General features: G+C 42.7%; 4 protein-coding genes across 6 annotated transcripts; 3 read left to right on the top strand and 1 right to left on the bottom strand.

Moving 5' to 3' along the window:
• The first annotated feature begins 23173 nt into the window (after positions 1–23173).
• LOC120048224 (heterogeneous nuclear ribonucleoprotein A0-like) lies at positions 23174–26164 on the top strand. Of its 3 annotated transcripts, none has more exons than XM_038994014.1 (3): positions 23174–24306; positions 25582–25685; positions 25810–26164. In XM_038994014.1, the coding sequence occupies exon 1, from the start codon at positions 23230–23232 to the stop codon at positions 24157–24159; it is 930 nt and encodes a 309-aa protein (XP_038849942.1). In that variant the 5' UTR covers positions 23174–23229; the 3' UTR covers positions 24160–24306; positions 25582–25685; positions 25810–26164. The 3 variants fall into 3 exon arrangements, with proteins under 3 accessions (XP_038849942.1, XP_038849941.1, XP_038849940.1); XM_038994013.1 differs by adding an exon at positions 25141–25274 and having other exon boundaries at positions 25582–26164; XM_038994012.1 differs by having other exon boundaries at positions 25582–26164.
• A 1888-nt stretch (positions 26165–28052) lies between these two features.
• Positions 28053–29670, top strand: LOC120048223 (heterogeneous nuclear ribonucleoprotein A0-like). The gene has a single exon (XM_038994011.1). The coding sequence runs from the start codon at positions 28127–28129 to the stop codon at positions 29024–29026; it is 900 nt and encodes a 299-aa protein (XP_038849939.1). The 5' UTR covers positions 28053–28126; the 3' UTR covers positions 29027–29670.
• A 4015-nt stretch (positions 29671–33685) lies between these two features.
• On the top strand, positions 33686–61296 carry LOC120048222 (kelch-like protein 3). The gene is made up of 15 exons (XM_038994010.1): positions 33686–33987; positions 37889–38011; positions 39337–39443; positions 39660–39781; positions 40922–41084; positions 42857–42966; positions 43633–43749; positions 43986–44135; positions 44284–44401; positions 52324–52521; positions 52861–52962; positions 53203–53331; positions 59210–59350; positions 59468–59611; positions 59723–61296. Exons 1-15 carry the CDS (start codon positions 33968–33970, stop codon positions 59749–59751), a joined length of 1773 nt encoding a protein of 590 aa, XP_038849938.1. The 5' UTR covers positions 33686–33967; the 3' UTR covers positions 59752–61296.
• A 5277-nt stretch (positions 61297–66573) lies between these two features.
• Positions 66574–139656, bottom strand: LOC120048221 (protein FAM13B-like). The gene is made up of 20 exons (XM_038994009.1): positions 139450–139656; positions 121212–121373; positions 120338–120518; positions 117409–117621; positions 116984–117161; positions 116208–116349; positions 93067–93200; positions 77020–77061; positions 75940–76035; positions 75522–75675; positions 74414–74523; positions 73865–73916; positions 73646–73760; positions 71436–71652; positions 71015–71156; positions 70807–70888; positions 69355–69560; positions 68702–69195; positions 68051–68152; positions 66574–67795 (listed from the first exon to the last, which is right to left on the bottom strand). The coding sequence occupies exons 3-20, from the start codon at positions 120486–120488 to the stop codon at positions 67672–67674; spliced, it is 2754 nt and encodes a 917-aa protein (XP_038849937.1). The 5' UTR covers positions 120489–120518; positions 121212–121373; positions 139450–139656; the 3' UTR covers positions 66574–67671.
• Between the last annotated feature and the right edge of the window lie 4523 nt (positions 139657–144179).

Below are 144179 nucleotides of genomic sequence, written 5' to 3'. Positions count from 1 at the left end.
TTTGTTGATTTAGCTAAAATAGGCATATCACCTCAATAAAAAAATTATTAGGCTAGTTAATATCGCAGCCAGCCACCAATACCGTGTAGATATGCCTATTTCTCACATAAATACAGACACAAGGGCTTCTTTGTTGGAGGTAGCCCTATTTAGAAATAAGAGGTAGCCTAGGTCTCTAGTGGCGCATTCAAAACAACTCAGAACTCTGCAATCTCTGACTTCCGACTTCAGTGCGTTCAAGACAACTGGGAACTCTGAAAAGAACGAGCTCAGACTGAGATTTTTGTTTTGTTTTGAATGGTCATCTTTCTCGAAATTCCAATTCAGAAACTCTGGCATCTTTCTCTGACCTGAAAATCATTGATGTCATGATTTGACCTCGTTTTCTCCCCCGAGTTCCCAGTTTAACAGACACAATCACTGTCACCATGCAATCCTTAGGTTATACATTTCTGTGGAGATGTCTTATGGTTAAAAGCAGGGCTCAAATTGAGGGGGTATGTGAGGATATAGGCCTAACCTTTGTTATAGAAACGGGCAAAAAGCATATGCTACCCCATGTTTGCTTAGCCTTAGATTATATAAAGCGATCTGGGCTATAACAATAATTAATTCCACGATTATTTCCGCATAGTCTACTAGCCTATCGAAGGTCTTGCTCAGCCTTAACATCACAGGAAAATGTGCTTGGTTTATTAAATGTTCTGCAATGTAGAATATTAGTGGTAGGCTATGCCTATACATAGACCAAACAGTTTAACAGATACAACTTTTTTATTCATTAGAATCCCATTGAATCAGGCTATTCATTTCAGTGTATTGCGTTCTTACGTATAACCTTAGCTTAAACGGAACCGAAACCCCTCCAGCCTGTTTTGATCACAGATCATGAAGCCTGAGCTTTTCAGCTGTTAGTCATTGATTTAGCCCACAATCGGATACAGATTTGATACACGAAGACCAATATTTAATCTGTATTTGACAAACAATAGCCGGACAAGGATCCTGACTTTTCCCCATGACATATTTGTTACCAATTAGGCTAAATGTATTCCTATTAATAAGCTTTTGTTTTCCTATTAATTTGCATAGGCTAACCATTGTGATGAATGTTATTTACCATCTTCTGCTTTTTATGAAGGAACAGGCATCTGGGTAAAAAAAAAAATATTCATACACTGGCTTGTCTGGCTGGTATGCTTTTATTTTAAACAGGCCTTCCCTTATCTACACTGAAATAATATTTCAGTAGTTCTCTATTATGATAAAAAATCATAGCTCACCTGTCACGACTTCCACTGAAGGTGGCTCCTCTTACTGTTCGGGCGGTACTCGGCGGTCGTCGTCGCCGGACTACTAGCTGCTACCGATCCATTTTTCCTTTTCGTTTGTGTCTGTCTGTATTGTTTACACCTGTGTCCTATTAGTTGATTTCGGTGGGTTTATTTACCTCCGCTGCCTGTTAGTCTTTGAGCGGGATTGTTTGCTGTGGATACTTGGTTAGGGGTGTGTGTCTGTACCACACGGTTTTCTTTCACACGGAAATTATGTGTTTAGGAGTAGAGGTTTCTCCTCCGTGTGTAGCGTTTATTTCCCTGTGTGTGGTGACCTCGTTTGGGCGTATTCCCCCCCATGTTGTTGAGTTGGGACTTCTGAATAAACTATTGTGCCACTGGGACTTCCTTGCTCTCCTGTTCCTGATTCCTGCACCTCCCTCCTTCAAGGAGACACGTAACAACACCTTTGTGGTTGAATATATATGTCTATTGTATGTCCTAGGATACAACAATGAATAATGTTGAACTAACAAATACCATCAAGGGATACGTTACAATTTACAATAATGAACACCTTATGAAACAGCTGTGACAACCAATCTGGCAACATTTTAGATTTAAATATAAACTCAGCAAAAAAAGAAACGTCCCTTTTTCAGGACCCTGTCTTTCAAAGATAATTGGTAAAAATTCAAATAACTTCACAGATCTTCTTTGTAAAGGGTTTAAACACTGTTTCCCATGCTTGTTCAATGAACCATAAACAATTAATGTACATGCACCTGTGGAACGGTTAAGACACTAACAGCTTACAGACGGTAGGCTATTAAGGTCACAGTTATGAAAACTTAGGACACTGAAGAGGCCTTTCTACTGAATCTGAAAAACACCAAATGAAAGATGCACAAGGGTCCCTTCTCCTCGGTGTGAACGTGCCTTAGGCATGCTGCAAGGAGGCATGAGAACTGCAGATGTCGCCAGGGCAATAAATTGCAATGTCCGTACTGTGAATCGCCTAAGACCGTGCTACAGGGAGACAGGACGTACAGCTGATCGCAGTGGCAGACCACGTGTAACAACACCTGCACAGGATCGGTACATCACACCTGCGGGACAGGTAGAGGATGGCAACAACAACTGCCCGAGTTACACCAGGAACGCACAATCCCTCCATCAGTGCTCAGACTGTCCGCAATAAGCTGAAACAGGCTGGACTGAGGGCTTGTAGGCCTGTTGTAAAGCAGGTCCTCACCAGACATCACCGGCAACAACGTCGCCTATGGGCACAAACCCACCGTCGCTGGACCAGACAGGACTGGCAAAAAGTGCTCTTCACTGACGAGTCGCGGTTTTGTCTCACCAGGGGTGATGGTCGGATTCACGTTTATCGTCGAAGGAATGAGCGTTACACCGAGGCCTGTACTCTGGAGCGGGATTGAATTGGAGGTGGAGGGTCCGTCATGGTCTGGGGCGGTGTGTCACAGCATCATCGGACTGAGCTTGTTGTCATTGCAGGAAATCTCAACGCTGTGCGTTACAGGGAAGACATCCTCCTCCCTCATGTGGTACCTTTCCTGCAGGCTCATCCTGACATGACCCTCCAGCATGACAATGCCACCAGCCATACTGCTTGTTCTGTGCGTGATTTCCTTCAAGACAGGAATGTCAGTGTTCATTCCCCCCATAAATGTCCGGGAACTTGCAGGTGCCTTGGTGGAAGAGTGGGGTAACATCTCACAGCAAGAACTGGAAAATCTGGTGCAGTCCATGAGGAGATGCACTGCAGTACTTAATGCAGCTGGTGGCCACACCAGATACTGACTGTTACTTTTGATTTTGACCTGCCCTTTGTTCAGGGACACGTTATTCCATTTCTGTTAGTCACATGTCTGTGGAACTTGTTCAGTTTATGTCTCAGTTGTTGAATCTTGTTATGTTCATAAAAATATTTACACATGTCAAGTGTGCTGAAAATAAACGCAGTTGACAGTGAGAGGACATTTCTTTAATTGCTGAGTTTATTAACATTGATATTTTTTTGGTAGATGTTTGTCAATTTACTTTTTTTGTACACTCAATTGTACACTCACATTGTACACTCAAATTGTTGTACACTCACATGGCAATCAGACTGAAATACTGAATTCTGTTGTGTGGAATAGAGAGGAGGTGGGTGCTGTGTTGATTTTCAACAGGCAGTCAGTCTCGGAAGGGGGACTCGAACAGGGAAATTGCAATGTCCAGACGCTGCTGCTCACTTTATTCTCAGTGTTTGTAGCTAATCTGTGCATCTCACATTATGTGCCCAGTATGATAGTTTTCTTGCTCTTTCTTAGCAGATAATGACAACATGACAATAACAGTAGCTGATGTAATGAAAAGTTAGAGGGTGGTTGGTAATGGAGGACATCAGGTGGATCAATGTCTGGGTGTTAGGCAGAACCCCTAGGTCCTGAAGAACAGGAGCAGAGTAAAGGGAACAGGGTAGGAGACAGACGTAAACAAGCAAACACACAGGTTACAGGTTTATCAGGTATGTAAAAATACGGTTATTGAATGATTTCAATGTTAATGGCAGACAGAAAAGAAAGGATAGCTGTCCAATTTCTTATGTCAGTGGGGTTGATGAGGGAGGTAAGGGATGGTCCCTAGAAAATATAGAGAGAGGAGTTGTGCGAGAAACTCCAGGGTGGTGTCATGACCACTGGAGTCATACACCTTAACATTGTCTACTTAACGTGATTGACTATTTGGAGAAACTCTTGGGCCAGTGTTGGTACTGCTGACAGCATGGCGATGCCGCCCACCACGAGGAGGCAAATGCAAATAGTTATGAGATTTTTATATTCACCTTAACGGATGGTGACCCCAGCTAGGAGCGAAAGAGCAGCAATGTTTCACAGGTCTTGCCTTCCTTTCGTCCTTCTTCAAAGCCAAGTCATTCGCCCGGATGTCGAAGCACTTGGTCCCCTTGATTCTCCTCCGGTGGCTCTCCTTCTGTTTCTCCTGCGCCTTGTCCATGTTCAGTTTCACCTTGATTGATAATATAAATAAGTGCAATTATATTTCATATTATTACAAATACATTTCATATATCTCTTGGAAGGCCAGAAAATAAATGAACAGCAGACAATCATTTTTACCTTGTCAAAAACCTCCACATCCTTCTAAGCCCATGCCTGAAGGTGGTCCTCGAAGGCATTCTGATCTGGTTCGACAACTTTCACCACATCAGGTGGAGTTTCAGTGACCTCAAAGTACGTTATACAAAAATAGCAATAGACAAACACTAAGTCAATCACAATGTTTTTATACTACAGTATATGCAATAATGTTATTTACAATTGCATTTTTTACTTCAGTAAACAGCTGCGACTCCCGTCCGTACAGCAGGCGAGCAGGCGATAGGGTGAGGCCTGGACGATGCTGTTGTGTGTAAAGATAATCACCATCTTCCCACCATTCCTGGTACCCGTCAAGGCACTTGCCCATGGCAGTCCCGTTGGTCCGTTCATCCAAACCTGGAGTCACCATACATCTACACATTCACATTAGATATAACACACTGTACTATCAGTGTCAATTTCGAAAAAACTCTATATTACTAGAGGCCTATGCGAAACAATGCTTCAACCATTATATTATTAACAACTGACACGTAAGGTAACATTGACTGGAACCAACTAGCCGAGAGCTAACTAGAGCTTAGCCAAGCTAAATGTGAGGTGCTGACCTGTTGCACCCTCTACAACCACTGTGATTATTATTATTTGACCATGCTAGTCATCAAATCAAATCAAATTTATTTATATAGCCCTTCGTACATCAGCTAATATCTCGAAGTGCTGTACAGAAACCCAGCCTAAAACCCCAAACAGCAAGCAATGCAGGTGTAGAAGCACGGTGGCTAGGAAAAACTCCCTAGAAAGGCCAAAACCTAGGAAGAAACCTAGAGAGGAACCAGGCTATGAGGGGTGGCCAGTCCTCTTCATGTCAAACATGTCAAAGAAAACATTTTCATTGAGTGCACACCGGGCACCCGCCTACACATTTATATTATATATGTGGTGTAATGAAACAAAAAGGTTTGGTTGTGTGCCTTCACTCTGTCTTCCACCTCCCTGGGCCTGCTGTCTGTCTCCCTGCCTGTCACCCACTTTTCTCGCACTCTTTACCCTTTGTAGTGTGTGAAACTACACAATGTCTTGAGGGAACATGCACAAAGTCATTACAATACATTATTTTGATACAGAAGTTTTTGCAATGTTTCGAAATAATGTATTTTCCCACACTCTACCCCAGCCAGGTGCAAATTGGGGGAGGGACACAACAAATAAATAGATTCACAATCAATCAGTATGGCAAAAATAATCTCTGTTCAGAGGGCCTTAGAAATAATTTTTGCAGAGAGAAAAGCTAGTGTGGAAGGAGTGTCTTCCACTTTGGAAGATGAAGAATTTACTGAATATAAGGATCATGTCTCTGTCAATTCAGAGTCAGTGAGTTGGAAGAAGAGACATGAGTGACAGTGAGTTGGAAGAAGAGGATGAGATGGATCCTCAGCCAGCCCCAGGACCAACCCGTCAGCATCCAGCCACAGGACCAGCCCATCAGCAACCAGCTCATCAGCAGCCTGCAGGAGGAGAAATATGGATGTCCAAAAATTGGGAAATTTAATGGTCTTCTTGCCCAAGGAATGAGCCACCCCGCATGGCTGCTAATGTGATAAGGATGCAACCAGGGCCGACGCGGATGGTGGTTATCCATCTGAAGGACATTAAGTCTTCTTTTGAACTGTTCATCCCAGACACCATCCAGAAAATCATTCTGGACTGCACTAAATTGGAGGGAAGGTGTGTTTTTGGAGAGAGATGGAAGGAAAGGGACCAAATTCATTTACATGCATACTTTGGGGTTCTTATCCTTGCTGGTGTTTTCAGATCCAATGGAGAATCTAAAGAATCCCTGTGGGATGCAAACACTGGCAGATTTCTTTTCTCTGCAACAATGTCTCTGGAAAACTTTGCACAAGCTGGGACAGGGGCTCCTCAAGAGGAAGCTGACGATGGTAGGAACAATATGAAAAACAAGCCAGAGCTCCCACCTCAGCTGTTGATTACACAGAACAGGCCTATCAATCCTTATAAGTTTGTGTTCATGGCTGACATGTCCCTAGTGTCCTACGTGCCAAAGAAAGGCAAAAATGTTGTACTCATGAGTAGGCTGCATAGGGATGGGATAATCTGTGGCCAGGAACATCAAAAACCTGAAATCATAATAGATTACAATGCCACAAAAGGAGGGGTGGACAATTTAGACAAGCTGGTGACTGGCTACACCCGCAAAAGAAGAACAACACGTTTGTCATCTGGATGGCGCTGAACCCAGATTGGAACAGAGAGAAGCTCCAGAGAAGACGGCTCTTTCTCGAGGCATTGGTAAGACCACAAATCCAGAGGAGTAAACATATTCCAAGGACCATAGCTTCTGCAGCCTTCGTGAGGAGGATTCAGGAGGAGGATGCTGGTGCCCCATCCGCCCGACCCACAGAACCAACAACTCCAATACCGGAAGTAAGTGTGAGTGATGTTGCATGTGTGTGTGTCTGACTCTCCTACCTTGGCCTGCTGTAACTATACAGTATACAGTGGGGCAAAAAAGTACACTGCTCAAAAAAATAAAGGGAACACTAAAATAACACATCCTAGATCTGAATGAATGAAATATTCTTATTAAATACTTTTTTCTTTACATAGTTGAATGTGCTGACAACAAAATCACACAAAAATTATCAATGGAAATCAAATTTATCAACCCATGGAGGTCTGGATTTGGAGTCACACTCAAAATTAAAGTGGAAAACCACACTACAGGCTGATCCAACTTTGATGTAATGTCCTTAAAACAAGTCAAAATGAGGCTCGGTAGTGTGTGTATATTCACGTGCCTGTATGACCTCCCTACAACGCCTGGGCATGCTCCTGATGAGGTGGCGGATGGTCTCCTGAGGGATCTCCTCCCAGACCTGGACTAAAGCATCCACCAACTCCTGGACAGTCTGTGGTGCAACATGGCGTTGGTGGATGGAGCGAGACATGATGTCCCAGATGTGCTCAATTGGATTCAGGTCTGGGGAACGGGCGGGCCAGTCCATAGCATCAATGCCTTCCTCTTGCAGGAACTGCTGACACACTCCAGCCACATGAGGTCTAGCATTGTCTTGCATTAGGAGGAACCCAGGGCCAACCGCACCAGCATATGGTCTCACAAGGGGTCTGAGGATCTCATCTCGGTACCTAATGGCAGTCAGGCTACCTCTGGCGAGCACATGGAGGGCTGTGCGGCCCCCCAAAGAAATGCCACCCCACACCATGACTGACCCACCGCCAAACCGGTCATGCTGGAGGATGTTGTAGGCAGCAGAACGTTCTCCACGGCGTCTCCAGACTCTGTCACGTCTGTCACATGTGCTCAGTGTGAACCTGCTTTCATCTGTGAAGAGCACAGGGCGCCAGTGGCGAATTTGCCAATCTTGGTGTTCTCTGGCAAATGCCAAACGTCCTGCACGGTGTTGGGCTGTAAACACAACCCCCACCTGTGGACGTCGGGCCCTCATACCACCCTCATGGAGTCTGTTTCTGACCGTTTGAGCAGACACATGCACATTTGTGGCCTGCTGGAGGTCATTTTGCAGGGCTCTGGCAGTGCTCCTCCTTGCATAAAGGCGGAGGTAGCGGTCCTGCTGCTGGGTTGTTGCCCTCCTACGGCCTCCTCCACGTCTCCTGATGTACTGGCCTGTCTCCTGGTAGCGCCTCCATGCTCTGGACACTACGCTGACAGACACAGCAAACCTTCTTGCCACAGCTCGCATTGATGTGCCGTCCTGGATGAGCTGCACTACCTGAGCCACTTGTGTGGGTTGTAGACTCCGTCTCATGCTACCACTAGAGTGAGAGCACCGCCAGCATTCAAAAGTGACCAAAACATCAGCCAGGAAGCATAGGACTGAGAAGTGGTCTGTGGTCACCACCTGCAGAACCACTCCTTTATTGGGGGTGTCTTGCTAATTGCCTATAATTTCAACCTTTTGTCTATTCCATTTTCACAACAGCATGTGAAATGTATTGTCAATCAGTGTTGCTTCCTAAGTGGACAGTTTGATTTCACAGAAGTGTGATTGACTTGGAGTTACATTGTGTTGTTTAAGTGTTCCCTTTATTTTTTTGAGCAGTGTATTTACAGGTCTGTGAGAGCCAGAAATCTTGCTTGTTTGTTATTGACCAAATACTTATTTCCCACCATAATTTGCAAATAAATAAATTAAAAATCCTACAATGTGATTTTCTGGATTTTTTTTCTTCTCATTTTGTCTGTCATAGTTGAAGTGTACCTATGATGAAAATTACAGGCCTCTCTCATCTTTTTAAGTGGGAGAACTTGCACAATTGGTGGCTGACTAAATACTTTTTTGCCCCACTGTATGTGAGTGAGTGAGATGTTAGTAAAATTCCTGAACTAAGTGTTTTCATCATTCTAGATTGCAGCCGGTAGCAACAAGAAGAAACGCTGTGATGTGTGTGGACCCAAGAAGGACAGGAAGACACAGTACACATGCATCAAGTGCAAGAAATACATTTGCAACACACACAGAGTAAAACTCTGTCCCTCATGTGGTGTGTAGACCGGCCTTAATTTGTGTTCAATGGGGCTCATTGATCATTTCCATAAAATGCTGTATGTAAAATTTGTCTTTCCAATTTGTTCAGTTCAAAGCAATAAACATCAATAGTGATGAAAACCTTGTTTCATTTATATTTGTTCAAGATCAACATGATTTATTCCACTCATGTCTTGATTATAATTGATTTGTGTTTACAAAAATCACATTTTCAACAACAACAAATATTTGCGCTTTTATTGATAAATGTGATCTAGCAGAGGTAAATGGCAAATATCAACCATGTATGCAGTCTATATTGCTTGTAATTGATATAAGTCAACATCTACTGTCTTTGCATAAATTGTTATGGCTGTATTGTTTTAAAAACCCAATAATGTTGTGGGTCCATCAGACCCGCGAACATTGGGTGAATAACAAAAACACCACACAAGGTTTAATTTGAACTAAGAGCTGCTAAATCCTTCAGTTTACATCTTGCCTACATCATATCTAGGCTACTGTAGACTATGTGAAATGAGATGTGGGCCTATCAGGGGCTTTAGATAATAAAAAAATATATATATTATTTAACTAGGCAAGTCAGTTAAGAACAAATTCTTATTTACAATTGACGGCCTAGGAACAGTGGGTTAACTGTCTTGTTTAGGGGCATAACGACAGATTTTTACCTTGTCAGCTCGGGGATTCAATCTAGCAACCTTTCGGTTACTGGCCCAGTGCTCGAACCACTAGGCTACCTGCCTTTAGCTTAGCAAACCATGTCAAAATTGAATTCCAATCATAAACCCAGATTTTATTCTGTAGACTATGCCTATTGAAGTGGCAAGTCAATTTCGCAATTGGGCCATTTATAACGGTTTGTAGTCTTATCATCTGGCACATAATAACAGTACAATTGCCAGAAAATAGGCTATCATTTTTATTTTTTTTCTTCTAAGTGTTTCTTGCTCAGAGATTGAGATCCTCTGTCCAACTTTTTATTTTATTTTTTACTTTAGTTTATTTAGGAAATATATTTTCTTAACTATTTCTTGAACTGCATTGTTGGTTAAGGGCTTGTAATGTAAGGATTTCACAGTAAGGTCTAGCTACACCTGTTGTATTCGGCGCGTGTGACAAATAAAATTTTATTTGATTATCTCTGTGGTCTGATATTTCTGCCTGGCAGTACCGGGGGACTGGTGACCATAGCAGCACTCACCCGTAGCACACACTCCAGCAGGTATATCTCACTGGTCACCCCCAAAGCCAATTTCGCCTTTGGCCGCCTTTCCTTCCAGTTCTCTGCTGCCAATGACTGGAACGAACTGCAAAAATCACTGAAGCTGGAGACACATATCTCCCTCACTAGCTTTAAGCACCAGCTGTTAGAACAGCTCACAGATCACTGCACCTGTACATAGCTCACCTGTAAATAGCCCATCCAACTACCTCATCCCCATACTGTTATTTATTTATCTTGCTCCTTTGCACCCCAGTATCGCTACTTGCACATTCATCTTCTGCACATCTACCATTCCAGTGTTTAATTGCTATATTGTAATTACTTCGCCACCATGGCCTATTTATTGCCTTACCTCCCTTATCTTACCTCATTTGCACACACTGTATATATACTTTTTTCTACTGTATTATTGACTGTATGTTTGTTTATTCCATGTGTAACTCTGTGTTGTTGTATGTGTCTGTAACGACTGTCGTCGGATGAAGGAGAGGAGGACCAAATTGCAGCGTGGTATGTATCCATATTTATTCGAACACTTATTCAACACGAATAAAAACAATAAACAAAACGAAACCAACGACGCTACAGTCCTGAACATGTGAATCTAGAAAACAAAGAACGCAACGAACAGGAACAATCACCCACAAACAAACAGTGAGAACAGCCTACCTAAATATGGTTCCCAATCAGAGACAACGTAAAACACCTGCCTCTGATTGAGAACCATATCAGGCTAGTTAGACAACCCTAAACCAATGAAAACACATAACATGGAATATACCCACCCAGCTCACGTCCTGACCAACTAAACAAAGACTAAACAAAGGAAATAAGGTCAGGAACGTGACAGTGTCGAACTGCTTTGCTTTATGTTGGCCAGGTCGCAGTTGTAAATGAGAACTTGTTCTCAACTAACCTATCTGGTTAAATAAAGGTGAAATAAAAAATACAAAATAAAAAAGTTACACCAGCTCTGTCAGGAGGAATAGGCCAACATTCACCCAACTTATTGTGGGAAGCTTGTAGAAGGCTACCCAAAATGTTTGACCCAAGTTAAACAATTTAAAGGCAATGCTACCAAATACTAATTGAGTGTATGAAAACTTCTGACCCACTGGGAATGTGATTAAAGAAATAAAAGCTGAAATAAATTATTCTCTCTACTACACTGCTCAAAAAAATAAAGGGAACACTTAAACAACACAATGTAACTCCAAGTCAATCACACTTCTGTGAAATCAAACTGTCCACTTAGGAAGCAACACTGATTGACAATAAATTTCACATGCTGTTGTGCAAATGGAATAGACAACAGGTGGAAATTATAGGCAATTAGCAAGACACCCCCAATAAAGGAGTGGTTCTGCAGGTGGTGACCACAGACCACTTCTCAGTTCCTATGCTTCCTGGCTGATGTTTTGGTCACTTTTGAATGCTGGCGGTGCTCTCACTCTAGTGGTAGCATGAGACGGAGTCTACAACCCACACAAGTGGCTCAGGTAGTGCAGCTCATCCAGGACGGCACATCAATGCGAGCTGTGGCAAGAAGGTTTGCTGTGTATAACAAAAACTGTTATTTCTTATTCATTTTTGAAGTTACAATATGACCTTTCTCTTACATTTCCAAGAGGATGGTCTTTCAACAACAACAAAAATATTCTGGTTGGTTTTTCTTTGGATTGTTTTTTGGTATTCAGGAACTTTTCTGCAGAAGCATCATAGGCACCTCATAGGCACCTGAGCTGGTGTAAGGATGTGACTTGAATGTGACTGTTTTTTATTTATTTTTTGTATTTGGTATTATTCCACTTCCCGCAATGGAATATATTATTTTTTGTTTTGTTTCAATACCCCGTACAGTAGGTGGTGGCAATACACCAATAGGTGTAGTCTGCCATAAAACTTTAAAGAATAAGAGATTGAACTTCACTCAACTTTCTAGAACAGTGGTCACCAACCGGTGGAACGTGATCAACTGGTCGATCTCCAAGGCATTCCTAGTCGATCGGCAAACATTTCTGTAAAAAAAACAATGATAAAGCCTTGTGTTCCTTTTAATTAATTTTTTGTCTCGTGCTGTTGGCGGTAGGAGCACCAGATTCAGCTGCCCTGCGCGCTAGGTAGTTGACATTTTGAACCATTACATGTGTCTGTAGGTCAACCTTTTGTATTCAACACTTTTATAAGCCATAAAGGCTTGCTATTTTCATTCAGCGCTGCAAGCACTGCAGCAGTAATGAATGAGAAGTGTATCTTTAGGCTTGCGTTGTTTTGGGTCTTCTTTAATATCGAGGAATATTACACTTTCTCTGTTCATAGGAGTAACAACATGAATTTGGCATGAGGCAGAAATAATGCGGTGTGACTCGAGTTTCGCCATCAGCTGGAAGGCTGTGTCCCTTTTTGGTCAGTGTTAGTGGAGGAAACGGAGAGCGGAGGGCTGTTGAGAGGCAGACCCTCAGTCTGCTCCTCTCTCCTTCCACTGAGACTGACTATCAGATGCAGGCACCAGTAAAATAAAAATAAAAAGCAAATTATTTCAATGTATGCTCACTCAGCTGTGCCTCACAAGTAATACAACAACGGATCTATTACCGGTGTGTTCATACAGCCTACCTCAAATTTGGAAATATATATATATTTTTAAATGGCCTGAACAACAATGCATTGGCAGGGCAATTCAAGCAAAGCCAATATGCGGTGATAATGTGTTGGGCCTATAGCTTACTGCACAAACCTCATCGCTACAGTACTGTTTTTAATTGGTTAAAGTTGCATAGGCTTACTTTTTTTAAGTCATGTTTAAAAAAATCAGAGTGGTAGATCTCGGCTTGCATTTTGACTCAGAAAGTGATCTTGACTCAGAAAAGGTTGGTGACCACTGTTCTAGAGTTTTCCGTTAACACTAACTTTTTAACATTTTTCCACCACTCTCTCAATGTGCTCTGCCCAGCTTAGAATCAAAGTACAACCCAAGGAACCTGAAGGACCCCACCCTCTTCAAATTTCTCCAATTCAATCTCAGGCGTATCTCACCTTCCACCTTGCTCCTGGTAAAGAACACTGTCTACGTTTTCTCTACAACGAACCTGAATCCCCACTTTAATGACCACCACTCCACCTCATCAATTACTTACTGTACCTTCCCAACTCGCCACTTTAATAATGGAACACTAGTCACTTTAATCATGTTTACACATTTTACTCATCTCATATCTAAATACTGTATTCTATTCTACTGTATTTTAGTCTATGCCGCTCTGACATTGCTCGTCCAAATATTTATATATTCTTAATTCCATTCCTTTAATTTAGATTTGTGTGTATTGCTAGATATTACTTTTTAGATATTACTGCACTGTTGGAGCTAGAAACCCTAGCATTTGGCTACACCCGCAATAACATCTGTTACACGTGTATGAGACCAATAAAATTTGATTTGTGTAAGGTACATTTCTTCCCCTCTTCCATAAGGCCCCATCATCTGCAAATAAAGACCTCCTAATATCCAGCCGTACACATCATTGATCGTGATTCAGAACAAAAGAAAATTGATCACGCTCCCTTGCAGTGTACCATTCTCCACCAAGTAGCTGCCTGATAGAGATTTCCCCACCCCTCACCTGGATAGACCTTCCAAACAGGAAGTCCTTAATCCAGTTGAACATTCTACCTCCTACCCCCAAAAGATCAAGCTTGATTAGCAACCCCTCCTTCCACATCACATCGTACGCCTTCTCCACATCAAAAAAAGACAGCCACAACCACCTCCTTGTTCTTTTGGCCTTCCTGACCTTTGCTTCTATACAGAGCAATGAGTCCATAGTTCCCCTCCCCTTCCTGAAACCCACTCTGATGTGATGATACTTGCCCCGTGTTCTCCAGGAAGTAAATGAATCTCTCCATAATCATGTGTTCCATAATCTTACATAAATGGGATGCTAGGGCTTTTGGCCGATAGGTTGTTGGACTTGTTGGGTCTTTGCCTGGATTCCAGATTGACACCACTATTGCCTCCTTCCAGCTGCCCGGGTAGCTTCCCCTCCTCCCACATTCTGTTATACAGACCCAATACCTTATCCATTCTACAAGGTTCAATAGATTCTGTTCTCCCAGGTGTGTCAATGTGTAATTTTCTTGACAACGCATTGCTGGTGATATGGAATTGTTTGACTTGTTCAAATATGAATACTATTACAATATTTACATTGAACACTGTCTTTTAAAACATATTGTATTTTTATTCTAGGAGTTAGGATTGCTGTTGTAACCAACATACAGTCATTGAGCCAATCAGACATGCTAAACAATGTATTGATTTGGTGCTAATGGGTTGTTTACCAGACACTTTCACATAGATCTCTGGGTGTGACCTAACCTTTGTGAAACGTGTCTAGTGATCCACCCCCTGTTGTGGAGGAACATCCCCTTCTGTGGTGGAAATGCACCTGAATATTCAGTCTGTCACCTCAAACTGAAACCATGTCCAACCTTCCAAGTTCATGCAATCCACTAAAGTTCAGACTATAGTGACTACAGGACTAAACACTAAAACATTTAATATAAAATAAACATTTAAAAATAAAAGAAAAGTAGCACACAAACCTCACATATAAGAACAAAACCAATGTTTACCCTGTATCACATGGTCAACTGGATCCAGACTTTGCAAATGTACTGTAATTACTCCAAAATAATGAATCTCACCATGAAGGCTTATTATTACAGGGTTCTCCCCAAAGAATGTAAGATGTGGCTGTGCCACTATGTAAAAAGAAAAAGTGTGGCTTGTCGTTCTCAGTGAGAAAGAAATATTCAAAACAGTCTCTGGGACAGTTGTGGGACAATAGATCCCAAATTCATACAACCACTGTACATAAAAAAACATAACAAGCATTGAGGCTGATGCATCAGATCAGAACGTTTAACTTAAAATGTTGATAAACTATTATTTATTCACATTATAAGCACAGCAATGCGCACATGGCGCACAATTGGCCCAGCGTCGTCCGGGTTAGGGGAGGGTTTGGCTGACTGGGATGTCCTTGTCCCAGTGTGTCAAGAAGCAGTGCGGCTTGGCAGGGTCGTGTTTCGGAGGACGCATGGCTCTCGACCTTCGCCTCTCCCGAGTCCGTACGGAAGTTGCAGCGATGGGACAAAACTGTAACTACCAATTGGATATCACGAAATTAGGGAGAAAAAGGGATAAAAAGTTAAAAATAAATAATACAAAATAAAATAGCTTCAAAATGCTGACTGCCTCCGCTCAGATTTCAAGGTGGGTGATGGAACAGTAGGCCACATATTTAAAGGTAGATTTAGTAGGCCTAACACGGAACCCAAACCGGCTGTGCGCGTGCGCCATCGTGCATACATTTATTTTGTCCCCCTACACCAAACGCGATCACGACACGCAGGTTAAAATACCAAAACAAACTCTGAACCAATGACATTAATTTGGGGACAGGTCGAAAAGCATTAAACATGTATGGCAATTTAGCTAGTTAGCTTGCACTTGCTAGCTAATTTGTCCTATTTAGCTAGCTTGCTGTTGCTAGCTAATTTGTCCTGGGATATAAACATTGAGTTGTTATTTTACCTGAAATGCACAAGGTCCTCTACTCCGACAATTAATCCACACATGAAACGGCCAACCGAATCGTTTCTAGTCATCTCTCCTCCTTCCAGGCTTTTTCATCTTTGAACTTATATGGTGATTGGCATCTACACTTTTACCATGACAACCGGCAAAACATTTCGTCTTTCAATCACCCACGTGGGTATAACCAATGAGGAGATGGCACATGGGCACCTGCTTCTATTAACCAATGAGGAGATGGGAGAGGCAGGACTTTCAGCGCGATCTTTGTCAGAAATAGAAAGGAGTTCAATTTTAGCCCTTTGCATCGCAGACGCGCAATAATTGAATAACATGGATTTCTAAATTTATTTTGCGACGCTCGCGCACACGACGTGTCTGGTCAGCATGTAAGTCCCAGTTTATGCTAGCTACATTTTTTTGTTGATATAGCATTTACAAAAGGCAGAAACATTGTTTCCTTGCTGAAAAATATATAGAATGCCAATTTCAGTGAGAAGCATAGCAACATCAAGGCAACTTTAACAGATGACCTCGTTTTTTCAAAGCCAAACCCGCCCATTAGCCGCTGAGTCTACCTTTTAAGATGCCAAAATAGAAAATGTTTTCTGAGATTGTTTTCAGTATCCTAATGTTGTGTTTTCTGATTGTTTCAGTGCATTTATTCAACAAGCTTTGGATGACTTCAAAAGTTTACTCAAAGGCAATAGTTCTGAACTGGGTTTGATTTTGTTTTTGTTGTTTTAATTATTTAAAATGTTGTTCATTCTCTTTTAAACATTAATTGGTCATTCATTGGTTGAAAGCTCATTGCTCAGTTATCACTTTGTAATTGCCCATTTAAACATCCCTATAGTGTTTACATTTCTGTCACGTTCGTCGTATGAAGGAGACCAAGGCGCAGCGTGGTATGCGTACATTCTCTTTATTAAAAGAATGAACACCAAACAAAATAACAAACGAAACGCTATACAAGATAGTGCTAACAAGCAACTACACATAGTCAAGATCCCACACCGGAAAGTGGGGGAAAAAAGGGCTGCCTAAATATGATCTCCAAACAGAGACAACGATAAACAGCTGTCTCTAATTGGGAACCATATCAGGCCAACATAGACATACAAAAACCCCTAGACCTACAAAAACCCTAAACATACAAACAACTAGAGTACCCACCCTAGTCACACCCTGACCTAACCAAAATGTATAGAAAACAGATATCTAAGGTCAGGGGGTGACAATTTCTCTCATGTACAGTGCATTCAGAAAGTATTCATGACCTTTCTACATTTTATTGTGTTAAAGCCTAAATTCAAAATGGATTAAATAATTGTTTTTCTCACCCATCTACACACAATACCCCATAATGACAAAGTGAAAACATATTTTTTGAAAATGGTGCTAATTTATTTAAAATCATAACATAAATATCTAATTTACATAAGTATTCACACCCCTGGGTCAGACTCACAGCTGTATTCACAGCTGTGAGTCTCTCGGGAAATCTCTAACGGCTTTCCACATCTGGTTTGTACAACATTTGCCCATTTTTCTTTTGAAAATTCTTCAAGCTCCGAAATTGATTGTTGATCATTCCTAGACAACCATTTTCAGGTCTTACCATTAGATTTAAGTCAAAACTGTATCTCGGCCACTCAGGAACATTCACTGTTTTCTTGGTAAGCAACTCCAGTGTAGATTTGGCCTTGTGTTTTAGGTTATTGTCCTGCTGAAAGGTGAACTCATCTCCTAGTGTCTGGTGGAAAACAGACTGAACCAGGTTTTCCTCTAGGATTTTGCCTGTGCTTAGCTCCATTCCTTTTTTTTAAAATCCTGAAAAACACCCCAGTCCTTAACAATTACAAGCATATCCATAACATGATGCAGCCACCACTATGCTTGAAAATGTGGAGAGTGGTACTCAATAATGTGCTGTATTTGTCACGCCTGCTACCACTCCCCCTCTCTGGAGCTCGAGGGCACCAGGCGGCCCATCATTACGCACACCTGTCACCATCGTTACGCGCATCAGCACTTCATGGGACTCACCTGGACTCTATTACTTTATTGATTGGCTCCCCTTTATATGTCACTTCCTCAATTTCTTCCCCGTGTCTGCATTAATGTTGTTTTGTTCCCCCTGTCCAGACGCTGTTCTTGTTTTGTTATATGTCCGTTTATCCATTAAATCTGCACTCCCTGTACTTGCTTCTCATCTCCCAGCGTCTGCCCTCACAGTATTGGATTTGCCCCAAACATAACACTTTGTATTCAGGACCAAAAGTTAATTGCTTTGCCACATTTTTTGCAGTATTACTTTAGTGCCTTTTTGCAAACAGGATGCATGTTTTGGAATATTTGTATTCTGTACATGCTTTCTTCTTTTCACTCTGTCATTTAGGTTAGTATTGTGGAGTAACTGCAATGTTGTTGGTTCATCCTCAGTTTTCTCCTATCACAGCCATTAAACTCTGTAACTGTTTTAAAGTCACCATTGGCCTCATGGTGAAATCCCTGAGCAGTTTCCTTCCTCTCCGGCAACTGAGTCTTCTTTGTAGTGACTGGGTGTATTGATACACCATCCAAAGTGTAATTAATAACTTCACCATGCTCAAAGGGATATTCAATATCTGTTTGGTTTTTTTACCGATCCACCTATACTGTAGGTGCCCTTCTTTGAGAGGCATTAGTAAACCTCCCTTTTCTTTGTGGACGAATCTGTGAATAAAATCCACTGCTCGACTGTGGGTCCTTACAGATAATTGTACGTGTGCGGTACAAGATGGTCATTCAAAAATCATGCTAAACACTATTATTGCACACAGAATGAGTCCATGAAACTTCCTCTTGGGCAATTATGTGTAAAACACATGACACTGTCCTAGAAATGCCTCAGACATGATGAAAACAAGCCCAGATTCCCACAGGGTGAAATTCCCTTATGAGCACGTTTTTACTCCTGAACTTATTTAGGCTTGCCATAAAAAAGGGGTTGAATACTTATTGACCCAAGACATTTCAGCTTTTTCTTTTAAATTAATTTGTAAAAATGTTTAGAAACATAATTCCACTTTGATATTATGGTGTATTGTGTGTAGGCCAGTGACAAAAACAAATCTAAATTTAATACATTTTTAGTTCAGGCTGTAACACAACAAAATGTGGAAAAAGTCAAAGGGTGTGAATACTTTCCGGAGGCACTGTAAATGTTGTAGCTACACTGAACTAAAATATAAACCTAACATACAACATTTTCAAATATTTTACTGAGTTACAGTTAATAAAAGCAAATCAGTCAATTCAAATAAATTAATTAGGCCCTACAGATATGCATCTGTTAGTCACAGATACCTTTAAATAAAGGCAGTCAGTATCTGGTGTGACCACCATTTGCTTCATGCAGCGCGACACATCTCTTTCGCATAGTTGATCAGGCTGTTGATTGTGGCCTGTGGAATGTTGTCCCACTCCTCTTCAATGGCTGTGTGAAGTTGCTGGACATGTCATACATGTTGACCCAGAGCATCCCAAACATGCTCAATAGGTGACATGTCTGGTGAGTATGCAGGCCATGGAAAAACTGTGATATTTTCAGCTTCCAGGAATTGTGTACAGATCCTTGCGACATGGGGCCATGCAATATCATGCTGAAACATGAGGTGATGGTGGCGGATGAATGGCACAACAATGGGCCTCAGGATCTCATCACGGTATCTCTGTGCATTCAAATTGCCATTGATAAAATGCAATTGTGCTCATTGTCCCTAGATTATACCTGCCCATGCCATAGCCCACCGCCACCATGGGGCACCCGGTTCACAACGTTGATATCAGCAAACCGCTCGCCCACACGTCGCCATACACATGGTCTGTGGTTGTGAGGCTGGTTGGACATACTCCCAAATTCTCAAAAATGAAGTTGGAGGCGGCTTCATGGTATAGAAAATCACATTAAATTATCTGGCAACAGCTCTTGTGGACATTCCTGCAACAATTCTGGTTTTACATTCCTCCCTCAAAACTTGAGACATCTGTGGCATTGTGTTGTGTGTCAAAACTGCACATTTTAGAGTGGCCTTTTATTGTCCCCAGCACAAGGTGCACCTGTGTAATGATCATTCTGTTTAATCAGCTTCTTGATATGCCACACCTGTCAGGTGGATGGATTGTCTTGGCAAAGGAGAAATGCTCACTAACAGGGATTAAAACACATTTGTTCACAACATTTGAGAGAAATAAGCTTTTTCCTGCATATGGAACATTTCTGGGATATTTTATTTAATGTCATGAAACATGGGACCAACACTTTACATGTTGTGTTTATATTATTGTTCAGTATACATAAAAATATTAAATAAACAATTTAGCTGAGAAATATTCAGTCTTTGCTCTTTTAATTTCAAATTGTATTGGATTTATTTTGATCTGTTAAGAGATTTAATACATGCTGTTTAGTTTATTTAGTACATTTAGTACATATTTAGTACATTTAGTTTAGTGTACTTTGTGAGAAGCAAGTTAATATACAAAGTAAACAAAAACCTGATGTAATTTGCATATTCATAATGAGTCTGCAGCAAATTTGCAGCAAACAGTACAATGTCTGCCTCAAGTTTCGCAGAATTGTTTGCCAGGAGTTCATAAGTTGCTGCAATTTATTTGCCACAAAACTAATTTGCACTTGAATTGGCCAAATTGGCCAAAGACTTGTTTGCCAGAGGTCTGTTTTTTTCAGGAATATGGGACCAGCAGGGACATTCATTGGATAACAATTCTGGCCAATAAACCTGAAGACAACAATGTACATGATGAAGGCTGTTTACCTGTGATCAGTGAAAATAATGGTTTGAACACTGGTGGCACAACAAGTCTTGATTGCCCGGGTAAAGACATTTTCACATCTCCAGAGAGTGGGGTCCTCCCCCATTCAAACACAAATGAGCAGCAGCATAGGGTGATACCGTGCCATTGTCTGAGGCGCTGATCACAGACGATACCTCTGTTGTTGTGTAAATACATCAGTCTTATCAATTTACAACAGGAACAGCATCATTGCAGTTTAGATTATGTAAATGTTACATGCAATTCAATTATATGACTTTTGCTTTATGAACTAGCTCCATAGTGCACCTTAAAATAAAACAATTTATAGCCTTTGCCTGTTATTATTATTTATCCCAATTGCAGTTTAGATTATGTGAAGGTTAAAGTGGCAATCTGTAGTTGAAACAATAACAAATTGTTTTCCCTGCCACTGCTGAGGGATGGGGCTGGAGAAATGTAACCACTCTCAAATTCATAGACAGAGCTATGGATGCAAGGACTGACCATACATGATATCAAAATTATAGTTTTATGCATGCTTTGAGGGTATACAGTGTTTGTATTAATTTACTTTGTTTACAAACTTTGGAGTAAAACAAGCGTATATTTTGGGTTCTGATGGGGCTGCGACAGTTGAACTAAGCTTATGAAGCATTTATAATTATATTCTAAAAGAATCAATGGTACATATCATTAATGTATAAGTCCAAAAATGGATGTAGCAACTGCAGACTGGCCCTTAAAAGGCTACTGTTTTTCACTAACTTCAGAAAAAAAGCTGAGACCTAAATATCTGTTGTTATTTTTATTTCTACATTTTCAAGTCTGAACTGGAAATTAAGGCATTCTTAACAGATTTTCTTTCACCATAGGTGGGTTGGTTGTTTAGCAACAAAATCCACACGTGCGGAACTATGGGGCAAAACCGATGGGCTTGGCTTAGGTTGTTGACAATATGTAAGCTATATTTAGTCTACAAATGTTTATTGAAAACATAAATACATTTGAACAATTAGCACTTGTTGTCTCTCAAATATATAATTACAGTTGTTGTTAGCTAGCTAGCGAATTTTTGCCATATTAGCATTGACATGACATCAGTCAAAACACCTCAAAACAAGAAATGGTAAGAACAAGATAAAACAGGGCAACAGTAAAGATGTCCTTGTTGCTAGTGATTTGACCGTTCAGAAAGGTTCAGAATCATAACAAGGCACAGCTTCTGGCCACATCAATGCGTGCGCATAATTTTTTGTGACGTTGTCAGTCAACCTGTCCACTGACAACTTCACGAATCGTAGGTGTCTCATGTCAGCTAGTTTTATCTTGTTGTTGATACTATGTCTTGTTTTGAGATGTTTTGACTGATGTCGTCTATGCTAATATGGCAAAAATCACTAGCTAGCTAACCAACAACATTACTGATGTATTTGAGAGACAACAAGTGCTCATTGTGCACATTTATTTCTGTTTTCAATAAACATTGGAGACAAAATATAGTTTACATTGTCAACAATGTAAGCCAACCCTGTCTGTTTTGCCCCATAGTGGCGCACACATCAGTTTTGTTGCTAAACAACCAACCCCTCCATACAGCTTGTTGGAAACTGGCTTGAGGTATCATTTTATGATGCAATTAATACAGGCAATTTTAAGGGACAGAAACATGGAGGGGAATGGCCATAAAAATTGTCAAAGACTCCAGCCACCCTAGTCATAGACTGTTCTCTCTGTTACTGCACGGCAAGTGGTACCGGAGCGCCAAGTCTAGGTCCAAAAGGCTTCTTAACAGCTTCTACCCCAAAGCCATAAGACTCCTGAACAGCTAATCAAAGGGCTACCCAGGCCCCTCTTTTACGCTGCTGCTACTCTTTGTTTATAATCTATGCATAGTCACTTTAACTCTACCTACATGTACATATTACCTCAATTACCTCGACTAACCGGTGACCCCGCACATTGACTCTGTACCGGTATATAGCCTTGCTTGTTATTTTACTGCTGCTGTTTAATTATTTGTTACTTTTATTTTCTATTTTTTACTTATCTATTTTTTACTTAACACTTATTTTTTGCTTAAATCATTGTTGGTTAAGGGCTTGTAAGTAAGCACTTCACTGTAAGGTCTACTACACCTGCTGTATTTGGCGAATGTGACAAATAAAACGTGATTTGATTCCATTGAATGGTGGGTATAAATTCGCAAAATCACAATAAAGTGAATGAAGTTAGTCACACATAAAAAAAGGATACTAACTACAACATAAATATACACTTCATTTTCAAAACGACTTTCCAACCCACACAAGAACAAAAGATCATCTGTTTATTCACGAGGGTCAATTGGGGACTAGGAGCTGCGGGAAATTCGCTAATCTGTCATGCAGATAAATTACTTTGGCGGTTGAGGTGATCTACAGATCACATAATCTCTGCGCCGCGTTTACTACATACTGACCCTCCTGAACAAACCCAATGTAAGGGGGCGTAACGGTGTTGCTGTAGTATGACGTCACTATGTTCGGTATAAATACGGCCTGGATTCTTTTTCTTGACTCCACCTCTAAGCATTGCGTGTACTTTTTTTTGTTTCTGTCGAGCAACGCGGTCGTTCCTGTCGAAGATGGATAACTCCTCTCAACTTTGCAAACTTTTCGTCGGTGGGTTGAACGTAGATACCGACGATGACGGGCTCCGCAAGCATTTTGAGCAGTACGGTCAACTGACCGACTGCGTTGTGGTTGTGAATAAGCAACTACAGAGATCCCGCTGTTTTGGCTTTGTAACCTACTCGAGCGCTGAGGAGGCAGATGCAGCAATGGCGGCAAGGCCACATGTCGTTGATGGCACCAACGTGGAGTTGAAAAGAGCGGTCGCTCGTGAAGATGCCGGTAAACCCGAGGCACTCGCCAAGGTCAAGAAAATATTCATCGGGGGACTGAAAGACGACATCGAAGATGAACATCTGAATGAGTATTTTTCCCAGTTCGGCGAGATCGAGAAGGCCGAAGTTATCGCAGAGAAGGAAACCGGAAAGAAAAGAGGGTTCGGCTTTGTTCACTTCACAGATAACGATTCGGCCGATAAGGCAGTGGTCCTTAAGTTCCACAACATCAATGGGCACAAGGTGGAGGTGAAGAAAGCCCTCACAAAGCAGGAGATGCAAGCTACAGGCCGTGGCGGTAGGGGAGGAAGAGGCATGAGAGGAGGACAAAATGGCTTCGGCGGCGGCAGAGGTGGTTACGACAGCTACGGGGGTGGTTTCGGTGGGGGCTACGGGAGCAGTGCTGGCGGCTATGGCGGTGGCTACGGAAGTGGAGGCTACAGCGGAGCCTATGGAGGAGGCGCAAGCTACGGAGGTGGCTACGGCGACCAGATGGGAGGTTATGGTGGCGGCAATGGCTACAGTGACTTTGGCAGTGGGTACACCCAGCAGTCCTCCGGTTATGGGCCCATGAAAGGCGCCACCACCTACGCTGGTAGGAGCCCTGCTCCGTACGCCCCCCGAGGCGGTGCAGGTGGCTACAGCAGAGGGGCGTATGGCGGCTACTAAACCGGTGGCTACGACAGACTATTTGAAAATAAATCTCCACACATACCCGTCTGATCATCAAACCGTACTCAAAATTCAGTCCTCGGGCATTTGGCAAAATGCGGACACTGAAACCAAATCATTTAAGAAGACCTCAAAACCAAACAGGTAGGAAGATCACTTCCCAGAACCTGATTTGCACGTCCAGCTCTTGCTATAGGACACGTTCGATTGCTAAATTCATTTATCATTTATGTTCCAAGATGAGGGCGTGTAGCTGTCGGTAGTTGACCTGCTTTTTATTTTACGTATGCGTACATTCGTGTTTAGGTTAGTCTTATTTTGTTTTGATACTCTACTTTCTCTTATCTACATTTTAGCAAGTAGTAAGGAAATTCCCATGGATCTAGTCTACAGAGTATTGGGACGCATGTGCTATATAATTGGATTTATTAGCTGACTATGTAAATGTGTATTCTGTCCACTAGCCTATAGGTTGTTGGGTACGCGTATTTGGTGGGCCGGATCCAGTTTAAACGTTTAATTTTCTTGCCAAAATGTTTTGTAAATCAACGAAGTACGTCAGTAATTTCCCAACACACAGCGTTCAGCTATGAGCCTAATGTTCCTTTAATTTACTACATAAATCTCATGTATATTGTATAATCTGTCTGAACATCAAACTACAATTGTTAAGCATTGGTATGCATATGTATGTTCATTTTAAATAAAAAGTTAAACAAATTTAGCTAGTTTTTACTTATTTCACTAGGTTGCCTTAAGTCCACTTCTGATATTGGTTATATTATGTGATATATTTGACCTTTGGTAGTAGCTTCATGGCATTTCTTCCATTACACTTCCTGGGTGATGGATTGCAGTTCGCCCATGGCCAATGCATGAAGGCATTGTAGGTTGGCAATAACATTGTTCCATGAAGTTACCAGGCTTTTGAATATTGTGGACCCGAGGGCTCATTTTATCTTTGATTCCTACATTTAGGTGTTCATACTGTTATCCAAGTACGCCAAAATAGCAGTATCAGTTTGACTTTATACAGGGACCCTGTGCAATACCTGGGGTCGATTGTCATAGGATTCTGAAATATCTCTTTAGGATCACATCCAGCAAACTAGGTATGTAAATCAACCTGTCTTTACTGTGTTGGTCAAGTATTCAGATATGGTTTTGAAATGGTACTGAAATGTACTCGATGTCACTTTATAGTTCTTGCATTTATCCATAGTCGCTCTTATTTTGCCCTATGCATCTTAGTTTAAGTGTTTACTACGTATTTGGTCCTAAATCTAAAATGAGGCTGAAGAGATTATAGATTAATTAATGTAGAATGCGCACTTAAACTGGCACGTTAGGCATACCTTCTGTCATGGCATGATGGTTTAACTGCAGTGTCTCATTCTTTACTCTTTCCCTCTCTGCCAGGTAGCCATGGTGACCTGGCTGCCAGGAAACCAATCTGGCAACAACTTGGCTACATCAAGACTGGTGGTAGGGGGGGCACAGCTAAAGCTGTCCCACTGCTGCAGGTGATTGGAATACCAGGACCTTCTGCTCATATAAAATCGGGTTGCAATGACGGCCAGCAGCTTGTGTCAAGTCGATCTAGGTGGTTGGTGTATTTGACTACTTCTGTTCTCTTACCCTTTGTAGGAAGACTGGGTGTGAATGTTAGATCGTGTACTATGGAACAATGGACACTGCATTGTTGGCCTTGCCATGCTATGTTTTCATCATTTGCTACAATTGAATATGTAAAAAAAATCATTCTAAATTGGACAATGTGTAACATTGTGTTGAATAGGAGTTATAGCCTATGGCTTGCACTCTTTACTCAAATGTTTGTAAATAACAATTAGTTACTCATATTAACCTGTTAATTCAAATTAGCTTCTCCATATTTTAGAGAAGCTAGCCAATTTTGTTTTGAGCATTTCTTTACATGTATTTTCCCTTTGCAGCTGACCATGTTTAGTAATGTTTGCAATAAAATGACTATCAAATCACAGTACATAGTGTGATATTGTGTAGTCCCTGACAATTCTCAGCCCTAATGCAGATATGCCATTAATGGAGCAGGTTCTGATTTTCTAATGTACAGTGCCAGGCAAGTTTGGACACATACTCATTCAAGGTTTCTTTAATTTTACTGTTTTCCATATTGTAGAATAATGGTGTTGACAAACTATGACATAACAGTGTCATATTAAAAGTGTATATTGACTCAAAATATATATTTTGGCTTCAAAGTAGCCATCCTTTGCCTTGACAGATTTGTGTACTCCAGGCATTCAACAAGCTTCATGAACGCTTTCCCAACAGTCTTGGAGGAGTTTGCACATATGCTGAGCACTTGTTGGCTGCGCTTCACTCTGCAGTCCAACTCATCCCAAACCATCTCAATTGGTTTGAGGTTGGGTGATTGTGGAGGCCAGGTCATCTGATGCAGCACTCATTCACTCCTTGGTCAAATGGCCCTTACAGACTGGAGGTGTGTTGGTCATTGTCCTGTTGAAAAACAGTTGATAGTCCCACTAAGCACAAACTAGATGTGATGGTGTATTGCTGCAGAATGCTGTGGTAGCCATGCTGGTTAAGTGTGACTTGAATTCTAATTAAATCCCCAGCAAAGCATCACACCACCATGCTTCATGGTGGAAACCGCATGCGTACCGCAGTTGGAACCAAAAATCTAAAATTTGGACTACACAGACCAAAGGACAGGTTTCCACTGGTCCTTTGCTCTTCCAAGCAAATCTCTTATTGGTGTCTTTTTTTCTTTGCAGCAACAGTAGTTGCTGTTGTGTCTGAACTCTGAAGCATTTATTTGGGCTGCATTTGAGGCTGGTAACTAATGAACATATCATCTGCAGCAAAGGTAACTCGGTCTTTCCCGTGGCGGTCCCCAGAGCCAGTTTCATCATAGTACTTGGTTTTTACGACTGCACTGGAAGAAACTTAAGTTCTTCATATTTTCTGGCTTGACCATGGTAAAGTAATCATGGACTATTTTTTTTTTTTGCAAATGTGAGCTGTTACAGTAACATGGTCTTGGTCTTACTAAATAGGGGTGGTACACAGAAAAAAAGCCCTATCTTGTCACAACACAACTGATTGGCTCAAATGCATTAAGGAAATAAATTCCACCTGTTAATTGAAATGCATTCCAGGTGACACCAAGCTGGTTGAGAGAATGCCAAGTGTGCAAAGCTGTCATGGCAAAGGTTGGTTTCTTAGAATCTAAAATGTATTTAGATTTTTTGTTAACACTTTTTTGGTTCCATGATTCCATGTTATTTCATTTACATTTAAGTCATTTAGCAGACGCTCTTATCCAGAGCGACTTACAAATTGGTGCATTCACCTTATGATATCCAGTGGAACAACCACTTTACAATAGTGCATCTAAATCTTTTAAGGGGGGGGGGTTAGAAGGATTACTTTATCCTATCCTAGGTATTCCTTAAAGAGGAAACATCAGTTTTGATGTCTTCATTCTACAATGTAGAAAATAGTAATAAAAAAAACTGGAATGACGTGTCCACGTCAAGGTTGTATGGCAAGATTGCATATAGAAATCAGTGTGTTCCACAACATTTATTCAGAAGTGCCCACTTTCTGACGATTGAATGTGCAATGCGTGGATACAGGAACGAAGTGTTGGGGGATACTACAAAGCAGGATCAAGAACATAGCCAGCTAACTAGACGAATTAAAAATATAAAGAAAGAAAAATGTGCTTGGAATAGGCTTTGTCATTTTGATTCAACAAACAAGTCAATTGACAAATTAGAAAAACTGCTATTTGAATAAAATAGTGGAATTTGAGTGGAACAACCAATCAGGACTGGTGATTTATTTTACCAATCCTACGTCAGACGTCATTGCGTCAGCGGTCGCTGCTTTCAAAGAGGGATACGATTTTGCCAGGTTCAATTGTATTTGCTCCATAACAACTCGGCTAGTAATCATGACGAACCAACTTTGTAAACTGTTTGTCGGTGGATTGAACGTCGAGACTACAGACGATGGACTTCGACAACATTTCGAGCAGTACGGCCAGTTAACCGACTGCGTAGTGGTCCAGAACCAGCAGCTACAAAGGTCCCGGTGTTTCGGCTTTGTAACCTACTCAAGCGCGGAGGAGGCCGACGCAGCCATGGCCGCCAGGCCACATGTCGTCGATGGTACCAACGTGGAGTTAAAAAGGGCCGTTGCACGGGAAGATGCCGGTAGGCCAGAGGCACTCGCCAAAGTTAAAAAAATATTTATCGGTGGGTTGAAAGACGACATAGAAGACGACCATTTGAATGATTATTTCTCTCAATTCGGGGCAATTGAGAAGGCCGAAGTAATCAGTGACAAACAGACTCTCAAAAAAAGAGGATTCGGCTTTGTCTATTTTGAAGATAATGACTCTGCCGACAAAGCAGTGGTGCTGAAGTTCCACACAATCAATGGGCACAAAGTGGAGGTGAAGAAGGCCCTCACCAAGCAAGAGATGCAGTCAGCCGGTGGTCGGGGAAGAGGCGGGCGAGGAATGAGGGGGTCTCAAAATGGCTACGACGGCGGAAGAGGTGGCGGCTACGGCAACTATGGCGGTAATTATGGAGGAAACGATGGCGGCTACGGTGGCGGATACGGCAATGGAGGTGGTTACGGTAACCTAGGGGGATACGGAGGAGGTTATGGAGATCAAATGGGGAGCAGTTATGGTGGGAACGGTTATAATGACTTTGGCGAAGATTACGGACAGCAGTCCTCCGGCTATGGTGCAATGAAAGGGGGTAATTATTCAGGCAGGAGCGCAGCACCGTACTCCCGTGGAGGCGCCAGTGGTTATGGCAGGGGTGGATATGGTGGTTATTAGACACCGTTGGCCACATTTGACCCAATATTTTGAAATGTGCTGAATTTCTGATTCAATGACCTGCATTTACACACACGGGTCGGAGTTGCCCATTTCTTTGTTGCTACTATTTTAAAGTACTCGTGCCCCTCGCCCACCCTGATGTACCCTCCCCCCTCCATCCGGACTACACTATTGTCCCTAGGCGGCGCTACTAAAGACATGATGGACACTTTATTACCAATTCAACTTTCTGACTTGTCAATGTAGTGATTCCTTTCAATATTTTTTATTTAATTGTAGTTAACGTCGCTGCTTCCAAGACTTTGGTATGATACTGTATGTCATTAGTACCAGCCAGGTTAATAACAAGACATATTGCTTTAGCAACATGAAACTCAGGGGTATTAATGGAGTTGAAAGCAGTCTTAGTGTATGCTTGAGTGTTTTTAAGATCATAGTATTTCGTGTCAAAGTATTAAGTACTTATGGTTATTGTATTATTATACTTTTTTATGGTTACCTCCAAATGCTTTTCTCCATCCAAGATGTGCTGTTCAATACCTTGCAAAGCAATGCAGTTTTGTGGAATGTTACTTAAATATTAGTTGGCTATTGAGCCTAACTCTTTTGGCTGTATTAAAGTTTTTAATGTTTGAAAGCAATCAGTGCTTATTGTCAATTTAACCATTCTGACCTCTTGTTTCAAAAGAAGATCAAGTAAAGCCTTTAGATCATTCAGGTTCACAGTTCTATCATGAGGTAGTTGCACACTCTACTGACATACTATCACTGGTAACTTTCTTGTTCAGGAATGGACTAATCTGGGACTGCGAACTGGCCAACAGGCATGCTTTTTTTTTTTAAGGCCCTCTACCATTTCCTGTGTTACGCTAATACCAAAAAGCATTCTTGCTAATATTGTAAGCCTTTTTTTTTATCACATTTTCAATGAAGGGGATTCTTGGTTTATACCGGTACTTCAAATTCTGAAAACAGATTTTATCTAAGCTTTCCAGTTTTTCTATTTGACAGTAGAACTACAAAGGAATTCAGTAATAAGGCAAGAAATAGTATGTGAACCCTTTGGAATTACCTGGATTTCTGCATAAATTGACCATCAAATTTGATCTGATCTTCATCTAAGTCACAACAATAAACACACATAGTGTCTCCAAATGCTAATTGGAGTCAGGAGTCAGCTAACCTGGAGTCCAATTAATGAGATGAGATTGGAGATGCTGGTAAGAGCTGCCTTGCCCTATAAAAAAACTCACAAAATTTGAGTTTGCTATTCACAAGAAGCATTGCCTGATGTGAACCATGTCTCGAACAAAAGAGATCTCAGAAGACCTAAGATTAAGAATTGTTGACTTGCATAAAGCTGGAAAGGGTTACAAAAGTATCTCTAAAAGCCTTTGATGTTCATCAGTCCACGGTAAGACAAATTGTCTATAAATGGAGAAAGTTCAGCACTGTTGCTACTCTCCCTTGGAGTGGCCATCCTGCAAAGATGACTGCAAGAGCACAGCGCAGAATGCTCAAGGAGGTTAAGAAGAATCTTATAGTGTCAGCTAAAGACTTACAGAAATCTCTGGAACATGCTAACATCTCTTTTGACGAGTCTAAAACACTAAACAAGAATGGTGTTCATGGGAGGACACCACGGAAGAAGCCACTGCTGTCCAAAAAAACCCATTGCTGCACGTCTGAAGTTAGCAAAAGTGCACCTGGATGTTCCACAGCGCTACTGGTGAAATGTTCTGTGGACAGCTGAAACTACAGTTGAGCTGTTTGGAAGGAACACACAACACTATGTATGGAGAAAAAAAGGCACAGCACACCAACATAACCTACTCCCAACTGTAAAGTATGGTGGAGGGAGCACCATGGTTTGCGGCTGCTTTGCTGCCTCAGGGCCTGGACAGGGCCTTGCCATCATCAACGGAAGGATGAATTCCCAAGTTTATAAAGACATTTTTCAGGAGAATGTTAGGCTTTCTCTCCGCCAATTAAAGCTCAACAGAAGTTGGGTGATGCAACAGGACAATGACCCAAAACACAGAAGTAAATCAACAACAGAATGGCTTCAACAGAAGAAAATATGCCTTCTGGAGTGGCCCAGTCAGAGTCCTGACCTCAACCCGATTGAGATGCTGTGGCATGTCCTCGAGAGCAGTTCACGGCAGACATCCCAAGAATATTGCTGAAATTAAACAATTTTGTAAAGAGGAATGGTCCAAAAAAGACCTAATTTGGTACTTTGAATTAAATCAAGTATAACTTAGGGTATGAAACAACAGTAAGTAACCTGCTGTGGTACGGAAAACGTAATCAGGGTTTGTGCTTTTAAGCACCTTGAAATTAATTCCTAGATTTTACTGAATGTATTCTCCATACTTATTTTCTACCCACTCTTGTTTTGATAGCTATTCAAGGAAAACTATTTTCTATTCAATCAATCAGATTTGGTAGAGTAATGAATAGACTATTTTGTATATCTTTCATCATATACGTATTACCTCCAGAATGTCTATTTCTTCATAAAATGAATTCTAGAGCTCTGTTCCAACACCCTTAGTGAACAAATAGGCTGGAGATACCTAAACTGTATCCTCTACGTCATGGGAATCTCCATGGTACTCCGAGCTGTAGAATTCCAGCTGAAAGTCCATAGGATATGCTTCCATAAGACATCAGGTTTGTTACAATACTTTATACACAAGACATTATTATTACATTATTACATAATATCAATATTTAATATTTAATCTTTAACATGGAGTCCCATTGAGGGGTTAACCTCGGTACTACAGTCAGGTTTTCACATGTTGGTCAAACATGCATGCATCTGAACTATAGCTCAACAGTCCGTCACTAATTCCAGATAAATAAGTAAATCCATTATATTTGTACTTTCTGGAAATTGGTGTCTTCAGCTCTTATCTTAACAGTGTAAATACAACAACCTAAAAAGTCAAGCTTGGATGTGATTCTGGACCTTTTTTGTTTGATAATTATAACCCATAGACATTTTAGACAGGAGCTTGGAGTTCCTGTGTTCCTGACACATTAGTCCAGATGTTCTTTTTCCAAAAAAGCAAGGAGAACCGCGTATTATTTGCAAGGTTTGTTCGCTTCAGTTATTTGCCGTACATAAAGTATCCCTTCCCTCATCAACTCAGTGTTTTGCCTGTGGGTTCTGCTTTTGTTATCAACCATTTTACATTGTAAAGTCATTTAGTCCTGTTCTAACAGCTTCTATAGTTTTGCCCTAGGCCTAGTCTTGCATCTAAAAGTCTTTTCCATAGTAGCTTAGGTTCATTTGGTTAAATGATTGGTTCAATTTATTTTGAAGGATTGGCTGTACATAATACATCACACACTTGACAGGTACTTGTCCTGCATTCTACCCCCCTTCCATGACAAGTTGTGATAGTAATTCCAACCACATGGTCCTTGTTCAAACATGCGTCATTGAAATAGTCCTGGGCCTATTTCACTTCACTGAGAAACACATTTTTGCCTGTCTGGATGACAATTTCTAAGATGTTATTTTCTTCCACAGAATGGATAGATGACACATTCTTCCTCATAAATCCTGCTGGTTGATGAGGATCTCAAGGGATTGATTGGACCAAGATGAGGAAAGGTTCCTATAAGGAGGGAAACCCTGTTTATGGCACTGGAGCGACTATGGTGATTTTACTTTTTGTACTCATTTACTTATTAGAGGCATTCTGTTTACATACATGTAATTTGATATGACCTACACAATTTAATTAATTCAGTGTTTATTTTCAGTCAAGGAACTTCTGTATGTTTTTGTCTTCAGCCTAAGGAGGGCAGCATTTCTTTGCTGATAAACGGTGAACGACTATCTGGTTTAAAATGTTAAATTGCCAGTGGATAGTAACTGGATACTGCATGGCTTTTAGAAATTGTTTTAATGGTGATCTATTCGAATGTATTTTGACAGGTGTGACCCCAGACTGTGCTGCTCCAGTGGTCCTGTCATTACAGGATGAAGAATGTCTGTGAAAAATGTGGGGCTTTTGAAGGACTTCTTTGGCCTAATATCCACCTGTTAGGAAGGTTGAAACTTTCAATGAATCCTTAAGATATGTATCCTTGTTTTGTGGAATCACATACTGCTTGTTCTGTACTGTGATATTTGTTTGTGGTTCAGTAAATATTTATTTGTTTTAAACCTATAGCTACATTCTTCATTCTTTTCAAATGTAAAGCTATGTTTGTGTGTGAACTAATTTGGATGTAATGTAGGATGCATGCTGTTTTATCTGAATCGTAAGCAACCTTGAAACAATGATGACTTTCTAAAAAAAGTTAAACACATTAGGCCTACAATCTCACATTTCAAATTCACTGTCATAGTCCTCACACTGCTAGCCCTAAATAAGCTTCCACACATTTTTGCTAGCTAAAACTTTGGGTGATAACATTAGGCTATTCAAAATAGTTAACTCAAATGTAATTAGTTCATACATCAGTATTCTAAATGATCTGATTACCTAATTGATGGCTTGCTAGTTTGTAATCGACAACGACAATTTCTTGATTGGATCCTTCTTCATCGTCCTGACACGCCGTAACCTAGCAACGCGGGAGCAAGCAGAACCAAGATTTTCCTCGGGTGGAACAAAGCTTTGCGGATTGGAAATGGGGCAGGATGAAGCAGCAGTGTCTGGGAAAGACATTCTCTAGCATTTCTTGCTCAGTCAGAAAATAACACATTTTGTAATAGTTTAGGGTAGAAAGGAAATAAGCAGTAACCATGACAAGATGTCTGCTTATTAGCTAGGTTTATTTGTCAGCTAATGAATAAGTGTAGATTCGATAAGCCACCTCATTCAGTGAGTGTTGTGTTGGACTTTGAACGATTCATTTTGTGCATGGGCCCGTAGCCAACCCCGGTACAACTCATGCAGCATATCTGATATCATGGACTGTGCAACGTTGGGGTAAGTTGTCAGAGGGCTCGTGATGAAAGTGTAGTCTTCCGATGAATACTGTACAGCTGTTGTCGGATATAACTTGCCAGTTGATTTATAGAGATTTGGCATTTTCCATGAATAGCTGGCTAACTTGCTAGCTAACTACTGTACTGCACGCATTTTTATGCCGATGTAGCTAGCTAACATTAGCAAGCTAAGCGAACAGCGTGAACAAAAAGCAAGCCCAGGACAGCTGTACTTATCTTCTAGTTTGTCAATAAGGGTAACACATACTTATTATATCGTGGTACTAGTAACCAAGTCATAGCTAAAGATAATAACTGCCAAATTACTACCTTACTAGTTAGGTAACTATTTAACAACCAACACATCAGCTGCTAGTAACGTTACTGTACTCTCTGTGTTAGCACACAGCACAGGCGTTAGCCACCTAGAAACTGTAGCCACTGTACTGAAGCATATGTTACTATACGTTGTCCTTTAAAATATATTTTGTTCAGTTATTGAGCAGTGAGAACCCAGCATTGTCTTTTGAAATTACAGTTGTATTTTGTTAATGCTATCTTTGTACAAGCAGGGGTGACGATAGTTGATTTAACTCCACGGTGAAGGAAGTTTCTGATGACTAGCTCCGACCACATCGATTCGCCCAAAGTCAATACTTCAAAATTTTTTAATTATGAAACGACTACCGTGTACATAGGTTTGTGCTCTGTAGTTGTGAGCCTTTTTGTTTGCTGAAATCTATACTTTTCAATAAACCTTAAACAAATACAACTACCGACTGTTTCCTTGTTGAGATTAAATTGGAATTTGCGCGGAGTTGCCATTTTACAGCAATGAGCAAACAGTCGGTGGGTGTATTTGATTCACGTTTATTGAAAAGTGTGGATTTCAGGAAACAACGAAAGGAACACAACTACAGAGTACAAACAAAGGTAGGCGTTTCACACACACACACACACACACACTACCGGTCAAAAGTTTTAGAACACCTATTCATTCAAGGGTTTGTTTTTATTTGTACTATTTTCTACACTGTAGAATAATAGTGAATACATCAAAACTATGAAATAACACATACGGAATCATGTAGTAACCAAAAAAGTGTTATACAAATAAAGATATATTTTATATTTGAGATTCTTAAAATAGCCACCCTTTGCCTCAACTGGCAGCTTGATTAAATTGTACCCGCAAAACACCAGTCTCAACATCAACAGTGAAGAGGTCGACTCCGGGATGCTAGCCTTCTAGGCAGAGTTGCAAAGAAAAAGCCATATCTCAGACTGGCCAATAAAAATAAAAGATTAAGATGGGTAAAAGAACACAGACAGCGGAACTCTGCCTAGATGGCCAGCATCCCGGAGTCGCCGCTTCACTGTTGATGTTGAAACTGGTGTTATGCGGGTACTATTTAATGAAGCTGCCAGTTGAGGAATTGAGGTGTCTGTTTCTCAAACTAGACACTCTAATATACTTGTCCTCTTGCTCAGTTGTGCACCGGGGCCTCCCTCTCCTCTTTCTATTCTGGTTAGAGCCAGTTTGTGCTGTTCTGTGAAGGGAGTAGTACACAGCATTGTACAAGATCTTCAGTTTCTTGGAAATTTCTCGCATGAAATAGCCTTAATTTCTCAGAACAAGAATAGACTGACGAGTTTCAGAAGAAGGTACTTTGTTTCTGGCCATTTTGAGCCTGTAATCGAACCCACAAATGCTGATGCTCCAGATACTCAACTAGTCTAAAGAAGGCCAGTTTTATTGCTTCTTTAATCAGAACAACAGTTTTCAGCTGTGCTAACATAATTGCAAAAGGGTTTTCTAATGATCAATTACCCTTTCAAAATGATAAACTTGGATTAGCTAACACAACGTGCCATTGGAACACAGGAGTGATAGTTGCTGATAATGGGCCTCTGTACGCCTATGTAGATATTCCATAAAAAATCTGCCGTTTACGGCTACAGTAGTCATTTACAACATTAACAATGTCTACACTGTATTTCTGATCAATTTGTTATTTTAATGGACAAAAAATTTGCTTTTCTTTCAAAAACAAGGACATTTCCAATTGACCCCAAACTTTTGAACAGTGGTGTATGTGTGTGTGTGTATATATATATATATATAAAAAGTATTTAGTCAGCCACCAATTGTGCAAGTTCTCCCACTTAAAAATATGAGAGAGGCCTGTTCATCATAGGTACACTTCAACTATGACAGACAAAATGAGAAAAAAAAATCCAGAAAATCACATTGTAGGATTTTTAATGAATTTGGTGGAAATTATGGTGGAAAATAAGTATTTGGTCACCTACAAACAAGCAAGATTTCTGGCTCTCACAGACATGTAACTTCTTCTTTAAGAGGCTCCTCTGTCCTCCACTCGTTACCTGTATTAATGGCACCTGTTTGAACTTGTTATCAGTATAAAAGACACCTGTCCACAACCTCAAACAGTCACACTCCAAACTCCACTATGGCCAAGACCAAAGAGCTGTCAAAGGACACCAGAAACAAAATTGTAGACCTGCACCCGGCTGGGAAGACTGAATCTGCAATAGGTAAGCAGCTTGGTTTGAAGAAATCAACTGTGGGAGCAATTATTAGGAAATGGAAGACATACAAGACCACTAATAATCTCCCTCGATCTGGGGCTCCACGCAAGATCTCACCCCGTGGGGTCAAAATGATCACAAGAACGGTGAGCAAAAATCCCAGAACCACACGGGGGGACCTAGTGAATGACCTGCAGAGAGCTGGGACCAAAGTAACAAAGCCTACCATCAGTAACACACTACGCCGCCAGGGACTCAAATCCTGCAGTGCCAGACGTGTCCCCCTGCTTAAGCCAGTACATGTCCAGGCCCGTCTGAAGTTTGCTAGAGAGCATTTGGATGATCCAGAAGAAGATTGGGAGAATGTCATATGGTCAGATGAAACCAAAATATAACTTTTTGGTAAAAACTCAACTCGTCGTGTTTGGAGGACAAAGAATGCCGAGTTGCATCCAAAGAACACCATACCTACTGTGAAGCATGGGGGTGGAAACATCATGCTTTGGGGCTGTTTTTCTGCAAAGGGACCAGGACGACTGATCCGTGTAAAGGAAAGAATGAATGGGGCCATGTATCGTGAGATTTTGAGTGAAAACCTCCTTCCATCAGCAAGGGCATTGAAGATGAAACGTGGCTGGGTCTTTCAGCATGACAATGATCCCAAACACACCGCCCGGGCAACGAAGGAGTGGCTTCGTAAGAAGCATTTCAAGATCCTGGAGTGGCCTAGCCAGTCTCCAGATCTCAACCCCATAGAAAATCTTTGGAGGGAGTTTGAAGTCCGTGTTGCCCAGCAACAGCCCCAAAACATCACTGCTCTAGAGGAGATCTGCATGGAGGAATGGGCCAAAATACCAGCAACAGTGTGTGAAAACCTTGTGAAGACTTACAGAAAACGTTTGACCTCTGTCATTGCCAACAAAGGGTATATAACAAAGTATTGAGATAAACTTTTGTTATTGACCAAATACTTATTTTCCACCATAATTTGCAAATAAATTAAAAATCCTACAATGTGATTTTCTGGATTTTTTTTTCTTCTCATTTTGTCTGTCATAGTTGAAGTGTACCTATGATGAAAATTACAGGCCTCTCTCATCTTTTTAAGTGGGAGAACTTGCACAATTGGTGGCTGACTAAATACTTTTTTGCCCCACTGTATGTGTGTGTGTGTGTGTTGAATTTGGGCGAATCGATGTAGTCGGAGCTAGATTCCACAAAGCCAGGACTCTGCTCCACTCCTTCACCATGGTGTGGAATTTAGTCCGCTAGGGTTATGACTGAGGTTAATGATCTTTGAGCTATCCTAGCTAGGTAAGTCTATTTATGTCCAGTTTATCCCTGACCAGTCAAGAATCTAGTGTCCAGCAGCCGACCTGTGACTCCGAGGAGGATGCAGTGGATGCAGGGATGCACACCTTCAACCACACCCATATGAGAAAGGCTTTTCAGCTGATGAATGACTTAAGGAGGTGGGTTGGTTTCACCCTTGCCAGGACACAGACGAGTACATTTCTTAAATACACTAAAGTCTGGAAATGGACCTCTCTAATCCTCTTCAAGCCAGAATGTTGAATACAATTAGATTTGATACCGTGTGAGCGGATAGCGCTGTTGGCTAGAGCACACCTATAGCCTACATGATGAGATTATTATGGACAAAAGAGCGAGAATTTTTATTTGTCAAATGGCAGCCAAGCATCGATGATCATGTCACCAGAAAAAGACCCTCAATACTTTTTGGAAAAGAGCATCAAGCTCATCACCTTGCACTTTCACCACCCTGTGAAGTTCATCATGACTTATTTCATCTTCAAGTTTTAATGTCACATGCAAAAGTACAGTGAAAAGCTTTTCTTGCAAGCTCTGAAACCAACAATGAAGTAATCATAATTTATTTCATCTGTAGCCTAAGAAAGTGCATGCTTTCCTTCCCAACAAGTCATAGTGGGAGGACCACACAACATGTCATTACGTGACTACAAGTTTACTTTGATATGATGGTTATTATATCAATATTTTGCTCATAAAAGCGCTTCCACCTACATTTCCCACCTTCTCTAGCTTATTTTGTTTTGTCAACATTTGGAAAGTTTACCAAAACATTTTCTGTTTCCATCAGGCTTGTCATGACATTTTTGATCTGACACGTACTTTACTCGCATAAAAAGGTTGGATGGAAAGCTGGTTAGTGAGTAAGACACAAGTAATCCAAAGACATTGTTAAAACCCACCCACGGAACCTCCACTTTATTTAACTAGGCAAGTCAGTTATGAACAAATTCTTATTTACAATGACGGCCGAACCTGGACGATGCTGGGCCAATTGTGCGCCGCACTATGGGACTCCCAATCACGGCTGGATGTTGTTGGGGTGGGATTGGCGTGGGGTCCTATCCGTTTCTAAGTACAGAATCGATTTCAGAACAATTTCAGATGGTGGGTGTCATGGCTTCCTGAAATTACATGGAACGACCCCCCCCCCCCCCCGCATTGCAAAGCGTGGTGTTCTTGTGTTTTATCTAGTTCCATAGTATCCCCTTTGTCCATCATTGAAAATAAGTCTTGTAATGTGTCGATAATATAACTCATTATACACATTAATAGCCTACACATTATACATAACAGCCTATTCTTGGCACCGAGTAGCCTACTGTGCAATTACCTAATACAATGACCTTGGCACACAGCGGGAGCATTTATACATCCAGTTGAGTTATTAAGAAATCATCAGTATGATGATTGTTGAAAACACCGTTCATCAACAGCCAACCTTTCGGATCTTTTGTGTTTACAGTAAGAAAATGCTGTGCGACGTTTTGTTGGTGGCGGGAAACATAGAGGTGCCAGCTCACAAGTTGGTGCTAGCCTCCTGCAGCCCCTACTTCTGTGCCATGTTCACAGGTATTATTACACTTCATATAGTTCAAGGTAAATAGTGTCGTGTATACATTTGTGTGTATAGATTACATTTGTCATCATTATGAAAGTAATGGGTCAAGTGAAAAATGTTGTGAAAGTGAGGCCCGCTTTATTGCAACAGTGAGATGATTGTTTTCCTCTTGTCACATAAAACCATCTCAAGTGGTTTCTCTCACTCTGTGTGTGTGTGGTGGACAGGGGACATGAGTGAGAGCAAAGCCCAGCAGGTGGAGATCAGGGATGTGGATGGCCAGACACTTAGGAAGCTGGTGGACTATATCTATACAGCTGAGATTGAAGTAACAGAGAACAACGTTCAGGTGAGCTACAGCGTCCCCATCGGTGTCTCAACCAAGTTAAACTGAGTACAGCATTGGATTCCATGGGTCCTTTCATGTTGCTTTGGTATTCCTTCATTGGACTCTTCAAATTTACTGGCTGTTTAAGTGGCATAGAATTGTCTCCACCTACCCGGGCCTTTCCGCAGGCAGGGTATTTCCTGTTATTATTAGCTCAGGAAATGTGCATGGAGCGAGGGGAAATCCTCTGTGTTTGCAACATGCCTGCTTAGATGTGTGTGTGTTTTAGAATGGCATCCAAGTCTCGTCATAAGACTGGATAATCTTTCATTGTGTGTGTGTGTGTGTGTGTGTGTGGCGCTACAGTACTTTCTGTGTGGGCTCTCTCAGAATGTGTGGACCACAGCTGCAGAAAACACCCACTATAATAGTCAGACCTAAGGGCAACAGGCAAAAACATGAATAATCACAGGGCTTTTCAAAGGAGAGCCTAGCTAAGTGACCTAGTTTCTATGTGTCTGCACTGCGTGGGGATGTGGGCAAATGGGAGCGCTGGGCTGCCTGTTAAAGCACACCATAGTACCAACAGACTGGCAGGATGGAGGCTAATAAACAAGAGAAGCCAAATGGCTCCTTTAGAATTGACCAACATATACCACCAGTATGTATTATTCCAGTTGTCCGGCTAAAGTCTGAGAAACAGCCAGGGATGTAGAGTTCCCCTGTAATCCCTGCTGTCCTTGTTTTGTGGTTTTCCCAGTTTAAGCTCTTATCCTAGTAAATATTTGCCTGTTTCCGGCCCTTTGTCCATTCTGAGTCTGGCCTCTGTTTCAGTTGGCTTCTACTTTGGTATTAACTCTAACTCTGGAATTAAATTGGAATGAGTCTGCCTCCAAAAGATTCTTCAAACCATTCAATAATATTCAAATCCTCTGAGTTCTAAATGAAAACATGGAGATTTGCTTGGCATTAGAAAAACAAGCACAATGAGATTTGTTCCCTGCTACTGTGTATTCTATTCGTTGTCCTGATGATATAGTGGGCTGTGTCTTTTATGGGGCCTGCTCTCTCTTTTCTCTCTCTCCCTTTTGTGGGTTGCTTAGATGTCTGTTATGTTTATAGTGTCTCCTGTGTGTTCTGACCTACGGTGTGTCTCTGTAGGTACTCCTGCCTGCAGCCAGTCTCCTGCAGCTGATGGGCGTGAGGCAGGTGTGCTGTGAGTTCCTGCAGAGCCAGCTGCACTCCACCAACTGTCTGGGCATCCGAGCCTTTGCTGACCTCCACACATGCACACAGCTCCTCAACCAGTCCCATGCCTATGCTGGTGAGTGGACTCCCACCTCACTTCTAGGATTCACCAGGCAGAGCTTGTGGGAATAGGGGAGGGGATGGAGAAACTGGCCTCTGTCTTGGTCAGAAGGCAGTTAAAAAGCAAACTGCAGAAGGGTTGTGACAACCAGAATCTCAATACTCGATTTTCCATGGCAAAAATGAAAACGGGGCGCAGACCAAACTCTTTGGATCTTTAAAAACCTGCTTTATGTCAAATATTGTGTGCTGTAGCTTGAAAACTAAACAAATGAGGGCCTCCCGGGTGGCGCAGTGGTCTAGGGCACTGCATCGCAGCGCTAGCTGTGCCACCAGAGTCTCTGGGTTCGCGCCCAGGCTCTGTCGCAGCCGGCCGCGACCGGGGGGTCCGTGGGGCGACGCACAATTGGCCTAGCGTCGTCCGGGTTAGGGAGGGTTTGGCCGGTAGGGATATCCTTGTCTCATCGCGCTCCAGCGACTCCTGTGGCGGGCCGGGCGCAGTGCGCGCTAACCAAGGGGGGCGGGTGCACGGTGTTTCCTCCGACACATTGGTGCGGCTAGCTTCCGGGTTGGAGGCGCGCTGTGTTAAGAAGCAGTGCGGCTTGGTTGGGTTGTGCTTCGGAGGACGCATGACTTTCGACCTTCGTCTCTCCCGAGCCCGTACGGGAGTTGTAGCGATGAGACAAGATAGTAATTACTAGCGATTGGATACCACGAAAATTGGGGAGAAAAGGGGGTAAAATTAAAAAATAAATAAATAAATAAAAAACTAAACAAATGTAACTCTGGATGACAGGATAATGATGTTTGTTTCCGCTTCAGGTTTTCTTTCCTTGCCATACTTCTTTTATTGTATTGTGATACTGGTTTCGTCGTAACCTTATACTGTACAAAGTTGGCATTTATGATAGTCTACTTTCTACCACTGTAATCTAATCCTTGGGCGGGCCGCCTAAGCTTTTTTTCCGGTCACTTAAGTCCAAATTTTAATTTTTTATAATTTGAAAATATATATTTTCGGGATGGAAAAATGGTTTCAGAGGCCTCAAAGGACTAAAACCAGATAATGGACTTATATATATATATTTTTTTTTAAATAATATAATCTTTGAGAACCAACAATCACCAAAATAAAAGCTAGACAGGGAGAACTGTAAATTCCCAAAACAATTAATTTGGCAGTATTAATTTTATTATTATGTTTGAGCAGAAGAACATAGCATTATCCATGGCAAAATGCATAGAATTGCAGGAAACTAGCTTTAAAACTGCAACATTTTCTCTCGGCTGCATGGCAAAATGTGTAGACTTGTAGGAAAATCGCTTTAAAACTGCAATTCGCTTTAAAACTGCTAAATACATTCTCAGCTCCATGGAGAAATTTGTGTAATTTCAAAAAATTCTCTACAGCGCCGAGAGGGGGGGGCGCTAACATTTTTGCCGACAGCCGACCACGCTCATTGCCATGCCCCCCTACCACGCCCCCCTACCATGCCCTCTGCCACGCCCACCACCACACCCATTTTTTTATCCAGAAAAAAAACATTGGAAGTTCTTGATTAAGACTACTGTTAGAAGATATTACCCTTGTCCTGTTTTGCATGGACATTCTTCTGCCAAAGCCCAGTATCCCAGCTAGCTGTCAAGACTGAGTATATAAAATTTGACCTTACATTGTGGAGACGTGGTAAACTACTGGAGCTTGCTGGCCGTATGCTGATGACCTTTGTCATTTCTCAGGGGTGTAACGTTCTGTTGCTTAACCATGTGCTTGTGTTTGTTTAACAGAGCAGCATTTCTCAGAGGTGATGCTGGGAGAGGAGTTCATGGGCCTGTCTCTACAGCAGGTGTGCAGTCTAATCTCCAGCGACAAACTCACCGTGTCCACAGAGGAGAAGGTCAGCCACCAGAACATCCCAAACCAACCCCAAACTTCCCTCTGCTTCTGTTCTGTTCAGTCACACACTGCAGGCTCCTATCCTATCCTATCCTATGAAGAGTACTTCACTTCCAATTACTATGCAAGACAAGTGCATTCCAGGAACTCCACTCTCTGTGCTATGAATTAGCTCAGTAGAGCTCAGGCTCTCAAGCTCTCTCCTCCTGGTCTTATTCAGACGACACTCACCATAACAACAGACTCCTCATGACTCACTCCTGCTGTAGTAGAGGACAGCCGTGTCACAAACGGCCTGATCCCCGTCCCAGAGTGACTTACCACAGAGGGAGAGAGAGCTGCTGCTGCCAGTGCTGACCAACCCACTCCAGGCCTCATGCTCCACTCGCTAATGTGCATACAAAGCAAAGCCAACCCACATGTACACACCAACATGACACCAGCCCTGTTTCTAGTGTCTCTGCCCCCGTCTCCTGTCTCTTCAATCACGGTTCTGATCCTATCTATCTTCAGGGAACGGAGCAGGTTGGATGAGCTAGAGAGAGAGAGAGATATGGCAGATGGCTGTCTATCTGTGTGTTCAGATAGAGGGGAGTCACAGCACCGGTTAGATCCAGTTCTTGTTCTCCCCCCGTAAATGTAATTAACTCTGTGTTCTCTCTCTCAGGTGTTTGAGGCCATGGTTGCATGGATAAAACACAACAAGGAAGCTCGTCTGGAGCACATGCCAAAGCTGATGGAGCACGTTCGTTTGCCACTACTGTCCAGAGATTACCTGGTGCAGGTGGGTCACACTCATCACCACCATTCATCTTGTTTTTTCACGTAGCATTAATAATGAATCAAGCTCCCAAATTCTCCAGCATAGAAATCATACTGTGAGATGTGAAAACCTGTGTATATGTTTTATTCCAGATGGTGAACTTGAAAATATTGTACATATTGTGCTTGTTTCATGTGGCTCTATTGTGTTCCTGTCTGCACTTTGTGTGTGCTCACTGTGCTGTGTCCGTGGAGTAGATAGTGGAGGAGGAGGCCTTGATCAAAAACAACAACATCTGCAAGGACTTCCTGATAGAGGCCATGAAGTACCACCTCCTGCCCTCTGATCAGCGCCACCTGATCAAGACTGACCGTACACGCCCACGCACGCCTATCAGCCTGCCCAAGGTCAGACAACACACATATGCACGCATGTGCACATACACAAAAGCACACACGTACAGACACACACACACTGTTATTTATACCCTGAGACTGTTACATGTAGCTAAATAGGAGCCCTCTTGTTGTGTGTGTGTGTGTGTGTGTGTGTTAGGTGATGATAGTGGTGGGTGGTCAGGCTCCTAAAGCCATCCGCAGTGTGGAGTGCTATGACTTCAAGGAGGACCGCTGGTACCAGGTTGCTGACCTGCCATCCAGACGCTGTCGAGCAGGTAAACACACTCTGGTCGCTACTACCTCTGAAATCACACACTCCCCTCTGACTTTTCTGTTCTGCTGGGGAAACCTAAAAGCTTTTTTTTGCAAGGCTATTCAACTATTGTATTACGGGGGCCAGATTGGAAGAAGGTTATTTACAGGGACATTTTCTACATGGGATTACTCTTCCTAAAACCGGTATAAAAACAATGCATTATAATTATGGATTATAATCTTATAAAGCACTTTTATTGAAATAAAATAAAAATTCACTTAGAGTGAATTTTAAGTGCTTCAAGATTAGCCTAATTCAGTGCATCAAATTGTTTAAATAATGGAACACATTTGTACTTATAACACAGTTGACCTGCATCACATGAATTATTTTTTACTTTCCTGTTTGTTTTACATACATAGCGTCATCTTTTGTTTTCATTTACACATAGGAACCTTTTATGCACAGCATATCTCAGTTGACTAGTTTTTGCGGCGAAGACTCTCTCCCCGCGCATCAGTAGAGAACAGGTCCCTGTAACAAACTGCACCAGCTCAATGGGGACTTCAACTCATCAAATCTCATTGCAAAGTTAGCTTTCAGTTTGTCTAAAAACTTTGACATTGATCTGTACTGATGATGACTGAATATAGTTGCGCAGTGTAGAGAAATTTAGTGTTTTTTGGGGGCTAAAATCAGAGGAGAAAATAAACTACTTTATTTAGAATTTGTTTTTCAATCATGTGAATAACTGTTTTATCCCTCCCCTGTAGTCCCAAATTAAGTTCATTCAATTGAATGAAGATGTCACTGAAAAAAACAAACATCTGATACGAACTCCTCATCAATCATTTGCTAGATATGTGTTGGCTTTCTTGTGGCGGCAATCATGGAGAAAAGCAAATATCTCCTCCCTAAGCTCACATTTTTTGTAATTAAAAAAAAATCGAACCTTTGTTTAACTAAGCAAGTCAGTTAAGAACAAATTCTTATTTACAATGACGGCCTACCCTATGGAACCCCCAATCACGGCCGGATGTGATACAGCCTGGTTAGGCTGCTCTCATAGGCTGCTTTCTTGAGAGCATTATTACCCTTTGATGCAAGAAACCACTTTTTCCCCCACAGTAGAGTGAAACATTCATAGTGTTAACTAAAGGGAAAAACTGTCGAACGTTGAATGAAGTTCAATCTCATACTTCTCTGCTCAGGCTCATATTTCTTCTGTGCGGCAATCCGAGGGGAGCTGCGCGCACGTCCGCAGTTTAGAGGGAACATTGGCCATAACTGAGTCCATATGTGTTTTATAACTCACTGCTGATTTAAGTGCAAAGCACGTTCTGGTGTATCAGGCAGTGTAGTGATCTCATCTGCGGTGAAAGAGCAGATAGGCGGGCAGACAGACCCTGTACCCCTGTTAGCAGTTCTAATTGGCTGTAACTGCTATGTTGGATGATATTGATTGACAGCACTTAATGGGCGGGACTACAGGAAAACAAAGGTTACGTATGTAATTACGGTTATGTGAGCTATTAGATCACTCCAATATGGTATCCTTCCGCTCGGCAGGATACATTCTGATTTAAGAATTTCAGATTAGTCACATGTACTGGGTAGTGCTGTGGCTGGCCCCCTTAAACAGCTGCCGCCGCACTACTCCCTCCTTGTGTCCTTTTCTAGACGCCGTAGATCACCGACAAGAGGATTAGAGTGATCCAATAGCTCGCATATCCGTGGTTAGATATGTAACCTTCGTTATGTAGCACTATATTGGATCACTCCAATCTGGTATCACAATACCATATTAATCGGTGAACTAGGCATGGCCAGACGAGCGAAATCCCGTAGGACTGAGCTCAGGGCAGTAATGGTTGCTGTGTGCCTCTATCCCCCTTCAGCGAAGTGGAGGCAACACCCAACACGTCCATCCCGACCTGGTTGCGGCAGCAACATTGACTTGATAGTACCTAGCAAAAGTGCTGGATGCCCATCTTGCCAAAGACACTCTGAAAGTAGATGACGCTCGGCCCGCATCAAGCAGTGATTGTAAAAAGTGTAAAACCGTTTGTACATCACACGACTTGAGGGTAACATTATGACCCTCACTGCAGGTACAGAATATGCCCCACCGCATTTGATATGACGCGTTGGTGGAGGAAGCCCTGGCATTCTGCAACTTGTTAACCACTTTGTCCTGAATGCCTAGACTTTCCCATTTACGCCTCTCAGGGGCCAAGCCCAAAGCTGGAGGCTGCGTGTGTCTGGATGCCAGAGGGTCCCTCGAGCCTGAGAGAGCAGGTCGGGTCTCAGCTGCAGCTGCCATTGGGTCCCAGAGAGGAGGGACAACAGGAGGCTGAACCATGGTCGTCTCGGGAGCATCTTGAACTTGAGCTCCTTTAAACATTTGCAGGTCCAGGATCGTCCGAAAGCTGCCGTCCTTTTTCGGCACTATGAAATACGTGGAGTAGAACCCACTTAGCCGTTCTAGTGGCTCTACCTTCCTGATTGTGTCCTTGCTCAGAAGCGAGGCTATCTCCAACCGGAGTGCCTCCTTCCTCACCCCGTCTTCCACGAGGTGACCCAGATGCCCCTGTAGGAGGGCGTTCGGCATTAGAACTGGAGTTTGTATGCCCCCAGGACTGTGCCCAGTACCCAGGGAGACTCCACCTAAATCTCCCAGTTTACCCTTTGGGCCTGGGAGAGACGGCCGAGGCCGACTGCCAGCACCTCAGGAGGGGTGCCGGGGCCCATCCTTCTTAGCCGCATGCCGCTGCTTGTAAGGGTGGTCACGACTCCTGTCCTTGTGCTGTCGGGGTGTAAAACGCTGGTTCCCATTTCCCTGCCCCTGTTGTCTCGGTGGGGGAGGAGCGTGGCCAAGAAGTTGCTGGAGCCCTCGGGACATCCTGCCCTGTCTTCCAGCTCCTCCGAGGGGCGGGGGCGGTAGGGCGCCCAGTTACCAAGAACTCCTGCAAAGTCTCTCTGTTTTTACGCAGTTTTGTAGTCTGCTGGATGATGTTGTTGACCCCTGGCCCAAAGGTGGAACCTGGCGTGAAGGGGAGCTCCAAGAATGTTTTCTGAACTGGCGGTGGCAGTTTAGACTCTGTCAGCCAAAGATGGCGGTGTGAAGTCATCACTGAAGCCAAAGCCTTGCCGTTGGCACATACCATGTCTGTCTGGAGCATAGTGAGTAGCCTTGACACCTCTGTGACCTCCTTCAGCTCATCACGAACCCCTGGGATGCGAGGGATCAGCAGGGCGAGGTATGATTGCAGCATCGTAGCCGCGTTTACGAGGTGCACCATGATGGAGAGGGTACCGAAAGTGCTTTGCAGCCGTTCATCGCTTACTCTGTCTGGTCCTGGTTTGAGGCGAGGCACCAAGCCAATGATCTCCTTGTCAGGGAGGATGGGGGGGCAGATGGGGATAAGGAGCTGCTCAGATGGTGTTTCTTACAGCTTGATATCAAGGGCGATAGCCACTCTTGCTTAAAGCTCCCGTGTTGCTTCCTTCACCACAGGGGGTGCCTCTGTAGCAGTGTTCCCAGCTACAGATGGCGCTGTGGACTGGGTCGATCCCTGATGTGCTCGGAACACTGAAGCACTGTCACCCAACTCGTCTCTAGCGCGGAGAGAGAGGGCATCGTCGCCGTCATCACCCCCCCCCCCCCCGTAAAGTGTTCACTTCCTCCCGCAGGCAGGGGTACCCCACATCTCTCACAATGAAACACAATAATAGTTATTTTGTTTCTCTGTGAAAGTGAAGCCAACAGTGGGATATTACTATATCTGTGCAATACTGTAAAAGTCAGATACTATAGACCTACAGTACCAGCCTTAGTGTATGAGACTGAAGGAGAGGAGAGGTGAATTGGGTATGAACTGCCTGATCGTGGGAGGAGGGGCAGAGCACACGAACTCACACGTTAGCTCAATCTTTGCTTATACAGTGCATTCGGAAAGTATTCAGACCCCTTGACTTTTCCCACATTTTATTACGTTACAGCCTTATTCTAAAATGTATTAAATAAATGTTTTGCCTGATCAATCTACACACAATACCCCATAATGACAAAGCGAAAACAGGTTTTAGATTTAATTTTATTTATTAAAAATAAAAAACAGAAATACCTTATTTACATAGGTATTCTGACCCTTTGCTTTGAGACTCGAAATTGAGTTCAGGTGCATCCTGTTTCCATTGATCATCCTTGAGATGTTTCAACAACTTGATTGGAGTCAACCTGTGGTAAATTCAATTGATTGGACATGATTTGGAAAGGCACACACCTGTCCCACAGTTGAGAGTGCACGTCAGAGCAAAAACCAAGCCATGCGGTCAAAGGAATTGTCCTTGGGGCTCTGAGACAGGATTGTGTCGGCACAGATCTGGGGAAGGGTACCAAAACATTTCTGCAGCATTGAAGGTCCCCAAGAACACAGTGGCCTCAATCATTCTTAAATGGAAGAAGTTTGGCACCACCAACACTCTTCCTAGAGCTGGTCGCCTGGCCGAACTGAGCAATCGGGGGAGAAGGGCCTTGGTTAGGGAGGTGACCAAGAACACGATGGTCACTCTGACAGAGCTCTAGAGTTCCTCTGTGGAGATGGGAGAATGTTCCAGAAGGACAACGATCTCTGCAGCACTCCACCAATCAGGGCTTTATGGTAGTGGCCAGACGGAAGCTACTCCTCAGTAAAAGGCACATGACAGCCTGCTTGGAGTTTTCCAAAAGGCCCTTAAAGGACTCTGACCATGAGAAACAAGATTCTCTAGTCTGATGGAACCAAGATTGAACTCTTTGGCCTGAAAGCCAAGCATCAAGTCTGGAGGAAACCTGGCACCATCCCTACGGTGAAGCGTGGTGGCAACATCATGCTGTGGGGATATTTTTCAGCTGCAGGGATTTGGGAGACTAGTCAGGATCAAGGGAAAGAGGAACGGAGCAAGTACGGAGAGATCCTTGATGAAACTCTGCTCCAGAGCACTCAGGACCTCGGACTGGGCTGCAGGTTCACCTTCCAACAGGACAACGACCCTAAGCACACAGTCAAGACAACTCAGGATTGGCTTCGGGACAAGTCTTTGAATGTCCTTGAGTGGCCCGGCCAGAGACCGGACGTGAACTCGATTGAACATCTCTGGAGAGACCTGAAAATAGCTGTGCAGCGATGCTCCCAATCCCAACCTGAGCTTGAGAGGATCTGCAGAGAAGAATGTGAGAAACTCCCCAAATACAGGTGTGCCAAGCTTGTAACGTCATACCCAAGAAGACTCGAGGCTGTAATCGCTGCCAAAGGTGCTTCAACAAAGTACTGAGTTAAGGGTCTGAATACTTATGTTAATGTGATATTTCAGTTTAGAATATTTTATATATTTGCTAAAATGTATAAAAATCTATTTTGCTTTGGTATTGTGTGTAGACTGATGAGAATTTTTTATTTTTCATCAATTTTAGAATAATGTAATGTAACAAAATGTGGAAAAAGTCAAGGGGTCTGAATACTTTCCGAATGCACTGTACGTGTGATTCGGCTGTAACTCACGCCACGTTATAGTTTATTCTACTATACGTGGGGGTGTTGTCAGGATGTAAAGAGTGTGCTTAGTCCTGCAGTGGTCTCCTCTTGTTAAGCTAGCTACTGCATAGTTCGTTCACCGTGGAACACACAAGAGTCTAGGCAAGATGGCTGCTCCCTGTGAGGGAGAAGTGTGGTGTACCTAGGGACACGTGACTCATTCTCCGGGGAGAACTGCAAGCCCGCCAGAGCGAAACATACACAGACTCCCGATCCTGCGGAGTTATGTGTGGTCCCCAAGCCCGAAGGCTCCACCGGGAGGGTTCCGGTGGACAGACAAGACACAGAAAACTAGGACAAACCCTCAGCTCCGCAATACTGGTTGACCAAACCGAGTATCGCTCAGGTTGGTACAGTAGTTGCTCCACTAAAAGTTGTGCAATTATGCTGCGGGATTTAGAGGTAATTTGTGGTTTAGTACGGTACCCTGTGTCACCACTTTATTGCTCCAGACCAGCGCAAGGGGGAGTTAGAGCACTGATTATGCTTTTGGGTCCTACTGTGTCTCTAACTGACAATGAATGGGCAACATAAACCTAAATAGAGACTGGTAATTGTGCACGACTTCAGTATTACTTACTAAAACTGTTGTTACACTAAGGTTTTTATTATGTTAGGATTATTTTGCTCTTGCTGTAGTAGTGTAGGCTGCTCCTGACCGGTCACGCTGTACAGCTCCTGAGTCGCGCAACAGTCTAAGACACTGCATAGCAGTGCAAGCTGTGTTGCTACAGATGCTGGTTCAATACACATGCCATCCTTGACCGGTAGACCCATGCTGTAGTTTTTTAGTTTCTGTCCCTCTAAAAACTTTAATTATTCTAAATAATAAGTTAGTAACAATGTCTCACCCCATGTTCAAGAATGGCCTTTTTCTTGCTCATTTTATGTTATTTGAAAACTAAATAATCTCCAAAATATTGTTATTTTTTAAACAAAGCGATTTATTATCATTAATTTAGAATTTTATAAAAGCTCATTGGATATTCTCACAGATATATTATTAACCCTGTTATTAGCAGGACATTATATATTGGTCATGGCTCCCGAGTGGCGCACAATGGGATTGCCTTGCAGTTCTCCAGCTGTATCCACTGAAAGCCCACGAGGTTCAAGGCACGAGGGCAGGGGGCACGGGGCACGGGATGGGCCGCAGAGCCGGGCCCACCACCCTGGCAACACTTTAAGGGGCATTGCACTAATAATGGAGCTGACTAGGGAAACGTTCCCGCTGTTCTTTTCTTAGTGCCAGTCTGCACGTTCAAACTTTGTAGTCACGTTGGGCGAGTTGGAACCGGTGTATTTCTGAATCAAACGCGCCAAATAAATTGACATTTTGGGGATATAAAGAAGGAATTTATCGAACAAAACGACCATTCATTGTGTCACTGAGACATTTGGGATTGCAAAAAGAAGATCTTCAAAGGTAAGGCATTTATTATATCGTTATTTCTGACTTTTGTGTCGCACCTGCCTGGTCGAATTTTTTTTTCATGTGTTTGTATGCGGGGCGCTGTCCTCAGATAATCGCATGGTCTGCTTTCGCCGTAAAGCTTTTTTGAAATCTGACACAGCGGCTGGATTAACAAGAAGTTAAGCTTTATTTTGATGTATTACACTTATATTTTCGTGAATGTTGAATATTGATATTCCTGTAGTTTGAATTTGGCGCTCTGCAATTTCACTGGATGTTGTCAAATCGATCCTGCTAAAGGGATTGGCGGCGTGAAGGGATCACTAAGAGGCTAAATACAAGGACAAAACCCAAACGAGATGGCACAAGCCAAACCGAGTGGCGGGACTACAAAGCACCCTGATGGAGAGGCTAGCTTAGCTAGCTGCTCCAAGTTATTGAATAGCTGTGGGTATACTTCTGTCCTTATAGATTCTAACATAGAGCCCTTACCAAGCTAATCCTCTTTGGAATGAGCCGAGAAAAGGAAGAGGTGGGAGTAGTGCGGCGGCAGCTATTTAAGGGGGTCACCCGCAGCACTACCCGGTTCACGGGACTAATCTGAAATTCTTACTCAGAATGTATCCTGCCGAGCAGAAGGATACAATATTAGAGTGATCCAATATAGTGATGAATAACAGATTCTCCCATTTGGAGAATATTGAACTAGGGCTCTTTTTGGAACTAAACATGGCCTTTTTCTCGCTGATTCTTTTTATTCATTTTCAGAATTGATCAAAGGGCCATTCTAAATTGATAAATGGACCGGATCCGGCCCACGGGCCGCCAGTTGAATAGGCCTGCTTTAATGTGTGCACTCATTGGCAGGGGTAAGAGATTTATGCCAATCTCTCTCTCTGCCTCCCTCTCTCTCTCTCTCTCACTGTCTGTCTCACTGTCTGTCTCTCTCAGGTGTGGTGTTCATGGCAGGGAGGGTGTACGCGGTGGGAGGATTCAACGGCTCGTTGCGAGTCAGGACGGTGGATGTGTATGACGGGGTGAGGGACCAGTGGACTACAGTTCCCAGCATGCAAGAGCGACGCAGCACCCTTGGATCGGCCGTGCTGGGGGACCTGCTCTATGCCGTGGGGGGCTTCGACGGGAGCACAGGTACCTATTCTTACCCCCCCCTCCCCCCCTTTTTTTGTCACCATTGTCCAAGATTTGTGTGTTTTCTAAGTGTTCCAGTAGGCCTTTGAGGGGCAGCGGAGTGTGTTACAGTGTGACTAAATGGAGCAGGGAGCAGTAGTGCCTCCAGAATGAATGTCTAGATTGTATGGTTAGACACAGTGGTGATGTCACCCCAACCGCATCTGATTATACTGATACACTGGAGCAGAGAGGAGAGAGCATTAGTGTTGGGCCTCATTTCATTTGAGTATTGTGTCCTGCTTTCAGTACATTAGAGCTTTCTCCTCTCCCTTTTCCCTCCTTCCCTCCCTCCATCAGGCCTGTCGTCAGTGGAGGTCTACAACTACAAGACCAATGAGTGGATGTTTGTTGCTCCCATGAACACGAGACGCAGCAGCGTCGGAGTGGGAGTGGTAGATGGTAAGAGAAGAACAGTGTGTTTGTGTGTCAACAGTGCTATTTGTGAACTTCTCATTTTGCCTGTCTACAGTATATCAGTGTGTGTGAGTGCTTCAGTGTCTATATAGAGCTTCTGTGTGTATCTGTGCTTGTGTATTTATCAGTGGGGGTGTTGTGTTTCTGGCTGTGGGTGTCCATTCAGCATCTCTTTGTACGTGTTCCTTGTTGTATTCCTCAGTGGGTGTGTGTTGTGTTGTACAGGGAAGCTGTATGCGGTGGGCGGCTACGATGGGGCGTCGCGCCAGTGTCTCAGCACGGTGGAGGAGTACAACCCAGTCAGTAACCAGTGGGGCTACATGGCTGACATGAGCACCAGACGTAGCGGAGCAGGTACAGACCAGACCTCAGCATCAACAACCCTCTCTTGTCCTCCTCACAGACACAACAGTAGCTTCTGTCTCAAGAAGTATGCAGTGCCACCTCTCAGTGGCCTACATACACACTGCACTCCACAGGAGGCAGCTCATATTAATGGCTGGAAGGGAGCTAATGGATTGACATCAAACACATGTGTTTTGATGTATTTGATACAATTCCGCTCAAGTCATTACCATGAGCCCATCCTCCCCAATTAAGGTGCCACCAACTTCCTGTGCTACACTCACATCGTCAGTGTCCACAGAGAAAACATAAGCCGTGGGAGTGTTGTGGCTTTAAGTCCAGGGAATCTATGGAATGTGTAATGGAGCTGTACGATATGTGATATAGGGTTGTACGTATTAGAGGTCGACCGATTTTATGATTTTTCAACGCCGATACCGATTATTGGAGGACCAAAAAAAGCCGGTACCGATTAATCGGCAGGTTTTTTTATATATATATTTGTACTAATGACAATTACAACAATACTGGATGAACATTTTTATTTTAACTTAATATAATACCTAAATAAATTATATTTAGTCTCAAATAAATAATGAAACATGTTCAATTTTGGTTTAAATAATGCAAAAACACTGTTGGAGAAGAAAGTAAAAGTGCAATATGAGCCATGTAAAAAAAAAAGCTAACGTTTAAGTTTCTTGCTCAGAACATGAGAACATATGAAAGCTGGTGGTTCCTTTTAACATGAGTCTTCAATATTCCCAGTTACAAAGTTTTAGGTTGTAGTTATTATAGGAATTATAGGACTATTTCTCTCTATACCATTTGTATTTCATATACCCTTGACTATTGGATGTTCTTATAGGCACTTTAGTATTGCCAGCCTAATCTCGGGAGTTGATAGGCTTGAAGTCATAAACAGCGCAATGCTTGAAGCACAGGGAAGAGCTGCTGGCAAACGCAGGAAAGTGCTGTTTGAATGAATGCTTATGAGCCTGCTGCTGCCTTCCACCGTTCAGTCAGACTGTTCTATCATAGACTTAATTATAATATAAATAACAGACAGAAATACGAGCCTTAGGTCATTTAATATGGTCAAATCCGGAAATGATCATTTCGAAAATAAAACGATTATTCTTTCAGTGAAATACGGAACCTTTCCGTATTTTATCTAACGGGTGGCATCCCTAAGTCTAAATATTGCTGTTATATTGCACAACCTTCAATGTTATGTCATAATTATGTACAATTCTGGCAAATGAATTACGGTCTTTGTTAGGAAGAAATGGTCTTTTCACAGTTCGCAACGGCCCAAACTGCTGCATATACCCTGACTCTGCTTGTGTAGCGTGGTTCATTCTGCGTTGTGTACTTTTAATTATGACACTGCCACAACTGGAGGTCTGCTGGTTGGATTCTTTTTATTTGCCCTGCACACGAAGAGACAACACACAATATTTAAGCCCTTGGCGCAGTCCTAGCTCTCAGGCACCTGTGGAAGCACATGGACACTCACTCAAACACTGTCCCAAGTACTCACAAGTCAACATAGATACCCTAGTTAGCGAGCTGGGTGAAACTTGTTAACAAATCTTTATATTGTCCACATTGTAACAAAACTTATGGTTGCATAACAGTACATTGTGTAACATTACCACGGTTTTATATTGAACAATTTCGGAGCCAAGGACAACATACCTTGCTAGCCGTAGGTCAGGCAAAAGAGAACAATAAGGGGGTACGGAAATACAGATAACCCGCGATGGGCCAAACCAAAATATACACAACTTTTACAATCACGTGTATGTACAATATTGATATGAAAAAGTGTTTGTACACCAAAAAATAACATTAGCTATGCAGCTGTAATAATGTTTTTTTTTAAACACGGAATTATTATTATTATTATCAAATTATTAACATCCCCTCTTGACCTGGCCTATTTGAATTGGTCCTTGTGTGCAACTTGGTGCAAAATCTAGGGGAACAACATCACACTGCTACACTTGCACAGAACGCAAGAGAAGTGACACAATTTCCCTAGTTACATTAATTTATTTTAAGCAGGCAATTTTGACAAAATATGCAGGTTTAAAAGTATATACTTATTGATTTAAAAAAAGGCATTGGTGTTTATGGTTAGGTACACATTGGTGCAACGACAGTGCTTTTTTTCACGAATGCGTTTGTTAAATCTTCATCCGTTTGGCCAAGTAGGCTGTGATTCAATGATAAATTAACATGCACCGCATTGATTATATCCAACGCAGGACAAGCAAGATAAACTAGTAATATCATCAACCATGTGTAGTTAACGAGAGATTATGTTAAGATTGATTGTTTTTTGTAAGTTAAGTTAATGCTAGCTAGCAACTTACCTTGGCTTCTTGCTGCACTCGCGTAACAGGTGGTCAGCCTGCCACGCAGTCTCCTCGTGGAGTGCAATGTAATCGGCGTCTAAAAATGCCGATTACCGATTGTTATTGTTACAGATTTTTTCACTTATAATTCACTTTATCACAATTCCAGTGGGTCAGAAGTTTACATACACTAAGTTGACTGTGCCTTCAAACAGCTTGGAAAATTCCATAAAATGATGTCATGGCTTTAGAAGCTTCTGATAGGCTAATTGACATAATTTGAGTCAATTGGAGGTGTACCTGTGGATGTATTTCAAGACCAACCTTCAAACTCAGTGCCCCTTTGCTTGACATCATGGGAAAATCAAAAGAAATCAGCCAAGACCTCAGAAAATAAATTGTAGACCTCCACAAGTCTGGTTCATCCTTGGGAGCAATTTCCAAACGCCTGAAGGTACCACGTTCATCTGTACAAACAATAGTACGCAAGTATAAACACCATGGGACCATGCAGCCGCCATACCGCTCAGGAAGGAGACGCGTTCTTTCTCCTAGAGATGAACGTACTTTGGTGTGAAAAGTGCAAATCAATCCCAGAACAACAGCAAAGGACCTTGTGAAGATGCTGGAGGAAACAGGTACAAAGGTATCTATATCCACAGTAAAACGAGTCCTATATCGACATAACCTGAAAGGCCGCTCAGCAAGGAAGAAGCCACTGCTCCAAAACCGCCATAAAAAAGCCAGACAACGGTTTGCAACTGCACATGGGGACAAAGATTGTACTTTTTGGAGAAATGTCCTCTGGTCTGACGAAACAAAAATGGCCATAATGACCATTGTTATGTTTGCAGAAAAAGGGAGAGGCTTGCAAGCCGAAGAACACCATCCTGACCGTGAAGCATGGGGGTGGCAGCATCATGTGCTTTGCTGCAGGAGGGACTGGTGCACTTCACAAAATAGATGGCATCATGAGGACGGAAGATTATGTGGATATATTGAAGCAACATCTCAAGACATCAGTCAGGAAGTCAAAGCTTGGTCGCAAATGGGTCTTCCAAATGGACGATGACCCCAAGCATACTTCCAAAGTTGTGGCAAAATGGCTTAAGGACAACAAAGTCAAGGTTTTGGAGTGGCCATCACAAAGCCCTGACCTCAATCCTATAGAAAATGTGTGGGCAGAACTGAAAAAGCATGTGCGAGCAAGGAGGTCTACAAATCTGCCTCAGTTACACCAGCTTTGTCAGGAAGAATGGGCCAACATTCACCCAACTTATTGTGGGAAGCTTGTGGAAGGCTACCTGAAACATTTGACCCAAGTTAAACAATTTAAAGGCAATGCTACCAAATACTAATTGAGTGTATGTAAACTTCTGACCCACTGGGAATGTGATGAAAGAAATAAAAGCTGAAATAAATAATTCTCTCTACTATTATTCTGACTTACCAAAACTATAGTTTGTTAACAAGACATTTGTGGTGGTTGAAAAACCAGTTTTAATGACTCCAACATAAGTGTATGTAAACTGACTTCAACTGTATATTCTCTCGCTCTCGCTCTCTCTCTACTCATTCAAGGGTTTTTCTTAATTTTTTCTATTTTCTACATTGTAGAATAATAGTGAAGACATCAACACTATGAAATAACACATATGGAATCATGTAGTAACCAAATAAGTGTTAAACAAATCAAAATATATTTGAGATTCTTCAAAGTAGCTGCCCTGTTGACAGCTTTGCACACTCTTGGCATTCTCTCAACCCGCTTCATGAGGTAGTCAGTAACATTTTACTGCCTACAGAGATTCCTGGAAATAGGAAATGTCTTGTAAATCATTTTCTATTGGGATGGTAGCTATGCGTCTCTCTCTTTTTCAAGGGTGCCGTTGTGTATTTTCACTCCCATTCTGTTAACTTTGGTATTGTGAGAGTGTCTCTCAGTCAATGTTGTTGTGAATGAGTCTCCTGTGCTCATTGTGCAGTCTGCTCAGCTGGGCAGAGGAAGTAGCACCAACACAATGCAGCCCCTTAATTCCTGGTGATGCTGCCTGGGTTCATCCAGGACTACACTGCTAACTAATTAGCTGGCAGCAGTGAGGGAACAGCACAACCATATCAATACCTACAACTCAATATTCACCCAATATGGTTTTAATGCGCTACAAGCAATGTTTTCCCTGCATGAGCACATGTTAGGGTTGGGCGATATTACAATATCGACGATAATTGACAGCCATCTTTGATGGTGACGACATCGTTGTGTTCAATAAATACGTTATATAGCCTACAGAACGCAAGAGAGGAATATAGGCCAGACAGAGCGAAGAATTCCACCAAAGCAGCGCCAAATGTCTAGTCAGAAAATATTGTATCTCTGTTGGATGCATGGGCATTAGGCTATAGCCTAAACAATTTAAAGCATTTTTTTTTTATTAACACACTCCTTAACTATATTGATGCTTAATGAAAAATGTAGCCTATATTCCCTTCTCTCTCAATTCGATAGGCTATGAATATGACTGTGAAGGCCACACTTCATCGTTTTATGCGTGGATTTCTCCCGATCAAACAATGAATCTAACGGAGTTCCATCTCAAACAGTTATTTGAATAGCCTCAAAACACAAGGTAGCCAGGGGACGAATAATGAGAGAGAAAAAAACTAGATCAGTAGCCTGTAGAAAAACCAAATGACAAGTTCAATCAAATTGAAGCTTATTAAGAAAGAAATGATCCGTGCGGGCCCGGGGAAAACCCGCCATGTGAGGTTGAAAACAAAATGGTCAATAACTAGGCCTATCATACAAGTTACAGTTATGAACAGTAGCTTATAGCCCAAATATCCTAACCTACGAAGGTGTTGTCCTAAAGTTGTGGCTTTCAAGAGTAACAAGAATGAAAGTCTCTATAGCATGGGCTATTCTCAATCACACCTTTTATGAGAGATAGAAAAATGAATGATATGGTTTGTTCTGAGGCAAATAAAGCAATTTTTATCCAGTTCTGAAGAAGGTAGACTACTTCTATTCAGCCCAAGGTGGAGGCCTATAACCTAGCTCACTACGGTAAGGCAGCCCGTTCCTTATCAGATAGTCACTACTCCATCAGGTGCGAACACACACAAACACACACACACACACACACACCTCTGTTCTTCTCCTCCACCAGAAAGGAATGTTAGGCAAGATTTGCCAGCGCTTCGCCTCTGCCCAGGCTTTCATCATAAACTGTTGTCACGATTCGTCCAGTTGCATTCGTATGCATCACAATGTTTTATGGGTACATAATCACGATAGGACAAAGGTTAACATCACCCGACCCTAGTATACAGGGATCTAAACCGAATGAGCACTGAAATTAGATTACTGCCGTAGAGGGTGCTGTTCACAAGAGAACTACTGGAGCTGATACTTAGCTCCAGCTTGCTGGTTATTAATGGACGACAGTTATGGCTGGTGAACATCTGTAGCGTGTTTATGTGTGAAGAGATATAAGTAGACGTGTGTGCGGTGGTGTTTGTAGGTGTTGGGGTGCTGAGCGGGCAGCTGTATGCGGCGGGGGGCCACGACGGGCCCCTGGTGAGGAAGAGTGTGGAGGTGTACGATCCCCCTAGTAACACCTGGAAACAAGTGTGCGACATGAACATGTGTCGGAGGAACGCCGGTAAGTAGCCTAACACACACACACACACACACACACACACTAGAGACCATGAAATGCAGAACATTTGGGCATAGTGTGTGTGTGCGTGTCTCTAACCTCTCCCCCGTGTTCGTGCAGGAGTGTGTGCCATAAACGGACTGCTGTATGTGATCGGAGGAGACGACGGCTCGTGTAACCTCTCCTCAGTGGAGTATTACAACCCTGCCACAGACAAGTGGAGTCTCATCCCCACCAACATGAGCAACGGCCGAAGCTATGCAGGTAACCTTTCACCTTTGACCTTTCATACCCCCTATTCAAATGCTTGTCCGTGCATCCAAACTCGGGACCTTCTGGTCTGAAGAATAAAGTCCTCTGTTATCTCCCCTACAGGTGTATCCGTCATAGACAAGCCTTTATGACTATCAGCCCCCGACTGCAGGACCCCACAGCCACACGCAGCAGCCAAAGGGAGCCACTCTGATGCACACACAGATGTCTGATTTCACAGTCAACTCCTTGAAGCAACACTAGCTTGACAGGTGGCTCTGAGCATGGGTCTGGGCTGCCATAGAGAGAGAGGAGGAGAGGGAGAAAGAGAGTGGGGGGAACATTGGCTTCCATGGTCAAAGTGACCCCAAGACTCAACAATGCTGCCTGAAGCAGAGTGTCTTAAGTCTGGCTGCCAATGTGTTGGGCCAAGCAGGGCTGGAGGGAGACTGTTGTCCTACAGACTCATAGGGGGCCATTTAGCTATATTAGTATTAGGAGGGCCACACTCTCCTCATACTCATTTACAACTGAACAGAGAGGGAGAATAAACTGGCTTTTTTTAAAGGGATAGACTAAATGAGCTATGACCAAGAAGAAGGTTGTTGATTGGCCTAGGAAACTACACTGTGGCCAACAGAGGCCTCTCAAACCAACCATGGGCTCTTGCTATGCCATGTCGTGTTACTGCTGTAGAAATGCACGGGTGATCATCAGGTCAGTCAGTCTGTCTGTTCTCTACTGGAGAGCCATGGGTGGACTGCAGACTCCAAGGTGATGCCCACAGGCTCTCTCACTGTCTGCAGCCTGAGGTGGGTCCTCTCTTTTAAATACCACCTGAGATAATTGTCGGAGGAACTCAAGGCAGACTGGAGGACCAACCTGGACCAGCATTCACCGGGAGCCACATGCCTCAATTGCATACAATTTCCAATTTGGAATCGATCATGTTTTTTTTCACTCATATTAGAATTGGGCACTATGGGGGACCATGTTAATGTGGTGTTTTAAATGCACTGTAGATACATATTTGCAAAGTGATAACCAATATGCTGTCAGTCTTGACTTGGCTTACTTGATGTGCCATAATGCTCTCTCATACTGTATTTGAGTGTTTGTTTGCAAACCTTTGTATCTGAAGGATATGTGCCAAATTGATGCAAAAACATTAGACAATGGACATCATGTCAAAGAATGAATGCATTAGCACTTTGTTTTGTTTTGTATAAAGCTAATTTCCTGTAACATAACCAAAAGACTACTTTACAACTTCTGCATCAGGCACGGTAATTATCGTTAACCTTATTCCAAGCTCAACACATCTTTTACCAGGGTTGGGTTCAATTTCATTTCAGCTCTCATTAATTCAGGAAGTGAATTTAAAATTTAAAATTAGAATAAACTAAGGCACTTCTCAATGAATCTCTTGACTTGAAATGGAATTGACCCCTACTGTCTTGTTCTACTCCTTGCCTATACTGTCATTTTGTTCAGAGATTCTTGTATTTATGATAGAATCATTTCAATTTACTGCACAATCCATGGGTTTACTATGGTTGTACTTAGCCACCCCAGAGCGATGTTGAAATATGCAGGAAATAGGCAACTTGTATATTATATCAAGATCGGTGAAATATTTTCTAAAGTTTATTTTATTGTCAATATTAAATTAAAGTAAATATCATTTTTAATGAGCATTTGTTGTGTGTACTATGGCCACCTAGAATCCCTTTGAGCATTTTTCTTCTCGTATGTTCAAGAAGTGGATACATGGTTACCGTGGGTACATTGATCATTATAATGTATAGAACATCTGCATCTCATCATAACATATAACCTAACCTGGCTTTTTAATTAACTTGGACTATGCAGCTGACTATGTGAGCCACCATTGTCAGATGGCGTTGAGGGTGGATGAGAGAAGATGTATTTGTGTATGAGGATAACACATTTTTTAAAATTTAACCAGGCAAGTCAGTTCAGAACAAATTCTCATTTACAATGATATCTGTTGTCAGGGAATACTATTAGCAGCCATGTTCGTGGCCTTGTACATTAGATTTCAGGCCACTTGTGACACGGAATGTAGGGATAATCTCTCCATTGGTGGTAATGGTAAAACTTCAAACATTTCTACTAGCTAGCCACACGTCACTGACAATCCCAGACTGCATCCTCCTTAACCTCTCACAGCTGAGTCACAGGGTCCCTCTTGAGAGGTGCGGTCACATGTCAGAGCTGGACCACTCAGGGATCTACACTGAGCCAGCCTAAGGACACCAGCCTAATCTACAGACCATGAGTGTCCAAAACCCTGCATGGACCGACTGTGTCCATTCCGCCTGACAGTCTTCATATGTCTTTGGCTGCTCAGTTTGACTGACAAAAATGGCCTTTCATTTTAAGTGGGGCCTTGAATCATTGTCTGTGCTGAACATTAACACAAGACTGGTAGGGACTGTGCGTTAGTATATTAACAGCTATATGAATTAAAACATGGATTTGGTGTCGTTCTTTTTATGATATATTATATAATTCAACAACAATATATGTAACCATTAAAAGAGCATGGCACACTAGCAAGTTGAAACACCAAAGTTGTGTGTTCCATTCCCACAGGGATCAAATATACATACTAGGGTTAGGGTTAAAGCAGCCATGCAGTCTTTGTAATTGTATTTTAAAATCATCACTGTATATCTAATAAATCACTGTTTATTAAAATAACTCCCAATTTATTTATATGTATTTTCCTGAGCCTTTGGCCCCTTAAAATGCTCAGCCTGATTGTGTGGGTGTTAGGAAACAAATGTGAAGATATTTACATACACAGCCCTGATTGGCTGATAGGATTGTCTAGATCCCACCCTCTTACCCAGACAAACCGTCATTGTTCTTTTATAATCAGATCACATTGTGATGTTATGATTGTGTGCCAAAAGTTCCATCACACCTGAACAGGCTGAAATTCCAGGCTTAACCCCCCCCCCCCCCCAGCTCTTACACAAAAAGGGCATTATCATTGTTTGCACAATTTCAGTGTTATTTCAACCCCATAGTGTGGACATATAAATTAGGGTCGGAGGGTTGAGCTGGGGTGTGGACATGACGTTAGGGTTATGGCTAAGTTTAGGGTCAGGCCAGGGTCAGGGTTGACATCCTGTATGGACATAAATTTAAGGTTAGGGTTGAGGACATGAAACTTGGGTTAGGGTTAACTTTTGCAGTTGGTAGTTTGAACTGGGGTGTATTCATTACGTCAATTCTGTTGCAAACAGTTTCATCTGTTGCAAAAAGTTTACAACAGAAACCGTTTACTCCAAATGGAAAACGAATTTCTATTGGGAAAATTCAGCTAAATCCCTCCCTGTTTTGTTCCATTTGCTGTTTGCTTCCATTTGCTTCTTAAATGGTTAACAGTTTTCATTGCAAGTGGTAATGAATACACCACAGCTATTGACCACCTAGGCAGACTTCAAATAAAGAGGCCCTCTCAAACTTTCATAATTTTGTATTTTGTTTTGAAAGTGGTGCTCACGAGCCAAAAGTGGTCCCGTTTGTGTACTACATGTTTTATTTTTGCAATTCATATATGTTATGAATTTATTGCGCTTAAGCTCCTGGAAGGCATGTTTTAAGCATTACCAAAGCTCTTCATAAAGTGTGGTTACCTAAGTGTTAGTGTTGGCTGTGAACACTAGAGGGCAGCAGTAACAAAAATAAAAGGACATGGCCATACTCATTCTAGAAGTGTGTGAAAGCCAGGCAATGAAATGTTTTTTTGTGGCTCAGGGATACATTGACCATTCACTAAATCTTGTTAAAGATGCACATGATAAAGCCTAAAGATGGTCTGCTGATCAACATGTGCTATGGCAATTCAGGGGCCCATGAAGATGGATTTATGTGTATAGGGTGTAATATATCACTGTTTGGGTTTGTTCCAACTGCGGCTTCGCGTGCTGACCTCTGTTCTTTGCAGACTCAGGATTTTTTCCACTCTTATTCTGCCGGGTCATGGTCAGCCCGCCCTCATAACCATCTCTGTCCTCCATGAAAACAAATTCCTGCTCTTAATGGCATTCACCTGACTCAACTGCAAACCACCTAGCTAGTTATTGCATGCATACTGGGCGATATTGGGTGCAGTATACTTTGACATAGATAAGCTACATTGACTTGTATTTCAATTGTGCATCTGGTTTAAGTAACCTTTCCCATTAGTTTGAAGACAACTTCAGCATGAGGCATGTAAATTACAATATTTGTATTTTTTATTTTATTAATATACATTATTACTGATTGTACTTTATTATAATGTGTAAATGAAGGAAAACAAGCATTCACAAAAACATTTATAGTTACATATATAGATGTAAAACACAGCTCCACATATAGATAGGGAGGCTCTGGGGGCCAGTGGTTGATCGGCTAGTCAGTTGATGCAACCGGCCACCGGCTCCATGGGCCAGAAAAACAAACATGCGTGGGGATGGCATGGGGCTATGAACAGGGTCAGTGTACATCCTTATAGCCTGTGGGCTTCACATGATTTTTACCACTTGTTGCAGGCACAACACAAAATGAGAGTAAAAAAAGCCCTTAAATTTGACATGGAAATAACGAATCGATCGACCAATTTCACATTTATTTTCTTTTAAAGTAATACAAATCGGAATGTTTGGTCCAAATATACCTCGATCATTGTCACCACATTGATAATCTCTTCTCATTTGGTTAAAGCAGTGCCCCAGAAAACATTATGCTGACAACAAGTGGTAAAAATGCTGGTTTAGCAGACAGAAAACTGAGTTGCGTTGGAACTCTCACAGCAGTTAGTCAAGTGACAGTTTCATGGGTTGGCCTGCAAGGTAAAAAACAGCAGACCAAGTTAGTCCCATTAATATAGATTAAACATTAATCAGCCATATACTCAGAAAATGCACACAGTGGGTTAACAAGGCCCCACATTCCATTGATGCTAATTTATTGCTTAATCTTCATGGCACAAAAATAGAAACAATACAAATCTTTGCCATGCAAGCAAACTACTGAGACTAGCTTATACAAAACAAAAACATAGCAGATTATTAGCCAATACAGAGGTACTACACTGTATAGATGTATTAGTGAGGGGCACATTTTTTTAATTTTTTAAATACAAAATAATGGTAATAAAAAAAACATTCTCAAGTTTGAACATCACAGAAATTGAAACAAGGGGCCAAATGTGTTAGAAATAATTTAAATTCTGACATTCATCCTTCAGATATAAGTAGTGCTTCTAAAACAAGGAACAAATTGACAAACAAAACAAGGGCTGCATTCTCAGAATGCTGTGCAAATAACTTCTAGAACCTCCCCACACTGTCCACCCATACATACACCACACCCTGCCAACTCAAACAAAGGTTACATGACTTGGTTTTGACCCAGTGAGGGACCAAGGCAAACCTCTTGGTTCAGCGCAAACATCCTTCAGGCAAAATTAGATTCCCTATATTCTTGATGTGTTGGTCTGACTGACAATGTACTCCATTACCTCATGAAGCAGATGCAGATCCTTACAGTTGGTGCCACTGATGGCGCCTTCCCATTCCCAACAAGCAAACAGCACTAATTCCCCTCCCCACCCTAATGTGCAGAGACATTTCGTCTACAACATCAAATGTTTTTTGTATTCTATTGCCAGGACTAGAACTAGTCAACTGAACAGACGAAGGGTCGTTGCTCCACTCTAAAGCTCCTGCTTGCTTTTGTCAAGTCCAGAGAGCTTCTGAAGGATAGTGATGTGATGCTGCCTCTGGGCTGACTGCTAGTTTAGCTAGGGGTCAAAGGCTAGGATCAATGACCTTTAAGGAGTGGCAGACAGCACTCCGAGGCGGCATTACGCCGACAGACCAGACCACACCTCATTCCAAATATGCATAACTTGGACTCTGTTGTTGTTGTATGTGACCTTTATATTGAAGCCCAGAAGAGCTTTCGGGCTCCAGAGACATCAATAAGTTGACCCTTGACGTAAATTGTCTGTCAGGGGTCAAGGTGCTGTTGGTTCTGCTTGGCCGTGGTAACGCCTTCTCAGAGCCCTGTGGTCAGACAACTCCCCAGGACCTGACAATGACCTGGCTCTACATTGCCTGGCCAAACACTCCGGCTCACTATGGGACGTATCCCATAATGAAAAATAGACTTCACCAACCAACCAACACCCAGCGAGAGAGAGACCTCCGCACCAGAGAAAACATGTACAGCAATAGCCTGACATTGTGTGACTCTGGATTGAAGGAATGTAGCTCTTTTGCAGTGGGTCAGTGATCACTAACCAAGGACACGTTGAACTTTTGGCGCAACAACATACAGTAGCTAGATGTTGTGACAAGTCGTTTACAAGCCAGGAAGTCAGCTGATCCTGTTCTCGGCTCGATTTGGGAACTTCCCTTTGAGACACCGTCCTGCGTAATAAGTGAAACCTTAGACGAAGACGCCTAGTTCACCTCACACTGGATATGGGATGCAGGAGAACTCTTTTAGCTGGTGTTCACATTCCCCAGTGACTAAAAGGAGATTATGACATGAGGACTGTTTGTCATCTTAACCTGGGCACAGGGCTGACCGGACCTCCAGACTGACTGGCAGCCAAATGGTGATAACTTATCTACGGCTGTCCTCAAGAAGCCGGATGGTCCGCCTGACCACTGTCCATCAGCACACACACACAACTGGGGGTTAAATACTGGCTGTGTGGCCGTAGGGTGTTGGTCAACACACCTGGTTGTGTAACTGGGCACCTGGGAGTGATAGGGAGTGTCTGTCTGCCATACTAAAAGGTGGTTACTGACTGTAGGATGGAACGCTAGGTTAAAGTCCATCGAACAGGGCTAGGAACCGTCCATCACGCCCTAACATTGCCATATGCTGTATTTAGCATAATACTGATGAGGTTGAAACTACACTAGCTTTAATCTAACAACCCCCCCCCCCCCCCCCATTCTGGACACCTCCCACAAAGATCCACTCCGCAACTGAACTTTAACGCGTATGAAACAAAAATATATATAGAAAATAAGTCAAGCTGTCTAGCTTTATTGCCGGAAAATGGAGACAGTTAAGGTACAGGAACACTAAGTGATACACCTAACTGGCTGTCCTGCACACCTGGTGTGTGCCAAAACTCCTTTCAGTGACGACTGATGATCCAAATATATATAAAAAAAAAAAAAACAGCACAACCAGTCCCAGCTGATAAAACTCACTCCAGTTTCCATAGTGGCAAAGGGAATGGAACACACTAACGCAGTAAGTTTCTTTTCAAACCCAAGAAGGAATTACTCTTCATTCAAGAAAAATAACATACTGTAACATAGAAACATTTATGTGTACATATTGATTTACAAGAATACATACACAGTAATGACTTTTTCTCTCTCCCAAAAACTCACGCAGACGACACAAAAGCGCCCCAGTGTTGAAGGATGAAGACCGAGTTCGGCAACTGAATCCATGCGAGTCTGAATGTCTGAAATAGGATGACCAGTCTCCTCGCTCCAAGGGAGGGAGAGTTCAGTTTGTTACGTCTAAACAGGTGGCCAGGTGACTAAAATGCGCTACAAAACAGAGCTCCTGTTCTCTCCAATATGATTTCTCAGTATGAGAAACTACCGGACGTGAAAAGTTCAGAAAAAAAAGAAAGAAAGCTACAACAAAAACAAAACTAATGAGGAAAGGGGGAACTCCTCCGAATGAAACTGACAGAAATAAGTAAAAAGGGGTGTGTTGAGTCTTGACTGGTGGAATGAAGATGTGACTCTTCTCCCTCAGAGTCCCCAGTGAGGACCCCTTGACTGTACATGAGCTGGCGGTGGTAGAAACAGATGGGTTGTGGTGGTGAGACAGCAGCGGGATATGGTGGCTGCCATGCCTTCCCTCAGGGGTACAGGTAGGGGGGATGGTTGATTAGGGATGGGGAGGGGTATGGGCCATGTAGGGGTGACATGTATGCCTGGGGTGAGGCGGTTGACCCTCTGTGTCCGGTGGGATGAAGGGAGGGAAGCAGGGTGGCCGCTCCGTCTCTAGATGGACTTGGACGAGTCCTGCTTGCTGATGAGCACCTCCAGCAGACGCAGTTTGGCCTTGATCCGTTTATACTCTTTGTATTCATCCATCATGGGGAGCCTGTCCTCCTTCTGGACATTCCTGTAGAGGGAGAGCGAGAAGGTCTGAGACACCAGTTGGATACGGGCCCGTTCACTGCATCCCAAGGGGTTGCACAACCAGAAACAAGACAAGCAGTTGTTGTAAATAAGTTAGGATCAAACAGGGCTCCCTGTCTGAGACCACTCAACCAATCGTCTCAAGCGCTTCCTCTGTCACCAAGACTGTTGTTGACGCGGGTGCTAAAGCTTCAGCACCACTGTTTGTAGGACTGTGTTTGTGTGCGTGTGTACCGACCTGCCGTTCTGCTGGTAGAACTCGTCTTCAAACTCGCGGATAGTCTTCCTCAACTTCTTCTTCTCTGCCCGGGTCTTCCACAGCTGCTCCAGGAGCTCGGGCCTATGGGATACAGAAGGTCTACATCAGCGCACTAAGTGAGGGGGCCTCATATCAAAACAGGAAGTCAGTGTGAGTTCAGGGACAGGAAATGACCTGGCAGTGGCCCTGTGTGGGCATGGAAGCAGGTCAAGCTGTGGCCATGGCATACCGAGACCAGATTACAGAGGTCAGGTTAGGTTAGGACCTAGGGTCATGGCACCTGAACCAGCCCTGCTGCCTGGGCTTAGAGCTGGCCTGGCAGCTCTCTCTGCTGCTTGCCCGGGGCTATGAGCTGGCTTACGCCCCTAACCAGATTACTGCTTTATCCTGCTTGAGCTCCTAAGACCAGCGACTGTAGTAGATATGAACCCTGTTCCAGGTGCTTTAAATAGACATCATATGACGGCCAGAGCCCATTTAACCTCCACGGCCAAACGCGTTTGTGTGGATGTTCAGTTGTGTTAATGTGTAGCAAACATGGCAGAGTTACACTGGTTACTGTATTAAGATTATTGAGGAGGCTGTTGTGAATTGAGTGTAGTGGATGTTTGCGAGTGTGTCTGTGCTCACATGGACGAGGCGTTGGAGCTGGACAGGCGCAGGTCCAGGGCCAGTTTCCCTGAGGTCTCCTCCATCTTGGGCCTGAGCAGGCTGTCTCTGTCTCTCTGGGAGCTGGTCTGGGGCTGGCACACTGGGTCTAGAGCCATGATCACCTCCGACCCTGAGCTCTGGACCTCCGACCCTGAGCTCTGGACCTCCGACCCTGAGCTCTGGACCTCCTCCTCGCCCTCCTCCTCCTCCTCGATCTCGTCGCAGAAGTGGGCCGTCTCGCCCTCGATGATGGGCTGCAGGATCTGGTTGCGTCTTTTGCTGGAGGGGGAAGCGATGATGGGGGTGATGCTGACGCGGGTGAGCATCTGCTTGACCAGTCGGTAGCGGTCGTACAGCGGTTTGACCACCAGCCTCTCCTCTCTGGTCACAGGTCGGCCGTGCAGTCCCTCGTAGTGCAGGAGGTTCTTCTGTAGGACCGTCTTCTCACACGACAGCTCCTCCTTGGTCATTTTCTACATGGAGAGAAAGGAAACATAAGCGATTGACACAATATTGATTGACGCTTGTAAATGTATGTCTGAGGACAGGACTCATTGGATTGTATAGCTGTCGGGTTCTATTCCAAGTGTCTCTACGGCCTCTCTAAGACTGTGTATTTTCACCGGTCTCACCTTGATGTCCTCTGGCCAGCCGTCCTCCTCTCTCTTGCCCTTGACGCGGCGCTGGATGAGGTCCAGGGTCTCCTCTTTGGTGGGCCGGTGGCCCTTGGCTTCTTCAACAACCTCGTGGACTGCCAGGGTAGAACCAAAGCTCTTGGGCAAGGTGTTGCTTCGTGGCCGCGTCTGAGGAGTCAGCTCAGCCTCTTTGTGTTTGGCATCTGGGTGGGGAGGGGAGAGAGAAGAGACGTGAGGGTGACTGAGGAACAGAGCGGTTAGTTCACACAGTTTGAAGTGGGCATGCAGGTGCTTGATGGGATGTTATTGCAGCTGCCATGAGTCCTCACCTCTGTCTGTCTGCCAGAGACCGAAAAAGGGGATAGCCCTGACGACCAATCACACACCCACACAAACATGCCAAACTACCCACTACTACAGGTCTGTCTGAAACCACAGGAGAGGATGGATGAGCAGCAAATGAAACAAACCAGTCTGTCTGCACGGAGGTATTTTTGCAATGTCATAAAAAGGCATGTTCTCAAGGACCATGTCCATTCAAGGAATCCAGCTTCCACACTTTGGCTAGACTCCCACCCACAAAGATGTTCACCGCAGAATTCACACCCAAATGACAACACTACAGAGTACATGACAACACTACAGAGTACATGACACACTGCCAAACCCCTGAGACTGTGGGATATGCTTCTGTATGACCAGTGGAGCGCATCAAACAGAGAGAGAGAGAACGCACAAGAGTAATAGAGGTAGAGAAAAAGAGAAAGCGAGAGGAAAAGAGCTATAAGAAGAGAGAAAGAAGAGGCAAAGAGAGTCTACCTGCAGTTCAAACTTAACAAGTTGGAAGTGTTTTTGGTTTCTACTTACTGCTGTTAGAGTGTACTTACATAGGTAGGGTGCCTGTCTACAGGCAGTGAGGGGGCGTGCAAGTGTAAAATGGGATGTGTTCGGGGCGGAGGAGGAGGGGTGGTGACGTCTGTATGACTGAAGCACCGCCTGGTGCCTCAGGGACCCTTTGGGAAAGAGATGCGGTCTTCCTGCCGATGAGGGACGTCCGTGTTTTTTTTTATTTTAAAGAAGAGAGAGAAACTTATTCGGCTTTGCATCTCCTGATTGGGGGGGGCGTTCATATGGAATGGATATAGATGGGTGGAGGGGGGTGGGTGGGGGACTTTCACAAATGGACCAACACAGTGAAGGAAGGCCACATGTGAGAGCCACAGTTGGTGTGTACTCTAACACGCATGCATGCAGTGATGTGAGACTGACCCAGCTCTGCCACGACTGGGCAGTCAGGGGGGCAGGTGGGTCAGGGCAGAACCAGGCTGCCCAGGGGAGGAACAGGATGGCACACAGAAGTTCACCCGCCGAGCCCACCCCATCCCTGTCATGGAACCAAGCACCCTCCCACTCCCCCTAACGTGACCATACAGACACAGCGACTCTTACCTTTCAACTGTTTGCGGATTTTGGTGAGGTCTGTCATCCACTTGAGGACCTTTGGGTTGGCTGCTCGATCTCCATGAGACGGCTTGGGGAAGTGGAGGACAGTGAATAGAAGTATCCGAGTCTAATGGTGAAGTATGACACTAGCAACACCAACTACTCAATATTTCTTAACACTAACTTGTTCCTCATATTGAAGTGTCCTTCTTACCTTGTAGTTCCTCTCGTTCTCAAACTGTTCCTCAAATTGTTTGATCTTCTTCTTGAGGCTCTGTAGTTTTTTGGTGAGCTGGTGGGAGACAGAGTCGTTCCTCAAACCGCTCTCTTTGGAACTGAAGGAGGCACGGCGAGGCCTAGATGAGGGGGACACAACGATGGAGGCAAGTGAGAGAGGAGGTGGTTGACCTGCACCTGCAGTCTCAATGCAAAAGCCCATCTATGCTCTACATACAGTGTGTAAAGCACATATCCTCCTTGAAACACTGCTTATACAGGAATCATAACGAAGAATCATAATGAGCCATAGGCAATCTGTTCATCAGCTAGAATAACTAAACAGGAAAACATCAAAGCTGCCTGTCATGTCTGTACAAATTACCATTCCTGATTTGTCAGTGTGTGTGTGGTCTCACCTCCCCAGGGAGTGGTGGGCTTTGGTGGGCGAGGTTGCGTCGGGGTCGGAGTGCTGCAGGAACCGTTGGCTGTGGCCAAAGTCCAGGAACCGGCGGGCCATGAGGGGGTGAGCGTCCTCCTCGTGGGGCAAGGGCACCATGCGCCCCGCCAGGGGGGACAGCTGGGCCTCGCCAGAGTCACTCTCGTCCTGCCATGACTTGTAGGCTGGCACTGGGTCTGGCCGGGACACAAAGATAAACACAGGTGAGTCTCGGGACGTAACATGAGTCATTGGATAAGTTGGAGAAAAATGATACCATAGCCAGCACTGTAGCTCCAGGATCTAAAGAGACAGGACACAAACACACAGATAATGTCTCTGGATAGGGCCAGGGAAAGCACACTGTCATTCTGGACACATCTAGAGACAGGAGAGAGAAGGATGGAGAGTTGGAAGACAGCAGCAAAACACTTGTGGCCTGGAGCATCACGTGGCACTTATAACTTGCACATAAATGGAATTACTGAGGGTGGTGTTTCGGGGATATTCAGCACACGGAAGTGGTGCACTGACACACATGGGGCAGTGAAGGGTCAACACTGGAGCAGGTGTGGGGCAGGAGAAGGTCTACTCTATGGGGCTAGTGGCCTTCCTCTCTGGAACTCTAAGATACTGATGAGGTGTGATGTACTTGACTGACTCATTGTGTGATTAACAACAAAGAGTCAGCTAGCCCTAAGTGTGTCGCCCGGGAGAGAGAGAGCAAGCGCGAGCTCTCTGGATTAGTCTCTCTGAAGGCCTGGATTACTAAAGAGAGGGAAGATGAGGGAGGAAGAGGGAGGGAGGATGGAAGGATGAATGAATGAAGATCTCCTACTTACCATGGCCTCTCCCTTGCAGGTGCATACAGTGCCTTCAGAAAGTATTCAGACCCCTTGACTTTTTCCACATTTTGTTAGGTTACAGTCTTATTCTACAATTGATTAAATAGTTTTTTCCCCTCATCAAATTACACACAATACTCCATAATGACAAAGCAAGAACAGGTTGTTAGAAATGTCTGCAAATTAATAAAACAGTTCAAACTGAAATATTACATTTACATAAGTATTCAGACCCTTCACCCAACACTTTGTTGAAGCACCTGTGGCAGCGATTATAGTCTTGAGTCTTCTTTGCTATGACGCTACAAGCTTGGCACACCTGCATTTGGGGAGTTACTCCCCATTCTTCTCTGCAGATCCTCTCAAGCTCGGTGAGGTTGGATGGGGAGCGTCGCTGCACAGCTATTTTCAGGACTCTCCAGAGATGTTTGATCGGGTTCAGGTCCGAGTTCTGGTTGGGCCACTCAAGGACATTCAGAGACTTGTCCCGAAGCCACTCCTGCATTGTCTTGGCTGTGTGCTTAGGGTCGTTGTCCTGTTGGAAGGAGAATGTTCGCCCCAGTCTGAGGTCCTGATCGCTCTGGAGCAGGTTTTCATCAAGGATCACACTGTACTTTGCTCCGTTCTTCTTTGCCTCGATCCTGACTAGTCTCCCAGTCCCTGCAGCTGAAAAACATACCGACCGTATAATGCTGCCACCACCATGCTTCACCGTAGGGATGGTACCAGGTTTCCTCCAGACATGATACTTAGCATTCAGGCCAAAGAGTTCAATCTTGGTTTCATCAGACCAAAGAACCTTGCTGAGCTCAATTTCGAGTCTCAAAGGGTCTGAATACTTATGTAATTAAGGTATCCGTTTTTTCTTTTTTAATACATTTGCAAAAAAAAAAAAAAAATGTTTTTGCTTTGTCAATATGGGGTATTGTGTGTAGATTGCTGAGCAAATTGTTTTATTGAATACATTTTAGAATATGGCTGTAACGTAACAAAACGTGGAACAATTCAAGGGGTCTGAATACTTTCCGAAGGCACTGTACATGTGAAGTCTATGAGGGGGAGATGGTTTAGGGATGGTGCTAATGCAGTATGGAGGGAGGGAGAGCGATATAGCAGAGAACACCGCCGTGAGCCGAGGTTTGAGCCAACCAGCTGGAGCTTAAGCTACTTTCTAACGCACTTTCATACCTAGCTACCACAACCCATCATTCAGATCATTTACATCCAGGTTTACTCGAAAATGCATTTTGTTTCGTTTCAACTAACTTCACTCTATCACTATCCTAACTGTCCCCTGTGGAACATTGGTCTATAAAGCACAAAACAACAACGGTAAGAAAGTTACCTTCCCACTGGTTGTGGGGGAAGATGCGGCTGAGTTGGAGGTGGTGCGAGCTGGCAGGGTGGTAGGGGTACCCCCTGGCCTCTGTGTTGGGGTTCTGGTCACACTCATCAGAGTCCTGGATGGAGTGTGTGAGAGAGAGATAGACAGGAGGGTTAGACAGTGTTCAATACACATTAGTCATGTGAAGAAGAGAGGAAAGGGGTCGTCAGAGACACTTACACAGGTGATGAGATCGGCCTGGTCCATCTTGTCACAGGATTGGCTTTCTCGCCTGCAACAAGAGAGAGAGGGAGAGACATGAGTACTGGCCGGTTTGAAATGCGTTTTTGCTATGGCTACTGAACACAACGGATTATAGTGACCATTGATCAGCCGACTGACGACTACTGACAGCCTTTTGTGCGTGTACGCTTGCTTCATGTTGACCCCAATGATGAGCTGAGGGAGGACAAAACCCTATCCGACTGATCGGAATAGACAACGTGTCAAGTGTCCTCCACTCAGCAGCCCAAGAAAGCCCCACCACAGCAAAGTCAAACTTTTCAAAGCCATGCTATTGCTGTTTGTGTTGTACATAACTAAACAAAACAGCAACAAAATCCCCAAGTCCCGATTAGCATACAACAGCATGATTAGCTTGTTTCTTTGAATGCCAGCCATCAGCCTTCTCTGGGAAGGCAGGAAATAAACTAGACAGCAAAGCCTGGCATTGAAGCAGTTGAGGTAATTGTGCTGTGTAGCAATACTGTTGAACGGTTTAAAGCCAACCTGGCAGTGTTGATATTGTTCTCTGCATCTACAAGAGCCACTGCGGCATCCAGGTCCATTCCAGAACTCTCCTCCAGGGTGGCGCCTTGGGAGTCACAATCCTGGACCTCCTAGGAGAAAACACGCAGGAACAACATATCAAGTATTAGATTGACCTCATTTCTTGATCACAATTGACACATTGTAGAGCATCCACTTGCCAAGCATAAAAACCAACATGAAACAGTACCCTGAAAGCACAGACCAACATGTAGACTATCAAACAGAGGCTGCATCAACAGCAAACATTTAAAAAAAAAGTTATATTGAAACGCTAGCTTTAATTCCTGGAGGGCGGCCTCCTTTTTTACAAAGTAGGTGGAGATGGACCTGGTTGAACTGCATACAGTGTGTGTATGTATGTGAGGGGTGGGAGGAGTGTTTGAGGTCTGAACAGATGTTGCTGTCATTCTTTGGGGGCAAGCAGACTATTTAAAAAGAGGGTGACCCAATTCATAGAGGGTCCCACCTCTGGGCTGAGGGGCTGTGGTGCCCAGCCAGCAGCCATGTCTGTGGTGGTGAAGAATAGGAGGAGAGGGTGGGCAGATGTCAGCGGAAACTAGCTGCCATTTTATCTAGCGTTCAGCCAGCCTCTATCCAAGGTTACTAGCCAGGAGAGCTAAAATGGTTCCCACCTCCATGTCTCTCTTCCACCCCCCCAATCCATGACCTGTAATTTTATGCTATATAGGCTAAATCTGATTCTGTGTAGGATATCTAAAGTTCATGGAATTGTCTCTTATCTATGATGATGTTATCAAGAAGGACTGGCTGTGCTCGGGGAGAACAGAAGACCGTCTGTATCTGACAAGGCTTCCCTTGTCCCCCACCACCTCGGCCCTCCCAGGAGAATGACATCTTTGTTGTGGGTCACACAAAAGGAGCTGCTGATACAGTAGCAAGAAGCATCAACCTTGTAATAAAGTGATAGCCGCTATTCAGCGACAGGGCTCGGTATGGTAAATGTTCAATATTCTGTTTACGGCCAGCGCTTGTGGAGTTGTTTGTCTGGGATGTGTGTGTGTCGCTCTCCAGTGACCTGGAGTGACTGACTGACGGTATAACGGACCTGTTGGGCCTGTGGGCTGTGTTCAGAGTGGCTCTCTGTCTCTGGGGCTGACACGGGACTGCTTGCGGGGCCCTCCTTACTCGTACACGGGCGCTCCTCTCCATGGCCATCAAATGGCCCTGGCCCCGTCACCTGCTTTTCACTGGGGCCCGCGCTGTGGAAACCAAACAAGTCATTAACTAAGCAACTATCAGCATTGCTCGCTGTAACATGAACTTTCTGGAGCTGCCTGCCACCCAGTGTTAGGCAACAGTATGGGCGACAAGGGAATGCATGTTAGAGTGTGTGGCTAAAGTGAGTATGTTCGTATGAACATGGATACATGTCGTTCTGTACGTGTGAAAATATTTGCTTCATGTATGGACATTATGTGCGTGTAGTGTGAGATTGAGCACAAGTGTGTGTGTTCACTGCTCACCCTTGGCTCTCATAGCTGCTGATCTCCTGGTCGATGGAGCTCTTGAGGTCAAAGAAGTGCTGTTCCACCGCGGCGCGGATGGTCCGCTCTATAATGCTGCGGAAACAACACAAGCAGAACGTATTAACTTCTGTTGCCAAAGTAAGAACCCTCTGAATCCATCTAATAAGAAACATTAGCAGCGGAGTTAAACCGCTCGGCGACCCATTTCCTGCTCTCTGGCACATTTAATAAGGTCAAGCAGGGAACTCTGACTAAAAAAGGGAACAGTCCTGTGCTCTAGAGTCCTGAGATACATAAATCCAGCACTATCTGAACTAAGCACTAAGCACTCCCTTCTCATTTAGCTGTACTGAACTCTACTGTATTCTTTGGCTTCTGAAGTTTAAACCCACGGATAAAGGCTTAGCTTTAGTGAACAAACACGGGACTGTGTAGTCTGTCAAATCTAGCTGGAAGCTATAGCCTAGCGAATGCATTACTAGCCCTGAAGCTAGCCACCAGCTATAGCTAATGCATAATGTTTACTATGCCTGAAGCTAGCCACCAGCTATAGCTAATGCATTACTAGCCCTGAAGTTAGCCACCAGCTAAAGCATTAGGCTACTACTCCTGGAGCTAGCCTCCAGCTGATGCACATTGCGCAAGCCTCTTGAAGCTACAGTACAGTGGCGACCAGTCAACAGCATCACTCGCCCCTTCTCTACACCCACAGAGGAACCAGAGAAGGCATGTCATGTGATGGATGTGCTCAAGTATCAATGTTTTGTGAGGCAAATGGTTTGGTGATGGGTTGACATGGCTTGCTCCTCCCCCTCCCTTCAACTCCTTCTCAGTGGATTAGCAATAGTTTTATCTATGTCTTTGAAAAACCTAGTCTAACCAGAAAGCGGTTTACACTTTTTTGGGATCCTTTGATTTCACACTTGATTTAGTGCATTAAGGTATGGCAGAAATTGTATTTTTTGGGGGACGTTGTAGCTAAAAGCAAAACATTTGCACTAAATCATTCAAATGGCTATAGGGTTGAAGCGCCTGCTGTTAAAAAGGGGTACGTGGTGATTCAGAAGAAGTACTTACTCTGCAGATCCTGGAAGAACGCTGATGGGGGAGATGTGTGAACTGAGAGGAAACAGAAAGCAACATTAGAACATCATGTACCACCTACATGCCTTCGTCCTCCCTGTTCAACCAGGACCTTCCCTTCTCTGAGTGTATTCCATTGGAAACTCTGTGAGCAGTGGAGTGACCCAACAGGTCATGGCCTCAGTTCAGCTGGGTCCTAATCTGGGCCCGTTATGCAGCAGTTCTACCTAGGGAGGGAAAGTACATCCAAAGGGCCGGGTATCAAGGGAGTTCACACACCTCTGGAGAGCACTGCATGAGAGCATGCACACACGCATGTTCTTTCCTTATGTCATTCAATTCACGCCTCTCAATAGCTACTCCCAGGCGCCGCCAAGGGTGTGCAGTGGGCGGGCACACAGGATGGGCTGGCGGGTAGGCAGAGGCCCATTTACTGTAAATAGCGTCCCCTTTCTGTACCCGCCACACAAAAACAGGGACCATTCCATTGATGTGGGCAAATGTCAAACAGGACACAGCCTGCCTCTCATCAGGCAGTGCCGTTGCTTGTGACAGGAAGAAGGGGCCGGTTGATTCAGCAGTCTGCGCTCGCCCGCCTCATAAACAATGCCAGGAATCTGTGCTTGCATAACGCACTGGCCCTGCTGGTTATCCCGCCGCTGTTAACGCCCGTGTTGGGTTTAGCGGTCTCCTTTGGGGGGGGGGGGGGGCAACTAACAGGGCACCTCGGGGGGACTGGCGCTCTAAAGGTTGATATTGACAAGGTGGGTCAACTCCTCACGCAAGCAACACAAACAAACAGGCACAAAGTTTAACTGTAGGATGGTGTTGGCCTATTCCTGTCAACAGTTCCATCCACCAGTGTATAGTTAGGATGATTCTATCTATTAACAAGCTAAACCTGGGAGGTGGCTGCTACCTAGAGACAGTCTAGCCTGTCCTATCTTATGCTATCCCACTGGGCCCTTAGTTAGGCTACAGCTTTGAAACCACTGACAGTAGGGATTCTTAGACTCAGACACGCCACAGAATGTTAGAACGTGTGGCCCATCTCCAGTATCGCTTTTCACAGCCAAGACCCAACAGGACCTACATATGCCAATAGGATTCAGAGTGCTCTCTCTCTAGTGTTAAAGATACATCCCTTTGGCTCACACCTCAGTCTCTGCATCTGCCCAGCAGCTCAAATCACATCAATAGCACCTTAATAATTTACACAGTCACCCCTCCCCCTCTTCTTGTTTACTGAGAAAAAGGCAGCGCTCGGATTCCGCACTGACTGACATGGCGTCCTTGAAGAGCTGTACAGAGCCGTACAGTGAGATAGTGCAGTAAGAGGCATTAAACACTGAAGCCTCAGGCTGTCAGACAACACACAGGCCAGACGCCCAGAATCACACCTCCTGTTCTGACTGTTAAGTTAAACATACAGCTCGACCCTGTGAGAAGAGTCACGTAAAAGTTCCAGCACACCTCCACATTGATGCCTGCATTTGGACTTTAGCCAGTGAAATTGCCAGATTGAATCAATAGAGAAAGAGAGTTGACTATTTGTCTACCAATTTGTAGATGACATAGCACCATTCCATCTCACCGACTCCAAGGTAGTAGTCATTTTAGAGTCAGCAATGTTCTGTAAATCGAACCTTCTCGCTCTGCCTTGGAAACAATGAGAGCGCACTGTTGGATGTGGCCACACACAGGCCAGCGAGCAGAGCACAGAGATATCTGTTACTGCATATCTCCCTCTCAAACACTCTGGATTATTCTATTACTTGTTCTGAATCAGATCAGACTCACTCAGATCAGGCCTGATTCCCAGGCTGTGGAGAAATCAGTTTGTGTGACTAGACGGAACACCAGCCAAGGTTTTTGGAGTCAGAGACAAAAAAGCTTTACCAGCTTTTAAAAAGCCCTGGAGTGCCTCACGCAATCGGCTAACCTAATGAGGTGGAATAACCGTACCAGCTTTGCCAAAGTGATTTGGATAAGGAGGAATGTCATATAATCTGCCACATAGCTCTTTGTAGTATGTTGACCTGACCTCAGGGCAAAGGGCTCTGGTGGTAGGTCAGACCAGTGTTTTCCTTTCAAAATAGAGGTAGCTTAACAGCGTCTGGCCTAGTCACGTCATGGAGAACCATGGGTATGACAGATAGGAATAGAATTGCAGTAAGATGAATCTTAAGGGAACTGCTGATGCCTATTGTGAACTTCTGGTCCACTGACTAAGGCGGTTACTTAACAGTCCGTATTTCCTTCCACTAATAAGGTTACTTAACAGTGCCGGATGAGGAGACGTCCTAGGATACCACAGCCTGACTGGTAACACCGACAGGAGTTCAGTAAGGTAGCTAGCTGAGGACCTACTGATGTCTATTGCTGTTCTCATGAGAGGTCAGTGAGTGATCTGCTACCCAACTAAAAGATCACCAGAGGCAAAGCTCCAGGAAACAATGAGCTTCCTCCAACTCTGCAATTTAGCTTCAGCATCCCATAGTCAGCTGTCATATGAACACATACTGTAAACACACACACACACACACACACACACACACACACACACACACACACACACACACACACACACACACACACACACACACACACACACACACAGTCCTGCTATTAGTATGAGTCGCAGCAGTAGAAGAGGTAGCCAGGTAGTTGTGATTCAGCAGAGTTGCTCTGCTCAGCACTGCGTCTGTAGGTTATGTACTGGTTCTGGCAGAGAGTAGCGCCGCAGTGTGCTTGCCATACATCACAGTTTCAGCAGGTACTTCAAGAAAAGCCCACACACTCTCTACCAGGCATCACTCTTCAGCTCGTAAACACTCGTTTTCCCCCTTGATACACTATCTCTGCGTATTAAAACTACACGTGTCGGTTACGCAGACCAGCATCCTCCCATGAGATTTGTAGAATTAGTCAGTCAATCTTAAACCCCCCCCCCCCTCACGATGTAATACGAACCCTTAACAAGTTCATCTGTAAAGGTTAACTGGTCATGACCCATCAGAGATACCATGGGGCTGCATTAAGTTATAAAACATCATACGCCATAAAGAGCCCCGCATCCCCACATACTGAATACATCTCAAAAATGTAACATGACAATGTACACGAACTTGTTACAATCCCCCCCCCCCCCATGGCTTTACCTGAGCAGCAGAATTTCACACGCCATTTTCACCGGTTGTCGGTTCAGCTTGGTTAGTCGTGTTGTTCTGTTTATCAAGCCTGACGTTTTTTTTGGTGGGCTCTCTGGTTATCCAGACTGAGCGCTTATTGGCGATAAAGTCTGTATGAGAAGGTCGAAGAGCAAAACCTGACTCCCTGGGTACATATTGTGGAGAGCTCTGTCCTCAGCTGGCTTGCTGCGTCGTGTTGGGCTCGGGACTCTCTGCTGAAAAGTGCTGCAGTAAACAATCCAGAACCCTGCTCAAATACAGGGCTGCTTGATGCAACCGGGCAACCAACACCGCTGGCCAATCACCTGACCCGAGGGGGGCAGGCTTCCCCAACCAACGGCCAGTAAAAACTGACTATAACACAGCAGCCCCCCCCACCCACCTATCATCCACTGGCTTTTATATAACCTGCACATCACCCCTATGTACGCTTGGTACCCACTGACATCCTATTCAATCATAGCCCAATGGCTGGGCTGGCTCACTGACAGGGCTGGCTCTTTAATAGCTCTGACTGGAGCTCACCTAGGGGGACAGGCCACACCCACACACTGAATCACAAGCCCTCTTTAGCAGTTTACTTCTGCTCGCTCATATCTATGTTTGTCTCTGAGTGAACACACACACACACACACATCACATACATCCTGAGTAAGGTCACAGGACTGTCTGAACCGACGATGACAGTTCCGTGAGTGCCATGTGTTCTGAGAATGCTTCACTGTGTCCACAAGCAGGAAGCGGGTCAGGTTTGCTCTTAATCCTATCTCGCTTGACCCATTTATCATTGCCACAGTTAAGTTGCGATAAAAGTAATCTTTCCTGGGTGGAAAGTGTGTCAGAACTCCTAGGAATGTAAGATGAGAAGCCTGTCCAAGTACTGTGGCTGAGTACTGCTAATATATGTTATGTTTGTTATCTAGGCCGCATGGACATCATACTCCAAGCAGTGTAGTACCTGCCTATCAGAGCAATATATGCTAAATACAGTATATGGTGCCAGTGCCTATAGCCTTGACAAATCAGGTAGTGAGATGAGGTAATAAGGTCGCGAGGGGGCAATAAGAAGTAACTAAGATGCGAAGGGGATGCAAGGTAGCTGAGAGCAGTGGACATAAAATGATCAGCTACTCAAAATAAAGCAAGGAGTAGATCCCAATACCAGGTGTGGGTATATGGGATAGAAGTAGTAGGAGGCACTTGTTTTGATGGGCACAGGCCACGACAGGAGCAGGTGTCCACCTTGTAGGGTGCCGTTAACCATGTAAACATCTGGCTGTGTGTCCATGATGAGTACTGGGCTATCACTCAACCGCCCTCATGAAAGAGACAGCAAGAGTTCCGTTGACACATATAAGAGCGGCGGGTTTCTGTGGCATGCAGTGGCCTGAAAGCCCTCATAAATAATGTCCACAGGCTCCTCAGGACAGGTCTGGCTGGAGAAGATGGACTATGACAAGGAGAACAGGTTAGACCCAGGGGCTGTTGATCCTCTGGTTCTGACGCAGTCCCAAATGGCACTCTAGTCCCTATATAGTGGTCCCTGGTCCTTACGGGGTCTGGTCAAAATGTGTGAACTCTAGGGAAAAGGGTGACATTTGGGACATAGCCACTGGCTAGGTTTACAGGCCTGCCTGGCCTGGTGGTGTTGTGAGGGAAGGCACGCAGGCTGACACTCATGAGTTGGAGAGGTGAAAGGGTGAGAGAAGGAGGACAGGTGGAGGGTAGGAGGAGGGAGGTCTGTGACCCTGCTACCTCCCTCAGACAGTCATTATGGCACAAACACCTGTTCACACATTCCCCTGTCTCAAACCTCGCCAAACAGCGTGTCTCTAGGACGCTAGTCTTCATCACTGGAGTTTATTTTTGTACCCCATGAAAGAGACTTTCCATGGAGCAGGGAACAGGATGTATGATGGACGGTCCAACAGGCTTATATTTAGATTTGATGGGAGCTGTCGCTGGCAGGCTTAATGGCTGTCAAGGCTCTGCACAAACAAGTCAGCAAAGCCTGCACTTTCTCCCTCTGACTAGGGTTGCAAAGGGAGGATCGATTACTGGAAACTTTAGAAGTTCACCAGTAAACTACCAAAATTGTAGTATCTTTCCAAAGATGTTATGTAATAAAGTCTAGGTCCAAAATGCTCCTGAACAGCTTCTAACCCCGAGACTGCTGAACAATTATTAAATGGCCATCCGGACAATTTACATTGCAACCCCCCTCCTTTCATTTTCACACTGCTGCTACTCGCTGTTTATTATCTATGCAGTCACACTTTACCCCTACCTACATGTACAAATTACCTCAACTAACCTGTACCCCCGCACATTGACTCGGTACACCCTCTGAATAGCCTCGTTATTGTTACTTTATTGTGCTACTTTTTATTTTTTACTTTAGTTTATTCAGTAAATATTTTCTTAATTTCTTGAACTGCATTGTTGGTAAGGGCTTTTAAGTAAGCATTTCACGGTAAGGTCTACACCCGTTGTATTCAGCGCATGTGATAAATACAATTTGATTTTACATCTAGTAGCCCTTTTGGGAACTTCAGATTATCACAGGTGTCTAATTATCTCTAGCCCTGTGTGGCATTATGTAAAATATATTACAATTAAATAACATGAAAAAGCTGCAAAACATTATTCTAAATATAAACCATCAACTTAGTGAATAGCATTGGTGTTTAACATGAGGATTTAAGCAAATTATCCTTAAATACAGTACCAATCAAAAGTTGACACACCTACTCATTCAATGCTTTTTTATTTTTACTATTTTCTACATTGTAGAATAATAGTGAAGACATCAAAAATATGAATTAACACATATGGAACCATTTAGTAACCAAAAAAGTGTTGAACAAATCAAAATATATTTTATATTTGAGATTCTTCAAAGTAGCCACCCCTGGCCTTGATGACAGCTTTGCACACTCTTGGCATTCTCTCAACCAGCTTCATGAGGTAGTCACCTGGAATGTATTTTAATTAACAGGTGTGCCTTGTTAAAAGCTAATTTGTGGAATTTATTTCCTTCTTAATGCAATCAGTTGGGTTGTGACAAGGTAGGGGTGGTATACAGAAGATAGCTCAGATAAGTAAAGAGAAACGACAGTCCATCATTACTTTAAGACATGAAGGTCAGTCAACTTTGAACATTTCTTCAAGTGCAGTTGCAAAAACCATCAAGCACCATGATGAAACTGACTGTCATGAGGACCGCCAAAGGAAAGGAAGACCCAGCTTTACTTCTGCTGCAGAGGATAAGCTAATTCGTTACCAGCCTTAGAAAATGCAACCCAAATAAATGCTTCACAGAGTTCAAGAAACAGACATCTCAACAACTGTTCAGAGGAGACTGTGTGAATCAGGCCTTCGTGGTCGAATTGCTGCAAAGAAACCCTTACTAAAGGACACCAATAATAATAAGAGACTTGCTTGGGCCAAGAAACATGAGCAATGGACATTAGACCAGTGAAAATCTGTCCTTTGGTCTGATGAGTCCACATTTGAGATTTTTGGTTCCAACCGCCGTGTCTTTGTGAGACGCAGAGTAGCTTGAACAGATCGCTGCATGTGTGGTTCCCACCGTGAAGCATGGAGGTGGTGGTGTGACGGTGCTTTGCTGGTGACACCGTCAGCGATCTATTGAGACTTCACGGCATACTTAACCATCATGCTACCACAGCATTCTGCAGCAATACGCCATCCCATCTGGTTTGTGCTTAGTGGGACTATCATTTGTTTTTCAACAGGACCTAACACACCTTCAGGCTATATAAGGGCTATTTGACCAAGAAGGAGAGTGAAGAAGTGCTGCATCAGATGACCAGATGATCACAATCCCCCGACCTTAACCCCATTGAGATGGTTGGGGATGACTTGGAGTGAAGAAAAAGCAGCCAACAAGTGCTCAGCATATGTGGGAACTCCTTCAAGACTGTTGGAAAAGCATTCCAGGTGAAGCTGGTTGAGCGAATGCCAAGAGTGTGCAAAGCTGTCTTCAAGGCAAAGGAAGATTCTACTATATTCTACTATGAAGAATATCAAATATATTTCCAAACTTTTGACTGGTACTGTATATGAATACTTTTATTCAAGTATAAACTACCAAAATTACAACAGATTCTGGTAACTTTGCAACCATATCAATGACCGAACCACATCGTACATGACCAGTCAAGTGTTATTGTTGATCAATGACTACCTTCATGATTTCATAAGCAAGTATGTCTACCAAAGAATTAAAAAAATACAACATTTAAGACATTTCTAAAATTACATAATACCACAAATTCCATCAAAGGCAGAGCTGTAACTGCATAATCCCCGGCAACACAGCCATAGTTGTGGGGGATACAGGCAGCTGCCAATTCTGTTGGTTGCCATTTAATCTCTGTTAATTTCAGTGCTTGCCCCAACTCTACCCTTCTATCTACATGAGTCTGTCTGGGACTGGGACCTAATTCTGCAGCAGCTGCCACCCAAAGCCTTTCCCTATCCCCCCAAGCGGTTAAAGTGTTGGGCCGGTTCAAATCCCCCAAGCTGACAAGGTAAACGAATATGCCAATGTGCCCTTGAGCAAGGCACTTAGCTCTAATTGCTCCTCTTAGTCGCTCTGGATAAGAGTGTCTGCTAAATGACAAAAATGTAAAAGTCCAGCCACCACCCAAATCCCCTTAACCTTTACAGAACGACCAGGACAAGCACATACATTGCATTCGGAAAGTATTCAGACCTCTTGACTTGTTCCATATTTTGTTACGTTTCAGGCAAATTCTAAAATTGAATAAACACATTTTTTCCCCTCGGCAATCTACACATAATACCCGATAGTCACTCTGACATAGTTCTCCCATATCCACAGAGGAACTCTGGAGCTATCTCTGCAGCACTCTACCAATCAGGGCTTTTTGGTAGAGTGGCCAGACGGAAGCCACTCCTCAGTACAAGGCACATGACAGCCCGCTTGGAGTTAGCCAAAAGGCACCTAAAGGACTCTGACCATGAGAAACAAGATTCTCTGGTCTGATGAAACCAAGATTGAACTCTTTGGCCTGAATGCCAAGCGTCACGTCTGGTGGAAACCTGGTACCATCCCTATAGCGAAGCATGGGGGTGGCAGCATCATGCCGTGGGGATGTTTTTCAGCGGCAGGGACTGGAAGACTAGTCAGGATCGAGGGAAAGATGAACGGAGCAAATTACAGAGAGATCCTTGATGAAAATCTGCTCCAGAGCGCTCAGGACCTCAGACTGGGGTGAAGGTTCACTTTCCAACAGGACAATGACCCAAAGCACACAGCCAAGACAACGCAGGAGTGGCTTCCGGACAAGTCTCTGAATGCCCTTGAGTGGCCCAGCCAGAGCCCGGACTTGAACCCGATCAAACATCTCTGGAGAAACCTGAAAATAGCTGTGCAGCGATGCCCCCCATCCAACCTGACAGAGCTTGAGAGGATCTGAAGAGAAGAATGTGAGAAACTCCCCAAATACAGATGTGCCAAGCTTGTAGCGTCATACACAAGAAGACTCGGGGCTGTAATCGCTGCCAAAAGTGCTTCAACAAAGTACTGCGTAAAAGGTCTGAGAACTAAAGTAAATTAGATGTTTTTATTTTTTTAATAAATTTGATAAAAATTCAAAAAAACTGTTTTTGCTTTGTCATTATGGGTATTGCGTGTAGATTGATGAGATGGGAAAAAACGATTTAATCAATTTCAGAACGTAACAAATTGTGGAAAAAGTCAAGGGGTCTGAATATTTTCCCAAAGCACTGTACATACACCCCCACAGTTCATGTCTGGCTCCTTGGTGACATGATTCAGAAGCCGGAGGCACAGAGTGAGAGGTCAAGTTAGCCGAAAAGGGCCTTCTCGGTCCTTGTTTGGCATACCATAAAGTGTTAAACACTGCAGCAGTAGGGTCCATGGGAAAACAATAGCCCAGAAGCGAGTGCCAACCCACTAGTGTCATTGTTGTTTTTCAACTCCCATGTGGGTCCAAATCAAGGCTATTGTGTGTATGGTTTGGGAGTCGAAGCAGGAAAACAACCAGTAAAGACTGGTAACAAATACAGTGAGATCCAAACGTATTGGGACAGTGACATTTTTTGTTGTTTTGGCTCTGTACTCTAACACTGTGGATTTGAAATTATACAATGACTATGAGGTTAAAGTGCAGACTTTCTGTACTAAGTCCACCCATTTTAGGGGACCAAAAGTATTGGGAAAGATTCACTTATATATAATGTTCCCTCAAATCTTTTGGGGCATCGAGCAAATGTTTGGTCTTGTGAGCGTAAACGTGAGAATTGTGTTCCCTTACAGTTTTAGACAGTAGCCAATAGGCTATTGTGGCTATTTGTGCATAATGTGGGCCTACCAACAAAACCAATGGAGCAAATCCCATAACATTTTCACATGGAAATAGCTTTTGATTTCTATGATATAGCCTACAGTAGCCTATATGTGGTGTTCAATGCAGGCCTACATTGCATGAGACTCTTAAAAGTTTTTACATTATGAAGGGCTTGACATTAATTCATTATTTTTTACTTGGTTTATAACACCATGGGCCAAATAGGTGACTGTAAATTGCATTGTATTGTGTTGTATGATGCAAGAAACCACTTTACAAAATACAATTTATTCTTATTAGCATACAGAGAATGACAATATTCAAGCCTGTCTCAAAATACAACACTGCCCCTTTAATTAAGACATTAGCTTTTTACCCGACTGACTTTTCAAAGACAGCTTGAAATGTAGCCTATACATTTTATGCTCTTGTAGGAAGCACTAACTCCCCATTACTGACCTATACGTATAAGTGGGCAAAGAATATCAACAAATGTGCACACACGTGGCTCTGCACTCTGAACTGATCTCCGTTACTTGCTGGCTCTCCACATTGTGTTTAGAAACATTCCATTCTTATTTATTTACAATAAAAGTGACTCCAAAATGACAATACATTATTTACCATTCATTTAAAATTGGGCAAAAATAATCTGAAACAACCAAAGCAAAGAGCAAATGCATCCAACAAGTTTATAGTCACAAGCTTGATGTAATCATTGCGTGCTAGGAATATGGGACCAAACTAAACTTTTGACTACTTTAACACACATAAGTGAATTTGTCCCAATACTTTTGGTCCCCGAAAATGGGGGGACTATGTACCAAAAGTGCTTTCTAAACAGTTCACCCAATATGGATGAAAATTCCCCTCAAATTAAAGCTGACAGTCTGCACTTTAACCTCGTAGTTATTGTATCATTTCAAATCCAAAGTGCTGGAGTAGAGACAAAACTGTCACTGTCCCAATACTTTTGGAGCTCACCGTATGTGCAGTGTGCTGTGGGTGTGTCACTGTCTCAAGCCTTTCTAGCCATGTAGACTATTTCCCCCTGCCATGGTGCATGTGGCTGTCTGTGTGGATTAGGGATAAGTGGGTTTAATCACCTTAACCCTTTACAATAGTGAGAATTGGCCTATATGGATAGGGCTAAATTTAAATGTTTTTTACAGAAAAAATATGAAAAGCATATGCATATCCATGGTAGCAATTGAAAGGGAACAGTTTGGAGATTACGAAAAATTATTAGACCAAAACGTGTGGACAACAGTTCACCTGACAACTGAATCCAAACTGTTGATTTTATGTGCAATTTACTGTACTTATTGCAGCATTTGTTGATACCAAAATCTGAAAATACTCTGGATACATTCAGTAAAATTGTAAGAATATTCATGGTAAATATGGGATAGGTGCAACATAAGAAAGAAATTATAAGAGTTTGAGTGAAAGGACTAACTGGGATCTCAAAGTGGCCACACACACACACACACACCTCTCCAAAGCGTGCACAGTTCCTAAGTAATTTCAATGCACTTTTATGACTCAAAGAAGTCTTCAACTCTAAGGTGTTTTTTTTTTTTGGTACTCCTAGTTCTTCTCCTGCGCCGTTGATGAACTAGAGCAAGCACACTTGTAGTCGTTTTGGTTGGAACACAACCCTGCATCCCCGCCATCCAAAAAATGTGTTGTTTACGAAATCCCAAAAACGGTCCATTCCAAATCTCAATCTGGGTCAGGTGGGCATCATTTGAAAGCGTGTGCTATTGCCAACATGACTAGCTAAGCTATAAAATATGACATTAGTGTTAGGCTTTCACAATGCAATTCAGGGAAACCGATAGTAATTTGGATGCGCATAGGAGTCATGAGCACATTCAGGCGCGTGTGACGCAGCAAATTTTCTTCACAATAAACAAACATAGGCTCGTTCTGTTCAGAACAACCCAGGGTATGACGCCATGTCATCTTGTAACTGTTCATCAAACATAGTGATCATAAACGTTGACAATGTATATGACAGTTTTATTCTATGGAAATTGCACATTTAGACTAAAGGGTGTTTGGCTTGCTTGTATGACATCAACGCAGTATTTATTAATAATCCTCAACATCTTTAAAAATACATAGAGCCCTCTTCATTTAAAGTATTTCCCTCACTCAGACAAGAAATGTGCAAAAGCTGCCAAATTAGCAGGAGGGATGGGTTAACTTCTTGTTGCTCGAGGTGCTCAAGTTCAGAACGACTGTCAGTCAAAACCCATACAGCGCTGGGAAGCGCATAGCCAGAGCTCTGACTTCACGTATACTGCAGCATGTTACTATACAGCCACTCAGGGCTCGAAATTAAGGGCGTTCCGTCGTCCTGAGGACGGTAAAAAATATGTCTGGGATGTTGGGAAAGTTGTTGGAAAATATAAAATGCATACAACAGTGGTTCCATACTAAAATGTTTAAACGTAAAGACGAGGATGAAACCATTCACAACATTTAGCTTAAAAGTTGATAAACTATGAATATTTCACATTACAAGTACACAAATATGTTCCCTCATCTCAGCCATATGCGTGAATGTTCCAAAATGCTATTACGGGAGAACACCATTCTCAAACTCGCACCTGATGCGAGCAGTTTTTATAATGTGTCAGATGGACATACAGCCTAACGGTAGAAACTTAGAAAGAGGGAATATCTGAAGATGCAACAATAGGATTGTGCCTTACTGCCTTTGGACAGTAGAATAAGAAATGTTGGTTTAAATGGCATATCATAAAATCTTAGCTTTTTTTCTATGGTCGGATTTTGGCTGTAGGCTATTAAAAGCAAGGTAAGATTGTTTGAAACCTGGACAACCTATGATATTGCTGGCTAGGCATCGCATTTGTAATTATTTCGGTTAATATAAATGTATAATATTAGAATATCATTCCAATGTTGGGGAAATAGGCCGACTAGAATGCACATTTTACTCTCTTCCAGCCTGTTTGCGGCCTGCCGGCCCGGAGCTGAGGTTTCGTGTGCCGGGAGTTGCTGTGGCATTTGCATTGTCTGTAGGCTATGGCTAGTTACTATGGTATTCTAGAGAATATGGTTGTATCTCCCTGACCTAAACCGAATGCACATTGTAAAATGTGCAATGAATTTCTGCCTCGTGCCGCAACACTGCCTGTCTTGGCGCTGTGCGTGCGCACGTGAAGAGCAGAGTGACATGACTCATTTTTAGAAGTGATGCGCACAGGCATAAAAGTTTGTTTAAATTACAGGCTGCTGTGATATTTTGGTTAAAAGACTCAGGTCACAGAAAATGAAATGAAACAATATACCACATTACTTCTTACTAGTACTACATGTATTGTTTTAGAAACATTACAAAGCATGCTCATCTGTTTTTTTGCGTTTTGTTGGTGTGATTTTTGCAACAACAAAACATATTTGGGCTGGTAAAAAAATCTGAATGGCTATTAGATTTGCCAAATGCAGGTAAATATTTGGCATCGTCAGGCTGGGGAACACATGCATTCTTTATTGTATTTTGTTGTGTTGTGTTTAAATGGGGAAGCTGGTGGTGTAATGGAATGTCTAAGTTTATTCAGTAATCAGTTCACAATAACATTCTTCTCTCCAATATATTGTATGCGTGTGGTTAGCATGTTCAATTAATAAATTATAATTATTAATAATGTAATGGGTGTTTGTTTTCATTAAGATGCAAAAAGGTTTTTGTAATATAGACTGTATTTATCGGTCTCCGAAATAAACCAATTACTTTAAAAGCACTGCAAATGACCTAGATCCATGCTGGCATATCAAAACATAAAAATATAAATAAAGTTTAATTTAAATGATGGGACGGTTCAAGTTCAGTTTGGGACAGTTGAAATTGCACTTCGGCACGGTACTGGGACATTGATGAAAAAAGTTAGTTGCGAACCCTGTAGCCACTGCGTTCCAATGTAGGCGTTTATCAGTGCCCAAATGTGCCATTTTCAACCGGTATACGAGCACGAGTGTAAAGGGTCAAATACAGGGCAAGTGGGCCAGGCAGCCACCCAAACCCACTCTGATAGAGGCAGAGCTGCAAAGCTTTAAAGCTCTGTTTCGATTTAAACAGGAAGCTACACCACCAACAATCTTGGGGGAAAAAGTTCCTAAGCAAATGCGGAACATATAGAGGCCTATGCTCTAAATTGGCGGCTGACTGGGATCTTTATCTTGAAAGTATTTTGTTTACTTTGCACTAGGGAATCTTTACAGCCTCTTGAAACAATCCAGGAGTACAATGAGTCACTCTTAAATCCCTATTGTTCTTTATACTCTTATAATCTAATCAAAGTTTATTTGTCACGTGCGCCAAATACAGTGAAATGCTTACTTACAGGCTCTAACCAATAGTGCAAAAAATGTATTTGGTGAACAATAGGTAAGTAAAGAAATAAAAACAACAGTAAAAAGACAGGCTATATACAGTAGCGAGGCTATAGAAGTAGCAAGGCTACATACAGACACCGGTTAGTCAGGCTGATTGAGGTATGTACATGTAGATATGGTTAAAGTAACTATGCATATATATTATGGACAGATTAGCAGTAGCGTAAAAGAGGGGTTGGTGTAGCTTCCTGTAATGGCTGTGTTGAATAGTATGCTCAGAATGTGGAGGCGCGTGGCCATAAAAACAGACACAATTGTGTAAAGGAATGACAGACTCGCTCCTCTAAAATTGTTCTCCATTAATACGATTTAAGCAGCCTGTCATACCAGACCAGTCTGACATTTAGCTGCTGTATGGTGTCCCTGTGGTGGAGCTCTCAATAGCCCTGTTGGCGCTCTGATGAGATCAAAGTGGGTGCAGGTGCACTGGAACTAAACAGCGAGGAGATGAGATCAACAGAAAGACTTAAATTATCTTTCATGTCTAGACCTCCGGACTTTTGAAGGGAGACACTCATCCGTTTAGAAGAGTGGAGATCAGCACAGCTTGTACATGGCAGACACGCTGCTACCTGGTCCTGAACTAGCACCATTTTGCTCAGTACATTGAATGAGAAAAAACGTTATCATGATCTAATACACTATTTTGTTCAGTGTATTGAAACTTGGGGTCAGGAGCCCACGTGGAGTCACCCGATTGAAAAATAGTTACGATCACGGTGGGAAATGAACACCCGCCAAATGCAGGTAGATGTTGGCATTGTTAGGTAAGAATGTCTATTTCAACAACCAAAGCATTTGGGAATAGTAAAAAATAAATAAAGCCAAAGCCCAGATGTAAAAGTTGGTCGAGTTGGCTAGTTACATCAATATTAGTTGGGTTTGCTTCAAATGTCTGCTGCTACGGAAGAGACAGTGATTCGCATGTCTGACAGAGACGGCGTGCCCTTTTACCATGGTAACGGCCCGCCCCTTAAAGTGGCAGCAGAAGTTTTTTGTCTTCCCTAAAACATTTATTCATTAACTTTAAGTAATTTCTTATCATTAAAACACTCAAATAATTGAATTGTGATCCTAAATGTCAAATGATTTACTCCTTGTAAAAAATGTCAGCGTTAGAGCCCTGAACATTTCCCACCATGATTGCTATCACTAGTCGGCTACCACCCGGTTACTCAATCCTGGCCTTAGAGAATGCTGCCCTATATATATATATACAGAGACATGGAATCACTGGTCACTTTAATAATGGAACATCAGTCACTTTAATAATGTTTACATACTGCTTTACCTATTTCATATGTATATACTCTATTCTACTGTATTTTAGTCAATGCCACTCCGACATTGCTCGTACTAATATTTATATATTTATTAACTCCATTCTTTTACTTTTAGATTGGTGTGTATTGTTGGGAATTGTTAGATAGTACTGCACTGTTGGACCTAGGAACACAAGCATTTCGCTACACCCTTAATAACATCTGCTAAACGTGTGTATGTGACCAATAAAATTTGATCTGTAATAATAAATAAGCCGTACCACTCAGCATTTTGTGGAAATTGTGATTCCAATTATGTAATACTCATGTGGGAGCTGAGCTGACCCAATAACATTATACTATAAGAGATCTTTATTACTTAACCCAGATACAAGAATATAGCTGTGGTGGAGCAGGCAGCTTGGTTGGAATGTGACATACATTCCCTGGATATGTTCGATGAAATATCTTACTTTTTGAATAATTTGCTACCATGTCAGTTGTCCTGACTTGGCACTGGAAAAAATAAATAAAGTATAGAGCCCTGGCGCTAATGTAAAGTAACTGTTGATAAAAAATAAAGTAGTATTTATTATCAAGCAAAATAGTTATTTATCACGAAACATATCACCCAGCTGTAGTACAGATGAATCATTGATAAATCGCACACGAACTGCCCCTTTAAATTTTCATTATATTTATTACTAATTGTCTACGCTTGATATATTTTTGTATACACAGAGCCGCAAACCAAATTTCCCCATGGGGATCATAGAGTCAATCATCAACTTATCTTACCTTGAAGAGGGAGTGACCTGGGTGTTACTGTGTTGGGGGGATTCAGAGGCGGAAGGGGGGCCTTCCTCGCCCTCGCCGTCCTGGGGCAGCTCCTCACATGCCTCTAATTTCTCATCATCCAGGAGCTCAGTGATCTGCAGGGGAGAGAGAAGGGTCAGGGGACATTTTAGAAGGGGGAACTCCACTCCAACAGCTGCCTTTTCATAGAAGTAGGCTAGAAGGTTTAAGTATCATCATACATGACACCTCTGACAGGACACTGACTGAGCTGTACCATCACAAACTGTGCACCCAGACAACATTATGTAATACAGTGTTAGGGCTGACCCCAATTAGTCGACTGGTCGATTGTTCGGTTGACCTAGATTTTTTTAGTCGAGCAGTAGCAAATTAATAAAGAAATAAACAGATACATATATACACACACTCAGCAAAAAATGAAACGTCCTCTCACTGTCAACTACGTTTATTTTCAGCAAACTTAACATGTGTAAATATTTTTGGAATGGCCCTAGCCCTCACCCTCCGATCCAACAGGTCCCAGACGTGCTCAATGGGATTGAGATCTGGGCTCTTCGCTGGCCATGGCAGAACACTGACATTCCTGTCTTGCAGGAAATCACGCACAGAACGAGCAGTATGGCTGGTGGCATTGTCATGCTGGAGGGTCATGTCAGGATGAGCCTGCAGGAAGCGTACCACATGAGGGAGGAGGATGTCTTCCCTGTAACGCACAGCGTTGAGATTTCCTGCAATGACAACAAGCTCAGTCCGATGATGCTGTGACACACCGCCCAAGACCATGACGGACTCTCCACCTCCAAATCGATCCCGCTCCAGAGTACAGGCCTCGGTGTAACGCTCATTCAATCCGACCATCACCCCTGGTGAGACAGACCCGCGACTCGTCAGTGAAGAGCACTTTGTGCCAGTCCTGTCTGGTCCAGTGACGGTGGGTTTGTGCCCATTGTTGCCGGTGAGGTCTGGTGAGGACCTGGCTTACAACAGGCCTACAAGCCCTCAGTCCAGCCTCTCTCTGCCTATTGCAGACAGTCTGAGCACTGATGGAGGGATTGTGCGTTACTGGTGTAACTCGGGCAGTTGTTGTTGCCATCCTGTACCTGTCCCACAGGTGTGATGTACCGATCCTGTACAGGTGTTTTACACGTGGTCTGCCACTGCGAGGACGATCAGCTGTCCTTCCTGTCTCCCTGTAGCACGGTCTTAGGCGTCTCACAATACGGACATTGCAATTTATTGCCCTGGCCACATCCGCAGTCCTCATTCCTCCTTGCAGCATGCCTAAGGCACGTTCATGCCGATGAGCAGGGACCCTGGGCATCTTTATTTTGGTGTTTTTCAGAGTCAGTAGAAAGGCCTCTTTAGTGTCCTAAGTTTTCATAACTGTGACCTTAATTGCCTACCGTCTGCAAGCTGTTAGTGTCTTAACGACTGTTCCACAGGTGCATATTCATTAATTGTTTATGGTTCATTGAACAAGCACGGCAAACAGTGTTTAAACCCTTTACAATGAAGATCGGTGAAGTTATTTGGATTTTTACCAATTATCTTTGAAAGACAGGGTCCTGAAAAATTGACTTTTGTGTGTATGTTGTGTGTATGTACGTGTATATATTATATATACACACATACACGGATTAGTTCACTAAGACAGGTGTACGTACGTACGTACGCACGCACGCACGCACATACACCACATCTTAATGAACTAATCCATTGTAGAGGACCAGACTAAAAGCCGATTTATGCTTGATCCGAAAATGTGGTCGGAGGCTCCATATGGAGGGTGTGACACAATTGCGGAGAGGCCAAATTGAGCTCAGTACCGCATCGCCATGCACCTCCAATATGTTGTAACAATGCGGAGGGCTCTGTATAGCTCCGCATTGACACGATTGGTTGACGGTAGGTGGGGGAGGTAGACCCTGTTTAAACACAAACTCACTTCCTTGACAACTCCCTTCACAACAAACAGCTCTGTAATGCTCCACGAAGCGCAAGTATGAATGCCCTGACTTCTGCAGAGCCATATCATCGTAAATGCAACACGGCCAATAGAGACGTCGGCTTGACCATGCAGCGCCCAAGAAGCCCAATGCACTTCTCTCCATGTGTTCTCTCTCACCAATTTGTGCACATTCATTGTTTCATAACTTCATTGTGTGAATTGTTTGCTTTTGATTTTTAGTGTATATCACTTCCCCATTACCTATCACCAGTAGTACATTTACTGTTAATTCCTATCATTTCTAATCTCCAATGTTTGTTTGGTTATGATCATTTATGTTAATGCATCAATATATTATTCCAGTCTTACCGTTCTCATTGTCGGAGTGGACATTGTTTGCAGAGTGCACAACCTATGCTACACTTGTGAGAAACAAGTTTTGGTTTATTTCATACTATTTACGAGTTTAGTCATTTAAAATGTAGTCATTGTCTATTGTTTGGAGCGCTCCTGTCAATGTTGTGTAAGGATGTGCACCTGATTACTCATAGACGTATATAGGCGACCTGGCCTGTGCGCAAATGTAGGCATTTAAATGTGCCCATTTGGGGATCTGATAACTTTAACGCACCACCACAAATGAGCTGTGGAGCTTGTCAAAGTAATGTTATTTTCTTCACCTCAAACAGCAAGCAAACAAAGTCTGTTTTTACATCCATTGAGAATGACAATAGTTCCTCAATGTAGGCCATTTGAAAAACCTTTACAGCGCCTATCCCTTTCGATAACCACTCAGCGTGAAAGGGAAAAATGTCAAGCTCTGATCCAGTGGAAACATCATAAAATAGGCCTACCTGATTACTTCTTATCAGTGCTCGACTTGGACTGAAATAGGTTCCGGTACTCATTTTGGGTGCTGGTAATTTTTTATATTTAAGTGCTGTTTATATTAGGTGCAGGAGCTCCACAATACTTTTTAGCTTATATTCTATAAAAGAGGAACGGGAGCTCAAGCAGTAGAACATTTGAGGTGCCGGTACTCTGCTCCGGAGACCTCCTGCCCAAGTCAAGCACTGCTTCTTATCCTTTGCACAAAAAGCCTAAAAATCTAATCTTATTGGTCACATACACGTGACTACCAGATGTTAGTGTGGGTGTAGCGAAATGCTTGTGCTTCTAGCTCTGACAGTGCAGTAATATCTAACAAGCAATATCTAACAAATTACACAACATTTACCCAACACACACAAATCAAAGTAGAAATGAATTAAGACTATATAGAGTTGAAGTCGGAAGTTTACATACACCTTAGCCAAACACATTTAAACTCAGTTTTTCACAATTCCTGACATTTAATCCTAGTAAAAATTCCCGGTCTTAGGATCACCACTTTATTTTAAGAATGTGAAATGTCAGAATAATAAGAGAGAGAATTATTTATTTCAGCTTGTATTTCTTTCATCACATTCCCAGTGGGTCAGAAGTTTACATACACTCAATTAGTATTTGGTAGCATTGCTTTTAAATTGTTTAACTTGGGTCAAACATTTGGGTAGCTTTCCACAAGCTTCCCACAATAAGTTGGGTGAATTTTGGCCCATTCCTCCTGACAGAGCTGGTGTAACTGAGTCAGGTTTGTAGGCCTCCTTGCTCGCACAAACGTTTTCAGTTCTGCCCACAAATCTTCTATAGGATTGAGGTCAGGGCTTTGTGATGGCCACTCCAATACCTTGAATTTGTTGTCCTTAAGCCATTTTGCCACAACTTTGGAAGTATGCTTGGGGTCATTGTCCATTTGGATGACCCATTTGTGACCAAGCTTTAACTTCCTGACTGATGTCTTGAGATGTTGCTTCCATATATCCACATAATCTTCCGTCCTCATGATGCCATCTATTTTGTGAAGTTTACCAGTCCCTCCTGCAGCAAAGCACCCCCACATAATGATGCTTGCCACCCCGTGCTTCACGGTAGGGATGGTGTTCTTTGGCTTGCAAGCCTCCGCAGACCACACCCTGGAGAGCTCTGCGGTTGTGGGCGGTGCAGTTGCCATACCAGGCGGTGATACAGCCCGACAGGATGCTTTCAATTGTGCATCTAAAAATTTGTGTGGCTTTTAGGTGACAAGGCAAATTTCTTTAGCCTCTGTCTGTGTGGGTGATCCATTTCAGTTTGTCAGTGATGTGTACGCCAAGAAACTTTAAGCTTTCCATCTTCTCCACAGCTGTGTCTGTCCCGAGCTCACTGGTGCGGGAAACTCTTGAGGGCCCAGAATATTTAATACAATGTTGCAAGTACGCTAGCACAAGCTTCAGGCTGGACCCATTAAGTTAATAGTTGATACAATGTTTCAAGTTCGTTACAAACAGACCATGCGTAGCCAATGTGATTTATATATATTTTTTCCTTAAGGACATTTTCTACTTTCATTTGTTGGCTTTATGTAGGCCATTTTTACATAGTTGGCAACAGAAGTTACTTTAGGTTTGTATCATTTTAATTTAGATACAATTTTGATTAACCACATGACAAAGATTGAGATAGGAAGATGTTATTATAAATGAAACTGTTCCATGAAAATGTACATATGAAAACCATAACTGGCACTCAGATCGGTAGAAATGGTAAGATATGTATTTTGCAACGCTCGCGCACATGACGCGAGCGGTGTAGTCAGGGTATTACAGTCAGATGCTGCGCAGTTGCCACACCAGGTGGTGATGCAACCGGTCAGGATGAAACTGGCTCTCATGAGGACCGCCACAGGAAACAAAGACCCAGAGTTACCTCTGCTGCAGAGGATAAGTTCATTAGAGTTAACTGCACCTCAGATTGCTGCCCAAATAAATGCTTCACAGAGTTCAAGTAACAGACATCTCAATATCAACTGTTCAGAGGAGACTGCGTGAATCAGGACTTCATTGGAAAATTGCTGCAAAGAAACCACTACATAAGTACACGAAGAAGAGACTTACTAGGGTCAAGAAACACAAGCAATGGACATTAGACCAGTGGAAATCTGTCCTTTGGTCTGATGAGTCCAAATTTGAGATTTTTAGCTCCAACCACCCTGTCTTTGTGATACACAAAGTAGGTGAACGGATGATCTCTGCATGTGTGGTTCCCACCATGAAGCATGGAAGGGGTGGTGTGATGGTGCTTTGCTGGTGACACTCAGTGGTTTATTTAGAATTCAAGGTACACTTAACCAGCATGGCTACCACAGCATTCTGCAGCGATACGCCATCCCTTCTGGTTTGCGCTTAGTGGGACTATCATTTGTTTTTCCAACAGGACAATGACCCAACACACCTCCAGGCTGTGTAAGGGCTATTTGACCAAGAAGGAGAGTGATGGAGTGCTGCATCAGATCACCTGATCTCCACAATCACCCGACCTCAAACCAATTGAGATGGTTTGGGATGAGTTGGACTGGGAGTGAAGGAAAAGCAGCCAACAAGTGCTCAGCATATGTGGAAACTCCTTCAAGACTGTTGGAAAAGCATTCCATGTGAAGCTGGTTGAGCGAATGCCAAGTGTGTGCAAAGCTGTCAAGGCAAAAGATGGCTACTTTGAAGAAACTAAAATATATAATATATATCTTAATTTGTTTAACACTTTGTTGGTTACTACATGATTCCATATGTGTTACTTCATCGTTTTAATAACTTCATTATTATTCTACAATGCAGAAAATCATAAAAATAAAAAACCTTTGAATGAGTAGATGTATCCAAACTTTTGACTGGTACTCTATACAGTCTGCAAACAAAGCAAGCATCTCTTATGCAGGACAGGTCATGTGGGCTCAGATGTTTTCTATGTACAGTGTACACACAGAGAGACTATAAACACCAAGACATCTGTTACAATTACCAATTAGTGGTTGCTGCTGTACATTTTCAGCCAGGCTGGCTGTTCCTTGAATAGGTCCTATTGAATCAGTGGTGTTGACATCCCTTGAAATGTACCTAGCGTTAGACGTTGACACTGCAGTCGATGCAGTAAGTGCAGACCCTGCTGCTAATATGGTGGGAGGTATATTACATTGTACAAGATGTTCCATAAAGATCTAAAGATGGATCACACCATTCATCACCTTGGCTGAAAATTGTTCGGTGCCCTATGTTTAATGTTATAATTTCAAGGAGAGAGAGACTCGGTGGGGTAACCTAACTGAGAATAGGAAAGATTCCTAATAGATATTCTGTTTGTGTCTTCGCCTGCGTTTACAGAGGCAGCCCAATTTGGCTCTTTTCTTTCACTAAGAGGTCTTGATTAATCAGATCAGCTCTGAAAAAGATCTGATGTGATTGGCCAAAAAAGTTCAGAATTCAGCTGCCTGTGTAAACGCAGCATAAGACACCGCATTCCCCCCTCCTATTCTGAGATGTTTCAGAACCCATAAACGCTGAGTTACTCTCTCTCTCCCCCTCGCCAACCGCATCTGCTGCTGCCATGTCACAGCCACATTGCCATGGCAACAGCTCCCTGACACCACTGATTGCATTTCAGGGTCTTGTCCCTCATTGTGTATGCAGATGGTTATGAGTAATGGTTGTGTGTTGTCATGGCAGCGGTGTCTGTCCGCTGTCTGTAGTACAGCAACAGAAAGAGAGCCCAGGGGAGAGGATTCTCACACTGTTCTAACGGATTAACGGACACATTTATCCACATCAACAAAGCCCAGAACATTGAGCATTTCTCCAAAGGTTAAATATACTGAAGGGGGAGCCTACTAAAGATATCCGAGCAGAAAAAGAGCTCACACTTAAAAAGGTCTCTATAGTGGATGAATGGGGAGTCAAAGTAACCTTCACATTTTACAACACAAGGGCCTGACAGCTGTAAATGCTCACAATGTGTTACAGAGACCATGGAACTTTCTGTATCATCTCCACAAGCTTTTCATAAAGAGCCGGGTGCGGACAATGATTATTACGCATTGAGAATTACCTAGAACCATTTCCCATGTCAAATTCAGATGTTGAAAGGCTCGATTCTACTAATTTTGTGTGGATTGTTTGCTCAAAAGTTTAGAATATTTTTCTCAAACACATTGAATATTTATCCAAAATATTAAGTCATAGGCTAATCAATGTTTACATCTACAGTGCCTTCAGAAAGTATTCATACCCCTTGACTTACTGCACATTTTGTTGTGATATAACCTAAATGGATTTATTTTCTCACCCGTCTACACACAATACCCCATAATGACAAAGTGAAAACAGTTTTTAGAAATGTTTGCACATTTATTGAAAATGAAATACAGAAATCTCAATTACATAAGTATTCACACCCCTGAGTAAATACTTTGTAGAAGCACCTTTGGCAGCGATTACAGCTGTGAGTCTTTCTGGGTAAGTCTCTAAGAGCTTTCCACACCTGGTTTGTGCAACATTTGCCCATTATTCAAGCGCAGTCATATTGGTTGTTGATCATTGCTAGACAACCATTTTAAGGTGTTGCCATGGATTTTCAAAACTGTAACTCAGCCACTCAGGAACATTCACTGTCTTCTTCTTTAGCAAATCTACTGTAGATTTGGCCTTTTAGGTTTTAGGCCTGCTGAAATGAGAATTAATCTCCTAGTGTCTGGTGGAAATCAGACAACCAGGTTTTCGCCTGTGCTTAGCTCCATTCCGTTTCTTTTTTAATCCTGAAAAACTCACCAGTCCATTGCGAATACAAGCACACTCATAACATGACGCAGCCACCACTATGCATGACAATATGGAGAGTGGTACTCAGTAATATGTTGTATAGGATTTGGCCCACACAACACTTTGTATTCAGGACAAAAAGTTATTTGGTTGGCCACGTTTTGCAGTATTACTATAGTGCTTTGTTGCAAACAGGCTCCCTTCTTTTCACTCTGTCAAATAGGTTAGTATTGTTGAGTAACTACAATGTTGTTGATCCATCCTCAGAGTTTAATGGCTGTGATAGGAGAAAACTATGTTTTAAAGTCACCACTAGGCACATGGTGAAATCCCTGAGCGGTTTCCTTCCTCTCCGGCAACTGAGTTAGGAAGGACGCCTGTATCTTTGTAATGACTATTATTGAACACAGGAGGAGCACATTTTTACTCCAGAACTTACTTAGTCTTGCCATAACAAAAGGGTTGAATACTTATTGACCCAAGACATTTCAGCTTTTTAATTTTAATTAATTTGTAAACGTTTCTAAAAACATAATACCACTTCAACAGTATGGGGTATTGTGTGTAGGCCAGTGACAAAAAAAACTACATTTTATACATTTTTAATTCAGGCTGTAACAACAAAATGTATAAAAAGTCAATGGGTGTGAATACTTTCTGAAGGCACTGTATATCTTAAACAAGGAGGAAGCCATGCGTTCATATTATGTAATCTTGGTTAACCCAGAACTAAGGTCTTGTGTAATTGGTCAGACGCTCGATTAAGTTATGAGTCCATACGTATTCTACTAAAGAGTCACCCATTTTGAATGATAGTTTTTGTGGATCTCTTGAGCAATGTTCTATAGATTCCCTGGGTCAATTAATTTGTCTCTCAGACATTGCCGTTCTAGCAGGCAGAAATTTGTCCAGTATGACGTAGCATTGCAATAAAGTCGCTCTCACTACACTGGAAGTTAAAAGGAATGCAACTTTTAGATTGCGAAAACATCATACAAGTCAGATTTCATAAGCCATTGATCATATTTTTGCAATACCCGTACCTCTGGAAATGTGTAATTTAACAGAGGGTATAACACATTTCTCCCATTTGTCTGCCTCTCAGTCCAGGGTGCATTGCATGGTGCCATTGCAAATGTCAAACTCCACGCTGAGGCACATCAATTTGCAGGTTGAACATGGTGAGATTGACTCCTAAATTGACAGTGAATTTTTTTTAGGCGATTTTAAAGATAATTAGCTACTTCACATGCTGATAATGACTTTGGTATTATTGTGTGTAGCTACTTTTGCTAGCAAGTTACCTAGCTAGCCAGCCAGTCCATAGAGAGAGCATTGCGGGTTTTGTAGTTAACTTTAGCTGTAACAGATTCCCACAACGATTCACACATTTTGCTACCAACCTTAATATACAAAATGAAACATTTGTTGACAAAAAATTATTTTTCACATAGTGTTATGTAACACTGTAAATTATAGGAATGAGTGGTTTTGGGTGAATTTTTCCTTTAAGAGAACAAAGTGCCAACCTCTCTTTGCAAGTTACAGGCAAGCCAAATGTCCCCTCTTGGAACTAACGCTGCTCCTTATCTCACGCATCCCATTGTATCATGACAGATATACGATACCATTTATGTTTCCGTAGTCTGTCCATGAAAGATTAATATTATGCAACAGTATCTGCTGACTTCATCTAATTCCACCATGCCTGAAATTGTCATCATACAGACAAGAAAGTACCAAGCAGGGAGCTCAAGAGGTGGAAAACATTGTTTCACAGTCACCTGTTATTATGAATAGGACACCTCAGAGTTTCTGACTAGTGAATGTGATTTCTAATATCCTAGGCTGTCGGGTAAATCCATTTGAATTCAATCACTTTTTGACAGCATCCCTTTTGATTTAAACAAAACTTTCCAGACATTTTTGCCCATGGAAGAAGTGGTCAGAAAGTTACTTTCTGGACCTGAATGCCAAAACATTCACTGGAAATGATAAACGGTTGAGTTTGAAATAATTTAAAAGCTTACAAAAACAGGGTTGTCAAACTATTTTGTAAATTTGTAAAATCATATATAAGCTACAACCACATATTCACATTTTGTAACTTAGACCCTACTTTACATCTGAGGTTTCTGTGTTGTGCCCGCCATCAGTTGAGACAACATGCTCTTAAATACAGGGTAGGTGTACTTTCAAATCATAGAAATTAGAGCCGGGACGATACCAGTATTGCAATATTTATTCCATGGAAAAAATGAAAACACGAAGCAGATCTAACTATTAGGTCCTTTAAAAACCAGCTGTCTGTGAAATCTTGTGTGCTATTGCATGGAAAATAAACAAATGTGACTCTGCAATGACAACATGTTTGTTTACAACATTAGGGCTTTTTTTTCTTTCTAAAGAAGTTAAATCCGCTTCATGTTGGGTTTCCTTGCCGCGATAGTAACGAATATCACAATACTGGTATCGTCCCTGCCCGAATAGAAATAGAATGGACTGACCCCTTCAGACCACTGCCATTTAGCTGATACACCATTGAAATTGAAATGTTAAATTCTAATTACTACCACAAAAGATGGCTGCCGGTCAATTTAATTGGACATGTCTATTCTATATATAGTGCCTTCAGAAAGTATTCATCCCTCTTGACTTATTCCACATTTTGTTGTGTTACAGCCTGAAATCTAATTGGATTAAATATATTTCCCCTCACCCATCTACACACAATACCCCATAATGAAAGTGAAAACATGTTTTTAGAAATCTTTGCAAATTTATTGAAAATTAAATACAGAAATCTCATTTGCATAAGTATCCACACCCCTGAATCAATACTTAGTAGATGCACCTTTGGCGGCGAATACAGCTTTGAGTCTTGGGTAGGTCTATCAGCTTTACACATTTGGATTTTCTCCCATTCTCCCTTGCAGATTTCCTCAAGCTTTGTTAAGTTAGATCGGCAGTGCACAGAATTCTTCAAGACTTTCCACAGATTTTCAATGGAATTCAAGTCTGGGCGACTTCCACACTAGTTCTGAAGCCATTTCAGCGTTTCATTGGCTTTATGCTTGGGGGCCATTATCCTGTTGGAACGTAAATCTTCACCCTCATTCTAAGGTCGTTTGCACTCTGAAGCAGGTTCTCATCAAGGATTTGCATGTGCTTGGCTACATTCCCTGTTCCCTCTATCCTTACCAGTCTACCAGTCCCTGCTGGTGAAAAGCACCTCCATAGTATAATGCTGCCAACAGCATGCTTCAAGGTGGACAAAGACAGTGCTTTTCATTCAGGTCAAAGAGTTCAACTTTTGTCTCATCAGACCACTGAATATTTTTGCCTTATGCGCTCAGTCTATCATGCGTTCTGTCATGTGCCCTGTTCTTAGGAGTGGCTTTTGTCTGGCCACCCAGATTGGTGAGGTGCTGTACAGACTATTGTCCTTCTGGCAGGTCCTCCCATCTCAGCCAAGGAACTCTGTAGTTCTGTCAGTGGTCAATGGGTTCTTGTTCACCTCGCCAACCAAGGTCCTTCTTGCCAGGTTTTCAGTTTGATCAGACACCCAGCTCTAGGCAGAGTCTGGGAAGTTCCATATTTTTTTCCATTTCCCAATGATGGAGATCACTGTGCTCTTGGAAACTTTCAACACTGTAGAAATTGTTTCATACCCTTCCCCAGATATATGCCTCATCACAATTCTCTCAGATCTACAGGCAGTTCCTTGGACTTTATGGTATAGTTTCTGCTCTGACATGTACTGTCAACTATGGGACCTTATATAGACAGGTGTGTTTCTAAATATTGTCCAAACAATTTAATTGGCCACAGGTGTACTCCAATCAAGTTGTAGTGACATCAAGGATGATCAAAGGAAATTGGATGCACCGGAGCTCAATTTGGGGTGTCATAGCAAAGGGGTGTGAATACTTATGTAATTGAGATATTTCTTTATTTCATTTTCAAAAAATTATACATTTTGTTTTCACTTTGTCATTATGGGGTATTGTGTGTAGATGGTTGAGAATTGTTTTTATTTAAATCCATTTAGAATTCAGGCTGTAACAACAAAATGTGGAATAAGTCATGGGGTATGAATACTTTATGAAGGAACTGTACAGTATTTACATGATTTCAATAGGTTTCCTATAGAGGATTGACAGTATAATTTACAACAGATAATCCCATTCAAACATTCTCTGATGTGTGGACCTCCCATCTTTGTGGTACCATTTGAAAGTAGAAATGTCTATTTGATTCCCATTTTAGTACATTTATCAGCCAAAACATGACACCCAGCCTGTATTCAAGAGCATGTGTCTCAACTGATGGCGGGCACAAGACAATAACTCCAGTTATAAAATAGGGTCAAAGCTACGACATATGCAAATATTAATAAAATAATTCTAATTTACTGTAAAAAAACAAATAAAAAAATCTAAAAATTATCAAAGTTTGACAACCCTGTTTATAAGCTTTTCAATTACAGCAATCGCAAACGTTTATCTTTTCCAGTGATGAAGACATGGATGTCTCCTGGTGTGATGGTGTATACAAAATAGGTAAACATTGAGCACATTTCTCTCTTGAATGTTTTGGCATTCAGGTCCAAAGAGAAAAAAAAAACCTGTCGGGGGAGGTTCTCTTCTGCACTGTTCAACTAATCCAGTAAAATGTGAAGTTGAGATGGAGTGTCGCCTTGTTACCGTCGTATCACAGGCTCTTTCCATTTCCCCTGAAAACTGGATGCATACGGTTTCCTCCGTCCCCACTGAGGGTGGCTAAAGGATGAAATGTTTCAGAAAGAGAGCTCTGTGTGTTAGCCACTCAGTCCGAGCAAGTCTGCCCGCTCGCTAAGGACCAGTGGGTAGAGACAGCAATGTGAGGAACAAAAGGGCATAACCTTGGCTAGGGCTAGAGAAGGGACTCCCAAACTTTTTCCACTCGGGGGCCCCTCATGTCTATTTCTATGGCACTGTTCATGACACAAACTGTTCACACCCCTCTTGTTGGTGGAGATAATTTCGCAGGTTTAAAGCTCATTTCCTGCAAATCTACACATTTTGTCATGGGGTTCAACAAATCTTTTGCAGTTTTAAAGCTAATTTTCTTGCACTTCTATACATTTTGCCATGTCTAATGTGTATTCATGTGATATTTGAGTGACAAATTACAACAATATCTATGGGCAAACAATATACAAAAAAGTTAGCTGACATGGGCTAGTTGATCTGGACATTTCTGACAAGCTATAAATAGCTTTAAGGTATGCAATGGCTGACATGACAAGAGGAACTGATGATGCACTACCTCATTTTGAAATTGCACCTTGAGCATTCATTGTTTTATTTTGTTTAGACTACTGCAATGCTCTACTTTCCGGCTACCCAGATAAAGCCCTAAATAAACTTCAGTTAGTGCTAAACACGGCTGCTAGAATCTTGACTAGAACCAAAAAATATTACTCCAGTGCTAGCCTCTCTACACTGGCTTCCTGTTAAGGCTAGGGCTGATTTCAAGGTTTTACTGCTGACCTACAAAGCATTGCATGGGCTTGCTCCGATCTACCTTTCCGATTTGGTCCTGCCATACATACCTACACGTACGCTACAGTCACAAGACGCAGACCTTATTGTCCCTAGAATTTCTAAGCAAACAGCTGGAGGCAGGGCTTTCTCCACTAGAGCTCCCTTTTTATGGAATGGTCTGCCTATCCATGTGAGAGACGCAGACTCAGTCTCAACGTCTAAGTTTTTATTGAAGACTCATCTCTTCAGTAGGTCCTATGATTGAGTGTAGTCTGGCCCAGGGGTGTGAAGGTGAATGGAAAAGCACTGGAGCGACGAACCACCCTTGCTGTCTTTGCCTGGCCGGTTCCCTTCTCCACTGGGATTCTCTGCCTCTAACCCTATTATGGGGGCTGAGTCACTGGGTTACTGGTGCTCTTCCATGCCGTCCCTAGGACGGGTGCGTCACTTGAGTGGGTTGAGTCTCTGATGTGATCTTCCTGTCCTGGTTGGCACCCCCCTCGGGTTCGTGCCGTGGGGGAGATCTTTGTGGGCTATACTTAGCCTTGTTTCAGGGTAGTAAGTTGGTGGTTGAAGATATCCCTCTAGTGGTGTGGGGACTATGCTTTGGAAAAGTGGGTGGGGTTATATCCTGCCTGGTTGACCCTGTCCGGGGGTATAGTCGGACGGGGCCACAGTGTCTCCCGTCCCCTCCTGTCTCAGCCTCCACTAATTATTCTGCAATAGTTTGTGTCTGGGGCTATGGTCAGTCTCATATCTGGAGTATTTCTCCTGTCTTATCCTGTGTCCTGTGTGAATTTAAGTATGCTCCCTCTAATTCTCTCTTTCTCTTCTCTCGAAGGACCTGAGCCCTAGGACCATGCCTCAAGACTACCTGGTCTGGTGACTCTGTGCTGTCCCCAGTCCACATGGTCGTGCTGCTGCTCCAGTTAACTGTTCTGCCTATGGCTATGGAACCCTGAACTGTTCACCGGACGTGCTACTCTCTACCGCATCTGCGGTCTCTAACTGAATGCTCGGATATGAAAAGCCAACTGACATTTACTCATGGAGGTGCTGACCTGTTGCACCCTCTGCAACCACTGTGATTATTATTTGACCCTGCTGGTCATCTATGAACATTTTAACATCTTGGCCATGTACTGTTATAATCGCCACCCGGCACAGCCAGAAGAGGACTGGCCACCCCTCAGAGCCTGGTTCCTCTCTAGGTTCCTGCCTTTCTAGCAAGTTTTTCCTAGCTATCGTGCTTCTACATCTGCATTGCTTACTGTTTCGGGTTTTAGGCTGGGATTCTGTATAGCACTTTGTGACATCGGTTGATTGATTGGAGGTCGAGCGTTAGAAAATAAAATATAATATACAATTGAATAGAGGAGAGCATAATATTCACTCAAATTCCCCTGCCTTCGGTTTCATTCTTGCAAGAGCGGGTATGCTGTTTTCTCCGTTTAGTTTTTCCAGGTTTCCATTTTTTTTTTTTAAAGGTTAGCTCTCTCAAATCACTTTTTTTAATAGAAAAACAACAAAAGTGGATATTCTATGTCCACAACAATGCTCAAACCACATCAGGAGACCACTTTGAGGTCTGGGAAAAATAAAGACAATTCGATGTTTGGTTGTAGCTACCCTTTAACGCAAATGCACACCAGCATGAGACCGTTGTTTGGTTAGCGATGTTTCTTTAGCGCTCATGTGATTGCAGTGTTTGCATCAATCCAGTGGCCAATTGTGTTGCAAATTATCTATTCATTCTGCCAGGCATAATGTAGTTAACTTTGTAGTTAACATTTAATTGAGAAGGCTTTTGGAAAAGCCTTTCCAACTATACTAGAAGGTTATGAATAGCACCAGCGCTAAAGGCTACACAAAGTGGTACATTCCTGTGCCATTTCAGAAAGTTGCAGGAAAATACGAATCATTTTGTTGATGTCTTATGATTAACTTGGGCAAATTCATGATCTTTCTAATAAGTTCAATACATTTAGTTGATTTCCTACTAAGTTTTAATTTCTGGATTCCGTAATTCCGTCTGCAGCGCTGACTTTATAGGGCACCCACAGGTGCCATATGCCTTGCCTGTATATAAAAAAAATAAAAAAAAATAAAAAAGCCCTATCCCAGGCTAAAGTAGAGCAGCTTCATCAGAATGGGCCAGAGAAAGGTATCTTATGTAGAACAGGCCTGGAGGGAGACGATGGGTAACGGCAATGTCCCCATCACAACCAGCCACTCCAGCAGCAGAGTAGGGAGAAGCTGAGAGGAGAGAAGCTGTCAGGGAACCTGAGATTTATGCCTGGATTAATTACCAGGGACCCTTGTGAGCTGTCAAGTGCTCCTCCGCTACCCTGGCTCAACTCCAACTGGGTTGCTGTTTCCTTCTCCAATTAGCTGCCTACCTTCATGCCTTCCTCTCCTACTCCACAACACTGAACCTCATCGACCCTGCAGAGCTTCCTCAGAATAGGATGACCCTGCCTTATTCAGATGAGTGTCACTGTGCAACAAGATGACCTTTCCTAGCAACAACACAGCTCAGTCCCTCGCAGTTATGACTAGCCCAACCCTGCCTCAAGGCTCTAAGGCTACTACTACTCCTGATTAAATGCAGTGAAACTGAAGGCAAGGAAGCGCTTCCCACCGCCCTATGGTCTCTGGCCAGGCAGGATGGAATAAGCACTGCTGGCTGCCTGACTGTGCGGTGTGAGTGACTTAGCCTGGCGAGTCAGTCTTAAGACTCCTTGAGGTCCGTTAGGAAACCCAGACGTCCCCGGAGATGGCCGCAGGTGTCGGTTCCACCGCTACGTCACCATGGTTATGTAAACACAGCGGTTACACATTATTCTTCATACAGAACAGAGGGCCATTCCTGAACAGCATTTCCATGAACTATTCGGTCACAAAACAAATAGAGTCATATGGAAGGAATGTGGCTTATCATTGTCAGTTTCCTGTGTAAGAGTGCCTGCCTCTGGAACGCAAATATACGGCCGCCATCGAGGATTAGGTCCAGATTTGAGAGGGTGCAGCAGCACATCTGCCTAACGCTGATCAGAAGACTGCTCTGTGTGTGTGTGTGTGTGTGTGTGTGTGTATGTCAGGGAGCCATGGCTGAGAGGAGCTCATGAACACCCATTTTCCCACAAAATGCTGGGAACTTCTGGAGCAACCATTGCAACTTCATAAAGGCAGGCAGGCAGGTGTAACTCAGAAGCCATTTCTCAGGCTCAGGACCATGAATGAACACTTGCTACTGACACCTCTAGGCGTCTCCATGGGAGTAGAAGGCTATTATAAAAAAGGCATGCAGACAACAAAGGGAACTTCAACTCCACCCCAAAGCCTCTTTACTTTCTCTATTCTCTCAACAGTTGTCTTTGGCTTGGGGCGGAAATACTATCCCCAACATTTGACTGCTTTGAATAAACAACACTGCAGTAATTCCATAATCTCCATTTCTTAATCTCCATTTTTTTCATGGCAGTGCCAGAGTGGCTGGAATAATGTTAAAACCCTTTACTTCCTCATTACGGAAATTCAAATGAACATATTTTCAGTCAACACATGCATGGCAGAATGGAGTTAATTATTATGTTAGGTAATAACAACCAAAGACCTTGACGTACGGGCTCCCTACCTCCAAGCATTCAGCCTTTAACCCATGCAGCAGTGTGAGGTTTTACAGTGCATTTGGAAAGTATTCAGACTCCTTTACACATTTTGTTAAGTTACAGCCTTATTCTAAAATGTATTAAATCATTCCCCCCCCTCAATCTACACACAATACCCCATAATGACAAAGCAAGAACAGGTTTTTAGAAATGTTTGCTAATTTATAATGGAAAAAAATGTATCACAAGCATTCACAACCTTAACTCAGTGTACATTTAAGTACAGGCTCTGGCTGGGCCACTCACGGACATTCAGAGACTTGTCCCGATCCACTCCTGCGTTGTCTTGGCTGTGTGGTTAGGATCGTTGTCCTGTTGGAAGGTAAACCGTCGCACCAGTCTGAGGTCCTGAGCGCTCCGGAGCAGGTTTTCAAGGATATCTGTACTTTGCTCCATTCATCTTTCCCTCGATCCTGACTAGTCTCCCAGTGCCTGCCGCTGAACAACATCCCGACAGTATGATGCTGCCACCACAATGCTTCACCATAGGGATGGTGCCAGGTTTCTTCCAGACGTGATGCTCAAAATTCTGGCCAAAGAGTTCAATCTTGGTTTCATCAGACCAGAGAATCTTGTTTCTCATAGTCTGAGAGTCCTTTAGGTGCCTGGCCACTACCAAAAAGGCCTGATTGGTGGAGTGCTGCAGAGCGTTGTCCTTCTGGATGATACTCCCAGCTCCAGAGTTCCTCTGTGGCAATATGTCAGAGTGACCACCGGGTTCTTGGTCAGCTCTCTGACCAAGGCCCTTCTTCCCCAATTGCTCAGTGTGGCCGGGCAGCCAGGTCTAGGAAGTCTTGGTGGTTCCAAACTTCTTCCATTTAAGAATGGAGGCCACTGCGTTCTTGGGGATCTTTAATGCTACAGAAATGTTTTGGTACCCTTCCTTAGATCTGACACAATCCTGTCTCAGAGCTCTACGGAAAATTCCTTCGATCTCATGGTTTGCCGGGTCAACTGTGTGACCACACACACGTATGTACGTACGTATGTATGTATACACACACACATATATACACACAGTTGTGTGCACTTCCAAAACATGTCCAATCAATTTACCACAGATGGACTCAAATCAAGCTGTAGACACATCAAGGATGATCAATGGAAACAGGATGCAGCTGAGCTTAATTTCGAGTCTTATAGCAAAGGGTCTGAATACCTATGTAAATTAGGAATTTCAGTTAAAAATCATTTTTTTTTTATAAAAAATGTCTATAAACATGTTTTAACTCTGGCATTATGGGGTATTGTGTGTAGATTGATGAGGGGAAAAATGTATACATTTTAGAATGAGGCTGTAATGTAACAAATTGTGGAAAAAGGGAAGGGGTCTGAATACTTCCGAATGCACTGCCAATGTTCTCATGGGTAAATAAATGAAACTAGCTCCAGTAGACAAATCATTTTGAGTGTGAACTATATAACTGTACTGTATTATATGGACCAGAATTACGCACATTATTCAAACCATGATAAAGCCGGGAGAAAACATGTAACTCTGCAACAGAATCGCAAGTATAGGCTAATGAATTTGATTTTGAAATATATTTTTGTATAGTTAGTAGGCTGACGCATATACAGCACCAGTTAAGTCTGGACTCACTTACTCATTCCTTTATCTTTACTATGTTCTACATTGTAGAATAATAGTGAAGACATCAAAACTATGAAATTAAATAAAGATTCATGTAGTAACCAAAAAGAGTTGAATCAAAATGTATTTCATATTTGAAATTCTTCAAAGTAGCCACCCTTTACCTTGATGACACTCTTGGAATTCTCTCAACCAGCTTAAGGTAATCTGGAATGCATTTCAATTAACAGGTGTACCTTGTTAAAAGTGAATTTGTGGAATTTCTTTCCTTCTAAATGCATTTGAGCCAATCAGTTGTGGTGTGACAAGGTAGGGGCTGACAAGGTAAAAGATCAGTCCATCATTACCTTAAGACATGAAGGTCAGTCAATCCAGAACATTTTAAGAATTTGGAAAGTTTCTTCAAGAGCAATCGCAAAAACCCATCAAGGGCTATGATGAAACTGGCTCTCATGAGGGCCAATACAGAAAAGACCCAGAGTTACCTCTGCTGCAGAGGATAAGGTCATTAGAGAGTTACTAGCCAAAATAAATGCTTCAGAGTAAAAGTAAGACATCAACTGTTCAGAGGAGACTGTCTGAATCAGGCCTTCATGGTCGGATTTCTGCAAAGAAACCACTACTAAAGAACACCAATAAGAAGAGGAGACTTGGCTGGGCCAAGAAACACAAGCAATGGACATTAGACTGGTGGAAATCTTTCCTTTGGTCTGATGAGTCAAATTTGTGAGACGCAGAGTAGGTGAATGGATGATCTATGCATGTGTGGTTCCCACCGTGAAGCATGGAGGTGGTGTTGTGATGGTGCTTTGCTAATGACACTTTTGTTATTTATTTAGAATTCAAGGCACACTTAACCAGCATGGCTAACACATTCTGCAGCGATACGCCATCCCATCTGGTTTGCACTAGCTGGACTATCATTTGTTTTTTTCAACAGGACAATGACCCAACATCTCCAGACTGTGTAAGGGCTATTTGACCAAGGAGGAGAGTGAAGGAGTGCTGCATCAGATGACCTGGCCTCCACAATCACCCGACCTCAACCCAATTGACATGGTTTGGGATGAGTTGGACCGCAGAGTGAAGTAAAAACAGCCAAGTGCTCAAGATGTGGGAAATCCATCAACCCTGTTGGAAAAGCATTCCAAGTAAAGCTGGTTGAGAGAATGCCAATAGTGTGCAAAGCTGTCAAGACAAAGGGTGGCTACTTTGAAGAATCTAAAACACAGTTGAAGTCAGAAGTTTACATACACCTTAGCCAAACACATTTAAAATCAGTTTCACAATTCCTGACATTTAATCCTAGTAAAAATTCCCTGTCTTAGGTCAGTTATGATCACCACTTTATTTTAAGAATGTGACATGTCAGAATAATAGTAGAGTGCATGATTTATTTAAGCTTTTATTTCTTTCATCACATTCCCAGTGGGTCAGAAGTTCACATACACTCAATTAGTATTTGATAGCATTGCCTTGAAATTGTTTAACTTGGGTCAAACGTTTTTGGTAGCCTTCCACAAGCTTGGCCCATTCCTCCTGACAAAGCTGGTGTAACTGAGTCAGGTTTATAGACCTCCTTGCTCACACACTTTTCAGTTCTGCCCACAAATCTTCTATAGGATTGAGGTCAGAGCTTTGTGATGGCCACTCCAATACCTTGACTTTGTTGTCCTTAAGCCATTTTGCCACAACTTTGGAAGTATGCTTGGAGTAATTGTCCATTTGGAAGACCCATTTGCGACCAAGCTTTAACTTCCTGACTGATGTCTTGAGATGTTGCTTCAATACATCAACAATTTTCCTTCCTCATGATGCCATTTATTTTGTGAAGTGCACCAGTCCCTCCTGCAGCAAAGCACCCCCACAACATGATGCTGCTACCCTCGTGCTTCACGGTTGGGGTGGTGTTCTTCAGATTGGAGGAGAAAGGGGGATGCTTCCAAACATAACAATGGTCATTATGGCCAAACAGTTCTATTTGTGTTTCATCAGACCAGAGGACATTTCTACAAAATGTACAATCTTTATCTCCATGTGCAGTTGCAAACTGTAGTCTGGCTTTTTTAATGGCGGTTTTGGAGCAGTGGCTTCTTCCTTGCTGAGCGGCTTTTCAGGTTATGTCGATATAGGACTCATTTTGCTGTGGATATAGATACTTTTGTACCCATTTCCTCCAGCATCTTCACAAGGTCCTTTGCTGTCGTTCTGGGATTGATTTTCACTTTTCGCACCAAAGTACGTTCATCTCTAGGAGACAGAATGCATCTCCTTCCTGAGCGGTATGACGGCTGCGTGGTCCCATGGTGTTTATACTTGCGTACCATTGTTTGTACAGATGAACGTGGTACCTTCAGGCGTTTGGAAATTGCTCCCAAGGATGAACCAGACTATAAGGTCTACAATTTCTTTGAGGTCTTGGCTGATTTCTTTTGATTTTCCCATGATGTCAAGCAAAGAGACACCGAGTTTGAAGGTAGGCCTTGAAATACATCCAAAGGTACACTTCCAATTGACTCAAATTAAGTCAATTCGTTTATCAGAAGCTTCTAAAGCCATGACATCATTTTCTGGAATTTTCCAAGCTGTTTAAATAGGCACAGTCAACTTAGTGTATGTAAACTTCTGACCTACTGGAATTGTGATAGATTATTTCACTTATAATTCACTATCTGTAAACAATTGTTGGAAAAATTACTTGTGTCATGCACAAAGTAGAAGTCCTAACCGACTTACCAAAACTAGTTTGTTAACAAGACATTTGTGGAGTAGTTGAAAAACGGATTTTAATGACTATAAACTTCCAACTGCAACAGTTTAAAAAAAAATTGTTTAACACTTTGTTACTACATGATTCCATATGTGTTTTTTCATAGATTTGATGTCTTCACTATTAAATTCTACAATGTAGAAAATGGTAAAAATAAATGATTAGGCGTGTCCAAATTTGACTAGTACTGTATAACTTTCATAATATTCGCCTTAATGTTATTAGCCTACCTCCTCTCACGATTGTTGCTTCATTCCTTCTTCGCTTTCAACAGCTAAAAGAAATACGTTTTGTTGCCTTTATTTTCATCATTCTAATGACATCCTTGAATAATGCAGAACTAGATTCAGAAGGCTTTCACTTCTCTTCACGAAGATTGAATGGTTATGGGTCTGAATAAATAACTGCTATAGCCTACCACCATCGCGCGTTCGCTCTTCTTTCAAACTACCTGTAAGTTCTATTGGCTGCTGTATATAACATTTAGTAAACAAGAGCTTGCGTCCCTCTTCTAATAATCTATTGGTATGAGAAATGCAAAAAAAAAAAAAAATGTCCAGCAAGCTATTCTAGTCTAGCTTTCCCTGCATGGGACTCCAAGAGCTAAGGATTGCTTTTTAAGGAGAGAGGCCAGCGGAGCACAGGTGCGTGCATATTGCACAAGGCACAGAGGCTATAAGTTAGAAGCTTATTATGCATAAACCATTATTAAATTAGCTACATATAAGGCTAACACTGCATTGAAATGTATTACCTGAAAGAGGTAGGCTAGGACATCTATATATTAATCTAGAACAGGATTATCTATTTTGGATGCAATTTGAGAGACACAAAGACTGCGAGAGTGCACTGATTTAAAGCATTGATATTGGAGTGAAAAGTGTTTTTTTAAACTGCAGCTGCAATATAAAAAAAGAATCCTTACAATTAAAAAATAAAGGTGACCCTCGAAAGCCAGATGGAGATGGGTAAATTAGACACGCATTCTGTCTTTATAGTACTGTAGCATAGACTATGCTGCAGCAAATTCATGCCTCCAGGTCACAAGAAAAAAAGTTACCACGAGGTACAGTAGGTCTACATGCATTAGGAACTGCGCACCATACTGAGATGGGCGGTCTGTCCCCACCCTGAGCGTTGATTCATCATGCAGAGGCCGTAGAGAAGCCAGATTTAGACATTGCATATCATTTAACAGTTCCATTTTACGCCATGCTGTTCATATAATGTATATTATAATTTACTGGTTTCAAGCAGTTATTTATCCCGGGAAAAGGGAGTGGAAATCTCAGTAACCGGGTTCCCACCATTCAACCCTACTGTAGACATGCTGCCCCAAAAGAGGGATTGAATGTTAGCAGAAATCAGTTTTGAAGATCATCAGCATGTTTCTCCGCGATCGCTACATCGTAATGTTGGGTCAGCAGAGTGCAGCAGCAACTGATATCGGGAGGATAATACAGTAGCTAGCTAGATAGCCTTTGGTGGAAGCACAAGTCATTGTGTGTGCAGCACAATGTAGCTGGTTGGTTAGCAGCATCCCATTTGTTTTATATGAAATGTGACTGGCTCAGCTAGCAAGTTTATACTAGCTTTCAAGCACATTGACAATCTTGAGAAATACTGCTTGTTGAAGTATACAACTCCTTTGTTAGATGTAAAATGGCACGACTAAGATTTCTTCACCAAAAAAAACATTGACAGAGTTATTGTTTTAGCTTAGATTAATTCAGACTGTTTAGAGGCAGAAATTGGTTTCGGCAGATGATGTAACCTAGGTAATATTTTTCAAATGTTATGGCAACACGTTGTGGCCAAACTACTTCTGATCTATCCCAATACTGTTTGCGAAATACAAGATAGATCAGCGCAGGCAGAATCAACACGCAAGACAATGGCCCAGAATAGAACATCTCTAGAGGGGAGAATAGGAGTGTCCTTACCTGTTCATTGATGGAGCTGTAGTCGGTGGTGGAAACGTCATCGTCCTCCGAGTCAAAGAACTCCTCCTGATTCTCCAGCAGCTCCGCCAGGATGCGGCTAACTGACTCCTGCTCCTTCAGATCCTCCACGTCCGTGTCTAAACTAAGGTTAGAAGATATGACCTCAGATCAGCTGTTATCATAAACACACATCTGTGTCGGAACTACAATATACAGACAAGAAACAACCTTAGATCAGCTTTATCACTACCATCCCAGCTTACAATAATAAAGTCACTCGTTGCGTCATTAAGTTTAACTTTAGTGATCTGACTCCACATCAGATGACTAAGAACTGGTGCTAATACTTTGTAAGTATACAAAGATCAAATGTTCATATTCAATAATTAGACTCTAGCATTGACAGAACAGCTGTTCTCTCCCTTAAGGTCAACAGAACACGTCTGTTTTCAGAGCATTGGCCACAGACACTCTGGTCTAGAAGATTCTCTTACTATTATTACGCAAAGCAACCCCTCACGTGGCTGCATACATGTCTAAGCTTGATCACCAGGGTGTGTTATATATTTCATGATATAAATGAACATGTTACCAAATATAATTTCTGTTCTATAAGCACTTATACAGCACCATCTCCTGTGAGAATTCCAGCAACGTGAGACTTCCATTATGCAGGTATGTACACGTAAAAAAAAACAGAACGCCAAGTACAAGTACTAAAGGCCTGAGGTGGTATGGGTGTATGGATAGGCGAGGTGCTGTGTTGTTGGCCTTACTGGAAGATGTCTGGTCCGAATACCGCGGCGAGGGCGCCGACGCTCCAGCTTTCCTCCTGGAGCGAGGCTACGCTGGACAGGAAGCGGCACAGGAAGCGCAGCAGGCTGTAGTTAACCTGAGGCAGCTGCTGGAGGAAGTACTTCATGTTGCGGGCGAGCTCTTCCTCGCTGCTGTAGTCTGGTAAACACACAACAGGGGATTGGAGATAGATGGTGCCAAGGGAAAGAAGTAAGAGAGTCAGACGAGAGAGAGAAGGTGGAAAAAGATGGAGAAGGATGATGAAGAGAGAAGGAATTATGTGCAGCGCCTGTATAGGGGGTACAGGTCAGACAAACAGAAACCGAGGAGGAGGATGAAGAGGTAGAAGACTGAAGAGGAGGAGAATAATAAATGATGAAAATGAGGATGACTAAAATGAGCTTACCTTGGTAGAGCTGCAGGATGTGGGACTGCATGCCTGCAGGGATGATGGGCTCTGGGAGCTCCTGCAGGAAGAGACGCAGCAGGCTGACGGCAGAGGCCAGGTCAGCCTCCTTCTCCAGGTCCACCTCCTCCCCAGAGTCATAGCGCTGCCGTAGCCACTCCACCCGCTCCGCGTTACCGTTGACTAGGAACAGCCCCTCCAAATCCAGACACCCTGAGAGCAACAGAGACAAAGAGGACAGCAGTCAATCACTTGCTCTGTCTGCTAAACAGTTATATATGAGTGACTCCTCTCTGTGAGCATATCCATGAGGACTGTGAATACAGCTTTCACTTTGAGTAGAACGGCTACATGAATTTCTCAAACAGATTCCACACTGATTTTAGTACATTAATAAACTGATCAAGTTGAAGGCCTAATTTCTCAAATGGGTAAAATTTGACCATTTCCAAGATTTGTTCAGTTGTACTAACAGCTCAATCACAGGGCATATTACATGTAAGGGAGGAAGGAATGTTATTTTACCCACAATAGATGCGGTAAACGCAACCAAAAATGGAATTGCCATGGAAACACGTGGGGGGGAAAGGGCCATGGGGGAAAGTCTCCTCATTGCCTCTCAGCAAAATTAGCCTACATTTAGGCTATTTTTCATTTCACACTAGGTTGAGGTAAAAAAATCTGAGTATAATGCTTGTATGGATGTCAACCCCAACACATGCTCATGTCATCACAGTTAAAAATGACTGACTACCACCACCCATTTCTGTATGCTAGCTATGCTAACCAGCTTATACGAATGGGAGTTTGCATTTAGCGGTCACTTCTTCTAAACCTGAAAAGGGACAACTTGTAAATGTTGTGCAGCTAAAACAGCCAAATATCCAAATCGGATATACAAGTAACCACATTGTGGGCCTGTTACAATACATAAATCATGACGATTTGAGGAATATCCACTTTGTCAGATCAGATTTGTTGAATGTGGGCCAATCTGGTCTGCATTCCATTGACTTCTTTACCACATCTATCCCATTCAATGTGCGTGGGTTGGTCGCGCAAGTGGCTTCCTGTTTCCAGATGCAGCGGCCGGGGGGGGGGGGGGGGGGGTGATACTATACACAAGGAAGTCTCCCAACCAGGAAGAAGAGCACACCATCATTACACTGTCATGTCATTCCACAACTCTGGTTTGTTCCACCACAGAGAATGAGGAGATCTGCAACTAGGATTTGTTCAGTGAGCTGCCTGGTTAAGGAAAACAGTGGGTGGGCAGTAGCTGTAAGGCAGAACACCCTGGTATGTGTCATGGACCTTCCCCCCCCCTTCCTCCCCATCCTAACCCCGCTGGGGCTACAGCAGCAGCTCGCTGGTCTGGGCCCCTGCTGCAGCTTAGAGGTCTCATTAAGTCACAATTATGGCATCCCGTTCTGAGTGCAAACAGACAGCTTAAAGTATTTTCAATGCCTGATTAACTTCTGGACTGCACAATTATCATTAATATGGCAGCAGGGGAATGAAAGTGTTTGGGGGGGGGGGGGTGTAGTGTATTACATAACCACCCAATGTCTGCTTGATGTCACATTCAGTTGACTGGAGAAATACCTGGAAATAAATCAAGTTGAAACGAATGAGGAAGTGAAAATCCCTGTCATTGTAATAAGAACTAAATAGATGTTTATGCCTCTGGAGTTGCAGCTTATGCCCTGTGTTGGATTGACTAGCTCTTTCTCCCCCCTGCACCCAAACTTTCAGTAGAAAGGAGTCTAAAATGTTACGCAACAGAGGAAGCACATCTTTTTGATCACAGTGCATTTAGAGTTCAGCGTATCAAAGAGAGGATCTCCAAACAACATATTTGGTTTATCGTGATGCAAGAAGTAGTCTTGGTTAACTGCAACTGTTCTTTTCGTCTTAAGCCACGCTCACTTGTTCAGCTTTTTATTTTATTTGATATAAACTAGGCAAGAACTAATTCTTACTTACAATGACGGCCTACCCCGGCCAAGCCCTAACCCGGACGACGCCGGGCCAGTTGTGCGCCACCCTATGGTACTCCCAATCACGTCCGGTTGTGTTACAGCCTGGAATCGAACCAGGGTCTGTAGTGACGCATCTAGCACTGAGATGCAGTGGCTTAGACCTCTGTGCCACGTGGGAGCCCTAGGCCAGGGGTGGGAAAACTGTCTCAAGGGCCACGTCGGGATTTCGAAATTCACAGACTTATTTGTCAGTCAAAATCAAGTTGCAACCCAGAAAAAGAGCAGTTATTTGAAAATATAGGTCCATTACTACATACTTCCTATCTAGTTTTAGACATTCCATTGTGGCCTGGAGCACAAAATGTTTATACATGTACCAAAAATAATTACCCTCCCAACCCCCAAAATATATTTTTACGCCCATGGGCCGTGGTTTGCACACCCGTGGGCTAGGCTACATGGAACATGAACAGATTTTTTACAAATAATAAAAACGCACACAATCATTTAATCTCTCCCTCTCTATACATCTATAAATAATCTCTGCTTTGATGTAAAACAAGTAGAAACATCTCCAGTGGGGTTTGATACAAGAAGCTGAAATTATGACAGGTAAAAGGTCATCTCTCTCTAAAGTACCTGGAGGAGTTGTCAAAACAAGCCACAACGATATAAAGCAAGACACAGTGGAAGAATAATGGGATTTACTGAGCACGTAAAAAGATACTCTAAGGTAAATGTGATGCTCAAAGAGGTGAATCATTTGCCAGAGAGAGAGAGAGAGCACGCGTGTGTATTTTTTAGGTCCCATTCATGCAGCTCTCCTGTGTCGCACTCGGTAGATAGGCACAAACTCTAAATAAGTTATTGGACAAGGTAGTGGCCTTCCGTTTCTTGCCTAAGGAATACCTCTGCAGTTAGAAATGCAGTGCGTGTGTGCCACTCACCATGCTCCTCGATGTACTCTACGATGTGCCTGACCAGTAGGGGGACCTCCTGGCCTGGCTGGCCGCTCTGCTGCACCACATCTAGGGGAACCCCAAAAACCCTGGCTGGTGTCAGGGAGTCACTGGGGGAAGGAGAGAGGCTCTTCCTCATCGCTTCCACAGCCGAGCTGTTTCCGAAGGTCTGGACACCCGCCAGCGCCAAACCGAGGAGAGACAGAAAGGCAGATACACTGTCACAGGCTGTGCTCTCCATCCGACATACATATACAAACACACACACAGGGCGGACGACGGGGCAGGTCCCAGCATTATACAGATGAAATCTGACTAAATCTGATCGGGCCCCATCTGACCCTCCCTCCCTGCGCAGCTATCAGGCCCAGCTAGCTCGGAGCCAGAGGGTTACGTAAGTATAGTGAGAGTCAACTGCAAGTGTGTCTGACAGCCATCAGAACAGGCATGTTTACAATGCTAACAGGAACAGGTGCCTGGGCTTGGAGCGTTTGAGCGCTAGCTACGCTACATTTCAGTGACAGACTTCAATGATCTGTGCCCTATTAAACAAACGCACACTGACCAGGCTAGCGGACCTCTCTAAAGATCGGCTCTGCTACAGGTCAGCCAGGGGCATGTTAGGCTGTGAAAACAAATACCAATCCATCCAGACACCAATTACTGACTGCAGTTTTAAAAATCACAGGAGTGTGTTGTCGGCTATGTTGGAATGATTCACACTCCAAATGTCTTGCCATTTGTTATAGTAAACATGTTCAGGACCAGCATATTACATCAATGTTAAATGTACAGAATTGGAAATGGATTCGATTTTTAGGCTGCAATTTGACCTGTGTGTTGTTTATGTTGCTGTACTCACCGTTTAGCACTTAAAACACCCAGTAGTTCACCTTATCTTCAGCACCACTCACTAGCAGTGAATCAAATGGTCATCTATGGCTGCTTCAGGCTATGGCAAAAGATGAGCCTGTAGTTCCTCATTGACAGACTGCGAATCCTGATCAGGACTTCAGTAGCTAAGCTGCAGGGGAGAAAGGAACAAAAAAGTGTTGGAAAGAAGTTGCTTGCTTAGGTTCTGAAACCACAAGGCCACAATGACCACTTAATTGCCAAGAGTTGATCCACATTAAAAACAACAAAACATGCTTATTATAGGGCCTAACGAGTGGCGCAGTGGTCTAAGGCACTGCATTGCAGTTGCTAGCTGTGCCACTAGAGATCCTGGTCCGAGTCCAGGCTCTATCGCAGCCGGCCGCGACCGGGAGACCCATGGGGCGGCGCACAATTGGCCCAGCGTCGTCCGGGTTACGGCAGGGTTTGGCCGGTAAGGGATGTCCTTGTCCCATCACGCTCTAGCAACTCCAGTGGCGGGCCGGGCGCACGCATGTCTTCCGACATATTGTGTGGTTGGCTTCTGGGTTAAGATGAAAATTGTGTCAAGAAGCAGTGCGGCTTGGTTGGGTCGTGTTTCGGAGGACGTAATGGACGTACAGCGATGAGACAAGACTAACTACCAATTGGATACCACGAAAATTGGGGAGAAAAAAATGCATGCTTATTATTACTGCACGTAGCCTAGTTCAAATGAAATGTAGTTCTACTAACACATTACATAATTTGGAAAAAATACCAATATTTTCATCAGATGCAATAGTAGTGATGGGGCGGGGATCTATACAGTTACCGGGATATTATTTGACGATATACCGTATTATTTCGACAATATCGCAATATTCTTTTTGCGCTAGTTGGCTGTACCAAAACTCAAGTAATTCAAAGCTTATTGGCTATCTTTTTAAATTAGGGAGCCAATTTGTTTTTCAGCACTTTTATTTCCATGACGGATCAAAACGTTTTTCTTGTGGCTTTCTTGTCCCTATGCAGAAGACATACACTACATAACCAAAAGTATATGGACACCTGATCGATCATCTCATTCCAAAATCATGGCATTAATATGGAGTTGGTTCCCCCTTTGATGCTATAAACAGCCTTCACTCTTCTGGGAAGGCTTTCCATTAGATGTTGGAACATTGCTGCAGGGGACTTGCTTCCATTCAGCCACAAGAGTATTAGTAAGGTCAGGCACTGATGTTGGGCGATTAGGCCTGGCTCACAGTCGGCATTCCAATTCATCCCAAAGGTGTTGGATGGGACTGAGGTCAGGGCTCTGTGCAGGCCAGTCAAGTTCTTCCACACCGATCGAAAAACCCTTTCTGTATGGACCTCGCTTTGTGCACGGGGCATTGTCATGCTGAAACAGGAAAGGGCCTTCCCCAAACTGTTGCCACAAAGTCGGAAGCACAGAATCATCTAGAACATCACTGTATGCTGTAGAGTTAAGATTTCCCTTCACTGGAACTAAGTGGCCTAGCTCCAACCATGAAAAACAGCCCCTGACCATTATTCATCTTCTACCAAACTTTACAGTTGGCACTATGCATTCGGGCAGGTAGCGTTCTCCTAGCATCCACCAAACCCAGATTAGTCTGTCGGACTGCCAGATGGTGAAGCGTGATTCATCACTCCAGAGAACACATTTCCACTACTCCAGAGTCCAATGGCGGCAAGCTTTACACCACACCAGTCGCCGCTTGGCTTTGTGCATGGTGATCTTAGACTTGTGTGCGGCTGCTTGGCCATGGAAACCCATTTCATGAAGCCACAGGCAGTTTGGAAGTCAGTAGTGAGTATTGCAAAAGAGGACAAACGGTTTTTACGCGCCATGCGCTTTAGCACTCGGCGGTCCCGTTCTGATAGCTTGTGTGGTCTGCCACTTTGCGGCTGGGCCATTGTTGCTCCGGGGCAGCTCTAGCAGGGCAGAAATTGGATGAACTGACTTGTTGGAAAGGTGGCATCCTATGGACGGTGCCACATTGAAAGTCACTGAGCTCTTCAGTAAGTCCATTCTACTGCCAATGTTATTCTATGGAGATTGCGTGGCAGTGTGTTACATTATATACGCCTGTCAGCAACAAATGTGGCTGAAATAGCTGAATCCACTAATTTGAAAGGGTGTCCACATACACCATACAGTCGTGGCCAAACGTTTTGAGAATGACAAATATTAATTTCCACAATGTTTGCTGCTCCACTGTCTTTAGATATTTTTGTCAAATTTTACTATGGAATACTGAAGTATAATTACAAGCATTTCATAAGTGTCAACGTCTTTTATTGACAATTACATGAAGTTGATGCAGAGAGTCAATATCTGCAGTGTTGACCCTTCTTTTTCAAGACCTCTGCAATCTGCCCTGGCATGCTGTCACTGGGCCACATCCTGACTGATGGCAGCACATTCTTGCATAATCAATGCTTGGAGTTTGTCAGAATTTGTGGGGTTTTGTTTGTCCACCCGCCTAAAGGGGATTGACCACAAGTTCTCAATGGGATTAAGGTCTGGGGAGTTTCCTGGCCATGGACCCAAAAATCGATTTTTTTCTTCCACAAGCCACTTAGTTATCACTTTTGCCTTATGGCAAGGTGCTCAATCATGCTGGAAATGGCATTGTTCGTCATCAAACTGTTCCTGGAAGGTTGGGAGAAGTTGCTCTCGGAGGATGTGTTGGTACCATTCTTTATTCATGGCTGTGTTCTTAGGCATTTCTTAGGCATCAGCCAAGGGAGTGAGCCCACTCCCTTGGCTGAGAAGCAACCCCACACACGAATAGTCTCAGGATGCTTTACTGTTGGCATGACACAGGACTGATGGTAGCGCTCACCTTGTCTTCTCCGGACAAGCTTTTTTCCAGATGCCCCAAACAATCGGAAAGGGGATTCAGAGAAAACGACTTTACCCCAGTCCTCAGCAGTCCAATCCCTGTACCTTTTGCAGAATATCAGTCGATCCCTGATGTTTTTCCTGGAGAGAAGTGGCTTCTTTGCTGCCCTTCTTGACACCAGGCCATCCTCCAAATGTCTTCGCCTCACTGTGCGTGCAGATGCACTCACACCTGCCTGCTGCCATTCCTGAGCAAGCTCTGTACTGGTGGTGCCCCGATCCCGCAGCTGAATCAACTTTAGGAGACGGTCCTGGTGCTTGCTGGACTTTCTTGGGTGCCCTGAAGCCTTCTTCACAACAATTGAACCGCTCTCCTTGAAGTTCTTGATGATCCGATAAATGGTTGATTTAGGTGCAATCTTACTGGCAGCAATATCCTTGCCTGTGAAGCCCTCTTTGTGCAAAGCAATGATGACAGCACGTGTTTCCTTGCAGGTAACCATGGTTGACAGAGAAAGAATAATGATTCCAAGCACCACCCTCCTTTTGAAGCCTCCAGTCTGTTATTCGAACTCAATCAGCATGACAGAGTGATCTCCAGCCTTGTCCTCATCAACACTCACACCTGTGTTAACGAGAGAATCACTGCCATGTCGTCAGCTGGTCCTTTCGTGGCAGGGCTGATGGTGGAAATGTTTTTGGGGATTCAGTTCATTTGCATGGCAAAGAGGGACTTTGCAATTCATCTGATCACACTTCATAACATTCTTGCGTATACGCAAATTGCCATCATACAAACTGAGGCAGCAGACTTTGTGAAGATTTGTATAATTCTCAAAACTTTTGGCCAAGACTGTACATACAAAATTATGTTGAGCAATATGTTTGGAACTTCGAAACGCAGTACAAAACTGCAATACATATCGTATCGGCCCCTAAATATCGTGATAATATATTGTGAGGTCCCTGGCAATTCCCAGCCCTATACAATACATGAAGATATTCAAATGATCCCACAGAAAGCTTACAGTGTTGGCATGCTAGAGAATACCTTAATACAGACGTTTCATCCAAAAGCTATCCACATGCATGTTGTGTGAGAGACATGACAGCTATGTTCGAGCCCAGTGGTGCAAGGATTCGTCCAAATTAGGCTAGTGTAAGCTAGATGGTGGAACTGGAAGCTATGCTTACTGGCCTGTCATGGCCTCCCAAACAAGTCCACCAGCTCAGGAATCATGAAGAAAAACAAAGTTGCGATAACTAACAGGCTGCCAATGCCTGTTGGCTAAGTAAGGGAGTTGCCTTCTCAAGGGAGAGAGCGGGGTGTTAAAATATTAACAGACTAGGCTGTACTTATAAATGGAGCGTCTTTAACCTGTTGGGGATGAGGGCGCTGTTTAGGCTATTTATGCTAATTGGGTACTTTTTTTAAACGGCTTCCCACAAAATCCTTGATCGTACAATATGCATATTATTATTATTATTGGATAGAAAACAGTCTATAGTTTCTATAGGAGTTGAAATTTTGTCTCTAAGTGGAACAGAGCCCATTCTACAGCAATTTCCCTGACATGGATTCAGATTTCAGAAATGTTGGCCACTGTTCTGAAGTCAGTTAAAAGGGCACTGATTTTGCTATGACTATACGGACACTTCTTACGTCTTCCCCTGGATGCCTTTACGTGATGACGATTCCAATGGGGTCGATTGCGCGTTCACAGGCCCTACAAATGAAAAAACCCTGAAGCTAGTCATTCTTTTGGAGCTGCGTCATGCGCCTAGAGGACACCGGCCCGCACCTTTTCCAAGCATTAGTGAAGGGGGTAATATTACTCGGGTCATGTTTCTACTCGTTATGGGAGTTAAAAACATCATAAGGTAGTTAATTTAAAGCGTTTTATAGCAATTTATATCCGTTTAGTGCGATTTTGGGACATTTATTTTTGCAACGATGTGAATAGTTGGGCACGCTTTTCAGTTCATCCCGAACGCCGTTGGCATTTCCACATGGCAAGAGGACAGCTTTCCACCAAAAGACGATTTCTCCCAAGAAAGGATCCTTTGCCCAAGATACTGATGGAAGAACAGCTCAAGGTAGGACATTTTTATTATGATAAATCGTGTTTCTGTCGAAACATTTTAGTGGCTTAGGACGCCATGTTTTTTGACGTAGCTTCGCTTGGCGCAAACTGTATTGAAAAGTAAGGATAAATTAAAAAATGTAATAACGCAATTGTATTAAGAATTAAATTGTCTATCAATCCCTGTCCACCCTATATTTTTTAGTCACGTTTATGAGTATTTATGTATAAGAGTAGATCACTGTCTAAGTGGCGCAAGGAAATTTTCTGACCAGCTGAGCTAAATTTCACATTGTATAACCATGATTTTGGTGGCTAAATATAAACATTTGCGATCAAACTGTATATGCATGTTGTAATGTGATGTTACAGGAGTGTCATCGGAAGAATTCTGAGAAGGTTAGTGAAAAAATTAATATCTTTTGGCGATGTTGACTTTTATCGCTCACTTTGGCTAGAATCAATGCTGGGCTGCTATGTGGTATGTGCTATGCTAATATAACGATTTATTGTGTTTTCGCTGTAAGACACTTAGAAAATCTGAAATATTGTCTGTATTCACAGGATCTGTGTCTTTCGATTCGTGTATGCTGTGTATTTTTACGAAATGTTTGATGATTAGTAAGTAGGTAAACACGTTGCTCTAAGTAGTTTTTCTATTCCATTTGTGACGGTGGGTGCAATTGTAACCTATGCCATCTACCTGAAATATGCACTTTTTTCTAACAAAACCTATCCCATACCATAAATATGTTATCAGACTGTCATCTAATGAGTTTTTTTGTTGGTTAGGGGCTATAAATATCTTAGTTTAGCCGAATTGGTGATGGCTACTGGTGTTGGTGGACAAATAAAAGATGGTGGATTATGCTAATGTGTTTTTAGGTAATAGATGTACATCTTTACATATTGTGTCTTCCCTGTAAAACATTTTAAAAATCGGACATGTTGACTGGATTCACAAGATCTGTGTCTTTCATTAGCTGTATTGGACTTTAATGTGTGAAAGTTAAATATTTTAAAAAAATATTTTTTTTGAATTTCGCGGCACTGGTTTTTCAGTGGGGGGGGGGGGGGGGAGTGCCGCTAGCGGCACACTCATCCTAGAAAGGTTAAGTGCACTGTGCAGTAATGTCTTTATAAGACCGATCTATGAGGCATAAATTAGGCTAGCTTCACACTTTAAAAAAAGGTTCAAAGCAGACATTTTTTATCTCAATATCATAATTTCTGGGTAACAATTAAGTACCTTACTGTGATTAATTTAAAACAAAGTGGTCAAAAAGAAACAAAAATAGCCTATTAGCAAAGGTTTGGAACTCTTAGTCTTATTGAGAGCACTAATTTACCACCTGGTGATGTCACCAGGAAGACCAAAACCAAATCCCACCAAAACAGGCTGAAATTTCAGGCGGTCTTTTCAAAAAAGCTCTTAGAGTAAAAAGGAATTATCAACATTTCAAAATTGTACAGTATTATTCCAACTGCATAGTGTGGTAATATATATAAAACACAGAAGAAAGAATTATGTATTCAGGTTGATGACTGCACTGGGCCTTTAAGAAACACAAATGAAGTCCCCACTCCCAGCTCGAGAGTCACACCGCTTCATGGTGTGACGGTCATTCTGACCTTCCAAAGGGATGCGATTAGACGACATGCTACTATATTTTCGGTGTTCTGACCCAGGCTGCACCATTCCTGTGCGCACGCCCACCTAAATCAGAGGATTGTTTCAAATTCATCTCACTATGAAAATGGAATTTCCTATTATGGAGTCAGTCCTTGCCACCCACCATGTTCCGCAACAAATGACCTACATTCAATATGAAAGTCATTTCTACAAGATGACGATGAATCGCTTGCCCCTGGCCTCTTTTTGGTGGAAAACTCAAAGAAACCCTCTTGTTCTGTACATGAAACTAGTGCAGCTCCTCAATTACTTTGCATCCCTCTTGACAAGGGGCTCTTTTGTGCTCATCAGAAGCCCTAGTTCTACTGTCTTACCAACCACTTAATTTCACTGCCTTGTTGAGTGTCTGCATCCCAAAATACCACACTATTCCCTATGTAGTGCACTACTTTTGATCAGGGACTATAGGGTTGTGCACTATATAAGGTGCGATTTGGGATGCACCCTTTGTCACCAGCCTCTGAAGCTTTGGTTTGGCCACTCAATGTGGTCTTTTTACAACATACCACTTCCAGTACAATCTCCAATAAGCATGGTCTTCTTAAATCAGATTGCTTTTAAATTAGGCGAGGGTCACAGACAGACTTGATATAATAGGAAGATGGGCACAACAGGTACAGAGCAAGGACAAAATGTTCCCAAATCCCCCTGTACTTGGCTTTCATGGACAGAATGGGGCAGTCTATCTTATTCCCACATATCATGCGTGACAATCTTTTCATCCACAATGTCAGCCATTGTTAGGGGGAGGAGAGGAGGCCAAACAGAACAATCAGGCAATGAGGTGGTGCATTGTTCCTGTCCGGTTCTGCATTTCATCTGCCAAGCCTAGCAGCAGTCATCTCACTTATGCTTTTTCAACAATTAAATCACCACCAATGCTAATGACATAATTGGAAAAAAAATGAAAAAAAGCTATTTCCTAAATCTTTCCACTTAATCTGCATAAATCCTGGGAGTTTGAAAGGTTATGGTTATTGGAGAAGCTTGCATGACTCCATTGGGACTTGAGTTCCCTTACATTACTCTGAAAGAGAGGTCTGCGAAGGACTGATTTACTCATCAGCCTCCCGCCTGCACCCCCCCCGGCTTACTGTCCTACTCCCACCCGCACCGCAATGTTAATTTAGACATGTGAAGCAGCTCACTTGGCAGCAATGGTCACTGCCATTTTGTGCCCTGTAGGCAATAATAAAATGTGTAAAAATAACCTACTGAATACAGTGGCAAGAAAAAGTATGTGAATGCTTTGGAAATACCTGGATTTCTGAATAAATTGGTCATAAAATTTGATCGGATCTTCATCTAGGTCACAACAATAGACAAACACAGTTTGCTTAAACTAACACAAACAATTATACATTTTCATGTCTTTATAGAACACACCGTGTAAACATTTACAGTGCAGGGTGGGGAAAGTATGTGAACCCTTAGATTTAATAACTGGTTGACCCTCCTTTGGCAGCAATAACCTCAACCAAACATTTTCTGTAGTTGCGGATCAGACCTGCACAACGGTCAGGAGGAATTTTGGACCATTCCTCTTTACAAAACTGTTTCAGTTCAGCAATATCCTTGGGATGTCTGGTGTAAACTGCTCTCTGAGGTCATGCCACCGCATCTCAATTGGGTTGAGGTCAGGACTGACTGGGCCACTCCAGAAGGTGCATTTTCTTCGGTTGAAGCAATTCTGTTGTTGATTTACTTCTGTGTTTTGGGTCGTTGTCCTGTTGCATCACCCAACTTCTGTTGAGCTTCAATTGGCGGACAGAAAGCCTAACATTCTCCTGAAAAATGTCTTGATAAACTTGGGAATTAATTTTTCCATCAATGATAGCAAGCTGTCCAGGCACTGAGGCAGCCCCAAACCATGATGCTCCCTCCACCATACTTTACAGTTGGGATGAGGTTGATGTTGGTGTGCTGTGCCTTTTTTCCCCTCCACAGTGTTGTGTTCCTTCCAAACAACTCAAGTGTAGTTTCATCTGTCCAAATAATATTTTGCCAGTAGCGTTGTGGAAATTCCAGGTGCACTTTTGCAAACTTCCGACATGCAGCATTGTTGTTTTTTTGACAGCAGTGCCTTCTTTTGTGGTGTCCTCCCATGAACACCATTCTTGTTTAGTGTTTTACGTATCGTAGACTCTTCAGAGATGTTAGCATGAAACTCTTTAGCTGAAACTCTAGGATTCTTCTTAAACTCATTGAGCATTCTGCCCTGTGCTCTTGCAGTCATCTTTGCAGGACGGCCACTCCTAGGGAGAGTAGCAACAGTGCTGAACTTTCTCCATTTAGACAATTTGTCTTACCGTGGACTTATAAACATCAAGGCTTTTAGAGCTACTTTTGTAACCCTTTCCAGCTTTATGCAAGTCAACCATTCTTAATCTTAGGTCTTCTGAGATCTCTTTTGTTCGAGGCATGGTTCACATCGGGCAATGCTTCTTGTGAATAGCAAACTCAAATTGTGTGAGTGTTTTTTATAGGGCAAGGCAGCTCTAACCAACATCTCCAATCTTGTCTCATTGATTGGACTCCAGGTTAGCCGACTCCTGACTCCAATTAGCTTTTGGAAACACTATGTGTGTTTATTGTTGTGACTTAGATGAAGATCAGATCAAATTTGATGACCAATTTATGTAGAAATCCAGGTAATTCCAAAGGGTTCACATACTTTTTCTTGCCACTGCAGGTTAAATTACCATTTGTTTTCCCAACAGTTTATCTTCGATTGTATTTAAATATTGTGATATGCCTGCCTAGGTCTCTCCGCTTTTCACTGACAGTCACAACTTAACAATCATCTATTTGGTATTTGACGTGCGCTCAGCTCAAATTGCGTGCCTTTCCGACTGTAGGTTATGTGATTTTAAACAATTCACAGCTTTTTTACCTTTTAAAGAAGCTAAATGATCCTCTGTGGCCAAATCATGCTTTCTGGTGTATTAGCCTATTTTGAATGATTTTATTTCTCTGTATAGCCCGGAGTAAGCTAATTAGGCTATATAATTTTGGCAATTTAATTAAATTTACACTGAAAAATATATATAAAAACGCAACATGCAGCTATTTAAGATTTTACTGAGTTACAGATAAGGAAATCAGTCAATTGAAATAAATTAGGCCCTAATCTATGGATTTCGCATGACTGGGAATACAGATATGAATCTCTTGGTTACAGCTACCTTACAACAAAAAAATAGGGTTGTGGATCAGAAAACCAGTCAGTATCTGGTGTGACCACCATTTGCCTCATGCAGCGCAACACATCTCCTTCACATAGGGTTGATTGCGGCAGTTGTAATGTTGTCCCATGCCTCTATGGCTGTGCGAAGATGCTGGATATTGGCGGGAACTGGAACACTGTTGTACACGTCGACCCAGAGCATCCCAAACATGCTTAAAGGGTGACATGTCTGGTGAGTATGCAGGCCATAGTAGAACTGGATCATTTTCAGCTTCCAGGAACTGTGTACGGATCCTTGTGACGTAGGGCCGTGCATTATCATGCTGAAACATGAGGTGATGGCAGTGGATAAGTGGCACAACAATGGGCCTCAGGATCTCACAAGGTATCTCTGTGATGGTTTCTCACAGTTTGTGCAGAAATTCGTTGGTTATGCAAATCCACAGTTTCATCAGCTGTCTGGGTGGCTGGTCTCAGAAGATCCCGCAGTTGAAGAAGCCGGATGTGGAGGTCCTGGGCTGGCATGGTTACACGTGGTCTGAGGTTGAGGCCGGTTGGACGTATTGTGCCAGATTGTCTAAAAAGGACATTGGTGGCGGCTTATGGTAAATAAATTAACATTCAATTCTCTGGCAACATCTCTGGTGGACATTCCTGCAGTAAGAACACCAACTGCATGCTTCCTCAAAACTTGAGACATCTGTGGCATGGTGTTGTGTGACAACTGCATATTTTAGCGTGGCCTTTGATTGTCCTCAGCACAAGGTGTACCTGTGTAATGATCATGCTGTTTAATATGCTACACCTGTCAGGTGGATGGATTATCTTAGCAAAGGAGAAATGCTCACCAACAGGAATGTAAACAAATTTGTACACAACATGAGAGAAAAAAAAGCTGTGTGTGTATGGAACATTTCTGGAAACTTTTCAGCTCATGAAACCAACACTTTACTTGTTGTGTTCATATTTTTGTTCAGTATACTTTGGGGAAAGCTTAGCTTCCTCTAGCCTTATGGACTCACCACCTATGTATTCCATCTTTAAAATTGTTCATCGGAATTTGTTAAGAATGACACGCCGTTGCATCCGAGTTGCATGTTCTGTTAAGAAATTACCATAAACTAAATGTGATTTCTGTCATTCTGAGAACCGTGGGTGAACGCCCTAATCAGGTTACACAACCAATACATATGGGTCCAGTAAATTTCTTAAATGTTTGGTCAATTTTAATGCTGATTGTCAAGGTTCTGTCCCCACATTTTCCTAACAGAAACCCTGCAATCTAGTAAACTATAGCCTAATCATATTTATTAAGTAAATTTCCTTGGAAAGAACTGCCCCATGCATAGGCAGCCTACTCTTTTTCATTGAGACCAGACATACGAGACGTACTTGATCTTGCATGCCCAACTAGGGGAGGAGAAGTAGGCTACTTAACTTGATGCAGAGAATTGAGTGTGAATGCGACAAATGTTTTTTATTTAATTTTTATAGAGCGTTTTGGTGGCAGTGTGTTGAAAGCAAGTAAAGTGCTCAATGGAGACTATGTATTCCAACTAAAAAAACACACAAGTAATTGACTTTCACCTCGACAGACTTTCTACTCTAGGGCTGAGGTGACTGCCTCACCTAACCTCTAAAGGCAATGCATGCTTCCCATCCAAAACAGTTCGGAACAGTTTGTGAGTATATTACGACAACATTTTGGTCTTCGGCAAAGGTCGTGGACACTACATTTTTTCAAAGCAAGCTGAAATTCATTAGCCGAAGGTCATTGGTTAACAGTAGGGATTCTTCAATTAATTAATTTTTTATTCAACCTTTATTTAACCAGGCAAGTCAATTAAGAACTAATTATTATCTACAATGACAGCCTACCCTGGCCAAACCCTAGGGTGATTCAATGATAGTTTTCATGCACATTCTTTTCACTTGCTAAATACTGCACCAAACATCTAAGAGGTAAAATTGCGCGACTAAGCAAAAACGGCTAAATTAATGACAGATTTCTTCAGTTATCTTAGATTAATTCTGACTATTTTGAGGGAGTGTATACTGGCTACGGCGTCTCAAGATGGAAAAACAGTACTATTGATGCGTTTCTCTCGTTTTTCAAGCGAATGTCTTAAGGGAGTATGCGAGCAGACTCATTCAGTTAGGTGCCAGCCAAAATGAAGCATGTGGAAGCCTTAAGTGGCACTGGCAAGTAAAGATAACAGGAGAGATTGATATATTGACAGCACTGAGAAACAGATTTCACAACAAGGCAGTCTGATATTGACTGGAGGGAAGAGAGGAAAAGGATATAGGCTAGGAGCAGACAGAGACAACGTCTGCAGAGTCAACACTACCTCTGAGTTGACCCTAATGCTAGTCCTGAGGTTGAACTCATTGACCTTAACTAAATCGCCAATGGCCTATTTTCTAATGAAGTGCTAATAATATGGGTAGAAAGAGAAAATAGGGTGTAGTAGTAGGGGATAGTGGATGCTGTGCTACTCTTGCCTTTGACACAGCAGTTGCCTGAGCATCCCATGGGACTGATTCCTTAATAACTAGATCTCTTTAGGGGACAGGAATGAGAAGGGCTTGTTATTTAACCCAAAGGCCAGGGTGGCAGAGAGAAAAGGGTAATAGTTCTCTCAGTAAACCAGCACCTATTCATAACAGTTTACACCACTGATGTAGCCTAAATTTATACAGGGTGCCAATTTATTGTTCCGTAGATAACATACTAAGTTAGAATATGGAACAGATAATCAGTTACGACCTAGGTGTGAAATGTCTCAGTCACAATGCCATTTTACTGTCTGAGAATGGGCAGACCTAACCATTTATTGTGCATTTGCATACATTTTCCATCTTGGATACTGATGTCGGCTGTCTGAAGGCTTGAGGTGTGGGTGTAGGCTTGAAATGCCTGCAACTTAGCCGAGTTGGCTCGCTTGCCTTAGACAATGACATTCTGAATATGGATTTAACGTCGACTTTATCACCTCTGTACCAGCGCAAAACAAGAATCCTATACTTTGTTGCAAGGAACAGTCCTTCACCATTATCAAAAGATTGTTATGTGATAAACAGACCTAGTTCATGGGGGTGAGTAATGGCTGCTAATGAGAGTTGATATTTGAGAGCTATGAAGAGGCAATGAATAACTAATGCATGGCTTAGCACATAGCAACTTCTTATAAACAACAGCAGGTCAAGAGAGAGAAATTCTTGTAAAAATATCATATCTTCAGAGAAATTAGCCTTACCTGGCCTGAGCCTACTACAACCAAGACAATGAAGAAAAAAAAAAATGCACATCAGAATGACTTTGCAAACTGAAGCTCCCTCCTTTGCCACTCAAAAGGAAGTAACAACTGATTTATAACAAGGGTAGTGCCTCAGACATGAGTCATAACAAAAACCTCACTGGGTAGATCAAAGACCGGAATGTTACAATGGAGGAAGACAGGTTTGTGTCATCAATGTTGTGAGGTCCATTGTTTAGCAATAAGCGCGAAGGGTAAAGCTTCAGAACGTTGGAAAACGTTACTTGCATGTTAATTTCAAGCAAAGCACATGCTATATTTGTAGGTGTAAATCATATTAATGCCATCTTAACTGGCTGTGTAATATATCCTTTACTACAGCCCTACTAATATCCAACTTGAAGAATGTATTTTCTGTACTAGAAATATTTAGCTAGCTGCCCATTGTTAGCTGGGCAGCTAAGCAGGTTGGTATTGCATTGCTAGAGAGCATTGGAGATCGACAAACAAAGCAAAAAGTTATGCCGGCTAGATAACACTGCTTTCAACCTTACCTAGAAGGGTTATGATACGAATGTCTAATTCAAAAATTGTTAGCCAACTAGCTAGCTTGCAGTCTTTGGGTTGCTTGAATGTCGTCACATTCAAAATGCTCAACAGCTAGCAGCAGCTTGATCCAGTCCTAGCCTCCAGAATTACACTGCAGTGGAGAATAAGCAAAGCAAAAACTCGATGATAATGTTCTTGGTCTCTCCCCGGCAAAAAAAAAAAATCTTAGTCAACCGAAAGTAGTCAGTTTGACCGCAGTGCATTTAGAGTTCAGCGTATCAAAGAGAGGATCTCCAAACATATTTGGTTTATCTTGATGCAAGAAGTAGTCTTGGTTGTTCTTTTCTGCTCGTCTTAAGCCACGCTCACTTGTTCGACTTAAAAAAAAAAAAAAAGTTTTAACCTTTATTTAACTAGGCAAGTCAGTTAAGAACAAATTCTTATTTACAATGATGGCCTACCCCGGCCAAACCCTAACATGGACGACGCTGGGCCAATTCTGCACAGCCCTATAGGAACTCCCAATCACTGCCGGTTGTGAGACAGCCTGGAATCGAACCAGGGTCTGTAGTGACACCTCTAGCACTGAGATGCAGTGCCTTAGACCGCTGCACCACTGAAAAGAAAAACATGTAGGCTGCTGAGCTTGTCTGATGCTTTAAGCACTGCTATACAAAATTACTAAAGAGGGCGCCAGAGATCAATAGGCTAAACAGAAGAAAAAAACCTGTTCCCGACCCTCTTCCTCCCACTGCTAGTCTTCGCAGATTCTGCCACTAAGTTCCTGAAGTTGCTGGTAATAGGCTACACCATGGGTCAGCAACCTTTTCAATATGGAGTGCCACGTTATCGTACCATTTCTACTGATCTGCGTGGCAGTTATGATTTTCATATGCACATTTGTGGGACAACTAAAAATTTATAATAAAGTCATATCTCAAAATCAGTCATGATAATCAAAATTTTCCCCAAATAAAAATTATACAAATCTAAAAGTAGCTTCTATTGCCAATATGTAAAAAATTGCCTAAATAAAGCCAACAGATAAAAACATTGCAGCCCACAGGTAGAAAATATCCTGATAAAAATAAATATCCTATAAAATCACAAAGGCTAAGCATGGCTTGTCTGTAACGAACTTGCAAAATTGCATCAACTTTTAACTTGGTCCAGTGCAAAGCTGGTGCTAGCAAATTTTCAAAACTGTATAAAAGAATTCTGGTCCCTCAAGGGTCTCCTGTCCCAGCGAGCTGCAGACAGACATACACTGCTGTAAGCTATTTTGTGCAGGGGATAAGAAGTAATCAGGTAGGCCTATTTTATGATGTTTCCGTCTAATCAGAGCTTGACATATTTCCCCTTTCATGCTGAGTGGTAATCAATAGGGAGAGAGCTCGAAAGATTACATTGATGAACTATTATCATTCTAAATGGATGTAAAAACAGAGACTTTGTTTACTTGCCATTTGAGGTGAAGAAAAAATGACTTTGAAAAGCTCCAGTGATGGTGAGTTAAGACAAATCAGAAAGAGTATTAGATCCCCAAATGGGCACATTTATAGGCCTACATTTGTGCGCAGGCCAGGTAGACTAGGCCTACTTCTATATGTGTAATCAGGTGTGCCCTTACTCATGATTGACAGGAGCGCTCCAAACAAAAGACAAAGAATAAGTTGACAACTCTTAAATGGAAATAAATAAACCAAAACTTAGTGTAGCCTAGGTTGTGCGCTCTGCAAACAACGGGTCCACTCCTACAATAACAACGGTAAGACTATAGAAAACACAAGGTTTTCTGAAAATATTTAAGCAATTTAATGCGGCACTAAAATGAATGCATTTCAATGAGAAATTAATTTTTCTTTACCCTTTGTGGGTGGAGCCGAATCTGTTGCTAGCGTAATAATTTTCAACATGGAGGATTTTAAACTAATTTCCTGAATTGACAAAACATTTCAACTGAATTCGCCCCTAAGAGTATCCAAGAAGCATTGGGTCGGGTGCCAAATAGGAGACATTACTCCCAAGCTCATTTGGAGACTATCAGGCCAGAAAGTTTGCTTTGCTGTGCTTCCTACGCCCTCTGACCTTGAGTGCGTACATACAGTGGGAAACTGATCTTGTGCCTTCAACTCCACTGCTCTCTCCACTCAATCAACAGGAAAACAAACTCAGCTCAATATAGCCTTTGGCAGACGGTGCTTCACCACAACATGTTAATCTTGTGCTTACAAACCACTCCCCTGCCTACAGACATTAGATAATATCAAACATTACATCAGGTTCTAACATTTCACTCATAAGGATATACAATAATAAAAATGTATTTAATCGGTCTAGTTATCACATGACAAGATATAGGAAAATGTTTCACTCAATAAAAACTGATAGAGACTCACAAGACAGGCAAAAACAGTTATGTTGAGGGGATAATTCATACTGGTGCACCAACTGTCTCAGGACTGTCCAATGTCCATCTAAGCTGCCAGGGATGGCGATGGAAAGGAGAGCCTAATCCAACACCAGGAAGGGAGCTCACCAAGCAGAGAAATCCCCTGGCCTGATGGACAGCTGGTTTAGGCTGTGGTAATCTGAACAGACACACATTCAGCAGGTTTAAAGGGCAGGACACCTCAACGCATCTGCTGCAAGCATCCGATCACAAGATAGACCTGTACCCCATAGTGGGGCCTAGGTCTATCTTGTGATCATATTCTTACTGGACATAGGCCCAGGCCTACCCAGGGGCTCCAAGAAGCCAAGTTATTCTAGCGCCCGCCTTTTTCTGTTTAGAGAACCTCTGGGGTTAGCCCGGTTCGTTTCATTCTGCTGCGAACACATCGGTTTCTGGCCTTTTGGACGTCCTGTCCTAGGCTCATCTGACCAGATTTGGTTATGCTTGGCCCGTTTGCGACACAAAACACTCCTCTAGCAACAACAATCTCACATGGCAGGAGGCTGTGCACTCGAGTGACTTTATTTTCCTTTCCTGACATTCCCTCAAATGCTAAGGTACCATTAAAAGCTTGCCTGCAGATAAAACTAATTAACTATCTGTCTGACATAGAAGTAATTGAAGAGAGGAGATGACATTCAGTAACGTAGCAGGCAGTTAAACATTCTGGAATTCATTTTAAAACAATAAAAAAGTTGCCAATTCATTACCAAAATCAAAAAAGATTAGGCCTAAATGTAATACACTAGTTTGTAGAATCTAAGTCAATAGCACCAGCGTGGACATGGCCTAGTTATAGCTCTCCATCAGAGCATCACTGCTGCTGACCTTCAGATCCCACACATTTGCAGTACTTCACAATCTCAAGCTGGTGTTAGCTTTGAGGTGGGCCATTTTCATTCAGCTTGGCATTGATTACTCCAAATAAAATGGAATTGCAGAGGACAGCAATGCATTTTAATCACAATATTATTGTTGGATGAGGGAGACTTGTGTTGCTTTCGCATTGCAGACTATTCTTAGAGATCATTCCATCAAAAGCTTGGTGTTTTTCTTTAGAGGCCGTGTCAGAAGTTAATCAGATGTCTATAGAAAATAGCCAAATGAAAAACTCAATCACACATAGAAAAAAAAGTGTCAACCCAGAACATGAAAAGCATAAAAATAGCATGCAACTGTGGCATCCAGTTGATGGTGACCATTGAATATGCTAACAAGCTAGCTAGTTAAATAACATGCATTGCTAGATGAAGAACAGTCAGCACCTTTGTGTGAATTTTAAATATATTTTTTAATTCGGATAATTAAAAAAAAAATAAACAGGTGTGGATTGTTCTCCATCCATCCTCTCCTGATTCAGACTATACCAATTTCATGGCATCCTTGGTTCAATAGCTACTGACGAGAGAAAACCGAATATCCAATATAAAACAACCTTAATAACATTAACTACCAGCTCTCTAAAAAGTCGGGTAAACAATACTAAAGATGTTTTATAACGTATAACTAGATTTATTCCTGTGGCTATGTGTGTCTAAAATTTCAAGCAGCTAAAGGACAAACCTCACAGACAACCGTCATTCTATTCAACGTTCTGGCTTGTAAAGGAAAGAACATTTACACGGTTTTGTAGCTATTAATTTCAGGCTGTTTACATAACAATGTGTGTATTACGGTTTGATTAATCAGACTAGCCAATTCACTGTGTAACGTTTACTAAATTGTAATAGAAAAATAAACTATTGAATAAGCATTTGTGAGAAAACGAAAATGCTAATTGTGGTCATGTCTAACATTCGTATTAACTAACACGAAACTGAAATTAAACCAATCTCTGGCAGGACTGACGGTGGAAAGCTAACTAGCTTTCTGGTTAGCATATACTAAATGTTAGCAGGCTAACTGGCAGAAGCTGCTTTTCACCTTGTTAACGTTAGCTAGCATCAAATTCTTGGCAATGGGTTAAATGAAAACAAATGAACATCGCTAGTAGGCGTTTTAGCACATTCATACCCATCAACCTGCGGATGTGACTACAGAATAATGCAATTATTTAGTCAAACAAAAACACCTGTACAAATAATTAGGAAATGTTAGCATGCTAACAATGTTAGCTAAACTGGCGAGCAAATGTTGTGAACCTACCAGATTAAATCCAACAGGAACGGAGAGCAATGACCATCAATTATCGTTTAGAGTTTTTAATTGAGGTCTTAACGAACGACAAATTTTATCAAAATGAAACAGATATTAGCAAAACAAACAATTGATAACATAGCTAGCTATTTGAAAACAATTCGGTTCCCGTTTGTTGAAATTCAGATACCGTTTGTAGCTCGTTGCTATAACGTCTCAGCTCACACCCACAAGAGATGAAGCTGCCAAATTTTGTCCCCGCCTCTCCCATTGCTCGGGGTTGTATTCATTGGGCACCAAACTAAATCAAACATACTAAAATAGGGAGGGACTTTATGGAATTGTCCAATAAAAATCGCTTATTTTCGTGTGCCGTCGAAAAATGTTTTAAACGTTTGCTGCGTTGTGTTCTAATGAATACCACCAGAAAAGCAAGCGGATGACTTCCTCATCCATCCACATCGCATCTCACATCTCTAGAAGCAAGAATGTCAGATACAGTAGCAGTTTATGATATAGCATATGCTATAATCGCTAGCTACATGTTGCCATTACATATTTTGAAGAGACAGTCACAGTGCAGACAGCTAGATGTTTCATTAGAAATGTTTTCAAGGTAAAATTACATAAATGAATACAAGTGGCTTACAAACAACCTTCCATGTGAATAAATACTCAAGTATCACCTTGTCTATACAATCGCAGCAGTTCACAAATCATGTTGATCAAATTAAAACATGGCTTGAAAATAATGATTAAAACATACATAGCATGAACATGTAGGCTACTGCTCACTCCCCCTTTGGGCTAAATTATTGGACTTATCAGACTGTTCCAACCTGAATATAGTGGATAAATTTATTCGAAATTATTTAAAATGTTCAAACAAAGATTACTTTATCTGATACGATACATCTTGGATTTGAAATTTGGGACTGTCCATAATGATCGGAAAGAAAGAGTTTGTGCGCCATCTACTGGGAGAGATACTACAGATTGTTTTTGCTGTTGTGGCTCTTGCTCAATAACAAGGATGTGATGTGATAGCAAGAACGAGCTGTGGCTCAAAGCAGCCAAATAAACGTTTTTAGTCAGACATTCACGTTTGCCATATAGAGTTCAAATATCTAGCCAATACATTTTAAATTGAATAACACTTCGTGTAATGAGCTTGTCAGAACTGTAACGATTTTACACTTTCGTAAGTATAAACTAGTAGTAGTCATTGCTCTTGCTCGAGAGTACAAATTCTGGATGATTCGATACGTCATCGTCTCACTGGCTCGTTCTCTGGAGAGCTCTCGTTGGCTATTGCTGATCGCCGTTCTCAAATCTTGCTGTTGCATATCTCACACTACAAGAGCGTCGCTGATTTTGTGCGGGAAAAAATAAAGCATGTTTGAAAATATCGGGATGTCTGTGACTGCTCAAAGACGGGATCGAAAAGCTCTCTGATGGCGTCTCTTTGACCCGCTCACATTAAACGATCGACGATGACGGCCGCGCGCCCAGAGTAGGAAACAATATGTGTATTTTGTGTCTGATCTCAAAAACATGTCTGGGACTGTTAAATCGGGGACAAAATCGCGTAGTGTACAGCCAGCTTTTAGACAACCATCATTTTTCTATGACAAAATCTGTTCTTCATCAGTGTCTCTATCAGATGTAAACGGCCAAACGTGTTTCATTTTTGTTGTTGTTTTTGTTTTATTGGTAGCCACAGTATTACATGTAGTGTTTGTAATGCAGACATTTCTGCATTTTTCAAATCAAAATCAAATCACATTTTATTGGTCCATACACATGTTTAGCAGATGTTATTGCGGGTGTAGTGAAATGCTTGCTCCAACAGTGCAGTAATATCTCACAATTCACAACAATACACACAAATGTAAAAGTAAAAAAATGGAATTAAGAAATATTAAGATGAGCAATGTTGGAGTATGGAGTATAAATATATATATTTACAGTACCAGTCAAAAGTTTGGACAAACCTTCTCATAGTTTGTCTTTAATTTTACTATTTTCTACGTTGTAGAATAATAGTGAAGACATCAAAACTATGAAATAACACATATGGAATCATGTAGTAACCAAAAAACCAGCTTCACCTGGAATGCTTTTCCAACAGTCTTGAAGGAGTTCTCACATATGCTGAGCACTTGTTGGCTGCTTTACCTTCACTCTGTGGTCCAACTCGTCCCAAACCATCTCAATTTGGTTGAGGTCGGGGGATTGTGGAGGCCAGGTCATCTGATGCAGCACTCCATCACTCTCCTTGTTGGTCAAATGGCCCTTACATAGCCTGGAGGTGTGTTTGGCCATTGTCCTGTTGAAAAACAATTAATAGTCCCACTAAGCACAAACCAGATGGGATGGCGTATTGCTGCAGAATGCTGTGGTAGCCATGCTGGTTAAGTGTGCCTTGAATTTGAAATAAATCACAGACAGTGTCACCAGCAAAGCACCCCCACACATCACACCTCCTCCTCCATGCTTCACAGTGGGAACCACACATGCAGAGATAATCTGTTCACCTACTCTGCATCTCACAAAGACACAGTGGTTGGAACCAAAAATAAAAAATGTAGACTCATCGGACCAAAGGACAGATTTTCACCGGTCCAATGTCTATTGCTTGTGTTTCTTGGCCCAAGCAAGTCTTTTCTTATTATTGGTGTCCTTTAGTAGTGGTTTCTTTGCAGCAATTCGACCATGAAGGCCACGCAGTCTCCTCTGAACATTTGATGTTAAACTCTGTGAAGCATTTAATTTCTGAGGTGCAGTTAACTCTAATGAAGTTATCCTCTATATCTTGTCATGCAGCAGAGGTAACTCTGGGTCTTCCTTTCCTGTTGCGGTCCTCAGGAGAGCCAGTTTCATCAAAGCGCTTGATGGTTTTTGCGACTGCACTTGAAGAAACTTTGAAAGTTCTTGAAATGTTCTGAATTGACTGACCTTCATGTCTTAAAGTAATGATGTACTGTTGTTTCTGGGACCGAGACTGCTTATTTGAGCTGTTCTTGCCATAATATGGACTTGGTCTTTTACCAAGTATGGTTATCTTCTGTATACCCCCTACATTGTCACAACACAACTGATTGGCTCGAATGCATTAATTAACTTTTTACAAGGCACACCTGTTAATTGAAATGGATTCCAGGTGACTACCTCATGAAGCAGGTTGAGAGAATGCCATGAGTGTCATCAAAGTAAAGGGTGGCTACTTTGAAGAATCTAAATTATAAAACACTTTTTTGGTTACTACATGATTCCATATGTGTTATTTCATAGTTTTGATGTCTTCATTATTATTCTCTAATGCATAAAATAGTAAAAATAAAGAAAACCCTTGAATGAGTAGCTGTGTCCAAACTTTTGACTGGTACTGTACATATTGGCTTGGAGAGAGAAAACTTTTCTACCTGGGGTGTGAAATACTCAGTTTTTCAATAAATTCTAAAAGCTTTAACAAGAGCAAGGTATTGTGTTTCATTTGAAAACAGCATCACATTTTGTAAAAGCCAAATATTTCAGGTCATCCTACCCCTCTACAAACCAAATATGGTTCGTTTTGTAGGGAGACAGTGTTATCAAAATCAAATCAAATGTATTTATATAGCCCTTCGTACATCAGCTGATATCTCAAAGTGCTGTACAGAAACCCAGCCTAAAACCCCAAACAGCAAGCAATGCAGGTGTAGAAGCACGGTGGCTAGGAAAAACTCCCTAGAAAGGCCAAAACCTAGGAAGAAACCTAGAGAGGAACCAGGCTATGAGGGGTGGCCAGTCCTCTTCTGGCTGTGCCGGGTGGAGATTATAACAGAACATGGCCAAGATGTTCAAATCTTCATAAATGACCAGCATGGTCAAATAATAATAATCACAGTAGTTGTCGAGGGTGCAGCACCTCAGGAGTAAATGTCAGTTGGCTTTTTATAGCCGATCATTAAGAGTATCTCTACCGCTCCTGCGGTCTCTAGAGAGTTGAAAACAGCAGGTCTGGGACAGGTAGCACGTCCGGTGAACAGGTCAGGGTTCCATAGCCGCAGGCAGAACAGTTGAAACTGGAGCAGCAGCATGGCCAGGTGGACTGGGGACAGCAAGGAGTCATCATGTCAGGTCGTCCTGAGGCATGGTCCTAGGGCTCAGGTCCTCCGAGAGAGAGAAAGAAAGAAAGAGAGAATTAGAGAGAGCATACTTAAATTCACACAGGACACCGGATAAGACAGAAGTACTCCAGATATAACAAACTGACCCTAGCCCCCCGACACATAAACTAATGCAGCATAAATACTGGAGGCTGAGACAGGAGGGGTCAGGGGCTGAGACAGGAGGGGTCAACATATCAAATCAAAGTTTATTTGTCAGGTGCGCCGAATACAACAGGTGTAGACCTTACAGTGAAATGCTTACTTACAGGCTATAACCAATGGTGCGGAAAAAAGGTATGTGTGTGTGTGTGTAGGTAAGTAAAGAAATAAAACAACAATAAAAAGACATTTGAAAAAAGAGTAGCAAGGCTATATACAGACACCTGTTAGTCAGGCTTATTGAGGTAGTATGTACATGTAGGTATCGTTAAAGTGACAATGCATATATGATGAACAGAGAGTAGCAGAAGCGTAAAAAGAGGGGTTGGCAGGTGGTGGGACACAATGCAGATAGCCCGGTTAACCAATGTGCGGGAGCACTGGTTGGTCGGGCCAATTTAGGTAGTATGTACATGAATGTATAGT

This window comes from Salvelinus namaycush, chromosome 5 (assembly GCF_016432855.1).
Source record: "Salvelinus namaycush isolate Seneca chromosome 5, SaNama_1.0, whole genome shotgun sequence".
Classification (NCBI taxonomy): Eukaryota; Metazoa; Chordata; class Actinopteri; order Salmoniformes; family Salmonidae; genus Salvelinus; species Salvelinus namaycush.
This window is presented reverse-complemented; position numbering and strand designations above follow the sequence as displayed.

What these genes read in the sequence shown, in the direction of transcription:
- LOC120048224 (XM_038994014.1), top strand. Translation starts at nt 23,230, where the DNA reads ATGGATAACTCCTCTCAACTTTGCAAACTTTTCGTCGGTGGGTTGAAC.
- LOC120048223 (XM_038994011.1), top strand. Translation starts at nt 28,127, where the DNA reads ATGACGAACCAACTTTGTAAACTGTTTGTCGGTGGATTGAACGTCGAG.
- LOC120048222 (XM_038994010.1), top strand. Translation starts at nt 33,968, where the DNA reads ATGGACTGTGCAACGTTGGG. An exon ending in TAACAGAGAACAACGTTCAG is followed by an intron (nt 39,782 to 40,921) that starts GTGAGCTACAGC and finishes GTGTCTCTGTAG; the next exon opens with GTACTCCTGCCTGCAGCCAG. An exon ending in GGGCTTCGACGGGAGCACAG is followed by an intron (nt 52,522 to 52,860) that starts GTACCTATTCTT and finishes TCCCTCCATCAG; the next exon opens with GCCTGTCGTCAGTGGAGGTC.
- LOC120048221 (XM_038994009.1), bottom strand. Translation starts at nt 120,488, where the DNA reads ATGAGGAAGAGCCTCTCTCCTTCCCCCAGTGACTCCCTGACACCAGCC. An exon ending in CCCCCACAACCAGTGGGAAG is followed by an intron (nt 71,653 to 73,645) that starts GTAACTTTCTTA and finishes TGTCCCGGCCAG; the next exon opens with ACCCAGTGCCAGCCTACAAG. An exon ending in GCCCACCACTCCCTGGGGAG is followed by an intron (nt 71,157 to 71,435) that starts GTGAGACCACAC and finishes CCCCTCATCTAG; the next exon opens with GCCTCGCCGTGCCTCCTTCA.